We start from the raw sequence: 144,179 nt of genomic DNA, 5'->3' as shown, positions 1-144,179 counted from the left end.
ATCGTAAGTGGCACTTGAGGTTATTTTGTTGAAAATGAAGCGTCCAGTTCAGAACTGGAGAGCTACTCGAGTACTCGTCTTGTACAAATAAAAATACTTTTCCTTGAATCAATACATGAAATTTGAATCACAAGAATAACTAAAAATAGATGTGGCAGAACGAATGATGTCATTGTTATACTACTTAGTGAATCCTAGAATTGTGAAAGAATTACCTCAGTTTCGTGGTAATGATACAGAATAGAAGATTAAGGGTCAACACCCCGTATCCTTTGTATTTAGACTCGGTCTTGTCTCGGTATAGACATTGCTCTTAAATGCAACTTAAGGTTACATTTTTATTTCTATGGAAAACAATTGCTTATTTCCGCATCAGTAAATAATTATGTACACAGATTGCAGGTAACATTATCAATATTTTAATGAAGGTCGATAACGCATCCATTTTGATTATTATTCTAGTGTCCTCTGATAGATTAGGTGCGCGTGGGTTCTGTTATCTTAGAAAGCAGATTGGAATGCAACGTGTAATACCGGGATATCAATAATAAACATCAGATTGGGTTTCCATCAATGAAATACGAATACAAAAAAGCATCGTCCCTTTCATACTTTCTGAAAAGAGTGAAATGACAATATGTTTGTGTGCATGTTTCGGCAGTGGAAATGGTTGTAGCTTCACTTTCGGTTGTTGATTTAGCGACATTCAATTGCTCTACAAGTAGTCACTTATCGAGAAATATCTTCACTACTTAGGTTAGAAAAATATTGAGCGACAAATTCGTATCTAAATATTGTTATTTTATTAAGTTTCGGCTTCCGGTGTTCGAATTGTATCATCTCATACTAATTTTATAAGACCTAGAAACTGGTAAACAAAATCAGAATTAAGATGGCAAGGCAAGTTTATAGTCAAACAAATATATTTGGCCCGGTGAAGAAGGCTTTAGCGTCGTAGTTGTAAAACATGTAAAACCCACATGGGCATAGAAATTGGCATGACAGCGAATACGAAAAGGATTCTCTAAGACACAGAATCAGCAGGGCACTAATTAGATGTTAAAAGTTAATGTAATTTATACCTAACGGGTCTATTATTAGATATCAAATTCATTTAATGCTTGCCTATAAACTAACAGCATGACAACTATTAAGTACTGCTAAAATGAGATGTCAAAGATATCTTGACATAGATTGAGAGATTGAAAGAACACGTTTAAACTTGTTCTGAAGGTGTTAGTTGGAGTGACAAATTATTCGTTAAGTACTCACTTATGATACATGTCTTCACATTTTTTGTTTTTATAAGTCGATTCTTTTGTACTTCAGCAATGTTTATGTAACAACAAAGACACGTACAGACTTTCTAGTTGTATTATTTTACAATTTCGTTCAGTTTTCATAATTACCTTACTAATATTATGAATGCCATTTAGATGGATAGATGATAAAGTTTGTCTCCTAAACTGAACGGATATGGATGAAGTTTGGCGTTAATGTAGAGAAGAGTCTGGAAGCTTATCCTACTACTGCTGGAAAACCGGGTTTTCGACCTCCAGGTTAATCTATCTTCCGTCATCTCAATCGCCACCTTTTATCTATTTATTTTTTTCTAGATTGACTGATCCAAAGTCACTTAATCTTAATTCTGCATAAACAAAACAGCTACATTAGCTTTAAAATATTACAAAAACAGTTTTAATACTCAAGATTGTATTGAACTGATATTCAGATGTTTCTTAGCATTTTAACGTGCGTCATATCGCTCGGTGTATCTTAGCTTTCGTCGGACGATGGTTATTGTTCTAGCGGCAGGCTGTTGTGGAAAAATGTAGACAATAGGCAAGAGGAGCGCACTGACCGCCGCTGGGGTCTGCCCGGGATCGTGAATAGACGACCATCCTATAGAATGAACGTTTATTTATTAGGTGAGTATTAAATTAGAGATTATAATAAATTCAAAGTTTGATAGGACGGATGTACTACATACCTTTTAACAGTGGTAGAGCCCGCTTTAACATCTTCTCACGAATGGGCCGGCTCACCCGGTGTTATACCACGACCACACAGAAAACAGGCGTGAAGTGGAAGCAATTCCGTGTTTCGTCTGATGAGTGTGGTGCCGGAGGCCCAACTTTAGTCCCTTCTCCTTCCCACCCATTTTCTTAATAGAGAAGGATGGGAAGGGAACGTGGATTTGATGGTGCAGGAGACGCATAGGAAGGGGAAATATCCTCTTTATGTGCGTCTCCTCCGTCGATCAAGGGTAGGCAACGCATCGGCTATTGCGAATGTCTATGGGCAGCGGTCGCTTCGCCATTTTGGCGGATTTGGGTGGTCGTTTGCTCGTTTGCCACCTTATGATGTAAAAAAAAAACAAGAGCTGCTTTCACGATGTCCAATTATTATTTTACAATAAAAACCTACAGATCGTAATAATTGGTGGTCCAGTAACATTAAACTTTACTAAGCATTACGTAAAATCTGTAGTTAATACAAAAATATACTGAACTACATAAAAAAGCAGTTTTAAATGTAACATTGCATTTACTAGTGGCTATGCGGCTCTGACCGGGGCATTGTGTTCGCCGTTGAGGTCTGTGACTATGCATATCCCATTTATAATGCATTCTACCAATGAATATTCCTGTGTTAACGCACCGTGTGCGCGGGCTTAATTTATTAATTGTACCTTGTGACCCCACTCGGCCCTACTGCCAGCTCGCGTTTTGCGATTTCATATTTGTATTTTTTATTTATGCATTTGGATCGCGTGGAAGAAATCCATACTAATATTATAAAGAGGAATTTGTTTTTTTGTATGTATTGAAATAAATCAAAAATTACTAGGCCGATTTTAAAAATTCTTACACCAATTAAAAGCTACGTTTCCGCTGAATAACATAGAATATATTGTTTAATTTTGCGTGGACGAAATCGCGAGCACCTAGTGTATATGTAACTAGCGACTTACAGCATAATTTAAATAAATAAAAATAGGACTTTTATTGCCACAAAAACAAGCTACAAATGAAATCTTACATACATCAACCTTAAAACTAGTAAAAAAAAGAAAATGTGGCAAAAGGCGGCAAGCTCAGCTAATGCAGAGACGGCGCAGGCCGTTTCTGCGCTGGTTTTCAGCTGGCCCCTTTACACACCGATATTTACACACAAGGTGGGTGACTTAACCTTGTTAGATATTTAAAAAAGTGAATAAACAATAAAAAAACAAAAATTATACATATGTATATATACATACATACATATGTATATAAATATTTATATATTTCTTTGTTTTTACTGCAACTAAATCCCATTATTATTAAAATTTAACTAATGTTATAAATGCGGATGTTTGAATGGATGATTTGGTATGACGTATTTCCAGATCTCGCTGAATGGCATAAAGACGTCTCATCATCGTCATGGTCTCAAAAAACAAATTGGCATTTTTTAATTCCGCGCGTAAAAATGGCGACAGCTATTGTCTCATAAAACTTTACAAGATGAATAGTATCGTTTTAAGGTTTCCGTAAGGCATGTAGGTAAATTATTACAAATTATAATTTAAATTCCTTTCATTGTACTCGAGAGGTTAGCTTGTACGTAGCTATTTATGTATATCTGATAGATTTGTGCATCGTTGTTGTCGGCTAGCGGTACCCTCGGTGTTACGACCTTGTGCACTCTCGTAAACGGACACGTGTGAGCGGGGCCTATTCAATACTGGCCACTATGAAGATCGCCTTATTTATGATCGCCATTTTGTAGAATGGTACGCGCATTTAATGAGTTATATTGAAGATGGTGCTTTACAAAAATATCCATTACAGAAGGTTTTAAAGTACAAATTTCTAACTAAATAAAATCTTTTTTATTCCTATTTAAATACATCTATATTAATATTGTAAAGAGGAAAGAATTGTAATAAAAACTTTAGCCTATCTTACTTACAGATAAATTACCTTTCTAACGGTGAAAGTCTTTTTAAAATCGGCCCAGTAGTTTTTGAGTTATTTCAATACATACAAAAATACAAATCTTTCCTCTTTATAATATTAGTATAGATGCATAAACAAATGACGTAATACCTGCTCGTCAAGTGCATAATCCACAGTACTCAGTTATAAGGTCAGTGATGTGTTCGCAATGAACGTAGAGAATGGCAGGTCATCACAAACTTGCGTAGCTAGTAGATCTTACTTTGTAGGTCTGATAACTTTGATAAGTATTGTGTAGTTAAGTTAGACTTTTTAAGTATGTTAAGTCCATATGATGAGATTAATTCTTATCGGGTATAGACTTAAGCGAATCGCAATATATAAAAATTACTAACTAATTAAATTGTTTGAACTATCGTGAGATATTATTATAATAATAATTGTTAAACGGCTAACTAGTCGATGCCAAGCAACATAATAGTCGTTAGTCTTTAGTCATTTAATTATTATTTATAATGTTACTAATATTATAAATGCGAATTTTTAGATGGATGGATGTTAGAATGTATATTCGACGCCAAATATCGTTGAAATTTAGCATTGAACACATAGGCTACTTTTATTTTTAATTCCGCACGGTCGATGTCGCAGCCAAAAGCTAGTATTTTATTAATAATTTTGTTGGTTATCAAATTTTTTTCCTCATCAATTATGTGAGCTCAGATCAACATGACAGTGACTGCGATAATTTTGCACGTTTAAACATAACCTAATTTGACTCTGACCACTTAATAAAAGTATTAGGAACAGTTAAGAAACCAACTAAATACTTCCGAGAAATATTTGCACAATGTTTTCATTGTAAATAACAAGTCACTATGATATCACGTAGTGTGAGGCGTTAGTGTTGTAACAATGTGTGAATGTCGACAAAATTCCAATTGTCGAATTTCACTCATTAACATAACAATTGATTGCAGTCGATGAGCGTACATCTCGAGAGCTGAGCAAACTAGGCAATAATTAATGTTGCCAGTTTACGCAACCGTTTGCTTTATGAACGAGATAATAACGGTGACACTCGACCCATTCTCGATATTTTTCATTGTTAGAGCCCCGCCCTTTATTTTAATGATGGCACAGTGTAAAAGAAACAGTAAAACATCTAGGAATTTAAGAAAAAAACATACTAATTTACGTAAAAAAAATATCATAATATGGTTGTAATTACGAGTGTTTCACTTTACAGAAATCAATAAAACCACAAAAAAATTATAAATATGTTCCATACCATCGTTATTATTAACTTTCTACGTTGATTTGTTGTCACATGAAAGTACTAAAGTTAACTGATCCGATCATCAAATAAATAACTAAAAAAATCTATTTATTAATATTTTTAGGTATTTCGATACAAATGATTTAAAAAAAATATAGACGATCGGCCAAATCAACAATACTTGTTAATTACTTTAAAAGTAACACAAAGTCAACTACATATGTAAAGATATCGAACGTTCCGTGGTGACGACTAGAAATGTACTCAGCTATTGAGCTTCTGAGCGAATGACGGACTGTCGGACCGAGCCCTGTGAGACTCCTTGCAAGTGTTTTATAAAACTACCCCCCACTTTTCCTACTATTTCCTAACAATATTATAATGTGAGTTAAACATCTGTAATCCCTGCTCTGTGTCCTCTGGCAGTAATAAAACTAATGAGAGGTAATGCTGATAAATGAACACATATGCAATTAAAAATTACTCATTAGCAATAATTTGTCTTGTTAGACTGTGAAAGAATATTCGTGTATGTACATGCTAGTAATACTAAGAGAAAAGATTTTGAATGTTTATTTACATTGAACCGAATAATTCTTTCACTGTTGGGAACCTATACTATCCCCCGGTGATATAGGCGTTTAGATAATCCTGTGCGGACATATGGCTAAGAAAATGTAAAAAATAGATTCGGTATAACTTATTCAATGTATTCCAATATAAAGATGGGTACTGACTAATGTAAACTGTTACATGCCAATCGTGGCGTAGCATAATGTACTGATATCTCTGTTTAACATAATATAATACACCCTGTTTGTTTTACTAGCTGTTGCTCATTACTTCGTACACTAAATTAAAAAAATAGACAAAAATATAGTCTGTGTACTCACTGATAAAGTAACTTTAAAATGGTGAATGAATTTTTAAAATCTGCTCTGTAGTTTGAGTTATTGCAATACATACAAAAATACAAATCTTTCCTCTTTATAATATTAGTATAGATTACAACTTTTGTCAGTACCTTACCCAGCTTTAAGTACTGATCGATGGTACAAGGTGTAACGGCATATTCGCGTTATATAAGACGAAAGCCAATTAAATTATGTTATTGCCCTAATTACGTCTAAGCCGTAAGCGTATACTGTGTAGAGAATATGTTTCGTAACATTTTCTATTTAAAAGACCTGTCATGTTCGGAATCTTTACTGTAAATTGTCTTTAGATAACCAAAGTCCACCTCTGACCATATTGAAATTTCTAAAGCTTTTATGTATGTATTTTTCATTCGTTTATAGAAAGCGATGCAAACCAAATGACATCGTGTAAGGCCTTGTTCTTGAGAAAATGCGTGGGCGCAGCTCTCGTATTGTTAAACAGAAAATCTTTATTTGAATTTGAAGCCACTTTATTAACATAACAATTGTAAGGTCAATCGAAGATGAATATTTTCACACACGTTGATTAATAAATAATAAATAAAAATAAAAAAAAAAACTTTTTATTGTAATCCAAAAATCTACACAGAACAATAATCTATGCTATTATAATAAAGCGTAAACACACTTATTTGTTGCCTGAGATGTCAGCAATCATAGCTTATTTTTTAATAGTTTTTTTTAAAAAGCCCTACACATACGTCACTCTTTAGGCTATATATTTTAACGCCATTAAACTTAGGGGGTAAATATTTTGAATAAAAATCCTAATGTTGCCATGGTTTGTCATAATTTCATGTCACTTTGACATTTGCAATTGATAATTTGACACATGTAAACAAAACAAAATTTTCATAATTTTATGCGTATGAAGTCGCACGGGAACATCTAGTAATTTATAAATAATCAATCAAGTCTTATTGATGTAATAAAAATCAACTTTTTTTGCAGTATAAGGTGACAAAGGACTAAGCGGTCACCGGAATTCGCCAAAACATCGAGTCGACTGCAGTGTACAGACATCCCAATTTACAGATACGTTACGTTTAATTAAAACAGGAGGTAACACAGAAAGGAGACATTTCCCTTACCTGTGCGCACTATAGCCAGAAAAACCCACTTCCCTTACCACTTAGTTGGTTACTTACTTAGTATAATGAAAAGAAGACTAGAAATAGGCCTCCGACACGCAAAATTAAGATTAATTATTCCAAATAAGGTAGAATAATAAATAAAAATTACAAAAAAGATTATTTTATACGTTTGTTAAAACCTACTTATTACAGTTAAACAATAAAATATGGAATATTTTATATCCTTTTTGTCTTATTCTCGTATATGTTAAAAAGTAGAAAACACCATAAGTTCTTTTTCCTTAGTCCCGGAAATAAGGAATAGAGAAACGATAGCGTGGAGGCGCAACTAAACCTATTATTACAGAGATAAGCGTCTCAGAATAGAAACAAGTCACTTTTAATTTCACTGACATCATAAGAGCGTCGATAAATATTGAATGCGTGACCTTTGGCGAGATAAAATGTAGACGGCGGAGAGGTCGGCTTCGGGTGGGGCCATAAAAACTACGATGTAGTGGAGAAATACAATTTTATAAACTCTTCTGCATTTCTTTTATTTATAAAGTTAAGATGCATATTTATATGCGTGTAGAAATCCTGTTACAATATAGCTCAGCTAATTGTACTTTACTTAAAAAAACTATAAGAATAGTAAATTCATACTTAGAGCTGTTTTCTTAATTAATGCAATTTCTTGTTTAAATAAACAGAAATAATACATAGCAATGATGTTAATGTTTTTTGAACAAAATTTCCTTAAGAAAAATCACTTAGTTTTGTCAGAATTGTTAATGTTTGAATCTCTCATGGTATTTCCGCTATCGCACTGGCCCAACAATTAATCTTGAATCTTGAAAACAATATCAATAGAGATGGGGGGCGTCGCGGCTCCGCCCCATACGAATAAATATTTAATTAAGCTTACGAGAGAGCACGGATTTCAAATTCGGCGCTCAATGAAATCATTTCTAACTATCGTATCGTTTTTTGTATCACCACACGAATTTATACCTAATTCACACTTGTTAAAGTTCAAATCAGTTTACATTTTTACTTGGGAGTTTTGTCAGTCTTTCCAAATTTCCCACACTCTGATTCATATAGCATGGAAGGCTGAACAATCTATTGAACTATTTGCTTAAATCTGTATAAAGCTTAAACATTTAATAAAAACTGTAGGTGTTTAACACTTCAAATGAAACAAATGCGAACTGACAGAATGTATAACTTTGAAAGACATGATTTGTTGGTTTTATCTAACACTATCTAACAATCTCCTTTTCCTTAATTTCTATAGAAAATAAATTTCTTATTTTATTTCCTGCTTAAAATTGTATCCTCAACTAGCTATTCCCGTGCGATTTCATTCGCATACATTTTCAAAATTTCATCTCATTGTTTACATGTGTCAAATTATCAATTGCAAATGTCAAAATGGCATGACATGATGACAAACCATGGCAAATTTGCTTTCTTGATGTTGGCAGCAACTTGTGGTCCTTTTCCCACATTAGAGTTTTTATTCAAAATATTTACTCCCTAAGTTTAATGGCGTGAATATATATAGCCTAAAGCGTGACGTAAGTGTAATGCTTTTTATTAAAAGAAGAATTATTCAAAAATATGCTGTGATTGCTAACATCTTAGGCAACAAAGAAGTGTGTGTTTCCGCTTTATTATAATAGTACTAGCTGTTCCCATGCGACTTCATCCGCAATTTATTATAAAACCTTTATTTTATCGTTTACATTTGTCGAATCATCAATTGCAAATGTCAAAATGACATGAAGACAATCCATGGCAATCTTATTTCCTTGATGTTGGCAGCAACTTGTGGTCTCTTTCCCACATTAGGGGTTTATCCAAAATATTTACTCCCTAAGTTTAATGGCGTGAAAATATGTAGCCTAAAGCGTGACGAAAGTGTAGGGCTTTTTATTAAAAGAAGAATTATTCAAAAACATGCTGTAATTGCTAACATCTTAGGCAACAAAGAAGTGTGTGTTTCCGCTTTATTATAATAGTATAGATACTCAAGATCATATCTCTTATTTGTGTAAATACCAATTATAACAATTAATTAAGAGTCTCATATTTGAATGCAATTACGAAGTTATAACATAAAGTTTAAGTTCCCATATCTGCTGGCCAGTAACTTATGTGATGGCGAAGGTTCGATTCACTTCGAGGGTGGTGCTAAGGTAATTAATACACGCCTACACTAGCGCTAAAGCCTGCGACCAGCGTCCGCGAGAGTTACGATGCTATCGAATTCAATACTAAATTCAATATAGGTGTGTTTTAGTAACCTAATGGCATTGAGTTTAATTGAAAAATATATATTCACTTTTAGAATTTGCAAATAGTATCTGAAAATGTTGATTGAAAATTGATTAAATAGGAAAATTTATTATCTTTATGGTATAAACATTACATTCGTCACTTAAGACGTTAAGTCACTTAAGAGTTTAGGCACTTGTAATCTATGGTTCCCGGGTTCGCATTTCGAATACCGCCATGTACAAATGTAACCCGACGGTTTTAAGTAAAAGTTACATCATGCAATGCACATATAAAAAGAAATACTTATGTGTGTGTGAAGTCAAGCAACAAGTACGCTAGCATGGTCGATTAAGGCCTAGTCATCTGAAAGTAGTACTAGTACGTCTCCACTGAGGGGCTTGGAGACTTCCAAGCCCCTCAGTGGAGACGTACAGAGAGCTGGTGATGATCATGAGAGTACATTACAGATTTTCATCGCCATCATCACTATCTCACTAGACGTCCCCACCGATGGCCTCGGAGCCTACCCTAAGTTACACACTTAAACATCTTCAATTACAAGTAGGTGTAACTATTTGTTAAACATTTGGAAAGCCATCTTTTTGATAATAGCCCTTGAACAGAATATTTTATTTATGTACAGTATATATAATATTTTATTTATATAAGTATGTATTTTATGTAATTCTACACAAAAAAAACCCGCGGACAAACCAATTATATGGTTTTTGCGGGGCCATATTTGTGCATATTTTTTAATTTGTGTCATGTAATGTTTTCAATAAATAATAATAAAATAAATAATCGATATTTAGATCAAGCCGTGTGAACTATGTCGACATAGACTAGCGACCTCCCGCGGTGCTCTTTATAACAGTGCTAAATGGTAGCATCGTGATGGTACAATAAAATTAATTAAAACAAATGAATCGTTTTTACAATTCAGAGAGATGTTGGTTTCGTTTTATTAATGGATTGTCTAAGAGCGCGCACACTTTTGACTAAACTATCGCACAACTTTTTAGTCTCGCTTTGATCTTTGCTTATATGAATATGCGCACGTTACTCGATTTTTAGTTATGCAACTAAACAATTGAATTGGCTGCGAAACAATCGACAACCGAACCTCAGTTGTCTGGTAGTTTCGTCAAATGGGTGTGCCTACTCGTAACATAGTCCAACATACATATCTGACCGGTGTAAACTGTTATCGCGGTTAGTCAAAGAATATGAGAAATTTAGCGGAAACGAGAACCAAGTTAAGTCAGTTTCACATTGGTGGCAAGGCCAGATAAATTTGTCGCACTATTACGAGCATAAAATTTAACCAATCGTAGTTCAATCTGAAAAAAAATGACGATCATTAAAAAACCTAAATAAAAACAATTACATATGACCTTTATTTATGGAATGTGGTTTGTATCGCACAAGATAAAAAAGGAAACATAAAAGAAAAAGACTAGATATGGTAGTCATTTCAGCTTTCTTATGATTGTCTATTACACGCAGCCATTACAGTCTTAACTTTTATTGTATCTACTAACAGATCATTAAATTGTTTTTAATTGAAATTACTACGGCCTCTTTAATGGACTCAGAGTGGGATACGTTGCAGCTATTAGCGATGGGAGCGAATAGTAATTAATAATTTAATCTACCCTTACGCTTTAAGTGTGGATCGAGTTTTATGAAACGGATACCTGTTACTTGGAATACGAAATAATGTCATTAGTGCGTAGGTGTATGGTAAAGTGGGTAAAATAGAGTTACGCACCTAGTCATAAAAAAGGCAAAAAATATATTATATGTACTTCTATATTGTACTATTCCATATATGTCATTTACGCAAAAACTACTTGGCCGATTTTAAAAATTCTTTCCCCATTAGTAAGGTAATTTATCTGTAAGTAACATAGGCTATATTTTTAATTTCACGCGGGCGAAGTCGCGAGCATTAGTAAGTTATATATACATTTGACAGTTATAAAATAGACAAAGTACTTTAATGAAACATCTTTATATTCCTCATAACAATAAAAAAATGTAATAAAAAAGTTAACTTGCGTAATTTTTTAGAAATTAACGCAACTGAACCACTCATCGGCTTCATAATCAGTACTAATCTTGACAAAATCAACGCAGTTTTGTCTTACCGTGATACATTGTAACAACACCCTTTAAAATATTCGTATCTCTTATTCTTCCAGGTAAATGAAAGAGATGTCAATATGTAATATAGCTACCGTATGTAATGATACTGTAACCACAACACTGATTTGTGAAAATAAAAAACTGGACAGACGGCGCCGACACATTAGTGTTGTGCTTTACGATATATCGATACATCTGATGATGACTGAGTATGTCGATATTCTCGTAAATTGTTTAAATTAAACTAATGAATAATAACTCGATAGTAATAATCTTTCTTCTACTCTATTAAAACTAGCTAAATCTCATTAATTTTCACAAATTATTACAGACGTGAGAAATGACAAAAGAAAAAGGTAATAAAATTAATATTAAAATTATGAAATAATAATAGTTACTAAGAAAATAGTTTCCATTACTATTTTATGAGATTGGATGTTATTTAAGTCTACAAGTTAATCTGACTTTATAACATACTAGCTTTCGCCCGCGGCTCTGTTCGCGTGGAATTAAGAAAAAAACAAAAGTGAGTGGTATATGTTTTCTTCCAAACTAACATCTGCATCTGTACCAAATTTCATAAACATCTATTCAGCCGTTTAGGCTGCAAATTCTAACAAACATCTATCCATCCATCTAAACTTTCGCATTTATAATGTTAGTATTACTAACGCCGTGTTCTAGAAATATGATGTTTATTAATAGTTCCTTAACATTAGTAATAATACAATATAGCCTATATTACTCACAGATAAATTCCCTTTCTAATGGTGAAAGAATTTTTAAAATCGGCCCAATAGTTTTTGAGTTTTCTCAACACATAAAAAATACAAAAATCCTAATCGTTCCTATTTATAATATTAGTATAGATGTAGGTATAGTAAACTCTATTCTGTACAAAGTGGAACAATTAAATATTTTATATCCGATGTTTAAGCAATATTTGTGTCTTTTGATACATCAATATATTAGATAACATAAACTTAACTATAAAATAAATTTATGATGATTCGTTACTGACGTTTGATATTAACTTTAAACCTTAGTAAAATAGACTTCTATAATACTGTATATATCTTATAAAGTCTGTCACATTTGAGATACAGAAATATAATATCTTAATGAAACGTAACTATAGAAGGCATTGTTTAAATAAAAAAAATATATCTATTTCTGTGAATATCACTAAAGAGAATATTCTATTATTGTATAATAATAATTGTAAAATATTATAATGGCATCTATGTAAAAAAGTAATAATTACTCGTTGCATTATGCGCGGTTCACACTTCGCCAGGACAGGTGGACAGTAGCACTCAACTGGACTGTCAATCAACTCTCGCAGTCGAACGCTGCCTGGCCATGTCTTAATCTACTGGCCAGCGTAACTGTCTTACTGTCCTGGTCAATTGTGAACCGGGCATTAGTACAAATCCAGCTAGTACAGAGGTCATCTTAACTTAGGCAATAATTAAGGTTACAAAATATTCCCATCCTAACAACAAATTGCTCATACACATTCGGAGCACACAATCGCCTGTCAATACACAAGCAATTACAATTTGATTTATAACAAGCAATTATTTATTGTCTGTGCTCGTTCGCGTTATAATTGTTACGGACATAATCGATTTTGTGCTACGATCGCTTTTTTAATGTTAATAGGACCACCCGATGTGCACTGGTTATTGGAGACATACGTTTTGTTGATAGTTACTATTTATTGGAGGCTCTCAAGTGAGTACAATCGCCGACAAAACGTTAAGTGTAACAAATCATGCAATACTCACTTTCGAAGCTTATCGTTGACATTTTTGCAGAAATTTTAATTTGGATATATTAACAAACATTTAACAGGTAAATTTAAAGCTTTTTATAAACTAAATTTATTCAACTTTTTATTTTTATTATTCTATTCTATTCTATTTCTTGTTTATGGCTCTCCCTCAGCGGATTGGGCCAGTGTCAAGTGTTTTTGGTTTTATTCTAATTTGGGAGAAACTGGCAACAAAACTCTGCCTATGGAGATGTTCGTGGGTGTACAAGCGGTCTTAGGATTATTTTTATTATTTACCAGATTTCAGAATTAGAAAAACAAAAATAATTATATCGTCACCCATTTAGTAGTTTAGAAGACTCAAACATCTATCTAAACGTGTTTATTTACAATATTAATATGATATATTGAAAGCATTTTAAAAATGTAATTTTGAACTCTTAGACTATTCATTTTTACCTTATTCATCTTCTTGAAATTACAGTCTTTGGGATTTTGATTGTAAAAATTAATAAAAAAGCTGCATTGTCGATTGCATTATGTAAGCGATTGTACAAATCGATATTCAACGCGATTCCAAGTCTTCCCATTCAGTAAATTGAACTCAATATCGATATTTATAATTATAAGAGGTTTTATGAAACGTATTAGAAACATATGACTATTATTGAACATAATAACTCTTCAGTTTCATAAGGTTTATGGGCAATTCAACCTTTTGGCCCCATTGGCACGGCATCGCAATATTATTAATAGCTAATATGAGTGTGGCCTCTTAAGTCCTTTTAGTTTATGCCGATTGGATATTAAAATTGAAATGATGAATAAATGATAACCAACACAATTACAATGTTATTGAATCCTACATTCATTTCTAAAATATACTGTATATTTACAACTAAAGGTTTTTAAAACTTTATACGATATAGCTGTTCCCGTGCGACTTCATCCATAAAAACTATGAAAATGTTATTGTATTCTTTACATTTGTCAAATTATCAATTGCAAATGTCAAAATGACATGACATAACAAACCAACAGTTAACAGTGGTAGTGCCCGCTTTAACATCATAGCACGAATGGGCCGGCACGCCCGGTGTAATACCACGACCACACAGAAGACAGGCGTGAAATGGAAGCAATTCCGTGTTTCGTCTGATGAGTGTGGTGCCGGAGGCCTAATTTAAGTCCCTTTCTCTTTACCACCCTTTTCTTATAAGAAGAGGTTGGGAAGAGGAAGTGGATTTGACGGCGGAGGAGATGCATAGGAAAGGGAAATATCCTCTTTATGTGCGTCTCCTCCTCCGTCGTATAAGGGTAGGCAACGCATCTGCAATTGCGGATGTCTATGGGCAGCGGTCGCTTCGCCATTTTGGCGGCTTCAGGTGGCCGCTTGCTCGTTTGCCACCTTATGTTATAAAAAAAAAAAAAAAAACCATGGCAACCTTGCTTCCTTGATGTTGGCAACAACTTATGGTTTCTTACCCAAATTAGGGTTTTATCCAAAATATTTGCCCCCTAAGTTTAATGGCGTGAAAATATGTAGCCTAAAGCGTAACTTAAGCGTAGGGCTTTTTATAAAAAAAGTAATTATTCGAAAATATGCTGTAATTACTGATATCTAAGGCAAGAAGTGTGTGTTTACGCTTTATTATATTAGTATAGATGAAAATATCGTCACTGTATGACGTCATAGTGACACTCTATATAACAGCGCGCGCACCTTTGACTGAACTATCGCAGAACTGTTTAGTCTCGCTTTGATTCCTATGACCTTATATGGCGCACTCTACTCCATTTTTGGTTGTGCAACTAAACATTTGCATTGGCTACGAAACAATAGAGAATCGCACAATAGTTGTTATAATCTGTTAAAAGTGTGCGCTCGCTCTAGCAAACAAATTTTTATTAAAACTTACTAGTGGTTTTGTCAATTTTCACTTTAAGAATGTTGGGTGAATGTCATATCGATACATGACGTTACGATACACGACACGCCAGACCGCCAGGTACCATCCTCACCATGACGATGGCTGGCATTCCACAACCGTGCGGTTTTCGCGGAACTTTCTGCCCCGCACAGCCGCGTTATGGAACGGTCTGTCCTCGGCGGTATTTCCAAACCAATACGACTTAGGGTCCTTCAAGAAGCGAGCCTACAATTTCCTCAAAGGCCGGCAACGCATCTGTAGTTCCTCTGGTGTTGCGGATGTCCATTGGCGTCGTTGATCACCTTTGTGTTCCCGCCGCTCGTTTGCTCTCATATATAAAAAAATATTCGAGACTATTGTTACATGCCGGGATTCGAAGTTAGAGCCTGCATATTACAATACAAGTGAACCCCCAAACCATGGACGCTACAATATTACTTCTTAATTACTCTTTTACTAACAATAGTCAATAAGATTTTTTACTAACAAAATATGAGATCTTCTCGAAATAAAGTTTTATTATTATTATTCACATATCTTTATTCTCTTATTTTTATATATAATACATTTCACATGATTTTCTTAAAAAAATAACAAAATAAAACATATTATATAAAAAAATAGAAATCCACCGGCTGCGGAATCCGATGACTCAAGCAACCAGTGGATTATTAATTATTATTATTATTATTACGTTTAATAAACGAATAACAGTTTCTAGTCGCATTTTAAGTTGCAAATCTCTTACAACAAATGTAATTCTCCAGCAACGTCTAATGTTAGTAAGCAAAAAGTTAATTCAGTAAATTCAATAATGTTTTTGCTGCAACATACAAGCAAACATAAGGGCCGAGCAAAACATCGAGAGCATTTCCGTTAGTTTATAAAACCGCAACAAAATATACCAAGAGCTACGAAAGTATCATATCTTATTAAAATTATTTATTAATACAAAAAGAAAAATTATAAATATTTAGTTTTTGTTACTCTCAATAACTTCCAGAACATGATATATTTCACATCATTGTTTTTTTTTAATTTACTTTGAAGCTATAGCGTCACCAGGCGGGTAATTGTGAGGGGGGAGTGGTCGATCTTAGAGATTCCAAAAAAAACATAATCTAGGTATTCTAGGGTGTCAAATTGAGTTTGGGAGCCGACTTGCCGCTTATAGTCGAGCACAACCGAACCATTTTTCTCGACGCGATCTGTGGCATAGACATATTATTTATTATATTTATTAAAGTATATATCTAAGTAGTCGTATGTTCACGTTCAAGTGGTTTGAAATTCATCAGTAAATAAGCTATATTTGAATTACTGCGTCCGCGACCGCCGACTACTGACCGCATCGCCAACCGCACAGCAATCAGTCGCAATTACAATACGCGAACGCTCACACATTCAATGCCAAGTTTATATTGTATTATGTTATATGAACATATTATATTACGTTACAAAGTTACGTTAACTTTTTTTAATCTAATGTTTTTTTTTATAATATAAGGTGGCAAACGAGCAAGCGGCCACCTAAATCCACCGAAATGGAAAGCGACCGCTGCCCATAGACATCCGCAATTGCAGATGCGCTGCCTACCCTTGATTGAAGAAGGAGAAGACGCAGATAAAGAAAACATTTCCCCTCCTATCTCTCGTACCTATGTATCCTCCTCCTATCTATGCGTCTCCTCCACCGTCAAATCCACGTTTCCTGCCCATCCTTTCCTCTTAAGAAAAGGGTGGAAAGGAAAAGGGACTAAAATGAGGCCTCCGGCATCACAGTCCTCAGACGAAACGCGGAATTGCTTCCACTTCACGTCTGTTTTCTGTGTGGTCGTGGTGTTGCACCGGGCGAGCCGGCCCATTCGTGCGAAGATGTTAAAGCGGGCTCTACCACTGTATAGTGTACGTTTCCCATAATTTCTAATGTTCATAAAAGTATTATAAACGCTTTCTCTGTTTTAAATTAAAATAATATCAATCGAAATAGATAATTATAGCCTCTTCTGCCACGAAAACATCGATTCGAAATATATTTGAACTTTTTGCGGCTACACTTTACAAGGAATGGGCGTTCGATCGTGCTCCGAACATGATTCTGTTTTTGAACGTTGTTCTAATTTCAAAATTTATGTTTGAACCGTTTGATTCCGCCATTTTTAATCGTAAAATTCCACTGCCATACAACACATATTGTTGTCTCTTTTAATTTAAAAATAATGAAAGTGACAGTCATATTTTTTTGGAATAATTTTACAGCAGTGGAACCTTACCACTATTATCCGTGTCATTTATAATCTGTAAAGCGATTCAATTATCTCGAGTGGTGATTTAAGACACCTCAGTTATTGGTTATATTAAAAATTAAGAAAATCACTATAACAGTTCTTATTGAATGGAACGAATTCACTAAATTGTCCGTCGATGATTGAACTTGTTGGAAATTATAACAAGACTAGCTGTTCCAGTGCGGCTTCATCCGCATGAAATATCTAAATTCAAATGCACGAATAACATTTGCCTCCTTGATGTTGGCAGCAACTTATGGTCTCTCTCCCACATTAGAATTTTATCCAAAACATTTACCCCATAAGCTTAATGGCGTGAAAATATATAGCCTGAAGCGGGACGTAAGTGTAGGGCTTTTTATTAAAAAAAGAACTATTCAAAAATATGCTGTAATTGCAGACATCTTAGGCAACAATGAAGTGTGTGTTTACGTTTTATTATAATAAGTATACATACTACAAACGCTTATATTTGTTAAAAATATATAAGTTACTCATAAACTAAAAGATAATATTAAATTACATAACATATTAAACATTCAAAGTACGTAAGAATCTTTTTTTATAATTAAAAACACTTTTGTAATAAGATTAAAAGAAAATAATTCTCTTGTTGCACAAGGCTTGCGTGTCAGAATGCTTTAAAAAAACGCCCACCCACTGAAAAAATAATGTTTAAGTAACAATTAACCAATCAGCGAAATTTCGTCAAACCAATGATACAGTTACTCAAGACACGAAAAACTGGCGCCAATTCACAAACCAATTGCGAAAATGTTAACAAAAAACTCACTTATAATAGTACAACAATTGTCAACTTTAACACCTACGACTTAAGGGCTAACAGAACTGCAAATAAAATACTCAGATCTCCATTCGCGAACAAGATGATTATTCGTATTTCGAACAGTCAAATATTTAAATTTGAAAACGGAACTTTCCCCACGGTTACGTCCGTGTTTTCGTTATTAACAACCTCTGGGCGGCACGAACTCACAGCGAATTTAAATAATCCTTACCCGTTCTCTTGTCTGTCTTGTTGAAATATAAATCAGTTTATTGAATATCAGACAAGATGTTCATTTATAAGGAAGATTATTTATAAATCGATTAAAAATATTTTATACAGTAAATTTTAATAAAATGACTAGTGTTCTATACTTTCTTAATTATTACTAAACATTTCAAAGATTTATTCTAGAAACATTATTGGTAATGTGCAATATGAGTTCAAAAGTGCGTTTGTTTACCAGAGGTAAATTGATCTTTATCCAGTGCAGATAAGGTTGATTATCCTAAAACATGGTGTATTAGAAGTAAAACAAAATAAAGAAGTAGTTTTGAATAGCCGGAGGCAGACGCGAGGTTCGGACAAATCGCTAATTTACATAAAACAAATACTGAAGTCACGTTTTCAGAACAAAAATCGTAACTTTTGAAGAGGATTTGCACGAGCTATTCGAGATAATGTATTGTAGATATTGATAATTCTTATCTTAGTTTCTGTAAACAAACTTCGATAAAACACATTTCTAGTTCATGTAAATAATTTTTCACATAAAAAGCATTATTAAGAAATATCTAAACAGTAGATTTATATTTAATACTGCATTATCGTCATACTTGTTATTATTATAATTTTATTGTAGTAAATAAAATTAGAGTTTAAGGTAATAATTATTAACTACATAGTTCTGTACAACAAGTCATTGAATAATTTTTTGGACAATTTGAAACAATGAAAAAAGTCGGAAATTTCGTTGAAGTCTTTTCCATTACAATGAAGTTATAGAAAATATTGTAACATCTTTGTTCAGATCAGGACTAACACCTTGTATTTTAGCAGAAGAAAAGTTTTTATACGACATTGAATATTGTACACCTAAAGTGATTACCAGCAAGATTCCTTCATAAGTTTTTAAAAAATTAAATTTTATTTTAGACATTAACTAGACAAATTTATTTTATAGTCTTTGCTCTATGTTCAATCTTTTTAATAATTAAAATGAGTCACAGCACATTTAGTTTGATATTAAGGTTGATTGGACGTGTGCGTGGGTGTTATCAAAAGTTTGTGAGATCGCAATGATTTTCAAACCTGTTGTAAGCACAAAAGAGTATAATAACTACTGCTACTTTGCATATAATAATAAACATAATACTCAGAATGTATTTAACTACATAATACTTCATGTTTTAAATGCAAAAGTTTAGATGGATCGATGGATGGATGTTTGTTAGAGTTTGTAGTAACAGCTGAACCGATTTGGATGAAATTTGGTTTTTTTCGAAGAACACATAGACTACTTACTTTTGATTTTTTAATCCCACGCGGACAGAGTTGCGGGCGAAAGCTAGTAACTACATCCTTGTATCTATACTAGTATTATAAAGAAGAAAGATTTATATTTTTGTATGTGTTGAAATAACTCAAAAACTACCAGGCCGATTTTTTTCACCATTAAAAAGCTACGTAACATACGAGTAAGTTATGTTTTTCATTATTATTTTATTATTTCACCGGGGCGAAGTCGCGAGCAAAATCTAGTTTATAATATATAGTACACGGGTGTTTGAATCACGATTTAAAAGTATATCATTTGGTATGGGACAATATGATACTTAAGTTTAAACATGCGTAATATTGTTAATTTCCATTAAAGTTTAATATTTATTATTAATAATTTAATGGAAATAAATTTCATTGTACAATAAAATTAAATTTATTTGTACTATAACTTACATTATCTTTGTTCATTTTATATTATGTTCCATGTAATGCCTTATTAAATTGCAAACCGTTAACAAACTGTCATTTAATAGGTCTACATTATAAATGGGAATAATGAGATAGTATTCCTGATTTATAATGATTCCATTTAAGTATATGCCAGCTTCATTAAACAGCGAGCAAATGTCTTGTGAACTGAAATACAACGTAGACTAAATGGCAACGTAATTATATATTATGTAATATTCTATTTAGGAGAGAGGAGAGAATATTTGATTTTATGTACTAATAAATATAATAGATATTATGTAGCTGGCATTTCTTATATTATAAGGAAAAGTTTATGTACCAAATTTAAAATTGTTTATAAACTTTCGCAATATCGTTGTTCAGTTTTATAAAATAAAACTGCTCAAAAATAGTAGTTTTAAAATACCTTTAAGATTATGGATAGAAAGGACATCAAACAAATCGTAAGTCCACTACCGCTAAGGTCTAGTTTCGTCAAGTGCAAAGAATTTCAGCTACTGATTATGATTGTAATATTTATAATGTCCGCTCTATGTTAGATTCATTTGTATATCTATTTGACTGAATATTTGTGTAATAAAAGCAATAATAGAATTAAACAAGCGGGATGTCGGATGCAGAAATTTATGTAGAATCGTAATAAAATGTCGGCGAGAGCTGCGCACGCTCAAACCGTCTCAGCTAGATCTCTATCCGAACTCACGAAATACTAAAGAATAATATGGACCGTTTTTAAGTTTAGTTTTTATATCATACTAGCTGTTGCTCGAGACTTCGTCCACGTGGAATTAAGAAACAGTACAATAATTGGCTTTGTTACTGAGTGATAATAGTGAAAACATTTTTGAAATCGACTCAGTAGTTTTTGAAGTATTTTGATACATACAAAAATACAAATCTTTTCTCTTTATAATATTAGTACAAATTAGCTGTTGCTTGCGACTTCATCCGCGTTAGTTATGAAAAAACTAAAAACAGCCTAAGTTACGCATTAATAACGTAGCATTTTAATGGTGTAAGAATTTTTAAAATCGGCCAAGTAGTTTTTGAGTTTTTTCAATATATACAAAAATAAGCTTTAAATGTTTGAAGACAAAGAAAAATAAAATCATAAATAATTAAGTCGAATTAATGTGAAAATAATTCTATCGTCTTAATCGTAGAAGTGAGTAAATATCTACTAATGTCTATGAACTCTCGGTTCAACAATTAATATTAACCTTATCCATGTTATTCTAACGGGTATGAATGCGTGGGTGTCGATAGGCGAACGTCAGCACATCTGCGGCTTCCATTGCTTCTCCGATACTATTGTCATGGGAACGCTGGACCATATCCGGCCATTTTACTTATACCAAGCTTGATCTAGGCATATACTTAGTTTATTCAATTCGTCTATACATTAAAGACAGTGATTTCAATCTCAGGTATTGTTTAGGTACTTATTTGCTACTAGCTTTCGCCCGCGACTTCGTGTACGTGGAATTGAAATAACAAAAATAAGCAATCTATGTGTTCTTTCAGACTATGTCTACATTTCTGCCAAGTTTCATCAAGATCCGTTCAGCAGTTTAGGCTACAAACTCTAACAAACATCTACCAAAACTTTCGCATTTACAATATTAGTAAGAGAAGTAATAGACAAGATATTTACTTGTTATTTTGTATCCAAATCTCGAATGTAGTTCAATTTAACTTTAATACAAAATATACAGTAATGTACTAACAATAAAAGCGACAATTGAACAGCAAACCCAGGTATTGTCTGTCTACTCGAATTACATTCCACTACAATTTTAATTTCTCAATCCAATCTGACATTTAAAGAAATTCGATCATTGCAAATTAACTCATATAGGAAAAGGAAACGTCTTCATCCATCGATAATGAAAGGCTATCGAACTGACAATAATCTCGAATTATATATCATTCCGCGTCTATAATGATTGTTAAAAAAGGCTAGAAACAATTCTCTCGGCTGTGCGATCGATTTAATATGGACGTAATGACAGTGCTGGCGAGGAATCCGCCGCGATGACCCGTTAAGAGTATTATAAACTCATCAACACCTTGTTTGTTGTGGGAACTGAAGTACCGGAAGAGGTAACGGGCTACGATACATCTGGTCGAATTCGCGTATCGTCACGGGAACTGATCGAATTGACGACATGAAAATGACTTTAATACGTCACCAAAACTGTTTTTAAATAATATAACGAACAAAATCAGCTCATTATATTGTTAGTTTCTTATACTTTGTTAGTAACAGAACAGATTATAATATATTTTATTTACACTTACCAAATTCAGTAAACAGAGTGCAACTTTAGACAGCTGTTAAGGTACCGGCAGTCAATCCTGCCGGTTATCATGTGTAAAATGATATAGGAACTGGCTCGCAACCGATGCACCAGAGAAGCTCCTCTTTTCCGCTTTGTTGCATAAAAGCAATCAACGCGTGCTTCTGAAAAATGAAAATTCTCAAAGGATTTTGAGATGTACTACGTTCAGAGCTGAAGAACTTCTTGTATTAATAAATAGGGTATGGTTATAGAAGAAAAGTAATAATTTAAAAATAATGATAGATTATATAAAAATGGCATCGATACGACGATAACTAGTTAATACAAGAGCACACACCTTTGACTAAACTATTATGCGATTGTCGATTGTTTCGCAGCAAATTCAACTGTTTAGTTGCAATTTAAACTCAAGTAAAGTCCATATAAGCACATAGGAATCAAAGCGAGACAACAGTTGTGCGATAGTTTAGTTTCAGCTAAACTTTTAAGATCATCCTGATTTCTATTACTATGATGCAATGGTTTCAAAAGTGTCTTGTGACCTTTTATTACTAGATGCGGTATGCGATTACCGTCACTAAATACCTTTATAATAATTTTACCACCGTTTAATAAGTTGCTAAATTGGCTTTCTTTAATATTGCACAAGTATCGAGTTATACCAGTATCGTTATCGCAACGGATGCAGCTGGTTTACACTTAGTTGCTTAAGTATATAAAAAATACCCAGCATCCTAGAACACTTATAAATGCTATTAAGTGTAATAGTTACATTTATCGGCCATTGGTCACATAATATAAATATCCTGTCCATGTAAATGGAATACGCAAGCGTTTTTATAGCCGCATAAATAAGGACCTCCATTTTGAAGATAAAGGTTTTAATAAAGATAATTTAAATGCGAAAAATCGCTTTGAAATCCGAGGAAACATAAATTGGACGTTATAATCCATCTTAATCAGACCTTGTTTGAAATACTAGATCTTTTTTAACTAAGAGTTTAGCGATGATAAACACACAAAGTGAAAAGGGTATTTAAAATGCGCAGCTTCTTCTTTTAGCACTTCTTCACCGTCTTTGAGGGCCTATCACGAACCTCGATGAGAACGTATTCCTAACATCATCGATAAAATTATTATTAGATTTGTGTAGCATCCTTACAAAGCGTAAAGTACGCCAAGGAATATTACACATTTATCGATGATGTTACGAAGATTCGTGATAGTCCTCATCATACATGGTAACTATCAATTACATTTCACTTTATCTCGCCTTAAAGTGACCACAAATCAATGTAAAAGTATATTCAGTTACCACACGCATGTTACATTTGTTACCACTTAAACATCCTCATTCTAAATTGTCCTTACAAAAGTAAACGACTGAGAATTGATGAGGTACTACAACGAATGCATTTGCCCTGTGTTCAGTGTAAACCAACTCTGTGTTTAGTATAAAGAGTGTAATGTACAGTCAGCTTCGTTCGCGGTACTTTAGTTTTAGAAAATTTATCTCGTAACAAAATTGAACTCTACTGCCTATTACAAATAAGTAACGGTTATGCTATATCGACCTAATAAATTAGATAACAAATAACAGATATATGTACTATTTTACTACTATAGTGTTTAAAATAATATAACAATATTTACAAGCTCCCATAGATAAAGTAACATTCTATTATTTATGTTGCTATTAAAAAATCTAAAGCTTATGGAACTGACACTAAGGTTCTAAAAGTCACGTACTTGTCACTTATTTACTCCTAAACATTTTAACACATCATGTCAATTCAACAAATGAATTCATTATTAGAAAGCCACTTTGTAAGGGGAGATTAACCATTTCAAGGGGAATATGACCAACTTTTTTTGTACTGAATATAGCTAAAATACCACCTGATGTCAATACTCATATAGTCCCGCTTATTTTTTACAATTCAATATTAAGGTATAACACCGCAAGCGAACCTGACTGTACATTGAATATAAATAGCGTAGCGCAGGGCGTCTGGCGCGCGATATGTCCTGCTGACGATAAGGCTGAGATATCGCGACTGCGGTGGTCCTTTTGCTTTTCTGCAACATATCGTTTATATCATAGCGGAAAGCGTGGGTATTTCAGATTAATCGGAATTGTTTTTTATACTAAGGAGGCTAGAAAGATGGCATTCTTTATCGTAGTTAATCTTTATAAGCAGCAATAAAATAAAAAAAAGCTCTCCTACCAGCAACAATTAATAAATTTGTGGTAACACCGTATTGACATTGATGACGTATTTTCTCGTATCATAAAATTATCTCATTGTCTCGGGAGGTTTCATTAACCTAAATACATTCCAAAAAGTAGGATTTAACGCGGATTTTCTCAACTAATCATACTAATATTATAAATGCGAAAGTTTAGATGGATGGATGGATGTTTGTTAGAGTTTGTAGCCTAAACGGCTGAACGGATTTCGATGAAATTTAGTAGAGATGTAGAGGATAGCCTGGAAGAACATAAAGGCTACTCACTTATGTTCTTTTTTAATTCCACGTGGACGGGGTCGCGGGCGGAAGTTAGTATCAAAATAAAAGATACTGCACTATTATTAAATTAAAAAAGAAGAATTTTGCATCGTATGCGTTAGTCAAGGGCGGATATTAGCGATACGGTCCTGCCCACGTTTCGCCAGGAAAGGGCTGGGAAGAAACGAAAAAAAAACGCGTAGCTATAAAATATTGATAGTCAATTCGAATCAGGGAAGAATTCTTTGAAGAATTCAGTAAAGGACTATAGTAGGTAGAAAATAACTAATGTAAAACTAAAAAAAACTGACAAGGAAGTATATGTCAGATTAAACATATCTTGTTAAATAAAATTCGTAACTTTTAAATTGGTTTTATTATAATGTTATTCAATTATGTATCATTTAGTTCAATTTAAGTATCAAATTACTACAATTTTAATAATGCAAATGATACTCTGCTAAACATCTATATTTGTAACACGCAAGAAAAACGTTTAAAACAATATCTAGTGTTGGATTGAGGCGAAATAATAAGGGTCAAGTTACATTGGTCGGTTATCCGAAGGTCGAACAATGTAGGTGCAAGGAAGATCTGCTCCCACGGTCTCGCGACCTCCGGGGCTACAGTTCACGTGGGCAAATGAAATCAGCCGGATCAATCATGCAACAATCACCATCGTGTGTGTACTCTTGGGCGTTCGAACTTTTACCCGTGACTTCGCTGGCTTTATTTTGTAACAATCTTCCAACTAACAAATGATTGGCCAATGTTTGTTATAATCGCCAACATTTTGACAAATGTCGAAACGTGGCCACCTTTATTGTGATTTTAATTACAACATATTTTTTTATAATAATTGAATTACACCTTTTACCATAACTTCTATGCTATTATAATAAAGCGTAAACACATACTTCTTTGTTGCCTAAGATGTCAGCAATTACAGCATATTTTTGAATAATTCTTTTTTTAATAAAAAGCCCTACACTTACGTCACGCTTTAGGCTATATATTTTCACGCAATAGAACTTAGGGTGTAAATATTTTGGATAAAAACCCTAATGTGGGAAAGAGACCATAAGTTGCTGCCAACATCAAGGACGCAAGGTTGTCAACATGTCATGTCATTTTGACATTTGCAATTGATCATTTGACACATGTAAACAATAAAACAAAATTTACATTTTTATGCGGATGAAGTCGCACGGGAACAGCTAGTTTAAAAAATACATTTATTGTGTCAGCTTTATTTACAAACAAAGCTCATTTCTTGTATTCTTTTAAATAACAATGCAACAAAATATATTTAAAAAAAAGATACTTACGTTCTTTTTACGTATTTCTAAAATATTTTGACTTCGAATACAAATATATTAACTCTTACATGTGTGCTTTCAATTAATGCAGAAATATCTTTTGTCAGGTTGACGAGACGTGGCGGAGACGTGACGGAGACGTCAGAAAAAATCTCGCGTTCTTGATTCTTTTGCAAACGGATATTGCGAAGTCAACAAAAAGTTGGTGACTTGCAAGTAATATAAATTAGGGTCACCCGGGTCACTTGTACACTGGGCGACAAAGTTTGTGCCATGACCTTCCTTATGTTGTAACTAGCTGTTGCTCGCGACTTCGCTTGCTTGAATATATTACTCACTAATAACGTAGCTTTTTATGGTGAAAGAATTTTTGAAATCGGCCTAGTAGTTTTTGAGTTTTTTCAATACATACAAAAATACAAACGTTCTTTTATCTTTATACTCGTAACATTAGTATAGATATCGAGAAATTGCTTTTATAATTTTAGGTATATGTACATTTAGATCTTACGTTTATGTGTCTTAGGGGAAATCAAGCGAGGTTTTCTTGTAAAGAGCAAAGTTACACCTAAGTTATACGTTCAAAATTTGAATCAATTTCTAGCTATTTGATCCTTCTAGCTATTTGATCCTAGTACATAAAACCTGTTAATTCCACGCAACTTTATTAACTTACTAAGAAATAAAAACACTTACTTTCGACTGATTTATGCATATATAAAACCACTAGCTTTCGCCCGCTACTCCGTCCGCGTGGAATTAAAAATAAACTAGTGTGAGTAGCCTATGTATTCCTCCAGACTATCCCACGTCTATGCCAAATTTAATCGAGATCCGTTCAGCAGTTAGGCTACAAGCTCCAACAAACATCCAGCCATCTAAACATTCGCGTTTAATTACTCTATAACTCTAATAAACTATTAAATTAGTAAATCATTGCAGTTAAAGGCACAAATATATCAATCAAGCCCGTTACATAAGTCGTAAACATAAACAAGAAAAATATTACAGAAGGTAATGACCAATCATAAATCCATTTCGATAAACATCAAAGCCGAGGTGTCACGGCCAGATGAAATTGGCAGCGCGTTTGAAAATTATAACACCGTCAGTATACGCTAGATGGCGCTGAGATAAAACTACGTCGCCCGCGCACACGAAGATCACGGCAGGAACGTCAATCAGTCGGTGTACGGTGACCATGATTGTTTGAATTAAATTATTATTTACAATACAAACAATATTATAAAGAGGAAAGATTTGTATTTTTGTATGTATTGAAATAACTCAAAAACTGGTCCGTTTTTTTAATTCTTTCATCGTTAAAAGGGTAATTTATATGTAAGTTGGGCTATGTTTTTCATTTTTTTTTAATTTCATGTGAAGTCGGGAGCAACAGCTAGTATCCCATATAGATCTTCAGAGAATTTGGTGTTTTTTTCAAGTTTTTATTTCGCGTAAGAAGTTAACTCAAAGGCAATCCTAAAATCTCCTAATAACTTTGTTGGTTTTCCTACCACGGTATCAATTTGTAGATTGACAAATGTATTATTAACAATGTAAATAGTCCCATTGAACTTATTGGCAACCTTTTGTGAGTGTATTTATTAAAAATGCTTACAGGTTGCATCCCAACTTAATTAAAAATGTGGTCACCTTATTGGAAGACATCACTGCACTAATGTCGGTACATTAAGATTAAGGACACATCTAGTTGCTTTACCGGAGATCGTGTTTTTTACGTTGCTATTATATTTTCATTGCAACTGGAGTGCGAAGTGTCTACTGCCAGATCATTTGGATGCGGTTTCTTGATGTACGAACAAAACTTGTTATAGCGTGCAAAAATTGTTTGTTGTTACATTTATATAAATTACGTACACAAATATAAACGAATTATGCAGAAACGTGCTTTTATCTTCTATTGTTACTTATACCTACTTATAATAATATTATGAAGAAGAAAGATTTGTATTTTTTCGTTTTTGTATGTATTGAAATAACTCAAAAACTGGAACGATTTCAAAAATTCTTCCACTATGAAAAAGCTACGTTATCAGCAAGTACAATAGCATTTTACTACTTGCCGAAGAAGTCACGAGTAACAGCTCGAAAAAAAACATTCAGAAATTCATAACATATTCTTGAGTTCTCATTCTGTTATAATAATAAAAAGATTCTTAGTAATCGTAAGGAGAATATTAAGAGTTATGAAACATTAATTCGTATGAAACAAACCTTTAAATATAAATCTCTAATTTACAAATTCCAACATTGAATATGTTTCCTGGTATCCGTTAAAAACAAATGACTTAACACATCCATAATCCTCTATTCGTAAATCATTGTATAGCAAACAGCGCTCGCAATCCGTCACCTTGACTTTTCCCGATCGGTGTAGAATAATTTGACATAATACCGTATCCAGCATCATTACGTTGTATTATTACTTCTTGGTGCGCAATACTTTACAATTACAGTTATACTTTATGTATTATATTTTATTAATTTATTTCTTGACCTCATTCTAGTGTTGGAACATCAATAACAATTTGAATATAATCGATTTTATGTATTCAATAAAAGATTAGGTTAAACTTACGTAATTGCGTAGGTACTTATTACGTATTTTAATAGGGATTCCTTTTAAAATAATAACATTAAGAGACAATTAAATCGAATAAGATTTTTAGACACATTTAATAGTATCTAACGTAAGCTACACACGTTAGGTTTTGCTTACAATCCAAATATAAACTAACGTATCTTGCTGGTATAACTTTCAGTTCTGCCAAGTCTCTTAATCATTAAAATCATATGAAAAATAAATCAAGATAAACAAACATATTCTTATACTTAACAAGACAAAACAAATAAGGGGTCAGGAAGAGGTTAAAAGTGGTGATGAAAATTTGCATATTTGCAACACAAAGTTCACTCAACGCCAATCAAAACGCTCATTTATAAGTGAACAATTCGGGTATGGATACATTGCATTGGATAGCGAAGTTTTATAAGAGATTTGAATCAACAAGCTCATACATAGGGAAGACCCAATTAAGTCTTAATACTGTTTAGGTTTTACTTATCTACTAGCTTTCGCACGCGACTCCGTCCGCGTCGAATTAGAAAAAAACAAAAGTAAGTAGCCTATGTGTTCTTCTATACTTGAGCGATAATAGCCTAATGGTTTGGGGTACGGACTACCGATCTTACGGTCGAGGGTTCGAATCCCGCCATTCGACTATTGTCGTGAACCATATCCTAGCACAAGCCTAGAGCTTAATTGGGATGGTTAAAGGAAATATTAGTAAATTAACAAAAATCTACTAATATTAAAAAAAAAGACTGTTCTCTACATATATAGCAAATTTAATTGATATCCGTTCAGCCGTTTAGGCTACAAACTCTAACAAACATCCATCGATCTAAACTTTCGCATTTATAATATTAACATGATTAGTATTATTTATTTATTTATTTAACTATAACGATAGAAATACGAAATATGTGCAGATATTGATAACCATTCAAAACAATAAACCTAGAACTTTATTAAACAAAGTGTATAATAAATTATTACACTTCGATGCATATTTGAAGATTTTAAAGACACTTATCACGTAGTCAATTTTGTTCTCTCAACGCATAAATAACGAATAAACACCAAAGTTTACTCGTTCATAGTATGTTTACCCCATTACTGTGGTTCAGCTTACGATATACCAGTGAATTAGTAACTATTTATATTCCGGGTCTGTCGTAGAGGTAACAAAAATTGGGATTTAACGTAATAATGAGCTGTGTTGTCGATAATAGCGTGTCGTGTTTTGACAGGCGGCGGTGTGGCGGCGGATTTGTGAGACTTTGACTAAATAGAAATGGACTAGGCAATTGGGCGTAGTTGTAAGAAATAAATTGTATCGTTTTTCGTGATCGGTGATGTAAACATGACACACATAATTGTGCGTTTTACAAGTAGGTGTGTGAAATTGAAATTGTTTTTTGAAGTTAATGTCAGGGATTGTGAGGTCCTGTCTTTAAAAGTTCAATGTAGTTAGCGGTTGCATCCAGAGGGTCAAATGATGTTCACATAAAACCCAGTGAATGGTCTACTTTAGATAAGATTAGTCAGGTGAACGCCCACGCATCTTGAACTCCATACATTTATAGCATATCTTGACCTTTACACTGACATTTTTCTTTTATATATTCTGTTAGACATTTATTACAGATATTTAATAATTTAGTATCGTCACATTTTGGTTAGAATTGAATTGTAAGAGTAATTATTGCAAGCATTGGTTACATTAATTTGACATTTAATAACATTAAATTGGCACAAAGAGGGATATCCAGTATGACAATGAGTGGACAATTAACAAACGAAAACAATATCACATGACGGAGTCATAAATAAGTGTAGAAGAGTGAAATATCTGTCATTTTGCTATCTTATTCTCATGGAACGAGTCGATATTTCTACTTGACGCCGCTCTCGGTTGCTTTTCGACGATAGAACGGTAACACGGACCACCCATTTGCTGGACCACGCTCTGCCAGTATAAGTTATGCTCCACTGATAAGATAGACTAATATGGACAAGACTTTAATTTGACGTTGACATTTAATAGGTTCTTGGACTTAACGCCTTTTGAAAGTCTATTGCGTATAATACGTGAGGCTATAACAATTAAGTATAGAATCTAATTTAATGTATATAAAATTTATACATCATAATTTTACTATGGTGTAGTTTAGAATGCTGTCTACTTCATTTAGGGCCTTTTCCACAAAATTGTAAATTGTCTGTTAACAATCGGGAGTGTAAAATACGTGATGGAAATATCGGTTTTTATTAAGCTATCTGAGCCTCTATCAGCCAGTGGTGGGATAGCGCCTTAATCTTCCAAGTATGGTAAGATCGAAAATCTTTTTGAAATAATTAAGGGTGTATGCACTACAATGGAAATAAGTAAAATATTTGCTACAAATAACTGGTAACAAAACTAGTAGTATAATAAATTTAATGCTTGTCATATCCACATAATTCTTACATCGGCTGCCTTGTATATCGTTGTAATTGGATTAAACGATTTTTTTCTGTCATTGTTCCCGCGGCCGGCCATTGTTCTTATGAGTTTCATTTGTTTGTTTGTCTGTCTGTGTGCTAATAAACTGTAATGTGATACAATACTTCATCCCGATACCGACACGCACTCTATGGGATTAAATGGATTATGACAATGGGTATAAGATTAAGGTAAGCGCTTGCTATCGCCTGATCTCGGTGAAAGTATAGCATGAATTTTTATTATGACGTTTATGAAGACGTAGCTTTTGTTTTTAAATAATGCCGAGTTCACACTTGGCCAGTTGGACAGTTGCGACAGCAAGCGACGTTCACACTCTGCCAGTAAACTGACACTCCTAGAGCGTTACTGACCAACTGTACTGTCCAAGTGTAAGCCGTGCATTATTTTGCTTTTATTATTTTAGCTTGTAATGTGACGATAGTTTATCTTACGTTTTTAAATGCCTTTTTTTTAAATTGCAATAAATATTTGTAAGCGATAATTACGTTTATTCATTAATGTAAAAATTATTGCTCATAAAACTTCCGTCAAACACGTCGCACAAATCACAGCCTTATTACGTCACACTCGATCACGAATTCCAAGAAGGCATTGTGCGAATTCGGTCGCGAGGCATAAATTTGACTATCGAAGTCAGATCGACGCCGATAGCTGCCTGATTGTAGGTATTAAGCCTTTTTGGTAAGCGGAGGCTTCAATCGCATCGCTTCCAATCTGTAATTTGTGAGCCGCGTCGAAATCGAACGGGATTTCGTGGCCCAATTGTAATAACCCTCAATCAATGATATTGTATGCCCATGAAAGTACGTAATAGGCGAATTGGTTGTAATTAATCGATATCGATTCTCGGAATCGATGTTTTTTTGAGACTGGGAGAAATTTTAGTACCGATTGCGTATTGCTACCGCAGTGGCAACGATTATGGAACCGATAAAATTTATAAACTTATCAAATCGGTAATTAATAGCTTCGTAGTCTTTTGGCTACTTTTATAACGGTTGTTGACTGAATCCTAGTTAACATTTGTTACAAAATATACTTTAAACTGTCATGGTTTTAATGTTCGTAACATACGGGTTTCTTACCACGATTGCATTGTTTTAGCTAAAATATACTTACCTATTCGTATGTGTTGGAACATTGACGTTTCTGCTAAGCAATTCCACAATTTATGGTGCAATTTCAATAGGATTGTACAATTTTTTGTACAATACGTTTTTGGATACAGGTGTTTCGACAATGGAAACCCATGCATAGATTTTGACGTCTAATGTTTTGTTTAAGTTTAGTTAACTAATTTAAATTGTGACCTTTTATTATGCACTAGCAGTTCCCGTGCGACTTCGTCCGCATGTAATTATAAAAATTTATTTTATTGTTACATTTGTCAAAATATCAATTACAAATATCAAAATGACATGATGGCTTGCTTCCTTGATGTTGGCAGCAACTTATGGTCTCCTTCCCACATTAGAGTTTTTATCCAAAATATTTATCCCCTAAGTTTAATGGCGTGAAAATATATAGCCTAAAGCATGACGTAAGTATAGAGCTTTTTATTAAAAAAATAATTATTCGAAAATATGCTGTGATTGCTGATATCTTAGGAACAAAGAAGTGTGTGTTTACACTTTATTATATTAGTATAGATAAGTTGACCGCGTACTGTAACTGTATTTAGCATTAGATAATTTGATATTATTTAGTATCGTAAAAGTGAGTAATATTATCGATTGTAAATAAATCAATTAATCGATTATTACATCAATATTTAATTAATTCGGCGACTAATGGGCCTGCTCGCCCGGTGATACCACGACCACACAGAAAACAGACGTGAAGTGGAAGTAATTCCGCGTTTCGTCTGATTAGTGTGGTGTCGGAGGCCTAATTTTAGTCCCTTTTCATTTCCACCCTTTTCTCAAGAGGAAAGGATGGGAAGCAAAAGTGGTTTTGACAGCGGAAGAGACGCACAAAAAAAGGAAAGTTCATTTAAAAAAAACATATGACACACCAAAGTGTTAGAATCCTCACTCGTTCATTCAACTTTGTACATTTGAAGCGGAGTTCAACCTAGAATTACATAAATTATCCGCACAGTCCGTCTATATCCATCAGTCGATCAAAGCGAACTTATAAATCACCGGCGGCGACGACAATTAATCAATCGAATCACTCGATTGATACAATTCGATTCATCTCTCGATTAGACTGATTCGATTCGGCGCGAAACAATCGCCTCGGAGCTCGCTTATGAATAATTCCCTATCAATTATCTGTATGTGATTTACTGCGTTAGTAAAACGCTGCAAGGCGCAGAAATGGGTTCAGAAATTATTTACTAGGGCTCAATCGATGACCGCAATAAATGAAAAGTTATTTGAAGCTTTAGTTGGTCATCTCTACAGACTAACTCGCTTTATTTAATTCCTTTTGGTATTAGGCTAATTACTTCTCTTCCCTTTCCCATCGGTATATACAAAGAAAGTGAAAGAAGAACCGAATATTCCGGGGGATGAGACGCATATGAAGTATCGTCTCTCTTTGTCCTTCTCTGTTCAATCATCAATGCATCACGCATCAATCTCAATGCATCTGCAAATGATGTCTGTAGGTAGCGGACGCTTTACCATTTTAGCTAATTCCAGTAGCCGCTTGCTCTTTTCTCTTTGTTACTATAAAAATGTATTTCTGTTGATATGGATATTAACGTGGAATCATTTTACGAGAGTAATAGTTCCAGACGTGCTATATTATTGTAATTAAAAGATCTATTTAAATGCTAGTTTAAAATAATTTTGTTAACATTTGCCCTACTTTGTAAGTGTACTTATTGTTCAAATATTCGTCAAACGCGGTAACATTGACGAATGCAGTTACAACACTGACACCTTAATAAAAAACAGCAATGGCGTTTAGTTTGCATTGTCTACCAGCCGACACCCACGCTGGCTCCAGATAAATTATTAATATTGAATTGGTAATGACACATAGATTAAAACGCGTACAGAGAAACACTTTAACTATTTACTGAACAAACGAGCATACAAACAACAAATTTTCTTAATATAGATTTAACGCGAAAAAACAATAAGTTCTTTGTAACAATTAGAGACATATTATTGTTCAAACTAATCTAAACTCTGTCTTGATATATGTTCTAGTATTTAATCACGTTCTTGCATTAATAGATGCACAATTTATTGTGCAACAACTAATCCAAAACGTTTTTATTTTATTGTACAATTAAATTATAGGTTTGTATTTACATGATGTTTTTGATTTTAATCCTTTGATCTTTCAATGAGTAAAATGGCATTACATTTAAATACCTCGTTAGTCTTTAGTATAGTCTACAACCGTTTGTGTAGAGCATTGTTAGTCACCGTACGACAATGGCCCCACGTCTTTGTATCACACAGTACGTATATCTTACGCTATCAGACTCAGCTAGCGATTTGCATAATTTGACACGAGTAATGCTCTGGTACTTGAATAAGCTTAGAATGGTAGCGAACGAAATCGTATTAGAAATTTACATGCTACTGAAATTTGATTTAGGTCAATGATAATAGGACAGGCAGTTAAGTTATGATATAGTTTGTACGCTCGTTGATGTTTACGTATATGATGACAGTAAAGTCATCATGACCAGCTCACTATGACCCCACTGAAGGGTTCGGAGCCTACATTACATTAGGGTGACCAGGTCATAGTCAACCATGCTGCACTGCGGGTTGGTTGACTTACACATATCTTTGAATTTCTTCGCCGATATGTGCAGGTTGCATCACGATCTCTTCAACGTAAGAACGTCGGGTAAATTTTATACTTATGAAATTTCGAATAATCGAAAATCACATTGGTACGGCGGGATTCGGATCCAAGACCTGTAGATTACAAGTCAAGTGCTTAAACCACTGAGCCGACAGTAAAGTAACTGACTGGAATTATATGGTTTGTTATTGATGTCTTCTATTCAATAACACCAAAAAGTCACTCGTTAAGGATTGATTGATGTTATGAGGTAAAACAATTTAATCGAGTGGGACGTTGCTTTCTGATCTCGCTGAAATACTATGTACTATTTAAATACTCGCCATGTGACAAGTTACATTATACCTCATAACGTCAGTCGGCAATAGTCTGTGAAAGAATTTGCTTATCAATCTCAATTATTTCTATATGAACGATGGATTAAGATGCTGTAATGAGTATTTTTTGTTCTTAATTATCAATATATTTGGACTGTAAAATAGTCCCTAAATTAGGCTAACACGCTATATGGGTTCGCTTGGATAAGTGACGTCACAAATCTAAATTTCCATTAAAAAAAAAGATTTATTACTTTCTTCAAAGATAAGCAAGTTACGGCAAAGAAAAACTTGATGCAACCGGCAAAGAAATTTAAAGATTTGTGACGTCAACCATCCCGCAGTAAACTAACATGGTTGCCTATGGTCTAGTCACCCTAACTTAGATCAGGTTCCGAGCCCTTTAGTAGGGTCGTATGGTGATGAAATAAGTTACGCAACTTACTAAAAATAAAATTTATTAAGTTATACGTACAGTATGGCGATGAAATTGTCTATTTCACTTTAATCTCCCGATCTTATCTCCAGTTCCCAGTAAGTGACCCCTAATAAATAAAGATTTTTTTCTCGACCAATAACGAATCTATACATTCCATTATTTATGGTTCTGGTCGTCAACAAATCATTGCTTTGTGTATTACATTCATACTATATTGTATTTAAAGTCGACGATGTGCTAAGATTTATGTCAATGATCACATTAAGAAATATTTATGGTAAATACTAGAAGTGTCAGTTCATCTTACTTTTTACTAATATTATAAATGTGAAAGTTTAGATGGGTGGATGTTTGTTAGAGTTTGTTGCCTAATCGGCTAAACAGATCTCGAAGAAATTTAGCCTGGAAGAACACATAGGCTACACACTTTTGGTTTTTTAATTCCACGCGGACGGAGTCATTCGGAGTCATTCGGACATCGGAGTCATAGTATTTAACATGAGCATAATTTAAACGATTTATTTTAGCAATTCGAGGATTGTAGATTTTATAATTCAAAATATTAAATGTACTTCCAAATATAATTATTTAAATTAACAGTTTTAAATCATAAAATTTACGAGTTTTTGTTTTTTTTTTCTTCATTGTTTTCATAAAAATTTTCAAATCTTAAAATTTAAAGAATTGTTAAATTTAAAACAATCTTAAATTTTAAAATATCTACGGAATGATTAAAAATGTAATATAATAGGCAGTTAAAGAGTTTTCAAGTCGTCAAAATTACTTAACTCGTTGTGACACATCTAGTTGTTGATATCTTTGGCTTTGAACCAAATGAATGTCAAAATATTTTTACCCCTCGTCGTTTATAGGTTAAGTGGAGTAGGGAGCGTTTTGTAGAGCATTTGTTTGATAATTTTATTTATGAAGCGTAAGCAAACCAAAGGTACTTCAATAGCATTTCAAATGCTTCCGTTGTGTTGTAAAGTTTATGCGAAAATGAACTTTATCCCAATGAGTTAAGTACTGCTGTAAATCATTTGGGTGAAATTTTTAAATTTGTTAATATACTTCTTCGCAGTTCATAAATAAGGTTTTGTACAGAATTGTAACAATTGAGTACTTTAAAGTGCCGTTATTGTGTTTTGGGCGCGACAAATCTTTTCACATGTTTGTTACGCCCCTTAAATTACAAAATAATTGATAAATTCGACTTTTATAGCATTTTAAACGCAGAAAGGTGAACTGTGACATTTAATCTATACTTAAATATTAGTAACAGGCTGGATCTAGAGAAAAGGGTGGTATAACATACTAAAAAATTCCAATATAACGTACTTTGTTTGCTATTCATTGAGTAAATTTACAAGCATAAAAAATTATCACTTTTTGTGGACAAACGAAACATAACATACACTTCTTACTAATACAAATGTGAATGTTTAAATGGATGGATGTTTGTTACTATCTTCAGAACCGCTATATTCGCGTTTAAAACGGCAAAGTTATAGAAAATGTTCTGGAAGAACATATAGTCAATTTTTTATTTCCGCGCGGAAGTCGCTGGCAACGGCTACTTATGGATATTTCGTTCTAATACACGCAATAGTTTAAATTGTCAATTTCAGACAGTACTGTCAATTGTTTTGTTTAAAAATCTTACTAATATTATAAATGCCAAAGTTTAGATGGATGGATGGATGGATGTTTGTTAGCGTTTGTAGCCTAAACGGCTGAACGGATCTCCATTAAATTTGGAACAGGTTTAGAGCATAGTCTGGAAGAACACATAGGCTACTTTTTATCCCGAGAATAGTTACGGGTCCTGAGGGATTCATTAATTTAGTTTTTTAATGTTTACTCGATCATTCTGCAACAGTTCAACATATCTTATTGAAATTTGGCACAGATATAAAACAAAATCCGGAGTACACATGGGATAAGGTTCATCCCCGAGAAATGTCCGGTTTCCGAGTGATACGTAGCTTTTTGTAATTTATACAGTTTGTATGTTTTCTAATACCACGCGGACGAAGTCGCGGGCAACCGCTCGTATATCCATAGTTACGTCAACAAGGGTCTTAGTAATTGCCTATTTGTTCGTACATCTGGGTACTGATATATTATCCTTATTAACATAAGAATTCACTTACAACATGCTTAATAAATCCTTGATACTATGGCCTGAGAAACAGTGTTATACCATTGAAAAGCTAGAGTTAAGGTAATAAATTTCAAGGCGAATAAATCATTACTGGGCCAAGGTTATAACACAAATGTGTATCGAATTTGATTATTACAAAATTGTCATAACAAATAGGTAAATTATTATCAACTAGCTTTCCCCCGCGACTCCATACGAGTGAAATATCTATGCCAAATTTCATCCAGATCCGTTCAGACGTTTAGGCTACACAGTCTAAGAAATATCCATCCATTTAAACTTTTGCATTTATTATATACTAGCGTTTTCTCGTTTTCATACGCGTTAAATTACAAAGTCATAAAAATACCCTATGTTACTCTCTGATAACGTAGCTTTTTGTTAGTGCAAGAATGTTTGAAATTGGCCCAGTAGTTTTTGAGTTATTTCAATTACAAAAATACAAATCTATCTTCTTTATAATATTAGTATAGATATAGTAAGATTGGTGTTGGTGGTATTCTATGTACTTTCTAATTACATATATGTAAATGATAAGCAGAGTGTCGCAATGGAAGCGCACTGGGCTGTTGCCCCAGCGGTTCGTGGATCAAAACCACGCTCTGCTGCATTTTGCTAACTATAAAATCAATTATTTTAAATAAAGATTTTATTATCGCAACTTAATATTAACTACCAAATTAATATATAAATAAATTAAAACATTACGCAATTTTTGCTTTTAAGAATAACATTTATATTAAAATTAATAATAACGACATCTGTTACATTTACTAAAAATCTTACAGTTTTTATTGTAGGGTAGTCATAATTTTCTTGCATCGATGTTTTACCAATATACCCTCAGTAAAAAACCAACTTGAGATAAGACACGTATTGAATATTTTTACATGCTTGAAAACATGGATTATAATATGAGATAAGAATTACTATGTTCGGTTTTAAGCGCCAAAGTTTAATGGTTTGGGGTACGGACTATCGACCTTGCGGTCGAGGGTTCGAATCTCACCATTCGACTATTGTCGTGAACCATATCCTAGCTCAAGCACAAGTAAATTAACAAAATCTAATAATGTTTTCACTAAAAAAAATACGTACAAAATAATTCCTTGTATTAAAATATTGCCTTGGTATTAGTTTTCAAAACTTCAAAATAGTCTGTACAAAAGATTTATCTTAAAAGATGAAATTTTCACATACTATTTACATAGATATAAATTAAATTATCCAATAATTTATTACTTTAATTTTTTATACAAATAGTTTTAGAATGCATGTTAAAATTGTTACAGCTACAATAATTTCGAGAGATTGAAATGTGACGCCCACACGCCAAAATTGTACACTTCTGAGAATATTATCCGCATTGGTATCCGCTATTATAAACAGAAACCAGATAAATTAACATTGTATTATAAGTTCAATTATTTCAAGATCAAATAATACATTTTTAAAATACATACAAAACACTTTTTTATAAAGCTTATATCGCTGTTGCTCGCGACTTCGTCTACGCGAAATTGAAAATTGTTAAAAATATGGCCTTATTCAGAGATGGCGTAACTCTTTAGAGATATTTTTTAAATCTGACCAGTAGTTTTTGAGTAATACAAATCTTTCCACTTTATAACATTAAGTATAGATTCAGTAACGTAATACAGTTATACTCAATCTAGGAAATGTGTTCAATATCTGCGAAGCTATAGACGCAAATGTCTCGGAACTGTATGGTTTTTGTAAAACCAATATAAGTTCATAATGATATTGATTAATGGTACATAAATGTCGGCCGCTTAAGATTATCTCTAGGCGTAACGTGCAGTACAAAAACCTATGTGAAGCGATGCCCGCCTAACGAAGTCGCATTGTTGCTCACCGTATAGAACTCGAGTAAAGTCGAACACCCAATGTATTGCCATCACAAGTTATAAGCGGAAGCGATTATCGAGAATGTTACATTGAAAGTATGTTCTATCCAATTTTTAGCTTAGTGTAGATAAAAAGTTTAAAGTATACTGCAATAAATAAGAAAAAAGAAAGTAATAAGTGTAAGAATAGAATTCATGGTTGAAGATATTAATATCGCCACATGAAAAAAATAGAGGGTAATATAGTATTATTTTAGTTATTACTGATATTTTTAGAATATCCTCACTATTGTATAAAAAATTGTATATTGGTCAAATTGTAATTTTATTTACAAACTGAAAAAAATGTATTATTTTTTTTCATTTACGTAAAATAGATGTTTCTTGGTCGCTCATACAATGGACCGCACGCTAACAAATCCGAGCAAAATCGAACTGCCGTCCAACAATGGTCCGTCCTCAATACAAAATTGACAATAGCGAGAGTAAGAAACGGGGAATTTATCACCTACTGTTTCTCGAACGAACTAAGTTCATATTCTTTATACTCTGTGACTAAATTGTTGGGACGTACACTACCTGTGCTCAACTTAGCCAGATTTGCCTTTTCAATTAAATTTTAATTGAAAACTCAAGATTGATCCTAAAGCTTGTTCGTTATTGTTTTATTTGTACTGTCAGCAGATGCCAAGTCAATTTTGTGCATGGATCTTTTCAGTTGTGTTTTTTGTTATTATTTTAAAATTTTGAATATGTCTGCTCTTTTTTATAATCGTTATCTGTTGCTAATTGATTTGTTAAATTTATTCCTTCTACCTTTTTATTTTACTCATATTAAAACCTTTAAAGTCACTAACATAATTATTACACACATGCATTTGAACATTGAAAATCACATTCCTAAATAACATAAAGATATATGCTCTTTTCGCGTAAGAAATTCGTTCTAAAACATACGTATATAAATTTATTGGGATTGGAAAAAGCATTTAATGTTCGAACTTATAGTAAATAAAATATTGTTTTGAACGATCTTTATAGATGTATCAATGATAATAAAAACTCAAACATCAACGTGGTAGATAACATCGGCACCTGGGAGATCGGCGGGTAGTTTGGAGTAACACATTTCGGGTCGTTAGTGCCCACACGTTTTGTTATAAACAGATGCTCAGCAACAATACACTGGATATTCGGTAGGCGGTGACGGCGTACACTTTGTTTACGATGCGCTTTGGAGACAGTAGCGAGGGTGACGAAAGAATAATATGGATTTTTGAAAATGATTCCAATTTTATTTTTGTAAAAAGACGAACAATTAAAACGCTTCTGCTTGAAATTATCCATCTGTTTAAGGACATTGTAATGGGAGTTTTATCGATTAAATTAAACATGTAATTCTGACAAATTAATTTCGACACAAACATTTTACTTTAAAAAAAACTCTGATATCTCAAGGCTGTAGCTACTTAAATTAAAAATTATGCACCTTGTGTATACCAGAACAGGTTATCCACTTGTCAGTCATTGCTTAGCCCTGAGATGATAAGTAACACTCCCAATTACTAAGTCGCGCCTCAGACACTGAGACGTGTCTAACGAGCTGTCAACAGTAAATTATAAAGGTGATGTTCGCATGTCATGTTAAGGAAAATCTTCAACATGCACTGTCAACGTGGTCGTTCTTTTAGTTCACACTTTAAATATCCGGGTGTTTTTTAATCAAAATATATTCAAGTCGTGTTAAAAGTAAAACTAATGACGTCATCGTCGCTGATACTTGACACAAACTATTTTTAAGCTATATCTATCTATATAGACATAAAGACTAAAGTAATAATAATGTATAAACTTGTGTACAGTTATAAATATGTAAGTAAATAATCTGCTAAAAGATGGAATAAATTAATGTACTGACTAACTATTTGAACTGAGTCATTTCCTTATAGAAATAAATGAAGAAATTAATATAAGGTAATTTATTTAAATAAAAATAAAAAAATATTCTTACACATTTCATTAACGTGATAAAACATTCTTTAAATAGGAATGATGTTTTAAAATAGTATAAACTAAAGTATTGAATAACACTTATATTATTTTGCACATTGTAATATTGAAAATAGTAGTCTTATCCATAAGTTTTTGACCAAAAGCAATAATTTCTACAAATTATGGTATATTATAGAAGAATAGGAATAGTAATTTATCTTCAGTGGCCACAAAGCCATCGAAAACATTGTTCAAAATATTGACACGTTTTTGTTCAAACGCGATTTGGGGTCCTTTTGGACCCCCCACTTAACATTTTATTGTCGCAATACTATCACATAGTTGGGCACAAGTTGTAATATGAAGCGGGGGGAAGATCGAAACTATGTATTACATTACACTAAATAAACCAACACATATGTTAACACTGGCTTACTCTATTTACTACTAGCTGATAAGTCAAATTATTTTTAATAACGGTCAATTACCACTGGGTAAGTTTGCTCACAATTTGCAATTTAAATGGAATTAAAGTAATAAAAATCTCTCGATGAATACGACCTTGCTATAATACCCGCTGTCGCTTATGACATAGACTTGCGAAAATCGTGCATTGACTGGTTCAATATTTTGAGAGATCGTGTCAAATGATTCCATTATTTCTTTATTGTACTCCGCTTTGCAACTATACATATATTGAGTGTGACAATTGCGAACACTATTTATGATATAATTGCACTATAGTATTTTAAACCTTTTTCCTAAGGTGATAAGATTTGATTTCGTTTAATAGACTGAATGCATTAAACGGTTTGAAGTTCATACTTTGAATGGAGTTAGTATGAATTTCACAAATTGCAAATGTATATCTTCGAAGTCATTCGTCAAGGTACTTAAGGGTATTGTGAATTATTTTACATTGTCATTTATATTGCATTTTATGTCCCGTGTCGGGTTACTTTCGAACTACTCTTTAATTCTTTGTAAAAAACTTTGTGGTGTGTTCAATTTTTAAACTCGCATTTACGTCGTAAATTGTATCTAAACTGCAGATGTGGTTTTGTACAAAAATAGTCGTTTTTTGTTATCTCGAATATAGGTTCTTGCAAAAAACGATCTCACGAACGTCAAAAAGGGATGACCCGGACGATAAAACACAACACAAAGCGTGACAATCATTAATCAAAATATCGATCGCAAAAAACGTAACGTGTGGGCGCACAATTCGTATACCAAAAAGTAAACACAACATTCCTTGGATAAAAAAATCATGAGCCAATAAATATTGTTTATTCATTTGTTTAAATAACGCCTAGAATAAAATGATATTTGTGGTTTTTTCCTCTTGTGTTCTCTTATTTTAATAGTGGACTGTAGAAAAAAATTATCTTGCCTAGTAATAAGTAAATCATACTAATATAAATGCGAAAGTTTAGATTTGTAGCCTAGACGGCTGAACGGATTTCGATGAAACTTGGTATGGATGTAGCGGTTAGTCTGAAAGAACACATAGGCTACTTACTTTTGTTTTTTTTACTTCCACGAGGACGAAGCCGCGGGCGAAAGCTAGTTATTTATATTACTAGCTTTCGCCTTCAACTAGGTCCACGTCTACGTCTGTGTCAAATTTCATCGAGATCTGTTCAGCCGTTTAGGCTACAAACTCTAACAAACATCCATCCATCTAAACTTTCGCATTTATAATATTGGCAAGATATTAGTACGACAGATTTTTGCAACAGAAATGGTGCGTTTTGAGGATTAAATAATCTTGAGGGTATAATGTTTTTTTTTATTAATAAAAAGAACAGAGAAATATACAGAAGTAGACAGATATTGTCTAAGTCGATGTCTTTTCTATTATATACCAATTATGCAGTTTTTTAAATATTAATATGCAGACCTCCAAAAGCTATGAAATAATTTTTGTCTTCCATTTGCCCACTGGCTGTTGCCCACTGCCCACTGGACGGGTATTGAATTTATTGAGACAACAATAAAATACGGCGCGAGATATAACATTCTAAAATTAATGATACGTTTCGCCCTCCGCGGCCTTCCGAGTATCATGTCTTTGTTGTTTCTCTGAAATCTAAACTTAGCAATAGTTTGTTTTTTCAATCAATAAAATATCGAGAAACAAAAAGCGATCGCAGCTAATACAAATCAAATCTGCTCTTATCAATGAAGCATTGCAAATGATTTCAGACAATAAATAAAACTTTGACTCACAAGAATGCTTTTGTATTGTTTTTATTTCTATACATTTTGAACATCTGAATTCTTAAGTTTATTAAGGACTAGCTATTCCCGTGCGGCTTCATCCGCATGAAATTGTGAAAATTATATTTTACTGTTTACATTTGTCAAATTATCACTAGCAAATGTCAAAATGACATGACATGACAAACCTTGGCAATCTTACTTCCTTGATGTTGGCAGCAACTTATGGTCTCTTTCCGACATTAGGGTTTTTGTCCAAAATATTTACCCCGTAAGTTTAATGGCGTGAAAATATATAGCCTAAAGCGTGATATAAATGTAGGGCTTTTTATTAGAAAAAGGATTATTCAAAAATATGCTGTAATTGCATAAGATGCAAAGAAGTGTGTGTTTACACTTTATTATAATAGTATAGATTATAGGTGTACATAAGTAAATGACTTGAGAATTACAAGTATAATTTGAATATTTAAAGGATTTAATTCAAAATGACCGTTTTCAATTCTACGAAAAATACTTGTCATGTACTTAACATTAAAACCCCATATAAAGAATTGCAAACAAATGTTTACGAGTGAGGTATAAAGACGATCTCCCCTGATTCCAGATCTTAGTAGCGATTTCCACGGACATGCATTAACAGTACGTTTGTGTTTGACCGTAAAACGAGGACAAAGTTTACCGCGGGTTATTACAAATAGTTTGGTCCAAGACATAAGAAATTAAATCATAATCCGCTTAAATTGTAATAATATAATTCAAGTGCTATAGTCGAAATAAATAGTTTGGAATTCTTACTTTTTTTGAGAAGGGCACAAACACACGGCGATCATCTATATCAGTGTATATCAAACTTATTTCTTTTACCGCCCGCTTTGAAAATCAATGATCTTTTAGCGCCCCCCATTTTTATACGATTTTAATGCATTTTTTTTTAAAATGTACACTATTATAATAAAGCGTAAACACACAGTTCTTTCTTGCCTAAGATGTCAGCAATTACGGCATCTTTTTGAATAATTATTTCTTTAATAAAAAGCCCTACACTTGCGTCACGCTTTAGGCTATATATTTTAACGCCATTAAACTTAGGGGGTAACAATTTTGGATAAAAAAGTAAATACTGCCGAACATAGATCGGTATTAAACTATTTCGGCCAAACACTGAAACGACATTTAATATTGAACGCCCTCTTAAATGATATGCCTCATTTAAACTCCAAATTTCAGTAAAATTATGTCGACGATTACCAGTGTTGCATATAACCGAAATGTGCACGATGCGTTTCAGTATGTGACCGTTATACGGTCAATGATTATACTATCAACCGTAAAGTCTCGATCTTACAGCACTTGCTGCTATAATTTTAATTTAAGACGACTTATGGAACGATTAAATTTAGACCAGACTCCATATATTGACTAATCTTAGTAGTAAAGTTGTACAGTGATTTTGGTTTACAAATTTTTTCTTTTTACGCAATAGTAACATTGCACCACAGTCTAGAGACGCAGGTTATGTCTGTTTACAGCGTCTTCGTTAGCGGGCTTGCGGTTTACGAGTTTTGCACTCGTGTAGGCAGATTTTACATGCGGCCCTCGTAAAACCATCTCACACGTTCAAATCCTTAAACGTTACCTAGTAACTGCGTAAAGGGAAAATAACCTCATGAAATATGTTGTGTAACGGTAACTATGTAATAAAAAAACTTAGTAGTTTATAATGCTGTTTAAAAAAAAAATATGGTCGAATTTCGATTCAGGGTCTTCCAATTTTGTTGAGAAATAGACTAATAGCGTTATGGGACTAACTAAGGTTGTCCCTTAGTGTAGAATTAGAATTAAACCACACTAAATATTTAAATAAATTAAGCAAACCCGAGACTAAAATTAACTACAATGTAGAAAACGTAAAGATATCTTTTTTTAAAACATCATAATTACTAAGAAAATATTAGTAAAATCGATGTAAGTGCTTAATTCTGTAAATTAAATTACGCGTAAGTTTGAATTGCGTGATACTTCTAGCGCCATCTAGTAGTGAAGCTCGGAACTATTGCGGCGATGACAAGATGTGACATGCATAGCTAATGTACCAAGGCTTAATTTATTGGTTAGTAAACGACATTTATGTACATTGTACTTAATACAATTAGATTAAGTTTTTTTAGCATTTGACTAAAAAAGTGTTTGTAATCTTATTAGTACTCCACAACTTTTTTTTTACTTTTTTTCTTTGTTATTTATTTATCCAGCTTCTTATTCGATTTTTCCATTTCTCTCGTCTTAATTAATTAGAAAAAAATCAAGCGAATTGGTTTAGGTTGTCTACCAACATGAGCGTAAAGACTTAAACGGGTTCCAATTATATTTTCGATACAGTCTAGACAGAAAATAATCCAATAAGATTGTTCATAATAGAAATCTCATTTCTTTATATATAAAACTTACTCTTTGTTCTATTTTAAATTAAATTCCGACTTTTTTTATTCAATCTCTAGACTTTCAGAATAAAGTTAAAATTAAAATCTTTTTCAATATTAAATTTATTTTTAAATGTTCATTTTAAATTACGTAGACGTTTTATTTCTCGTGGTAAGAGGCGTACACCTTTGACTAAACTATCGCACAACTGTTCTGCGATTGTCGATTGTTTCGCAGCTAATTCAACTGCTTAGTTGCACAACTAAAAGTCGAGTAGAGTGCACATCTTCATATAAGCTCATAAGAATCAAAGCGCGACTAAACAGTTGTGCGATAATTTAGTCCAATAGCAATTTCTTGAATACTTCGTTGCATTCGCCACGCGTTTCATCAAAATTACAATGTAAATACATATAATTAAAATGTCCAGTAAAGCTAACTTGAATTCCATAAGTTATTTCCCATAAGCGTTTTGAACGGACAAAATAATAATTTAACTTTAACTTAACCTGTTTGTGGACGGTATTATGCAAAGATGTTCAGTAAACATAAAAGCTGGTGCTCTTCAAATGCCTCGAGTGACCTCTGAACTCTGTGTTGTAACATCGCTAAATGTACAGTTGAGGAAAATCGCGGTGTCCTAGATAGAATAGATTGCCTTGATCCTTGCAACGAGACAAACTATCACTTCCTTAACCAATTAGGTAGTGTGTTGTACAAACGACGCATTAATATTAAAACGGAATCAGCCGCCTATCACTGACGTACCTTTTTTCGTGTATACAGATTTTTTTTATTATTTTCTAAAATCAGCGCTTGACCACGATCCCACCTATAAGTGGTAATGTGGTCGAAGGATGGTACGCGCTTTTTTTTTTAATCAACTTCTACAGACTCTTGGTCCGTACTCTTTTTTGCACAGTTTGTTCTTCTTTTTTTTTATTTATTTATTTTTTTCTTGCATAATCCTCATAGCTTAACACTAGTGAGTTCCTTTTTTTTAAATACAATTATGCTACTTTTACTTATACTAGCACGACAGTTGTCAGTGGCGACGAATGTATCCTTGAACCGAGTTTATGTAATTTTTTTCAGACCTACGATCGCTGTGTCTCTGTTTCTCATCGCCATTTTTATGTTGTAGGCGATGATTCTCTCGATCGACGCACTTATTAATACTTATTTAATAAATGTCCATTCACCCTTCTCTTGAATGGTTTAAAAGCTGCATACGTTTAGTTAATGCCGTCTCGATGCGTACAAAATGTTCAAACGACTGCTGCGTTGGATCGCCGTCAAATTCCCCGATTGTACTTGATTTGCGTACCCTGTACGGTTAATTCTTTGTGTGTCGTTTAATTCTTCGATATTGATGCTATGAGCTAATCGGATTGCTAAACTTGCAAGTGTAATATTAAATAAGTATATGGATATCTGAGGGTATCGCTTACATCGTAGTTATACAAAACATTTGATGTAAATCAAAACATTGTGGCAATCTGTTGAGATCTAATTTCTGTTCGGTTGATTAGTTATTTTTGGTAACTGTACTTTTATTATAATTAGCTTTCTAATTACAGAATTTGCGACATATTTTCAGGTAGAATTTCTTGTCGGAAACAAATTTGTCTGTCAATTTAGCGATCCTTTATTGTTAGTTTTTTGTGTCCACGAAATAGACATGCACTTATGGCCGTTGTTAATGAATCGCTCAGATATTACGAATTTCTCTTTGCTTTAGAAGTATAGGTATTTGCTTTGTCTACTTTTAACAGTGGTAGAGCCCGCTTTAACATCTTTGCACGAATGGGTCGGCTCGCCCGGTGTGATACCACGACCACACAGAAGACAGGCGTGAAGTGGAAGCAATTCCGGGTTTCGTCTGATGAGTGTGGTGCCGGAGGCCTAATTTTAGTCCCTTTCCCTTTCCACCCTTTTCTTAAGAAGAAAGGAACGGAAGGAAAAGTATATTTGACGGTGGTTTGAGGTGCATAGTAAGGGGAAATGTCCTCTATATGTGCGTCTCCTCCGTCAATGAAGGGTACGCAACACATCTGCAATAGCGGATGTTTATTGGTAGCGGTCGCTTTCCATTTCGGTGGATTCAGGCCGCTTGCCCGTTTGCCACCTTATATTATAAAAAAAAATAAAAAAACTTAATCTCAAAGCTTATTTGGCTATAACAAAGTTGTGCTAAGTTTGTTTGTTTTCGGATAGAAATTTCGCATGTTTTGAAACTTAGATTTACACAATGTGCTTAATATATTGTGTCAATATTAAAGTTGATATAGTATATTCCATAAACAGACATCCTTTATAAAGACGTATCAGGTAAACACGGTTCGCTTTGAAGTGCGAAATAAGATTGTAGGTCGTCATACCAATTACTAGTAAAGCGGTGAAGAAACAAACATTTAATGCGTATTTATCGGGCATCTGTAATAAAATCTCGGCAACGGCATTAATTAGCAAGTAAATGGCATATGTCACAGGTCCCCCACTAGCGGCGGTTGATCTACAAAACCCCCACTTCGGGGGGGAGGGGGCAGGCCCCTCTATAACGGTACAGGCGGGGCCTGCAAACACACGCCAATCACGACAGACGCGCGCGCGCGCATGCCGCTCATCTAAACGAATGATCTAGCGTCCGTGTCATTTCGCGACCACCGGATTGGTCGAACATAAAATATTTCGCCCGATGTTCATTTTCGGCGCGACGCGATCTAGTTTCATCGAGCGGCCGCTCCGAGATTTATTGACATTTAACGCCTTATGTACGCGACTGTCTCTCCGTAACGAATGCGAACTTTGACCTACTTTTGAAATATTTACATTTCAACATAAAACAATAAAGTTGTATCTTTATGTGGACATTGTGACAGAAAGGTCTTGTATAATAATAAAATACAATGCGAAATCGTCGATAAGGAATCAGGAGGCACCTGCGCGAATCCTCAATAAATTTATCGGACGAGTCGAAAGGACAAAATAGCGGCGAGCAGACGATACGGTACGTTTTATGGTCGGACAGCGCATAGAGAAAGTAACGGTTCATCGGACGCGACCTTCCCACCCGGTGTCCGCATGCCGACTGACAGATGAGCACGGTTTAACCTCTGATAATAAGAGAAAACGGGACGAGTATAGGTGGGGAGCGGGTGTGCGAGCGAGAGGTGCGATGTGTCTTCTTCGGTGATCGCGAGGTGCAAGATGAGTGTACAGTCACACACGGGCCACATCCGAGTGAGGCTCGGGGACGGCTTCAAAAACGAACCGCGCGATTCGCGTTGCGCGTACGCACAGACGCGCGTTACTATTTTGAATTCGTATTTCGTGCGAAATATCGCAAAAAAGACTTAATTAATTTAGAACATTATATTTAAGAGTCCAATTTAGTATAGTGCGAGCGTCAGTGGTTAATTTTAAGTGTTGCAGTGAAAACATGGATAAAACCACGTAAGAGTTAAGTGAATAACATTTATAAAATTCGTATCCAAAAATAAGGAGGTCGGGGCGCGGGAAATTTCAATCTGTCAAAGTAAGTTTTTTTTTTCATCTTTGATCTTACAACCAACACACTTTATAATAAAATTTGTATTTATTACAAATAGATTTCACATTTTTTTTATTTGACTCCACTAGTGATGTGAGCAAATTTTAAAACAGACATAAATTAGGTCAATTTATTAGACACAACGGTATGCGGCCATTTAGTATAAAATATATATTTTTAATTTAATATCGAGAGCAGTTCCACATTTAAATTTGAATATAGAACGACGGACAACATTCAAAGTGATTTGAATCGGAATTTATAGTTTTTTTTTATTGACCACACATTATTACTGTATTACTATTAGAGGTCAAATATCACATCCCTATTGTCTTAATACTTCACACGGGGATCTTCGAAAGCGAAAAGGCTTAAAAGATAAATTAGAAACTGGGTAATTACGACCTTATTGTCAAGATACGAGTAAGCTTTTATCTAAAAAATCCTGTGAAATGATCAATTCTTTCTCCGAATCACAACATGAGATATCACAAAGTATTTGATTGTTTATTTTTCATATGTGGATATTATTAGTATACCTAATGCTTTTTGTATCAGATTTTTGTGACGTATGGATCTCGACTTACGGATGTACGCGGGTCATGTTAGACTCGTATTTGTAGAGCACTTCATATTTATATTGAGTGGTCGTATTGTGAACGGATCGAGAGCTAAACACATGTTTATCAAAATTCAGATGTTAAATTTCAAATAATTGTTACAAAATTATTCTATTTACAATGTTATTTCATTCAAATAAAACTAAGTCGCTTATCGATGTCTGTCTATGTATACTTAGATCTTTAAAACTATGCAAAGGATTTTGACGCAGTTTTTTAATAGATAGAGTGAAAAGAGGAAGGTTCATATGCATAATACATCTATAGTGTGGTAGAGAAGTAATAAACAAACACATTTTTGTATCAGCATTGAATCCGTGCAAAGCCAAGGCAGATTGCTATCTTACTGATCTTACTAATAATATAAATGTAAAAGTTTAGATGGATGAATAGATGGAAGGATTTTTGTTAGAGTTTGTAGCCTAAACGGCTGAACGGATTTCGATGAAATTTGGTATAGATGTAGAGGATAGTCTGGAAGAACACATAGGCTATTCACTTTTGTGTTTTTCAATTCCACGCAGACGGAGTCGCGGGCGTATACTAGTTTGTAATGTAAAGCTAAAAAGAGTATTAACATGAATGTAAACCAATAGAAATAAGATACTGGTAAATATAATTGACCCTCATTTGTTTCCTATCTACGCATAAAGTAACAAAGTACACTGAGATATAAAAATAAGAAAATTCAGACTGCAAAATCTTTCAACAGTGTCCAATTATCTTTTAAAAACAAAAGAGCAATGAGTGACGTCATATTTTTTCTTAAAGAATATGAAAAAAGATGCATCTGTTGTAGATTAAGAGATCACAACTGTTATGCGATTGTCAATTGTTTTGCAGCCAATTCAACTGTTTGGTTACATAACTAAAAATCGAGTGTGCGCACCTCTATATAACCTTATAGGAATCAAAGCGCAACTAAACAGTTGTCCGATAATCCGATAGTTTAGTCAAAGCTGTGCGCACTCTACATGAAATTATAAATACGTATGTAATATTTATATTTTATTTCTTTTCTTGTATAACAGAATAGAAATTCATCTTAAAGTGCTAATAACTTAATGGGTTACGGTCTGCAAAATATTGTTAAGAAATTAGTATCCGCCTATACGTATTTTGGAAGACTTGTCGCAAACATTAACTTATTTGGACAACTTAACATCAATGCTTTAAGTGCAGTATTAACATGTTAAAATATTTTTATGTGTAACTTAATAATACAAGATTTATGAAATATGTGAAAGCATCTGAGTTTAAGAACGTCGGAAGCGCGCTGTACCGCAAAACCTATACGTCCAGGTTCGTTCCCCGCTATGTACATTGTTTTCGATGTTCGAATTTTAAATACACATTTATGTCGTTCTTATATTTATGTCGTTCCAAAATATTATAATGCAACCTGTACATATCGACGAAGAATGTGTTAAGTGAACTTACATTGGGCCAGCGTGGTTGACAGCTTAGGCATCTTTAACTTAGGTAGACTCCGAAACCTTCGGGATATATCAATTATTATTGAGTGTAATTAATAAAGTAAAATAAATCAATATTCAGACTATCTTACTTCTTACTAATATTATAAATGCGAAAGTTTAGATGGATGGATGGATGTTTGTTAGCGTTTGTAGCCTAAACGGCTGAACGGATCTCCGTGAAATTTGGCACAGGTTTAGAGCATAGTCGGGTAGAACACATAGGCTACTTTTTATCCCGGGAATAGTTACGGTTCCCTTGGGATTCAATAATTTAGTTTTTTAATGTTTACTCGATCATTCTGCAACGGTTCAACTTATCTTATTGAAATTTGGCACAGATATAAAACAAAGTCTGGAGTACACATGGGATAACCTTCATCCCCGAGAAATGTCCGGTTCCCGAGGGCTACGTAGCTATTTGTAATTTATATAGTTCGTATGTTTTCTAATACTATGCGAACGAAGTTGCGGGCAATAGCTCGTTTTTAATAAACATTAAATGACATAGTGGTAGTTAATTATGATAAGTAATACTTATTAAGAACCGTTTATATACTGTGGTTGTGGAAATTTTTATTATCCTATGACGTTTACTTGTTAATTTATTAATATAACTAGAGCTTGTAGTAAAATAATATTTACTACTTTATTTAGAGCTTGTAAAGTGTAATCACTTAGTGGAGATTAAGTATTAAATAACTAAAGGCTTACCTAAGTAACTACCAAGAGTACAGTGTAGTTTTTTGTAATTTTTTATTAAAAATAAAAAGTACTAGTTATTTTGGTATTCCATTCTTTATTTTTTGTTTCACTAGAACGGGAAAATATTATCACCTCCTCCTCTTAACGTTCTCATATCTAAGGGTCGTGACCTCGTGACCCTCCTTACTCCTTACTAGCGACTCGCCCCGGCTACGTCCGGTTGGTAAGGTATGTTCAAAATTCAAGAAACTTTTATCACAGGAGTTCGGTAAGACACTGTTTATTATTGTTTATTTAATGTGATTTATAATAAAATATAGTTTAATAGTTTTGAAATCGATTCAGTAGTTTCAGAGTCTATTCAATGCAAACAATTATTTGTTCTGTTTATAATGGTAGTATAGAGTTCGTCGTTGTCGTTCTCCTGTTACTTTGTGTATATTACCGTGTTACCAAATACCGTGTAGACTAAATCATGCTGAGTTACAACTGCAATATACGTCATAAAATCTTTTACATATTTACAACATAACTTACATTACTATTTTCGTAACAACCACTAAATGTTGGACGTTTTTGTCGTAAATTAATAGTTTTACGATTTATTTTATTATTATTTTTGTATAACATGAAATACAACAATTTGTCAAATCGTTATAGATCACACATTTTACACACTTCATACGATTTTGTTTTTTAAATTATGTTATCTATAAAAATTTTAATTGACTCAAAATTAACATATGCTTTTGTTTTGACACCTATTCAGGTTTTATTACCATTTTTAATTAATTCCGTTTATCTGTAGGTTGTAAAAAGTTGACATTGTAATCAAGTAAAAATATTCATTCGGACATCATTTTAAAAGGCATTTAATTGTAAAAAGAAATAAAAAACCAAGTATTATTAAATAGTTCAAATCGTAATTGAGAACCAGTAACTAAAATCTTTTGGTTTAGCGGCAGTTTTCGTACTTAAATTTAAATATATACGTTATTTAAAACAGCAAAGAATATAACTTGTAATGGTAACCACTGAGCTATCGCCACTTTACAAGAAGAGATAATTCACAAACCTGTAAATACGATTTTAAACAATACTCACAAGAAGGTTTTAAAGACCGCAATTACGTAACAGGGTTTGATGTCCAAGTTCTAAGCTTTAGCGATTATTTTAAATTGCATAAAGCCTTTATTGTACTATAAAAAATCTTCTATGAAATATGACAATACTGAACAATTGATAATATTTATATTAATAATAATAGTATACGAGTAGTTTAAAGTTTAATAAAATTATTTTTGTAACACATTATATTAGTAAAATTACTGACCCCGGTTTAAATTAAGCACCAATACACGCAATGTAAGGATTTTAAAAGTAAAATAAATGTTTATATGTGCTTTTTTTCAATTGTCATTAAATAATAAGGTGAAATAAAAATTAAAACAAAAACATTTTATAAATCGCTAAAGCTTTTCAATTGTACTTGACCGTAGAGAACAAAGTAGAAAGTCAGTCGTCTAAGGTTTTTACAGCGGGGTGCGCCTGCGGTCAGCGGAGACAAGTGATGGCGTTTTCACCTCTTCTCTTTTAATGGTCTAACCTAAGTTTTATAGGTCGACAACTCTATGCTTCAACTATTACGACATGACAGTTTCGCATCGATTATTCCGATTCTCAGCGAGAATAATAAAAAAACTGTACCTTTTATAATCTGAAATTAACATTTTTTTTAAACTAGAGTATTATTAGTCGGCTTAAAATCTTGCGTTTGATTCACTGGAAACAAAAAGGCAACAAATAATTTAAAATTCCGTCTGCATTCGGAATCAAAACATCGCATCACGTGACTAGCACATTCACGTACTAACTACGGAGTTACTTTTGCTTTTACCTCAACAGGTCTTCGGGTCGTGTCGAAGCGTAACTTAAAAACATTTACTTGCAAATGCGTACCGCATTAGACTTACAATTACTATTTTACCGATATTTGTACATTAAATTGCTCCGAGCAGATTCAATGTTAAATAACGATAGCCGTATTCAGTTTGCGTGATAAACTTTGCATAAAAACCACACTACAGGTAATGTTAGATAATATATGAATTTTATATCTTTGTATTTTAAACTTTAATATATTGGTATTTTAGATTAGCAAAGAAAATAGATATTTTCTTAACTTATGAGAAAAAAAGGTATGCTTTTTAGTTATAACTAGCTGTTGCCCGCGACTTCATCAACGCAATATTAACATAAAAAAGTAGCTCTTCAATGACAGTCCGGTCGAAATCGGCGCAGTTGTGTCGAAGATTGCCCGAAACAAATGCGGTTTACGGACAGACAGATTTTTTTAATGCGATTTTCGTTATCAGCAACGCGAATACATCTTCCCAAAATCTGGATTTTATCTTTTGATATTACAAACAGACACTTTAAATTTATTATATGTATAGAATAAATAATTCTAACAAATAATGCTAAAATATTCCACCGTTTGTTGAAGCTTTTGGTAACCTTTAACGTCATTTTTAGTTACGTTTTAGAATTTTTTAATCTATATTTTCATACTTCTCTAATAACGTTATATTTAGCCTTAAAATCCATCCAATTAAATTGTATTATACTTATAGATTAACAAGTTGTATTTTAAAGTTAAGCGAATGTAAAAATATTCCACGAAAAGATTTATTATTTTAAATTTCTAGATACATTAGGTTTATCAATGATAAATTGGACTAATAAAATATTGTTCTTTCGTATAGATTTTTATGTCTTTATTACAAAGGATCGAGTTTCCTAAAACTAATGTTTCATTTGAATATATTAATGCAGCGAGAATAAACTAAAATTAACTTTACTTAAACTCTCATGAGTGTTTTTAGGGCTTAATTAATACTCACCATTGCAGATAATTATTTAAAAACCAATTGTCAATTGTAAAGATAATGATGTCTTAAGTATCTATAAGAGCCGGCGCACTTTGACTAAACTATCGCACTACTTTTGTGCGATTGTCGATTGTTTCGCAGCCAATTCAACTGTTTAGTTGTACATTTAAAAATCGAGCGTGAAAAATAAAGCGTGAGTTGAGCCGTTTTAAAAATCTAGTAGTGTGCGCACCTCCATATAAACTCATAGGAATCAAAGAGGGACTAAACAATTGTGCGATATTTTAGTCAATGGTGTGCGCTCTTAATACCAAAAAACGATCAGTGATTTATTTAAAAAATCAGATTAACCACAGTCGATAGTAACATAATCGTAGATATATTTATGGCATTTTGTGGTAGTTTTTTTACTTTCCCATTGAAGCAGTTAATACATGAACATTTTTACTCACGACACAACATACGTGCTCTAAAATCGTGCAGGATTAGCACATCTTTATTTCACAGTAAAACTCCATCACGAGTTTAATGTAATAAAATAAAAATATTATATATCAAAATGGAATCTTACTAATATAATAAATGCATATGTTTGAATGGATGAATGTTTGTTAGAGCTTACAGACTAAACGGATGAACACGTCTCGATGAAATTTGGCATAGACGCGGAGGATAGTCTGGAAGAACACATGGGCTATTTGCTTTTGTTTTTTCTTAATTCCACGCGGACAGTATCGAGGCGGAAAGCTATTATGTTTATGGGTCATTACAAAACAAAACACTATCGTTTTTTTAAATACAATTTGATTAAAACAATTGAAAAACTTGTTGTATAATTTACGAGATTTTGAATTAAAAATGGTCCATAGAAAAGTATATGTCAGGGTTCTTGTTGTTATATTTTCATTTGTTACAAATATTAACATATAATAATTTTTAAATAAATGTGAAATAAATTACATTATAAATGCGAGTAAATTAGTTTTCATTTAACAAAATAAATAAAACTAATTATCTAGAGACAGGAACGGGTCTGCGGCGTCAGGTTTCAACTTCGAGCATTATGATGACATAAACAGGCTTCTACGCAAACGCGCACGTTCCCTCTACCGTACTGTTAAAACCTATTTTACATACATCTTTACAAAAAGTTTACTAAAAACAATATATATAAATAACAGATTTAATTTTATTAAAATATTTTAAATATCCGCACGTATATGTAGAATTTTACTTTTTAGTTTGATAAAATATTACGCAAGAATAAGTACTCGACCCCTATTACAATACATTCAGAAGCATTCCGTATTGACAAAAATTGCTACATTACAAACTCACAATACTACGCATATTTACAATATAAACAGTCGAACCTGGAACTAGAGTACAAAGGACCGGAATTTCTCGGACATAGAGGCCAAACTCTATCCCGAGTTTCTCGCTTAGGGAAGTCATCAGTAGTGACCGGACTTGCCCGAGAGACTCTTGCTTAAAGACGTTTTTTAATTATCCTGGTTGGATAGTCTACGATTCATTTTAAATGGAATATACCAGTGTAAACATACCTTTACAGACAGTAACTCGATGGACTTCATTTCGCACATAGTTGTGGAAGTGGCTCCTATAAAGGGACACCGCCGTCCTTACACCGAGAGCATACCGCACTATCGTTTAACTTCTACAGTTATAGTCGGAATAGATGATTAGTTACGAGAAGCTCGGTTCAGTGTAACCAATTTATGTGTTCATAGCTTTCTGGAGCAAATAAAATGTTACTTTACTGGCGCGTTGATGTCTTTTTCATGGACTGTTTAAAGTTTTTGCTATACTAATTAAAACTAAATACTACATATACTTTTGTGTATCAGTTACATCTAATACTATGAAGAGGAAAATTTTGGGTTTTTGTAACAAAAAAGACTTAAAATTCTGAGAGTTGTAAACTAAAAGTTAGAAGGTAGTCAACTCATCATATTTATCAGAATTTCGTAGCCTATACTTTACTTGTATTATAAATGCGAAAGTTTAGATGGATGGATGTTTGTAGCCTAAACTGCTGAACAGTTCTCGATGAAATTTGGTGTAGGTTTAGAGAAAAGTCTGGAAGAACATTTAGGCTACTCACTTTTTTTTAATTACACGCGGACGATATCACGGGCGAAAGCTAGTAAGTTAAAAAAGTCTGTCAATAATTTTGTAGTAAGTTTTTTAAATGTTTGCTTTTGTTTTATTTATACGTTATATTATTATATAACTCTAACTTAGATTAATTTATACAAACAAGTTTACGTGAATTTCCGTAATTTTGTCTCATATGTGACGTATGAGGCTTTACTGACTTTCATGTCGTGACTAATCTGCGCCAGTTTGTAGATAATTATAATAAAATAAACCTTTCACCATAAAAGAGTATCAAAATTATATACAATTATAACGATTTAAATTATTCATTGATTTTAAATTATATATTCTGTAAACGTTTAACTTTAATATGTGAAGGAATAAACCCGTAATTATTTTACACCTTTCAAATAAAGTAACTTAATATACCTATTAAAAAAGTCGTCGACTAACATAATTAAAAAAAAAAATAGGGCCTTCAATTTTAGCTATCAGATTTGACCATTATTATGGACCAATGCACACCATATGATTGTATTATTTTGGTCAAAGAATCCTAGAGTTTATAAATAGATTACTAAGACTAAGTAAATTACTGGTCTATGATGTAGCGTGTGACTCGCAGATACTTTCAACGCAATTTACCTCATACTTTAAAAAATGTTGCGACATTTTTCTCCGAAGGTGATCTAATTTGCACGTGTGCCTCACTTGAGTCATAAGTTTTGTTATTTAATACAGACTAGCGTCATCGGTCTACAATGTTCTGGTATAACGATAATTATATGATATCAACTAGTTTAAAAAAATATTTTTTTTTCATAATATAAGGTGGCAAACGAGCAAGCGGCCACCGAATCCACCGAAAAGGAAAGCGACCGCTACCCATAAACATTCGCAATTGCAGATGCGTTGCCTACCCTTACTTGAGGAGGAGACGCACATAAAGAGGACATTTCCTCTTCCTATGCGTCTCCTCCATCGTCAAATTCACTTTTCCTTCCCATCCTTTCCTCTTAAGAAAATTGTGGATAGGGAAAGGGACTAAAATTAGGCCTCCGGCTCCACACTCATCAGACGAAACGCGGAATTGCTTCCACTTCACGCCTGTTTTCTGTGTGGTCGTGGTATTACACCGGGCGAGCCGGCTCATTCGTGCGAAGATGTTAAAGCGGGCTCTACCACTGTTCATTAGTAGATATACAATATAGAACAATATCACATCTATGTTCGAAAATATTGTTGTTAGATTCTGCATCGCTTATATAACTATATTTTATTTTTATCGATTCATCTTCATCTTTCTCCTTATCCTACTACCGTTGGCGCAACAAGTTTTGTCCTCCACATAACTCTATCATACGTCATCTCAGTCACTCCCTTTTTGATCATGTCACCTTTCACGCACCATCCATCTCTTTCTAAGTCTATTACCATCCATACATAACAAATCAAATTCAAACAGACAATTCAATGCTTGTATTTCAATCAAACATTGTAGCAACATGCTCCAATTCCGTGCTCGAAGCTCGCTTGGCGTTCACACGGCGCGCGGGGAGGTGACGTCGACTGACACGATCCGTCAGAGGTCGACAGATATCGTGACGTGTGCTCGACCCGGATCATCTGACATGGGCGCGAGCGAGAGAACGACGCGAGCAGATTGCATATGATGCGATTGTAACTACGAATATATTCATATATTAAAAATGGAGTGTCTGTTTGTAATATCAAAAGAAATATTCCTAATTTTGGTAAGATGATGCGTTGCTGATAAGTAAAATCGCATTTAAAAATTATTTTTCCTGTCTGTCTGTCCGCATTCCGCGTTTGTTAAGGGTTATCTCCGAAATGGCTGCGCCGATTTCGACTGGACTTGGAAAGCATGGATCACTCCATTCAACCCAACACATTAAAGAACCCTTTTCTCCACGACAATGAATAAAAATCGAACCAAAGACCGCTTCTGTAGTAAGTCCATTTAACCACTAGACTATTGGCGTTCATTTAATGAATGTTTTATTTGTCATTCCTTTTTTTTTTAAATTTGCAGCATGACAAATGTATTACAAGTATTTTTACAATTTAAAAATACAATATTTATAATATATGTAAAATTATTATTATGCAAACGGTTATTGTATTATTCTACCATAAAAACTGATCGCTAGTATGAACGAACCTTAAGTTAATTTAGCTTTTTTTCATCGCGCAATTAAAAGATTGTTTTTATAAAAAGACAAGTGATTAAGTTTGAAGTTAGTGCACGGTCACTTCATTAAATTTGACTTTGATATGTTTCAAAGTGTCTTGAATACAGATCAAATAGTACAGAAATATATATAAATACATTTTGTTCGTTAAAGTAGTTAAGTTAATTTTTATCAAAACTACTATTATTATAAATGCGAAAAATGAGATGGATGGATGTTTGTTAGCGTTTGTAGGCTAAACGGCTGAACGATGAAATTTGGCATAGATGTAGAGGATAGTCTGGAAGAACACATAGGCTACTTACATTTGTTTTTTTTTTAATTCCGCCCGGACGGAGTCGCGGGCGAAAGCTAGTATTATAATAATTGTACATAAGTTATTTATATTTAGTTATTATAAAAAATATTATAGTTATTATAAAAAAAAAATAAGTTACAAAAAAAACAGGAGCATTTTCAAATTACTGTAACTTTAATATAACTTTAAGTATCTCTAATCTTGGCAACATTTAAGTTGACAAACTATGAAACTATGTATGTAACTTAAGTATATTTTTTACAGTTTCACTTTATGCTTTCGTGGCATCCCACCTATGCAGTCAAACAAAATAACACAAAGACTTTACACCGCAATTCGCACAGGCCGGGGAAACTCGACAATGCAATAGGTCTGGTCGTAAAGCTGTTCCTATACAAAACCGCTGCGTTACTTTCCACGAAAGCTCATAAAGATTTGAACTCAAACGTTCGTCTATGACGACCTGTTAGACTAACTTCACTTAGTGACAAGATTTGTCGTAATTACATTGTACGCTGCAACAAGCGTGGAAAATACTAACTTAAGGCTTTTCTAATTTGCTCCTTTTAAAAAGACTAGCGATCTATCCCAACTATGTTTGGATGACAAAAAAGAAATTTCTGTCGTATTACCTTCCCACTAATGTAAAATATAAATATAGTTGTTAAATATTACTCAGTGAAAACGTATAAATGAAAACCATCAAGCGTTTCCTTTATATAACATTAGAATAGATATATACTCGTACATATGAAATTACTAGCTGTTCCCATGCGGCTTCATCCGCATGAAATTGTGAAAATTTTATTTTATTGTTTACATTTGTCAAATTATCGATAGTAAATGTCAAAATGACATGACATAACAAACCTTGGCAATCATACTTCCTTGATGTTGGCAGCTTCTTATGGTCTCTTTCCCATATTAGGTTTTTATCCAAAATATTTACCCCTTAAGTTCATGGCGTGAAAATTTATAGCCTAAAGCGTGACGTATGTGTAGGGCTTTTTATTAACAAAGAAGTGTGTGTTTACGCTTTATTATAATAGTAAAGATTAAAATTTTCCACGGTCAAAAACAATACTTGAAAACTTATACGTTTCTCAAAAGCTGTGTGATTTATTTCTCGATTTAATTCTGACCCATAAGTAGCTTGTACAGAAGTACTCGCCTGCGGTTATAAAATATTACCAATAATCATTAAGAGACCACCTCCGATGAGTCCGACCGTTTACTGGATTCTTTTGTTTCATAAATTGGAACATCATTCAATCCGCGTGAATACGTTGATTTATTTTATATACAGCCAGTATCATTAATAATTAAAAAAATAAACCAAGCATTTTACAGCTGTGATACTTCTGGTAATGATCACGCGAAGTGTATACAATTTTCGACTAAGGGTAGAGTTGGGGAACTGATCTAGTCGGTAAAAATTGTCTTATGCATTTTTATATAAAATATCAATAACTTTGCGATAGCGATCTTCACTCAATAAGGTGTTATTAGGTCTCGTTTATACAGTAATTTGACAATACCACGTAGTTACTAAAGTAAAAATATTCTTGTACAGTAGAGCTAAGAACTTCCATATAATTGGTAACTTAAATTTAATTAGTTTACATTTGTTTCGTTAAAATATAACATTAACTTAAGTTATTAAAGTTCTATGAAGATAAATAATCTATCTTCTAATGTGTTAGATATGAATCGATAGATTAAGGTTTTATCGTCGTAAGGAAGTAATGTCGGTGAATCGAACCGATTTGACCTATCGGTCATGCGAGTACTTTATGGCCCCAAGTATGGCGCAAGTACGAGCAATAATACAAAATTACTTGTTTTAATTGATTTCGCCCGCAAATCTATCAGCGTGTAATTTAAAAAAAACAAGTAAGTCGCCTCTGTGTTCTTCAAGACTATACTCTACATCTATGCCAAATTTCATCGAGATCCGTTCAGCGATTTATGCTTTAAATTCTAACAAACATCCATCTAAACTTTCGCATTTATAATATTAAAATAAAATCACAACACGTTGTTAAAAATACCTTTCCTACCTACCTTAAAATACCTAATTATTTGTATTATTGAAACAGTTAAGACTAAAAACTGTGGTTGTGATTCTCTCATGACTTGTACAATACTGCCACAGTTTTCCAGAGTCTCTTTGCTAAAATCAATTAAGCAACTCTTAATTGGTTTCTGGACAGTTTATTGGAGCGTAAGGATTTTATGATAGCGACTGCACTTAGTAGTAACGTGAGTTACCGCCTTTAAGACGTGATTTTTTTTTAAAATTTAGAACACTGCGTAGTTAAAAGAAAAAAAAATAGAGTATGGATATAATAATTTATGTACATCATAATGAGAGCGTCGGTGGCTCAGTGGTTTGATCACTTGACTTGTAATCTACAGGTCTTGGGTTCTAATCCCGCCGTGAACCAATGTGATTTTCGATTTTTCGAATTTTCATATGTACATAATTTACCCGACGTTCTTACGGTGAAGGAAAACATCATGATGCAACCTGCACATATCGGCGAAGAAATTCAAAGATATGTGTGAAGTCAACCAACCCGCACTTGGCCTGCGTGGTTGACTATGGCCTAGTCACCCCTTACTTAGGGTAGGCTTCGAGCCCCTAGGTGGGGACGTATAGTGAGCTGGTGATGATAATGTTATTTGTAATATCCTTTACCTAATACTAGCTGTTCCCGTACGGCTTCATCCGCATGAAATTGTGAAAATTGTATTTTATTGTTTACATTTGTAAAATTGTCAATAGCAAATGTCAAAATGACATGACATGACGAACCTTGGCAATCTTGCTTCCTTGATGTTGGCAGCAACTTGGTCTCAGTCCCACATTAAGGTTTTTATCCAAAATATAATGAAGTTTAATGGCGTGAAAATATATAGCCTAAAGCGTGACTTAAGTGTAGGGCTTTTTATTAAAAAAAGGATTATTCAAAAACATGCTGTAATTGCTTACATCTTAGGCCACAAAGAAGTGTGTGTTTACGCTTTATTATAATAGTATAGATATACGGGTTTAATACCTTTAAGTTTTTCGTTTCATTTTTAACTTCTATTGATAAATTAAAACTTGTTTATTTAAGAAAAATAGTTTTAATTAAATATATTACATCAATAAATAGATACAATTTAGTAAATGTTGACAAGATCTAAGATGTTAGGAGACATTCCTAATTAGAGTCGAGATAGCGATGCAGTACTGGTATTAAAATATTCAAGAATTTAAACTTTACAGCGCCATCTAGTGCGATAATTCAACATCCCACTTTAATTCAAGCTCGTAAATTAAATAATTATCTTGCAGTCACTTTATAAAATAATTATTTACATTTAAATAGAAAACAACCTTTCATTATCGTGAGTTTAATTGTTATTTAAACCATCCTTAGTGTCTATTTAACTAATTTGAGAAGAGTAGTAAATGTAATAAAAAACTTAACACTTCTTTTATTAATAACTAGCTGTTCCCATGCGACCTCATCCGCATAATATTATGATAAAATCATTTTATTGTTAATATTTGTCAAAGTATCAATAGCAAATGTCAAAATGACATGACGTCAAACCATGGCAACCTTGCTTCCTTGATGTTGGCAACAACTTATGGTCTCTTTCCCACATTAACGTTTTTCCAAAATATTTACCCGTATGAGTTTAACGGCGTGAAATTATATAGCCTAAAGTGTGACGCAAGTGTAGGGCTTTTTATTAAAAAAAGAATTATTCAAAAATATGCTGTAATTGCTGACATGTTCGGCAACAAAGAAGTGTGTGTTTACGCCTTATTATATTAGTATATATAAATTGGATCTATCGAAATTACGAAGCCTTATAAAACGTAGTATAAAAAATAATAAACAGTACTTTGATATATAGTTTATTGCATACTTCATTAAAACATGTCACGCCACCTGTAGTGTAAAAGAAACATTAAACGCACTAACAGTAAAACCACCAACGCCCTCTAGTGAGCATTTAAACCTGTTACTAATTACTATAGCGTTGCACTCAGCTTAATGAAGATCCACCCGACCTCGGTCACTCGGTACTTTCTAACCTGTTAAGGCGAAGACACACGTAAGAAATGTTTAATGGTTTTTGTATTAAAAATGTAAACTTCATTGAAATCACATGAATAAGATATAATTAAAAATGTATCGTTTCTTACTTTTAATGTAAAAATCATATTTTTTTTTACATTAATTGGGAAATAACTGTTTCTAAACTACAGGATCTATCGCTTAAAAATTCGATTTGATTTACGAAGATACAAACAAAGTATAAACTTTGTTATTTGGAGTAGATATGAAAAATGTATATTTGCTGTTATAAATTCTTGCTGGACTGCGCTTGCAGGCTGCATCCCCTTAACAGTGTGACATGCGACTAAAGCGGCGACCGACCTGTGACCCAATGCCGGTAACGGCTCTCAGAATTCCTTATGAATCTTCTAAAAATACATAAACACGTTTTATTAAGTTAAACGAGGATTTAATTGTAGATAAAGCTAGGATATATAACTTTGTATCGAACTTACTACAGTTGGGACATTACGTACGGTACTATGTTTTTTTTCCTACAATGTAACATGTTTTTTTTTTTTAAATTACGCTTAATTTCTTAAACTAAATGTATCTATAAATTGATATTTTTACTGCTCATTTACAAAACGACGATGAAATCTAGCATAGATGTAATCCATAGTTAGGAAGAACCCAAAAGCTACATACAATTATTTTTTTAATTACTTTTACATGCATTCTCGTGTAAAAAAATATTATTAGAAACTGGATACAATTGTATTTACTCTTATAAACTAATTAATAACTCTTCTATGAATTAGAAACACGCTTAAAGTCTTCTAAGACAGTTCTAAGTTACTAGATGATTTATTTCCAAACCAATATGACTTAGGGTCCTTCAAGAAGCAAGCCTATCATTTCCTCAAAGGCCGGCAACGCATCTGTAGTTCCTCTGGTGTTGCGGATGTCTCGATGTGTGTTCTCGCCGCTCGATTGCTCACATTTGTTATACAAAAAAAGTATATTTTGCGACGATTCCCCGCAAGTATCACGTAGTATCCCGTTACTTGGAAGCTAAATTTTGATGCGCTCACATTGTGTTGATACGAATGAGGCAACTGAACGTTAATATTTATTGCCCCGGTTCAGTATACTGCTCCGTCGACAGCCGACACGGAGATTAAAACAATAAATAAGATTATGCTTAACGGTGCGTTTAAGCAATACTTATATTAAATTAAGGGAAATTCTTTCGCGTAGACATCGAATCTTATTATACTAAAGTATAGTTTTATAGTAATGATTGAAATTTAAAATCTTTTAAAATACGCAATCAAGATAATCATTTGCTATTGGACGTGTCTGGGCGATTTATATAAGAAATTAATAATGAAGCCACTTCATCATCAGCTATACGTCCCTACTGAAGAGTTTTATGCTTATTAGTAATAGTTATGCAGGCCATATTAGGTTGGGTGACTTCACAAGTATTATTGATTTTTTATGCAGGTTGTATCAAGATTTTCCTACATTTTAAGAGCGTCGAATTAATGTATAAAAAATTCTAAAATTGAAAAAAACATTGGTACATAGCGAGATTTGAATTTAGGAACTGATTGCGCGTTATTCACCGTTGATTTGACGCTCTTGCATCTTCAAACTTCTATATATTGTAACTAGCTGTTCCCATGCGGCTTCATCCGCAGGAAATTATGAAAATTTTATTTTATTTACATTTGTCAAATTATAAATAGCAAATGTCAAAATGACATAACATGACACACCTTGGCAATCTTGCTTCCTTGATGTTGGCAGCAACTTATGGTCTCTTTCCCACATTAGGGTTTTTATCCAAAATATTTACCCCCTAAGTTTAATGGCGTGAAAATATATAGCCTAAAATGACGTTAGTGTAGGGCTTTTTAATAAAAAAATAGAATTATTTAAAAATATGCAGTAATTGCTGACATCTTAGGCAGAAAAAAGTGTGTGTTTACGCTTTATTATAATAGTATAGATCTAACAGTGGTAGAATTAAATACAGTGAATGAAGATTAAGCCCTTATTTTTTTTAATTATTATAAAGCTGTTAATATGTAGATTAAAATCGTAATGTCAACCAGCCAGTTGTAATATTTAATTTATTGTTTCGTAGTTCCTATATTAATTTATTATAATTATATTTTTATGTTAAATTTAAGAATTTTTATCAATAAAACAAATGGAATTTAACTAATGATGTAAAGCTTGGGAACTGTAACATGAATGTTAGTGAAACCTGTTCCCAAAAGCTTCAAAAAAGCTCCGAAAAGCAACTCGTAAATAATAAATTTTGTATCTCACCCACATGTTCAATGACTTGTGAATTTGAGATAACTGTGTGAATTAACTGTGTCTTCACCTACAATATATTTGATTCGATATGAAAAACTTTTTACTATCTGTTTACTAAGGAAAATTCTAAATAACAATTTGTAAAATGAAGTCTACACTAAGGTACAGTTTAGGTAACTTTCAAACGATTTTGAGTGTGAAAAATGTGTTTTCGAATCGTTATTAATGCCTAATTTTGAACATCAATGTTACATTCATATTAGATAGAACAGCACTTATTACAATGTGTTAGAGTTCATAATTTCTTGCGTTGTTTCCGATCTCGATTTGTCGCGATTCCTATAAATCCGATTAAAGGCATACCAGTTCGTAATTTGAATTTAAACTTTTAGAATCACCGCTCTTAGATCGAACGGTGAATCATCGTTTTCTAATTCGGGCGTTAAGTAATTTTGTTATACTCTCATTTGAATCCGTGAGTTATTGATTATGCTCCCAACTAAACTATTGGCTATAGTGTGTAGTGTGCTTGGACTCAAACAGCACGCACTCTTTGACTAAACTATCGCAAAACTGTTTAGTCTCGCCTTGATTCCTGTGAGCTTATATATTGCGCATACTACTCGATATTTACTTGTGCAACTAAACAGTTCAATTGGCTGCGAAACAATCGACAATCGCACAACTGTGTAGTCAACGGTTACAATAATAACATTATTTATTGGCACATAATAATATTTTACTATACTAATGATAACAACAGTGTTCAGTTGTCCTTTAGTCAACATCAAACTTGGCACTTTATATTCTTTCTGATGACCTGAACAATTCAGTAACATAATTGGAATCAGTAAATTTAACTAACTAGTTACTTCTTATATTAATATAATGAGATCTATCAAATAAAAATTTTTGTGGCCCAAATTCGTGCCTACATGTACGCACGACTCCGGCTACACGGTGCGACGTTTGTAAATTGTAATTCCATGTTAATTTTATAGCTATTTATGGTCGAGATATTTATAAACGTATGTATATTAGTTTCCGTGACAGTGTCACATTGAGAGAAATGGACGAGCTTTTACGATCGATATTTGACCTATGACGCCAACATCGACCATTCATTTTAAAATATAACACATTTAACTCGATATTCCGTAAACTAGTGAAATAGTTGTGATATGCATATTTTTTATATGACTGTGTGTGGGATTTCTTTTTCGATCTAATATATATGAAAGTATTATAGTTACAAAATCATCAACACCAAGCTCACTGTACGTACTCTCCCCACTGACGTGCTCGGAGCCTACCCTTACTGCGGGTTGACTTCACACATATCTTTAAATTTCTTCGATATATGCAGGTATAACGATGTTATTCTTCCCTGTAAGAACGTCGGGTAAATTAATTATATACGTAAAATCTAAAATCCTATTGGTACGGCGGGATTCGAACCCAGGACCTGTAGATTACAAGTTTAGGGATTACACCCTTGAGCCACCGACGCTCTCTTAATCTAATCGTAAAGTATGATTCTTATTCTCGATAACAGTCATTAGTCAAGGCGATGTTTTTTTTTTCAGTGCCTAAGCTGACTTTAATAAGAATATTCCCATAATAAGAACACTCCACATAAAGTGTCATACTTCAAGCTTTGTCTAAATTTAAATAATTTATTACGCAATACAAAAACTGCACTTCAAATTGACTTCTGGTTTGTAGTTTATTGTTAACGTAAGTAGCGTAATATTTAAATAATGGACTCAGTACTTAACCCTTATATTCACTAAGGGATGTTTGGACCGGTTTCTTTGTAAAGGTTTAATGGTTATAAATAAATCGCTTTGTGTCATTGTCCGATGAAATAATTTGAATCGGGAGCATGACATTTTTTTGTATTGTTTTGAAGCTTTTATTGTCGAGTGACAATTGAACCGTCCGGAATTATTTTGCATACTGTACTCGTCTTTATTAAAACCTTTACATCTATAGTAATTAAAATTCTGCATTTAGTTTATTTGATAACGTAATAATTACGAATATTATTGAATTAATTTGTTTCCATCGAATACTAAAACGAAACTTAATGATTACAATTCGTAAACCCTGCTTACTCTTTTTACAACAAATTTTAATGGAATTCGGATTTATTATTTTAGACTTGACGCCTTAAATGTCGTTTTAATGTACAAAGAGAATAAGTAAATTTCTAAAATGTAATTTAAAATCAATATAAAACAATATTTTCAACAATACATCCCATCTATTTTAACAAAAAAAAAAAAAAACATTTTTTGGCTTCAGTTGCAATAATTCAATGATTTGTTAAACCACACGTTGCGATTTCGGAAAGCGTCAAATATTGCAAGCCGTGACGAATGCCGCAGATTATCGTCTACGCGTCACGTCACGGCAAATGACTGTCAATTTACCTTTTATACAATAACTGACACGTTCGACTAGCGTTTGACAATATTTCGTAATGGACCTTTATCAAATATTGTTGTACTTTTTCTATTTTGTTAAGTTATGTCATATTTTGTATAAAAAAATCAAATATGCTCATAAAACGATGGTACAAGTATCTTTTTCATCTTTACTTATAATAACTAATCGACTTTATTTTCGATACAAGTGATGCAGCGAATAAAAAGAAAGGAAAATTATCTAGAAATAATTCATTTAGTTTCACGCTAAACAAAGTACACTAAAGGTACACTAAATACTCATTAAAAGCTGTATTTAATGCAATGCAAACTGACGTACAAGTAAGAATGTAAGAAAGCCATGGTCTGCATACCCCTGTAGGTTACAGGCATGATGTTGTAATAAATTCACGATACAAAATATCTTAGTAAAAAGTGACGACACAATTTCGTTAGAAATCGAACGTGTTACATGCTAAGCGCTATAAAATGAGTTAAGCCGTGCTCTAGTTGCCCGCACATTTCCCACGTATAAAAATGTTATTATAGTATATTAGCGTGGTGAGTAGCCAATTTACGTATAATAGGTTTATTCCACACTGATCTTAAGAAGAAAGAGTTTTATTTTTATCGTGAACTAGCTGTTCGTATGCGGCTTCATCCGCATGATAGAAAAACTTTATTTTATCGTTTACATTTATCTAATTCTCAATTGCAAAAGTCAAAATACCAATTACCTTATTATGGCAATCTTGCTTCCTTGATGTTGGCAGCAGAATAATGTCTCTTTCCCACATTAGGGTTTTTATCCAATTTATTTACACCTTAAGTTTAATAGTGTGAAAATATATAGCCTAAAGCATGACGAAAGTGTAGGACTTTTTATTATAAAAATAATTATACAGAAATATGCTGTAATTGATGACATCTTAAGCCACAAAGAACTGTGTGTTTACGCTTTATTATATTAGTATAGAGGAAATGTAAGAAATAGGAAATATCTATAATAATCGAGTTCCGAAGTGTAATTTATTACAACTTACTTATAATTTTGTAATACTTTTCTTTATTCCAAAGTTTATTCTTCATTTAATTATAAAATTTCTAACATTTCCGTAATGTACCATAAAGTTTTTCTACACCTTTCTGGTTTACAGTTTATGCGTATGAAAACTATTTATTTAATATAAAAACATTGGTATGATTCGATAGGACCAAAGTGGAATATACCTATCTCAGTTCCGATCGGTAATGGCGTTATAATAGTGGGCCGATGATGGCCGCTTAATGAGTTCAAAGTGTTTTGGACAGATCGCTATAATCACAACGTTATACTTTGTTAATGTGAACTATTGCGTCTCTCGACACTTATTTTTGCATCTCTCTAGAATTTAACGCGTTATTAAATGTTACCTTTCGATTTATTGACCTTTTAATGGCTTAACTATTTTTAATAAAATTGCACCAATTCTAGTGTTGTTCTGATGTTTTTTTGATTGAAGTATACTTATTCTGTACAAATCTATTTAATTTTTAGTTAATCAAGAGTAACTATCTGTAACTGTACAAATGGCTAGAAAATTTACGCCTTTATCTAGCCCATTCCTGTTAGGATAGGGTTATCTATTGACTATAATGAGAAGCATAGACTGACGTTATCATTGTTGTAAATAAATTTTAAATAACTTGCGGAATTTTCAAAAAGCCCGTGAAATTAGACAATTTAATTAAAACTGGAATATTGGTATAACCTTTTTGTGTAAATTTGCCAAGCGAATTTTGTCGCGAAACAATCGAACATCGGGATTCAAACCCACAACCACTAGTTCGATAGTCCATACAAACTATTAGGTCATTGGCGTTCCACGCTGTTGGTTAACCAACATTGCAAAGCAACACACAATTGAAGATGTAATCATTAATCCTTTAAGTTACGGAACTTTAAATATATTTGGGAAACGGTGCGACAATTTCGATGTGAATCAATTTTTTACAGCAACTAACAATGGCTGTACAAAGCATTGTGTATAGAAGTTTACCAACACACAGCTCGACAATGTGACGCGTGATTAATTTTGTAAGTACGGGGTCTGTCCCTTTCCGTTTATAAGTGGGTTTTGTGATCTCAATGGTATCTTTTGTTGAAGTAAAAATATATCTGAACTTCGTGGATTGCCAAATAAAATACGGTTTATCGTAAACGCGGCCAAAGTGTTGCCATTATAATGTCCGAAGTGTGCTTGTTTGGAGTCTTTTCAGTTTTGTTTTAGATTTAAAAAGTTATTCAAAAATATTTGGAGACTAGATATATAGACTAGAATTTAACTCCGAGAAATTAAAAAAAAAGTATAACTACTAAGCGATAATATAGAATTGTACATATTATTCAACCAAACTTTTGTAATTTTTAATATTACTCACATACTATTTGATTTTAGAAAGCTATACAAAAATTGCAAACATAGAAATTGCATTAATAACAGTTATTATTATTTAAATAAAACTTATTATTATAACGCTTAAAAGACCCGTAAAGTTAGATTAATAAAATATTCAAATTAATACAATAACTTACGTTAATATTATTAATTTAAATTCTCCAATTAGTAATAATCTATTCTCATATAAGCGTAATGATTTCGAAGGGATTTAAATTAATGAAATGTGCGAAAGAGATGGGTATATCGGAGAGTAATCATACGTCATAAAATAACAGATCAACGGTGAACGAAGGTAACTGGTACTTTACAAAATATGTCGAACAATAATCGTAAATAAATATAAATTAGTTTCGATTGAATGTTGCGGTGAAAATTGAAACCCTTTGTTATAGAATAGATTGAGTTATATCAAGATTTAGTTCACGTTCCCTTACTTTTTTACACCTCATTTATAAAAATACGTATAACAAAATGCTATCACACTTTGATACTACTCTTAAAAATGTTAATGCGAAAGTTAAATTTAGAACGCAGTCTGGTAGAATAAATAAGCTACTTTTTTAATAAGTGATCAACAAAAGCTAAATAAAATGTGATTCTGATTAAAATATTGGCTAGAAATTTAATAATTCTTACTAGTAGTGGACAGTAGTGAACACAAGTATTGGTTTTGGATTTAGTAACGGTTAAACACGCCAGTGACGTCACAAAATTTTTCTTAATACAGCTAATGCCATAGACTACGTCACGAGATGAGATGTGGGCGGAAAGAATTCCATTCATTTTATTTCTTTCATATGAAATTCTTTCACAAAACATTCTTTTCTTTAGACTAGATTAAAACCATACTAAATAAATGCGATAGTTTATATGGATGGATATTTGTTAGAGTTTGTAGCTTAAACGGCTGAACGGATTTCGATGAAATTTGGCACAAATGTAGAGGATAGTTTGGAAGAACACATTGGCTACTTGCATTTTTTATTCCGCGCGGACGGAGTCGCGGGCTAAAGCTAAAAAAAGAAGCTTCCTTTAGATTTTCGGCAAACTATTTGTCATTAGTCATTAAAACGTCAATTGAACAAAAACAGTTGACGCAAACAAATTGTACAAACCCGCATAAGAAGGTGAAAATCCAAGGATAAATATGGGATCAAAACAAGTAATTAATGATGTAATTTATTCACTCAATTACGCACCTTATTGTGTACACATAAGGATGAAGTTACATTGTAAAGTAGTAACTATCTTTAGATAGGATATTAAAGTTTACAATCAAAAGTTAGTTTTGTGTGATCGAGTCAAAAGAATGGAGAATCCGCATGTGTTCTCTTTGATTAATGATATAGTTCGTGAACGAATGAAGGAAGCGGGACAATTGTCACTATAATGCAATCCTTATACAAAAAGATCGACGTCATTTTGCGGGTCAAATAACATCTGATATTGATACAAATATCTTACGTAGTTGGATTAAGGTTGAGATTTGTATGAACAGGTTTTTGTTAACTGCATTTCAGGTATGGTAGTAAAAAAGTTGACTAATGATTCTGGTTAAGGATCTAATATTCATGCATTTTTTTTAGTAAATCGAGTTGTTTTGTTACACTTAACGCTTTTTATACTCAGCATCTGTTTAATGAAATAACGACAATCTTTGTTATCGCAACTGTCGTGTTTTCTTTTTTATTTACTTTCGATTTCATTGTCACAATTGTTACTGACAATTGATTTTGCATGAATTGGATTAAGATAGCAAGAAGATTTTCGAAAACAAAAAATAGATCTTGTTTCCATATTTCGTCTTGTTTGACAAAATAATGTTTCTCTTTTTAAATTTTTTCCTTTTGGTTCCTAAGTAAAGTTTCGTATATTTAAAACGCTTTTATTTAAGTCAAAATTATTGACTACAATACTTATTAATTTCGATGCACCAAGACAGACAACCAAAACATTTTTCTTATTTTTAACTTTATTTATTTGTAAAGAAATCAGTAATTTACAATTTAGTTAAAAAAAAATGAGTCGAGATAAAAATCGCAAATTTGGCTTACCTTAGTCTACATAGGAGCCTTACTCTTCAGTATATGTGTATCAAAAGATCCAAGTGCAGTAAAACAGTGACATAATTTGTAGCATCTATTTATTATTTCCAAACGATTGGCCTTTAGCTCTACTCGTTGGTTCGTTAGCGTCTGAGGTGAGGTCGCACGAGTGCACCAATAAATACAAGTTTGTGAACTTAGAACCGGGGCCACTAAATCCTGCCGCGTGGTAACTAGGCCGGTGTATTATGGCATCAATTAAACTGTTCGAAATCTTCGGATATGTTAATCTTTGATGAGGCGATTTGTTACGCTGTTTTAGGATGGCACGTATGTTTTAGCTTCTTTTGGATTTCGGTACGATTATTTTGACTATAACGTGACTTTACTTTAAATTATAAAGAGTTATTAGGAACATTTTATTTGATTGTTTACATTTGTCAAATTATCAATTGCAAATGTCAAAATACATGACAAACGTTAGCAATCTTTTTTTTTTGATGTTAGCAGCAACTTATGGTCTTTTTCCCACATTAGGGTTTTAATCCAAAATATTTACCTGCTAAGTACAATGTCGTGAAAATATATAGTCTAAAGCGTGACGTAAGTGTAGAGCTTTTTATTAAAAAGAGAATTATTCAAAAATATACTGTAATTGCTGACATCTTAGGTAACAAAGAAGTATGTGTTTGCGCTTTATTATAATAGTGTAGATTAAACACTGTCGATAATTTTAATTTTTTGTATAATATGGTATATCAATTGATTGTTAACAATATAAGAAAAAATGTCCAAATATAGTTAATGATATAAAAATATTTATATATGTACTTATTAATATGTAAAAGTAATTAAATAAGCATCTAATTTGTTAGTTAAATTTATCACATAAGATATCTATTTTCTTGTCTCTAGCTGTGATATTAATTAAAATTTTAATGTTTGTTTTACGAAAATTTACACAAATTAATCACAAGCCTAAACATCTGTAGATATCCTTCCGTCATACGGAAATACAACGCTTCCATCAACAACTTTCGTAATGAAAAATGTTTACAAAATGTAAATATTAAAAAAAATCGTTTCGTAGGAATATACTTTAAATATATCTTATAAAAATACTGTAATATCTTATACTGTACTTCATATAATAGATACGAAACTCCAGGCATTTGAACCCAATTAAATTTGATTCTGATATTGATCTTAATCTTTTTCTCTAAAACGGCTACACAAGATACCAAATAATATCTTGTTAACTAAGGAAATTCATTAAATATCCCATACTGCCCACGCGTTACCATAAACCTACCATTAATTACCTACATTACACTAATTTAAATTAAAACCGTCGGTTTGGAAACTGATTAACAATTCAAACGTATCTAAGTTGAAAATGGATCACGTAATTATTGACTTGAATTGAATTTTACGTCCAGTTTAGCTTTAATTAACGTTCTTTTGTTATTTATGGTATGCTTACTCTTTGTTATTCAAAGTATTTTAAAGTACAAGGTCTTCTATAACACAAGAGGCGAAACAAGGGAACTAGGAACGCGATAGATGGAAAAATGTTAACTCTGCCTTCCTCTTTTGGTTACTGTTATGCTGTTATTGTTATAAGCAAAATTTATTTGTTTTAATTCACACTAATATTATAAATGCGAATGTTTGGATGAATAGATGAATGGATGGATGATGACGTTTTGGATGTATGTAGTTTTCAACGGACGTTTTATTACAGTTTTTTAATTCCACGCTGACGAAATCGCGGGCAAAATCTAACAAAATTTGTGACTAACCTAACAAAAATGATATACCTTTTTATTATCAACAAACAAGTTATATTTACTCAAATTATAATGATCTAATATCCTACACATATTAATATAGAGACCGCAAGCAAAAAACAAACTCAACCGCGAACGGATATGAGAGACAGAATGTCCCAAATTTAATCAGCGACGTTCCCAAGCTCGTATACGCGTGGAGAATCACATCATTTATCAAACTTGGCTCCTAGACTACACACGACTTCTGTTCGTGCGTTAAATGTTTTTACACTTTTCTGACTACCTGCTTTCGATGTCATTGATATCCAATAATTGATGACGTCCAATATGCGTATTTATATTTTTGATGGTTTGATAATATCGACTAATGATAAGAAAAAGCTTTCGATAACTATTAGCTCTGAAAATGCTTGTTAATTTTAACTTTTATATATTTCGTCGTCATGTTTGATTATTTTTTGTATAAATTTGAAAACTAGATTTATATTTTTGTAGTATAAGTTGACAAACAGACAGATTGGACGCACATAAGCATATTTCCCCTTCATATGAATTTAGTCCTTATCAAAATGAAGGTATCATCGAAACGATAGAGATTTTCTTATTAGGAATTCGATATACATGACATTAATTCAAAATCAATTTTAAAATATGGAAAGATTCTCCTTGTAGAGTTTATTTCTGATCTTAAGTGAACTACTACTGCATATCGATTGGAACAGACCACCTAGTTGTGACCTAAAAGTATCGATATAATATAAAATGTAGCAGATTAGATGCTCGTAAAATCTGTCCAACCTTGTTACAGCGATCTTTAATGCAGCTGAATAAGATACGAGATTCCTTACCTCACACCTTATTGTAGGCTGCGTGTAAACCAATTGGATATTGAATTCGTCAAGAATACCATAGTTGTTTTTTTTTTACTTTAAGTTGTACTAATTGTACATATAGATTATTTAATCAATAGTTTCTTAATTTATTAATAATAATAATCCCATAACATTAAAATTAAGGACTTGCTTCATATTACATGTCTTTTTTAAGTTCGGAAATACACTATTCTTTCTAATATTTGTAGGAAATCACTAGTTAATTAAACGTATTTTGTGTTTCTTAAAATATTTTAAAATAATAATTGAGTTCAAATATTTTATTTAAATGCATTTATTTATTTTTTAATCTTACACCACGGTGTGACTGGCGGTCCATTTTAAAATGTACGAGCACTAAAAATAAAATTTACATACACGATATCAGATTATTTGTTATCGAAATTAGAGCAGCATTTTATTTCGTGCTTTTTGTTTATCGACTTTTTACACTTACAAAAGAAAAAGAACAAAATGTACATTTATAATGTGATATAAATTTCATGAGAACTTTTTAGTCCTTATTTTTAAGTAACCTGACGCCCTGTTATAATACAAAACTTTTAAAAAAGGAGATGCAAACATGTGTAAAATACGCTTTACTTTCTGTCTCTCTCACACATATACTGTCTGTCATTCCTGTCTCTTTTTTTGTTTCCATTCAATGTGGTTAAGACTATGTTTCTGTTGTTGAGTTGCCAATGATAATCGAAATTCTTTTATCTCAAAGTCTTCATAGTTTAAATTTCTGTATGGAATATTTAAACAAGTTTATTTTAACATATGAATTAGATATCAAAGAATAAATCTTTAAAAGTCTTACTAGAATAACACGTGAGTTAAAATGTCACCGACCTCGTGAAGAATGTTAGCCGTTTAACCGAGAATGCTCCCACATTAAACGTCAACCGCACAGTTAAAATAGTCTGGAACTAGATCAAAACTGTTAACTGTATATGTAGAAATATTATATTACAAATAATCATACAAATTTTACAAAACTTAAGCGGCCTTTCACAAAATATATAAATTGCGAGCTGTTAATGTATAAAAATTTGACTTCAAAAACAACGTAATTTACAAACAGTTTTACTAGTGCTAAAGTTTAGTACTTATTTAGTTCCGACTATTTGCGTATTTTTCTGAAGGTGTAATAGAATTTACTTATGAAATTCGTAATTTACTTTCTTGATGGGAAACTACGGTATAAAGTCCTATACTTTGTTCTCCTCAAGCAAATTCCCATTTCAAAAAAGTGTATAGATCGAAATTAAATGTTTTAATGACTAAGAAAAACAGTTGTTTTTATTTACTACTAGCTTTCGCCCGCGACTCCGTTCGAGTAGGATTAAAATAAGTAAGTAGCTTATGAGTTCTTCCAGATTATGCTTTACATCTATGCCAAATTTTATCCAGATCCGTACAACAGTTAAGATTACTAACTCTAACAAATATTCATCCATTTAGACTTTCGCATTTACAATATTAGTAAGATTAGAAAACGATTGTTTCTACAATCGATTAGAATGTGCTTAAGTGACAAACCGGACGGCCACCGCAAATCGGCTGTTACTTTATCCGCGCACTAAACGTAAACATTTTACGCTTGTCTACAAATAGGTGCGAATGTTAACCTGAGATAACTGTCGACGACCAATTTAAGAGTTTATTGTAAGTTATAAGCGAAAGCGGATAGAAAAAGGAATCATTCGCACTTAGATTTTTTATTAAGTTGATTATTGTGGCAGAAAAATTGTATTATTAAACTCTAAACCTACTCCATATATCATAAAGCAAATCAATCGCAGAAAATTCTTAAATTTAAAGCGTGTTGTTAATTAATAAAAAATATTGGCTGAAAGGGGATAACAATAAATAACATTTTTAAACTACAAAACGGTGTTTGATATTTCAATTAAAAAAATATTATCTATCGAGAGCTTTAGATGTCATTCATAGCTCTTCGCTGTAGATAAATATCTTGTGTCTTGGACCACACATTTCCGTGGGTGGTAACGATCAATAGGAATAAAATCATCCTTCGCATTCGCATAGGAATTGAGACGCGAATTCGTAATCGCTGCGTTGCGTGCTCCTTATGGTCTGGAAACTGCGTTGTAAAGTTGTAATATTATGCGTGGGGAAGGCGTATTCAACGCGAATTTATCGTAATATTTTGTAGAACGTTTAACGCTGAATGCGTCTAGAATCGACTCTCGCTTACTTTTAAGGCATCGCTGTTATTAAACTGCGCATTAGGGTAAACAGCATATAATATCAGATTGTTTACGAGTTTTGATGATTTGCTTTGAAATCAATATCTAATACATATATATGTATATTTTGATTGCGTTAATTTTGTGATGAAATCAGAAAACTATCTCACTTTATTCGATTTTTAAAAAAAGTATAAGACTTTCTAATTAGACTCATATGGCTGAATTCTGAAACGAATCACAAATACTTCGCACCACAAGTGCAGCTTACAATCTGCCAGACGTCAATTTTGTAGCATTTAGAGTTTCATTTAAGGATGTTTCATATTTAAATGTCGTTTCAGAATTTGGCCACTAGTCTAATTTTAATTTATTATTATTCTATACTCTAATTTACCACGTGAATACAAAGGCCTCAAGCATAGAAAAATGTGTTTATTTTTTGTTAAATTTGAGTATAAAAAACATAATAGTGATATCTTTAGCTCCAAAAAGATTGTAATTGACTTGTTCAAAAGGAAAATAGCGTCATTTCAAGTACTAATTCACAGCTACTGTACAAACAGTTCAATGTTTGTCTAAAAATATTATGACAGAGTAGAAATAGAAAGTGTGTAAAGCTATAAATATTTTTGATGAAAACACTTTTGTAAAATAGCAAAAAAGTCATTTCTGTGAATCTTAAATTATTATTCAACTACACGTAAATAAACACAGTTAGATTTATGCAAGCAATTTTTTGCATTATCAGTAGTTTTATGAAATTAAATTTTTGATAGACAAATACTAAAAAAGTCATACGAATTTCATTCAAAATTTGACACCAGACTGATTATAAGAGCACACTTATGACAAAAGTTTCGTTAAACTATAGTGCGATTGTCGATTGTTTCGCAGCCAATTCAACTGTTTAGTTGCCTACTGATGTGATATACCTTCATATAAGGTCATAGGAATCAAAGCCAGACTAAACAATTGTGCTATAGTTTAGTCAAAGTTGTGTGCGCTTTAAGCGGTTTTTTTGAAGTTTTTTTTCGGCCACAAATATAAAAGTTTAAATCTGCGCTCTTTTAAAAACGAAAGGGCTTAAATTAAATTGTATTTATTATCCAAAGCTGTATTAACCTTTTAAATGCGATGAAACAACTAATAATTATAATAAGCGTGTATTAAAATTTTAAACTGCTATCAATTTTTTAAATTTCAGTTCAATACAAAATAATTCGTTTAACACTGAAACGCCGAGTATTTACAAGAGTTGCGTCTCGCGCCAGTGGTTGATAAATGACCCATAATTGTGTTCGTATATCGGCGTTACGAGAAAAATTACCGAGACACGTTTAAGGAACGGATATCTGTATCCGAATCTTTTTTATTAATGTAGGGGTGTGTCGGTAACGCAGTAGGGCTGCCACATGAAAACCGAACTGTCTACCGTACTAGTTACGATATTTCATTTGTTTTTCATTCCGTTTCGCTTCGATCTCTTTATGATCTGTTTTAGATTTCGATTATTATACTAAACAAATGAATTTTAAATTTCTAGGGTTGTCACTTCTATGACGTTCAAAGTTGTTGCTTGTGAGAGTAAGGCCCTAACTCTGAATGTGTAAATAACCAATTAATAATTTATTTTTGATGCTTACTTGTTTTTTTATTTCTGTTACTAATAAAAGTATGACAAAAAAAAAACACTCAAATAGATGAATTTTTGACAAATTGTGAAAAATGTTAAATATTTTTTCTCTAAGTGGATTCATTTTTTTAAATAATAAATGTTGTTTACCAGTAACATTGGCACATTATAAATAATGTTCATACCACCCACTGAACAATGTACCGCATAAATCAAGTAATTTTTGAAAAATCGATTCTGGAAATCGATAGTGAGACAATAACTGATATCGCGTTATCAGTATAACGGTGTCTCGTTCATTAAACGATACATCGATTATTAAAATCGATTTTCCCCGATCTTACGAGTAATTGTGTGTAATATAGTTCGAGGTGTCGATGTAACGAGATATGGGTCCGTTACTTGCAAAACGCAGGTGGTCGGTATAAATGAATCGATTCGCAATGAATCGATGATTTTGTTCTGATGCATTTTGACAGATTGTGGCATACTTTATGCTTTATAATGAACTGGATTTTACCCTTTGATATATCGATCGAATTTCGAATGATGATTTTGCTGATTTTTTATCTAATTTTAATACGGATCGTTTTCAGTCATGCTGTGAACTTCGTTAAATATGGAATGTAAATATAATTTCATAAAATAAACGAGTAAAAACAAGTAACAGATAAACTGGCAGCGATTACATACAACTTGTTTAAAGTACAATTTTCTTCTCTCTTTTATTTATTTAAACAACCAGATATGGTCTCAAACTGACTTTCCTAGGATACGGTACAAGTTAATTATGATTTTATTTTTTTGGTTTATAAGACAACTAGAATTAAGAAAAAAAAAACCGTAGTAAGTAGCCTTTGTGTTCTTCCAGACTATCCTCTACATCTTTACTAAATTTAATCGAAATTCATTCAGCCGTTTGACTACAAACTATAACAAACATCCATCCATCTAAACTTTCGTATTTATAATATTAATAAGATTAGTAAGAAGTGAGACAATTAAGTTAGCTTTTTTAAGATTAACACTTATTTTGTCAAAAATAATTAATAAAGATTTTTAAAACTTTGTTTTTTTCTCTATTTTTTAGGCCATTAAATGTTACCGTTATAAAATTCTACCGAACCCAATACGTCAATATTACTGTAGCTTTCGTGCGAGCAAATTGCGTTACATGAATTTCGTGTCGATATAAACACTTGAACGATTCTCCGGTTGACAGCGAACACAAGAGTATCTGCGAGGCGTATAAATAATAAACGTATAAGAGCAATAAGATTTCACCTCCGTAACAAAATGTCACCACGCACTAAAAGTCGTGTTTGGAAAACAAGCGTATCAGCAAATTTACAGAGACCATCCGTTTGTTCCATTTAGCCGTTATAGCTTTGAAATTTGTTAGCTTTTCACCGCAACGAGTCGTTGAGAATGCGGTTAGTTTGGGATTGAACAAAGACGCGTTTGAAACGCAGTATAGTTTTAAAACTTATGAACAATCTTGAAGATTAGTTCTTATTGACCAGAAGTTAAATAATATGATAATTTAATACCGTTATATAAATAAATAAACTTACAATATGATTTTGAAGTGCCAATAGCCCAATGGTTAAGGACATGGGTTGCCGAACACCCGCTTGAAAGTTCGAATCCCACCATCGATTTATTGTCATAAACCATATTCTAGTACAAGCCTAGAGCTTAGTTAAAATAGTACAAGAAAAAAGTAAATTAACAAGATTACATCATAATGTTACGCGCGATTGATAAAATTAAAATCTAAATAACCCACCTGTAAGTTTGCTACTCACATTAGAGGAACGTGCTTAAGCATACATTGCTTATTACCTTTCTGCCATCTCTGTTGACATACAAGCACGTAACCATTGTATCTAGACCTCCAAATGTAGTAACAACAACGTTATGGCGTTGGAAATAGAGTTCAGTTTAAACGTTGTGACAGGACATGCTTTTTGGCGAGAGAAATTAATTTGTTCAGCTTTTAGGACCGTAATCGTAACGTTTGACCGGTGCATTTGTTATTTGGCTTTGACTGAATGTGGTAATAAACGTTTTAGTCGATTTACTCCAGTAAATAGAGGTGACTTAATAATAGGAAAAAGTACCTATTAAATTTATTTGCTGTTGTCGCCCGTGATTGTAACAGCACGGATTAAAAACTTAGTAAGTAGCCTATACGTTCTTCTAGATTATGTTCTAAACCTGTGTCAAATTTCATCTTTTAGGCAGATATCTTCTAATATCCATTCATAAAAACAAAAAAAATAATATTAACAACATTAGTTACTAATACATTCTTTCATAATACAATCAATATACAATATTTATAGATGAAATTAAAAAAAAACTAATCGACCAATCATTAAAATCAAAATATCGTATGCCCTAGAGCTAGAATTAAAATTCGATAGAGCACTTACGACCGAATTAATTGACAGCTGCAGTAATTAATAACAATGATTTGTGTATATAGAGGTCGTAGTATGCAAGTATCAAGACGCATAAATCCCATACTATTGTACTCTAATGACGACCTGTCATTAATTCGTTTATAATTTGGTAGCAAACGCGTTGATATTCTAAGATTGATTGCTACTGTGTTGCAGAATATCCCAATTAAAGCAATCAAAGAGGGTTAATCTTTTCGAACTTTATAAAGTATTCATATCTATTTTTTTGAGTTACTAAATAATGTTAGTTATGTTATTTGTGTATGTGAAAATTCTAACGTAGTTAATTTTCTTTTTTTTTAAAGCATTTTATTGCATTAAAATTTGACTAAACGGTCATAATCCTGATATTCTAAAGACGGATAGATCACATTTTAACTAATCTAACGAAACTAAGATCCATTAAATAATAATCCGATCGTAAAACGTCATAACTCAAGAATTCATTAATGAATTAAATTAAAATACCAAATAAATAAAATCGTTGACTTTCGCTTATTAATTCTTGAGTTCGTGAGGAATAGCTTTGAGTTCGGGCGTCTTCGGATCCCCTCGGGCGGTGTACGAAACTCACATTGATTAATGAATTTTCGTATTCGAAAAAATGACGCGTTATTTTTTTTCTCTTTACTCGGAAGGCGGTTGAACCCTTTTTTCGGGCAGGGGTAATTAGCGGTGATTGAATACTTTCACATATATTTTTTGGGATCATTTTTTTGAAGTTAAAAAAAGTCTCATCCTTACCTTATATAGAGTGAAGGGGATACATTTTGAATATTACTTTTATGTACTAAATTGCTTTCTTACAATATTCCGGTGTTTTTTGGTGTAATATTTGAACACTTTATCAATGTTATTGATTAGATATTTGTAATTTATTTACTTCTACTATCACGTGAGACAAAAATTAGTGTTCAAATTTCAACCAATAAGTTAATTGACTTTGGACAAAATGTTCAGATAAAGGGCTTTTTTTATTCTGTATTCACAGTAAATAGACAAATAAAAATCTGCATGAAATTTAGTACAAATACCGTTTGTAGTTTGTTTATTCTTTTTAGAACAAATAAAAAATCAAATTTGATTCTCAAACATCGTAAAATCCAATATACAAGAGCGAAATTCTTAAAAGTTTTCTATTTACCATATGCAAAGTTGCCGCTAAGCGGGTCATAACTAACAGTCTTATTACAACGGAATAGAGTCTATTATCGAAAAACAATATCAATTATTTAACTAGTGCATATACACTGTCCATTGTACGTTGACCCTTAAAATTTAAACGGTCCGTTTTTGTTTTGAAGAAAATTCTAATTAGTGTTTTGTTTTTGAAGCATAGTAATAAAATAACAATAAGGTTTTTTTACGCGTCGTGACTGGATTTAAAATTTGGAGCGTAAACCGTGAAATTACCTATGTGTTAGTATCCGTGAAAAGTATAGCAAATTAGCTATTATCTGCTCGAAATGTGGTAAAATAAATACTTCAACGTTAGTACATTTGACTTAATTTCCAATAAGATTTTATTCATAGTGGAATTAACCAAATTAATAAAAAATAAGGCTATCATGTTATAATTTTATGCACAAATAAAAACAACACGAGGATATAAGTAATCCAAAAATGAAATTTGATCCCTGAGTTGAACCATCCAATCAGCGCTGTCTTATCCAACTGAACTCTGACAGGAGACAAAGGAAAGATATCAAAATTAAATAAACTCAGATTCAGTTCTCAATACCGTAACAAGAATCACGAAATAAAACGTTCATTGATTTCGCACGAATTTTTAAAGGCTTTCATTCGCTTGTAATACAGTATGTAATTACGATTTGATAGGCCTCAGAGGCGTGGCAACATTTACCTGTCAACACTCTCCCTTGTAACTTCGTACTGGCGTGAAGAATTCCAGCTTTCAAGTATTCAGACTTCGACTTGAGCTTGTAATTGTTTTGAATTCGTAAGTTTTTCAGTTAGCTTCAATGAAAATTTTAAACAAGCTTTTGTTTAAATGTCAATTTAAATTGCTCCTAGTTATTTAGGGTGTACTTAATTTTTGTTGTTATTGACTCTTGTTTGATGCAAAAACTTGATGTATTAACCTTTGGACAAATTGTATTACAACGCGGACAAAAACAAATTAATGTTTTGGATATGTTTAGTTAACAAAATGAGATTGTGTGAACATCAATTGTGTGATTAAATATCAATTTATTGTAATAAAAGTCAAGGGTATCAAAGTGGGAGGTTCTGAAGGCGGTCGTCTAATAAGATTTTGACAAGCATTTTCGTATATCCCACTATAATTATGTGTAAATATACTTGAAAACATATTTACTTGTAATGAATTTACTTGGTCAAAGTTAAGCTAATATTATAACCAATTTCGGCATTCACAAAAGACACATCATACTATCATACTAATATTATAAATGTAAAAGTTTAGACGAATGGATGTAGCCTAAACACTTAAATGGATTTCGATGAAATATGGCATAGATGTAAAAGATAGTCTGAAAGAACACATAGGCTGTTCACTTTAGTTTTTTCAATTCCATCCGGACGGAGTCACGAGCGAAAGATAGTATTCTATATTATGCTATTCTATAAGCTTTATTCTTAAAGTTGAAACACGTAGAGTACGTAGCCCCAATAAGCTTGCAACATCTCACATTTTGATTATTCAATCTGAATAATAAAAGAAATATATAATAAATAAAAAAAGAAAATACTATTATTTGTATATTAAATACATTATATAGTATCTTTTATTGGAATTTGGTGTAATTTAATATTTGATTTATTTTCAGAAATAATAGACATCCAAAATCTTTTTAGCATATTTTTTTTAATTTATTATTATTCAAAAACTTTCATTAGTAATGAAATAGTAAAATAAAGTATATTGATAAATGAGAGTCATAGATCAAATTAACTTAATTTTAAATTCTTCGAATTAATTGCTCGTAAACTATTCATTTATATAGATAATTGCAGTTGAACTGTAAATATCTGTGCTTTTCTTGTTTTATAATTAAAAATTTATAGACTGTTAATGTCTTCATCAATGGAGACCGCTCAATTATAGATAGCAATCGTTAATACAACGGAAAATCGAAATTTAATTGAGAAATTACCATACGCAAAGCTAACATATTGGATTTCTTAAAAGTCGATTTTAAATTTTAAAAAGCGACAATTTTATGATAAAAGCTTAACGACTCGTCCACGTAAATTGGTTTAATTGGACGACTATTTGACTTGTTGATTGAGATGTCAGAGTTCCGACAAACTTTATAAAGATGCTCTTTTACAATTTCCTTGAAGTATTTTCTACATTTTTTAACAACACGAAAATTCCCGCGTCCAAAATTACGCTGAACCGACAAAGAGCTGATCGCGTTGATGTCTTTTGTATGTTATGAATTCGTAATCGACAAGTTTCATTTAAATTTTACTTAAAACGGTTTCACAGTTTTTTACTTTATTATAAACGACGTAATGTAACTTTAAATCCATCTTAGTCGAACTTAGTTGAAAAAATAAGAATGTAAAGTTTCGTTTTAAGTACTTTCATTACTAACTAGCTGATGCTCGCGACTTCGTGGAATCAAAAAAAACAATAAATCATATAGCCTATGTTACTCACTGATAACGTAGCTTTTTAATGATGAAAGAATTTTGAAAATCAACACAGTAGTTTTTGAGTTATTTCAATGCAAAAAAATTACAAATCTCTTTGTTATTAGTATAGAAAAAATCTTGTCTCTTTATCTTCATGTAAGAAATTCTTAACGTATTTGTAAAGTCAATGTTAAGCATTAAGTTGTAATATTAAATATGCAATCGTTACATTTTCCGCGAAAACAGACATTAATTACGTTTACCCTTTACTGCACTATCATGAATCACCATTTAATCCGTTAATGACTTTTTCATACACCTTTCGCCAAATATGCGCTTGGTAGCCGCGTATCGATGGATCGCCCACGCCCACTTACAATTTATTGTTATTTCCGAGATGCAAAGAAACTGGGTCGCTTTGTAGCAGGTGGTAGGATACGGTAATGTACTTTCCAACATTTTTGAACGCCCCTGAGCGACCGCTAATAACATTTATTTAATAAGGCAAAAATAATTCAAAGTGGTCCCGCGAACATCAGAGCACATTTAGCGGAATGACCATAGAGAGTCAACCATCACTCCACGTGTCTAAACAATTTCCATTCTTGATTTCAATCAATTGTGAGTCGAGACATGCAAAGCGGGATGTCACCGGCATCCAAGTTTAGTCATGGACTCCTTTTATGAGCGAATCCATTCCTTTCTTGTGGAACTATTTTAGTCGCCGGTCTGTCGCTTTAGATTCTAGTGCGAACGCCTTTGTAATTTAAGTGGCTGCGTGTTATCTTGAATACGTTAACTGATAAAGCGTATTTAAAACGCCTTCGGGCCCTTCTCTTGCATATTTATGTATTTTTTGGTTCTAATTCCATCGTCATGATAGGAGATAGACTTATCTGGATGACGAAAACTCGCGCCGACCATATAATACTTAAATTGTCTAATATGTACGGATAAATTTACAAAACTTCAAAAGCTTTAAAAAGTATTAGTTAGTCGTTAATGCTTGATTTCGTAGTCGAATAATTTTTGCATTATGAAGCTGTTATGAAGCATAATTATGAAGCTGTCTGTACAAGAAGCTATTTTTAGTTAAGGGTGAAATTTTTCGATAAGAAAACTACTTCGCAATTCAATGAAAAGTAAGATTAAGAATCGATAGGATCTTTTCGTACTTTAAAAATAATAACAAGACTTTGTATGTCCCCATGGATCTTTGATACAATCAACAACATGTAATCTCATGCAATACATCACAAATTACTTAATTAAACAACGACACTCGAAACACAAGAATCAGATAAAATTATTAAGATTGCAACCCAAATTTCGGACTTTGATATATCATTCACTCGTTCTTTATTCCCTCTTTCATTCAATACAGATGACCGGAGTGATAAGATCGATTTATAAATGCGTCTTTGACAAGGTGAATCGATCCACAAACATTGAAGCGTTTTATTATAAATTTGGGCTTTAATACTCTGCACCATGCAACTGTAAAACACTTAAGATATTAATAATTACAATAAATATAACAAAAAGTAATAAATTATATTATTTACACAATCAACTATTAACAATATTGAATGACAAAGCATCGATTTAAAGATTTTCAGGTATAATTTCATTGTGAAATAAAAATACATTCACAACAACATTAATTATATATTTTTTTATTTATTGTCAACATTTATTTTCTTCTCTGTAAGTACTTTATTTTCTTAACGATTAAAAGACACTAAAATTCTTTACACAATAATATAAATTGAATCCATTAAAATCAATTATATTCATTATACTCGTCCTTTTCTTCCAAATTGAGTTTTAAAATGTTTTAATACATACATGTTCATTAATATTGCTTTACTCATACGAATTAATTGCATATAATTTTTTTTAAAATAATGCGAGAGTATCAAAGTAATTGTGTTACAAAATTAAATCCTTGTGCTTAACAAGGATACAGTGGAAGCGGATACTAACACAACACATAGCTCGGTTCTTACGTACACTATTATAAGTCACATTTTATAATTTACGTGAATGATTTATAAATTATTATTTTTTAAAATACTAATTTCTGTGTAACTTTCAAAGAAACGTGAGAAAGAAGAATTGAAAAAAAAAAGAATTTTATTTGTCTAATACATATTTATTGTTGAGCATCGTAATTATTCTTATAAGATAGATAAATATTTTACCTTGAAAAATTTGCGATACACATTTACCTTAATTTACGTAGGAGCCATCAAGTTTTAAATAATGCTTGTGTTATTTCGACAGTCTAAAGCCGACGTGCCTCGCTAAGGAACCGTGCGTAAACAATCCGTCATCGTCCTTCCTTCAAGTGTAGTTTTTTATTTATTTTACTTCTGTATATTTGTTTTGTTATTTCGAGATCTTGACTTACAAATTTCGTGAGTAACAATGTAAACTAACGTTACATTTAAAATTTCTTAAACATGTAATTTAAAATGCAGATGTAACTATTATAAACATTATTTACAACTAGCTTTCGCAAGCGACTCCGTTCGCGTGGAATAAAAAAAAAACAAAGTAAGTAGCCTATGTGTTTTTCCAGACTATCGTCTATATCTATGCAGAATTTCACGAAGGTCCGATCATCCGTTTTGATTCCTGTGGGATGAAATTATTCTGCAACGGTTCAACATATCTTATTGAAATTTGGCACAGATATAAAACAAAGCCTGGAGTACACATGGGATAAAGTTCATCCCGGAAAAATGTCCGGATCCCTACAGAACACGTAGTTTTTATTATTTAAATAGTTCGTCTGTTTTCTCATACCACGCGGACGAAGTCGCGGGCAGCAGCTTGTATTTAAATATTTACCAAATAAATCATAACAGTCGCGAGCGCAGTTTATATAACATATTAAAAAAAATACAAGCTGTGAAAAGTTAAGAGCGCGGAGTCACGCCATCCAGTTAGCCGACGACGGAGCGTGTCATTATCGGTGCATTTATTTAATTTTTGTAAAGAAAATATGTGAACTTGTTTTTTAACTGGAAGAGGAAATCGGTTTAGTAAAATACACATTGTTGGCACGCGATGGTTAAAGTATTCGTCACTGTTCCATACAACAACATTGATTTTCAAAGATAAATCAGATACAATTTTAAAATGATAAATGTAAGTAAGTAGGGTTGTGCTAATAAGATCTATGCTTTGATTTCGTTCACGCGAAGACTAAAAGCACACCCCTGAAACTAAATTAACCCACAACTGTTATGTGATTGTAGATTGTCTATTGTTTCGGAGCTAATTCACCTCTTAGTTGCACAACTAAAAGTCGAGTAGTGTGCGCACCTCCACATAAGCTGAGGAATCAAAGCGAGACTAGTGCGATAGTCTCAGGAGTGCGCTCTTATGGCGATAGAATGTCTGTACTTAACTATTAAACTATTGGCGATGGGTAAGTTTATGCTAAAATAATCTCACGATTCAAAATATTCCATTAATTTTAAATACCCAAGGGTATCAAAACACTTCCAGTGATGACTCTGCAGTTATATCGTTATGTAAATCAAATGAAATGACTTGCGTGACGATTGACCGCTCCGATATACTGTTACATTATAAACTTTTTCACATTATTAATAGAGATCTTATTAAAATGGTTATATGTTATGTCTAATAGTTAACGTATGCAGATAGTATAAGTTTGATTCTTATGGAAATGTAACGAAGTGGGTGTTGCATTAATATTTTGAGGTTAGGAAATTTGATCATCATTTTCTAGTTTCACTTCATATCGGGTATGGGATTGTATTTTTTTTTAATTTGTTAAACTAGCGCTTGACCACGATCCCACCTGAAGGAAGTGACGATGCAGTCGAAAGATGGTATGCCCTATAGTTAGCTGTACACTCTCCTTTTGAAGGCCTCCACGTCATATTTGCGAGTTATAATCGTGAAACTCTACTGTTTACTTTAAAAAAATTATATCTTTTAAAGAATTTGCAAGTTCCAAATAAAAGACTACCGAAAGCTGTAACAACTTTTTTTTTTGTTGAAATATAAAATGTCGTCTTTGCTAAATATTCTCTCTTTGATAATCATGTCAGTGATTAAAAAGTTAATCTTCCTTGACGTGATGGATCGCCTACTTAAATATCGTATCAACTTTTTATTTGATTAAGATGAAATTATTAATACTTATTAAATTAATGTAATAATAACGAAAAAATAAAACTTGCAAGTTATGTTATTGAAATTGAGATTTTTGGAATAATAATTCGTATAGAGATATTGTCAATACAAAATTATATATCTTTAATATATTTACGATATAATAATATATGTTTAGACTCATATCGATATATTTAAATATGAGATCATATAAATATGTGGTTCTTTACATTCTGATTTATGCAAGTAGCTGATTTAATATAACATGCCATTATGGAACAAATAATTTATAAATTAATAGATTAATTTAAGCATGAAAATGTATTCATATATGTATATAAACACAGAACACATTACGGTAAAATATAAACGTTATACATAGGATAAAATCGCATACAAAACTTGATATATTATACTAGTATTATAAATGCGAAAGTTTAGATGGATGGATGCTTGTTAGAGTTTGCAACCTAAACGGCTTAACGGATTTCGATGAAATTTGGTATAGATGTAGAGGATATTCTGGAAGAACACATAAGCTACTCACTGTTTTCTTTTAATTCCACGCGGACGGAGTCGCGGGCGAAAGCTAGTAAAGAATGAATAATAATTTTATCATTTCAAAATCGATTTCATTTTGTGTATTTTATGTCCGTGACTGTCGTGTACTTAACATTTTTAAAGTACACAGAACCTAATTTTTGAGTCTCCACATTTTATAATCATAACACTTGAAATGCGTTTTATGTTTGAACATCAAACAGCATTGGTATATTTGGTATAACGCTATACAAACTTTATGGAAGCTTGCAACATGAGATGCACAGAACACATTTAAACGTAACCCTTTGGGACTTTTCTTTTCCTGTAGATGTCGCCACATGCATAGGTATACTTTAACACAATCCAAGATAAAAATTGAATAAAGCAATACTGTGTTTACGATATTATTTCAAATAGATTATATACCTGAATAAAATTGACTAAAAAATATTTTTTAATCTAAGATAAGGGTCCAGATAGGAGGAGATACTCTTTATTGATTTATCCTTTGACGAAGAGATTGTATCTTTCAAATTAGAGTTGCAGTTATGTTATTTATATATTGTAACAATTTTATGTGATAAATACGTTGTTATTTACAATAATACTGATTTATTTAATAATTATTCAATGCAAATTATATGTTTGTCGAAGGTCACTATATGTTGCTATCCGTTTACATTATCTCGTATACTTTTATAATGTAAAGAATAATTTATTGATACGTTGCATTATTGAAAACATTAGTACATAGTACACATACTACTGTAAGAAATAAGTACTCACAGACACTTAACCCATTAGGGTAGGTGCAGATTCCACCTATTACAATTCATATTTCATACATCAAACCATTGTCGGTGGCTCAGTGGTTTAAACACTTGACTCGTAATCTACAGGTCTTGGATTTGAATCCCGCCGTACAAATGTGATGTGTGAAGTCAACCAACACGCACTTTGCCAGCGTAGTTGAGCCTAGTTACCCCTAACTTAGGGTAGGCTCCGTGCCCCTCGGTGGGGACGTATAGTGAGCTGGTGATGATGACTATCATACTGATATTATAAATGCTAAAGTTAGGATGGATCATAAAAGGTTTTTTGTCATTACGTATTTCCTAAACGACTTACCGCATCTCGATGATTTTTAGCACAGATGCAGAAAAAAGTCTAAAAGAACAAATAGGTAGCTACGTTTTCTTTTATTCTGCGCTGATAAAATCGCTGAAAAGCTGATGCTTAGTAATAGTTCATTCATATTAGGGTGCGTTCACATGATGCGCGCAGCAATGTAACAAGAAATATTATTTCATTTGTTCTTGTGCCACGACCATGGATTACCGTGCGGTACTGCGTTTCTTGAAGACAAAGCCTTATATTGCGATATCAAAATTTACTGCATAAACGAGATTAGGATAAATGTACACTATAATTGTTGTTAATGTTTCAGATGAACCAGCAATGTAAAGTGTGCGGGGAGCCTGCTGCTGGTTTTCACTTCGGTGCGTTCACGTGCGAGGGATGTAAGGTAAAAAAGTTACATATTTACATTAACTTTAATTTACATAGACAATTCTTGTCTTCTTGCAAAGCTTAGATAAAGAATTTAACATGTGTTAAAATGTTTGTAACTTTAAAATTGTCTCATACACAATTACTATACTATCAATTTACTAACTAGTTCCCGCGACTCCGTCTACGGGGAATTTTAAAAAAAATTAGTAGCCTATGTGTACTTCCATACTATGATCTATACCAGTGTCAAATTTCATCAAGATCCATTAAGCCATGTTGGAGGTACCTAAGTAGTGACAAACATCCATCTATCCATCTAAAGTTTCTCATATGTAAATTACTAGCTTTAGCCCGCGACTCCGTCCGCGTAAAATTAAAAACAAAAGTGAGATGCCTATGTGTTCTTTCAGAATATCCTCTACATCTATACCAAGTTTCATCAAAATCCGTTTAGTCGTTTAGGCTACAAACTCTAACAAACATCCATCCATCTAAACTTTCGCATTTATAATATTAGTAAGATTAGAAAAGTGTTTTTAGATTATTTATAGGTTTGTATTTGTTCAACAATATCTCTTTTACAGTTTAAAAATATTAAACTAATTTAACACAAAATTAGTTTACATAAATATCTTGTCCAATATAATTTAAAAAATAAATCAATATTTGTTAATCGATTTCTTTTAAACGTTTTATTTTAGGTGACGATTTTATTTCTGGAAACCAATTTCGATCGACATTATTTTAAACACAAAGAATTTCGTTTACATCGATGAACTCTTTATTTAAAGCATTTTAATCAATGTATAAAATTATATTTCACGCCTGTCACATATAACATAATAAATATGGCTTAAATAAGAACATTATGGATTCATTGAATTAGAAATCGTATATATTCTTCATAATTAGGTTATTTATTCATTCTATCGTTTTACGTTAAAATAAGAAACTGATTTATTTATTGAACAACCTTAATCTTATCTTTTATAATTAAGAAATAACTAGTAACAATTTTAATCTGTGCATTAAAACTTTAATGTACATTTCCACTAAGGCATTTAAAACGTGTTGTATTTACTACAATAAATATAGACAAAAATGTTTTTCAGAATTGTTTCAGAAATGTTTTTGAAGTTTCAAACTAAGAACAATATACATTTCCCGTTGGGTTCACTGCTGCATCGAACCAATAGGATTTATTTTCCCATTGGGCTAATCAAGTCAATACCAGCAAGCGAACCAATAGGAAAATTGGCTCGAACAATCATTCCAACGGGAAACATCCACAATTTCCCTTAAAGAATAATAAATTATCACAAACTAGCTGTTCCCTTTAACCGCATGAAATGATAAAAATTATATTTTACTGTTTACATTTGTCAAATTATCAAATGCAAATGTCAAAATGACATGACATAATGACAAACCATGGCAACCTTGCTTCCTAGATAACAGCTTGGTCCCTTACCCGCATTTGGGTTTTTTTTCCAATTTATTTATCCCCTAAGTTTAAGAGCGTGAAATATATAGCATAAATGCGTGTAGCAAGTGCATGACTTTTTGAAGAAATAGTTATTTAAAAACATGCTTTGATTGCTGACATCCTACGCCACAAAGTAGTCTGTTTACGCTATATTATATTAGTATAGATTACATTGTTGACAAAGTAGAATGCTTGGTAAATGTTTGTTTTTCTCACAAAGTTTTATTACAACAAATTATTGGCTGATGTATTAGACATGTGTGACAGTTGTATTTTTACGCCAACGTCCGAGTCAGCGCAGAAAGCAACCGCTAAGTGTTACGATGTACAAAGCTATTTAAACACAAGATGGACAGTTGAATGGCATTATGCAGAATGTGTCCCATACTATATAAATCATGTTGATCACTGAATGAGGTCGGAATATTTAGATTTAAAAGCAGATGCAGTTGAGAAATTGTCATTGGGGTACATCACTTTTTTATAGTCTCTTACGAATACTGAAACGCTATTTAAATATGTAAAAGTGTCTTCAATTATAAGGCCACGCTTAAACTACAAATCCTATTAAATTTTGACGTCTATCAGATTGTAAGCAGCGCTTACGAAGAGAATTGAAGATTCCTTTCAATATTTGACCGTGAGTCAAGCAAAATTTGTCTTCTAATTGTGTGATTCAAGTATGTAATAAAAGTATGTGTTCCTTTAATTTGGGTAGAGAGTTAATGTATAACATAATACATATTTAAAACTTATTGGTACTCTAATGTTTTGACATTATTATTAGTTTTATTTTCCTATGTCTTTTTACATTTTATATCGCTGACAATTTGCTTTAACACCTGCGATAAAATTTACGAGACGCGACTGCACGCTCTCCATTATGTCCGATAATTGCACAAATTACGGTCACACCACGAAATGCGCGTTGGTAAAAATTTAAACATTATTCCTTAAACAACATATATTGAAATAGCAACTAGATAAAAATGTATTTTAAAATATAAATTTTCGTTTTGTATCAAGTATCAAAGTAATAACGTACTCCATCAGAGAAAAAAATTATTTACTATTGCGTCGCAGATCTCGTGGACTGTTGCTATACAAGTTTTTAAACAGTGGAAACACAGCTATGTAACACGAAGTTAAAGGTCATTGCCATGTGCATTCGCATAAAACGAATACCGAAGGTAAAATGCAGCTCTATAAATTATCGAATTCATAATTATTAATATCGGTCACATGTAATGTCGCGTGATTGATGACATGAATCCCTATCGGCGATTGATTACGTGTCGTGATAGAAATTCTCTTTGCTATGTAACTGTTTAAAAGGTATAGAAATCACGTATATTTTGCTGAGGTCTATTTTCTTTTTCTTTCGCGATAGTGTTCTATAAAAATATAAAATAGTATAATAGTTGTTGAAAAAAGCTAATTGCTTTTTTGAAGAAGAAGAATTGAAGAAGAACAAAGAGAAAAATTGATTAGAGTGTCATTTCTAATTTAAATGGTTTACATAGAGTTAAAAATATGTGAATTTAACTGTAAAATTGTATTTATAAAAACAGTTAAGTTGTATGCGTAGACACTTTTAATACATCTACGTTTACCCTTTGACAAATAATGCAATAAAAACATATAAACAAATTGTTTGGAACTTGGTTAAAAAAATATCATGATGTATTAACTTAGATAGCAAATAATCATCAGTTAAGAACAATTTCTTTCATACAAGCGACACGTAATAAGCGAGTCGTACAGATAGGGAATTGTCGCGCGCCCGCCGCAAGCAATTTGCTACCCGAATCAATTTGCCAGCTTTTTGTCGCGCGATAATGTCGGCCGATTCAATTTTCTGTTAAGTGCGTTGAACGCGCCTCCCGCTGCACTTGTTTTGCGATAACGGGCCCCACGAGAACTGGACGCGATAGCAGACGGACCACAAACACGTAGTCGGTACTATGCGTTTGATGCGCTTTGATGTCAAACAACACTGTTACAATAGAAATTGTTATCTAAAACTTAAATATAAATAAGTTACATTAACACTTACTCGTACGTAAACTACATTACCTACAATAATAAAGATATATTTCTATAAATATAAAACCTTACCATAGACACTTTGTTTAGTAATTATAAGGTTAAAGTACCTATTATTAAAAAAATATTTTCTTATGTCTACAAAGTAAATAAAAGCATGCAAAACTTGTTGTAGAAGACTTGAGTCTCCTTGATAATGCTTTGTTGAAACTCTAAAGCTCTTTTACTTGAAGTTTTGTCAATGACTGTAACTATACGGCGGCGAGCTTTGTGCTTTTATGACTTTAAAATCATTTGCCAGAGCTTTTTTATCATCACAAATATTTGTGTTGATAAAGTTTTATAGATTTTATAAACTTTTATTGGTTTTATTTTTATTACTGAAAATACAATCAATGTGTGAATTTAAGTCACGTGTTCTTTCTGTCATTTTCTACTTCATAGGTTTTTATTTTTGGTCCCCGTTATTGTCCATTTTATCAAGATATTTTAAGTAGCTGTCGTCACATCAAATCACGTGAGTTTCCAAGCTATTTGCCTTTTAAACCATTAAAAATTTTACATTAAAAAAAAAAGTAGCCACCACATTTAGGCTTTGACGTCAAAGCACTTTTTATCATCAATTTTCGTTTAGTGGACATTTAAAAAACAACGTAATTGAAATTTGCGTTAAGTATACACTTAGCTAAGCTTTCTACATTAAAAATTGACGTGTTATTTAAGCTGAAAGAATTACGCAGAGCCTTCCGTGGGCTACTAGAAACTTCGAACTTACTGTTTTACGTAATTCATTGTAAAAGCCAGTGGAAATATATTTAATTGGCCTTTATTTATAGTCAAGACCTCTATAAATTAGACAATGATTAAAGAAACAAAATAAGTGTTTATAAAGTCGTAAATGTATAAAGAAATTTGACACGGTACACTATAAATTATTGTTGGACGTACTTGTATAAATTAAATTGTTTTAATGGGCAACATTATAGATTATTTAAGTTACGTTTAATTCTATTTTTTGGACTACACTATAGATTTGATTGTCATCTAAACCACAGAAAAACTACAATTGTTCGTATTTCGCGGGCGCACACTTTCGACTAAACTACCGCACAACTGTTATGCGATTGTCGATTGTTTCTCTACCCATGCAACTGTTTAGTTGCACAACTAATCGAGTAATGTGCACCTCCATATGAGCTCATAGGAATCAAAGGGCGAGTAAACAGTTATGCGATAGTTTGGTCAAAGTGCACGCGCTCTTGTACTAATACAGTCTATGCCTAGTATTAGAAAGTACTCAAATAATTTATGAAGAAAAATCCTAATACATTTATTATCATCAACCACTTAAATTTCTCTGAAACCATTTAAGTCAGAAAATTGCGCGTACAGTTCATTTGACAAATTTATTACAAACAACAAAATGCTGATTGAATTCTTAAAATAATTAACAATTTATTTAAATGTATTTAAAACAAAAATTCCTCGGACAATTCGTAGGCGTTAATTACGTCCTTATTACTACGAATTAAGAACTATGTTAAACGGCCGTATTATGTGACTTGATTCATAATTCTCAGTTCAATGTTTGTTTTAATAAACCTACTAATTTTGGTATCCGGAAGTCGTAAATGAATACATAATACAGTTTTATAGACGACATACGTCATAGTTAAGTTTTAGATACGATTATTTAAGAGGTAAGGGATGGAGAGAATAAGTTCTAATTTTGGAATACACAATTGTACTAACAATTCTATTTAGTTATGCATTGTCTTTTTAGGATAGGTCACGGATAGGTCGTCGCAGCGTAGGTAGGCCTCCCGCAAGATGGACCAATGACCTGGTCAAGGTTGCGGGAGTGCACTGGATGCGGGCGGCACAGGACCGGGTGTTGGGCAATCAATGGGGGAGGCCTACGTTCAGCAGTGGACGACCTAAGGCATACAACACATTTTAATCAGTATTAAATTAAATTTTAATAAAAAAAACAATCGCATACGTCAATAAATATTTGAGTGATTTTTTTACATAACAAAACTACGCACTTTCTACAATCAAAACTTGTGAAGTCTTCACAAGTTAACAAAGACCTTTGACCTAACAGGGAAACGAACCTCTCGAAACGCACAAATCTTTTTTCTACGTTCGTCAATCATTGCGAAAACGAATTCGATCAATTAACCTTTGAACCACGTTACATACTAATAGCTACCGCTTTTTACATCGCAAATGTGTTCATTTAGTGTATTAAATTATTACGATTGTGAAATAATGCGACCTCCACAAATCACTCGATTTACGACTGATGACAGACATGGGAACTTTTTGTTAATGCACCTGGTTAACTATTTCAAATAAGTACTTTGCTGTTTAATATGACTTTAACTTAAATGTTATCATCATACTTCATATTCATACTAAGATAAGTTTATATGGATGGATGGATGGATGTTTGGTAGCTTTAGTAGCCTAAACGGCTGGACGGATTTCTATGAAATTTGGCGTAGTTGTAGAGAATAGTCTGGAAGAATACATAGGCTATTCACTTTTGTTCTTTTTTAATTCCACGTCGAAGTCGCAGGAGAAAGCTAGTTAACAATAATTATGTAAGTGACAAATTTTACTACTAAATCTTACTTATAAAATAAATGTAAAAGTTTAGATGGATGTTTTTTAGAGTCTGCTGGTAAACGACTGAACGGATCTCGATTAAATTTGGCATAGATAGCTTAGTCTGGAAGAATATATAGGCTACTTGGTTTTTTTTAATGCATATTTAATTAATTTTAGTTTTTTAATTGCATGCCGACGGAGTCCCAGGCGAAAGCTTGTATATAATAAGCTAGAAATTAGGCAACGTATCTTCTGTTCCTCTAGTATTGCGAATATCCGTGGGCGTTAATAATCATCTTGGTGTTTCCTGCTCGTTTGCCCGTACAAACGTAAATACTTTTTTCGTAGTCTATTTGGTTTTCGTATAAGATACGATTTATAAGACAGGTTAAAATAATGTAATAAACAAGCAATTTACATTGCGAGTGCAATAACTGGAGTGTTGATAATAGTAGAGTAAGCGTCGAACGGGAAAGTGTAATGTTATCATTAAAAATTTTACACCCGACAGCGAAATGTATCTGCATAAAAATGCACTTAAGTAATTTCAGTGGGATTCGATGTTTTTTTTGCAACATTGAAAATGTATCAAAAAATTATGTAAGAATATTGAAATTAAAGATCGGTTCGCGAGCGCATTCGATATTATAATGAAGTTTAATATGGGTACGCGGTATGAATAATTTATATGCGGACTTTTTCGACTCTGTACATCGGTGTTATTTGTAACGGAGTTACCGTTAAGTGTACTTCGTTGTTTTTAAGGGGTGTTGCTACGTTGCACTTCAAGTTTTGTCAGCTTTTCGCGTTTTTATATTCTCGGTGTGTAATTTCTTTATACGACTATAATTTTGACACCTAAATTACAAGTAGCGCTTTACTAAGCGAGAATACGTCTTGTTGAAAAAAATAACAATTTCATTTACTGCGTATATCTTTTAAAGATTTATTCAAGTCAATATATAATTTAGGTATACTTAGGAGATGGTATGGCCATCTACAATTTTCTTTATTTCAATTTATTGACGTAAAGTGTATAAAAAAAGAATATATTATCCCTTTATTGTCCTGCAAATGTTTGTAAACATGGACTTATTAGGCCCATACTCGTATAAGTAGATTAATTGAATTTTTATCCTCACTAAAAAATCAAAAGACCGTCCATATTCTTGACTTAATTCTCCATGTACAAAATACATGTGATTCAAAGACATTTACAATTAGTTTGTTACGAGCCAAATGACAGGGAGGTATTCATTATCCGACATTAAAATATATCGTTTCCACGAGAAAAGGACATTTAGCTTTAACGATCTTAAATGTATTATATCAACTTAATAATTTGAAAACTCTCTTAATGCTCTTAAAATAACGTTGATATTTTTTTGCTAACTAACTTTTATAGAAGGCAAATTCCAGCTTAGATAATAATTATGCAAAGCAAAGGATATTGGATTCGAATCTGTTATCCGAGAACTGAAATTTATAGGAGAACCTAAAGAGGTTTTTATTTTCAGTTAACATTGTAAACCTTTCAACATATAGCGACAAATTAAATCGTCCTTATTGACTCATAACCGTCAGCTTTTTATGCCAATTTGATCGGCAATAATTGACAGCTGTCAAGTGGCCGCCATTTTTATTGACAGGCCTATGAATTTATTGCGAAAAAAATCTTATAAGCAATGAGTCGTAATGTATAGGATTCAATTAGAAATCTCTTAAATTAAAGTATTGTTGTTAGGTAATTATTATGTATTTAACAATGAATAGTAAAATATTAGATAAATTTTATTAACTAGGCATTCTAGCCTCAATATATGTGCATACTAACGGCAGTTTTCTCTTCTTACGTATTAATCAGCAAACGTTTTTGGTAGCATTTATATTCAAACTATAATTAAAGTACAGCTCTACATAAGGCAGAGAAAGTATCAAAATAGTTCACGCGACACGCGGTACCAATTTTGCTGCGTCAATCGGGTGTGCAAACACTATTCCTAATTCAAACATCGTTAACGGACTCAACACTTTCTTTTCCTTTATAACTCCGTTCATAGAGGGCGTCACTATGTCGATCATTGAATCGATTCTGAATCGAGAGATGATTAAATCGGTTACGAATTATCGTAACGGTAGTGATTTGTGATTTTCGAACGCTGATTAGATCGATTGTTAGATTTCGGGTGTTCAAATGGAGTGCTCATTAAAAAGATCACGCGAAAATGACGGCGCGGATGTGTAGGTTATTGAATCTATTATTGTGAATCGTTTGTACGTTGGTTTGAAAGGAATCGAAAGTTGGTTGTCAGGATCTTCGAGCGAACGACAGTTGTAAGAAGTAAGAAATTACTTCACCTTATTGTTAGTTAATAATTTGTATACCATACGTTGATGAGTTGAAAAGTTGCGTGGTTCAAGATTTTAAAATATTTATTGTTAGCTGTATAACTTGTAACGTTATTCAATGTTGTCAGTTATATGAATAGAATACAACATTGCATATTTTAATTTAAGTGGTCTTTGAAAATTTATGGAATAAAAAAATCTGTTGTCTATACTAATAATAAAAGAGGAAAAATTTTTCTTTTTTGTATGTATTGAAATAACTCAAAAACTACTAGGCCGATTTTAAAAATTCTTTTACCGTTAGAAAGGTGATTAGGTGATTTATCTGTGAGTAACATAGGCTATATTTTTTTTAATTTCACGCAGACAAAGTCGCGAGTAACAGCTAGTCATTGATAAATTAGTATATCTGAATATTTTTGTGGTTAAATTGGCGTATACTTAGAGGGGTTTCTTCTATCCGAATTCGTGTTACCGAATATTTTGGTTCACATAAAATTTCGTCAGTATTTTGTACATCACGTAGCCGCTGCAATATAAAAGTGCTTTCAAATTGATCTTAATTCTCAACCTTTGGCATGTTTATCACCTCTTCTGAGAAAATGATGGGGCTCCGCAATATCGAAGCGATTGTATGAAATTGAGTGCAATCAATCGCAATCGAAATTCGGCTCAGTCAGTTGTCATTATCGGTTAATACGTGATTCCCTCGATTTTGCAAATAAATACAGTATAGATGAAGTACGTTTCAATTTCCAAGCGAAATTGTAATATTGTTTCATTTCTTGTATCTTTTTAATAGACTTCGTAGATAGTTAAGAATAAGATTTTATTTCATACTAGCAGTTGCTCGCGACTACGCTCGCGTGTTATGTTACTCACAGATAAATTACCTTTCTAATGGTGAAAGAATTTTTAAAATCGGCAAAGTAGTTTTTGAGTTACCTCAACACATACAAAAATGTAAAAAATACAGATCTTTCCTCTTTATAATATTAGTATAGATTTCATCTAGGAAGTGTTAGTAAGAAACTCAGAAACAAGTCCATAATGACAGACAGTTTAGAAAAAATAGCAACGTATTATTAATATTGTGCTAAGTATAATAACATCTATGTGTACTCGTATAATAAAGTATATATTTTCTCGAGTGAATGATGCCACACCAATGACTATGAGTATAAATTAAATCACCACTGACTGTTCAATTCGTTCGTTCCGCAACTAATAAACTACCGTAGATGCAGTGCGATATTTAATGCCTGGGAACTGTTCAGGCTCTACGCGGAATTATTGTCGAAAGGTGCGTAAATCGAAAATACCGCACATGCTTGAACGAAATGATGTCTTTGTTTGGATACGAGTAACGGACGGATGTTTATGTTGATTGCTGTGACGGTTCTTTACCGTGAAATTCCACTGAGACACTGTAGAGTCGGACTGAGGTACTTTGACATAGTTTCCTTTACATAAAACGAAATACGGAACTGACTGTGATCTAACTAATCAATCTCTTCTTGTCTCCTCTTTAACCCTTCGAATGCAATGAGAACAGAAAGTACCGTAAATAAAATTAAATGTTAGTTTATCTATCTTTACTCTATACTTACATAACACTAGCTGTTGCTTGCGACTTTGTCCGCGTAAAAAAAGTATAGTCTATGTTACTCACAGATAAATTACCTTTTTTAATAGTGTTGTAACACGCTAGAATTTTTAAAATCAGCCCAGTAATTTTTGTTTTAGTATTCCAATACATACAAAAATACATATATTTCCTCTTTATATTATTAGTATAAAAAAACCACATACTTTTTTGTTATGTAGGATGTCAGCAATTACAGCATAGCATCTACGACAGGCTATAGGCTATGTATTTTCACGCTATCTTTTTTTTTATAACATAAGGTGGCAAACGAGCAAGCGGTCACCTGAAATCGCCAAAGTGGCGAAGCAACCGCTGCCCATAGATATCCGCAATTGCGGATGCGTTACCTACCCTTATCCGACGGAGGGGGAGACGCACATAAAGAGGATATTTCCCCTTCCTATGCATCTCCTCCACTGTCAAATCCACTTTCTCTTCCTAACCTTTCTTTACAAGAAAAGGGCGGTAAAGAGAAAGGGACTTAAATTAGGCTTCCGGCACCACACTCATCAGACGACACACGGAATTGTTTTCATTTCACGCCTGTCTTCTGTGCGGTCGTGGTATTACACCGGGCGTGCCGGCCCATTCGTGCTAAGATGTTAAAGCGGGCACTACCACTGTTGTGGTATCTAATTTAGGAGGTGAATAAATAGGAAAATGTCATACGAGAAAGGACAAAAACTACAAGCAAAAAAGTAATATTGGTTACGGTAACTGTTAGACAATAGTAGTCATTTGTGAATTTTAATTTGACATTACAAAGTTTACAATTGAATAAAATAAAAGATTTTATAGTTTAATTTTGTTGAGCACGGGAACAGCTTTACTAATAGAATAATCGCTTTAAGAGATTATCGTGAAGTCTTTAGCAGGTCGGTAGTCGACGCGTGCGCCCATTTCACGCTACGTCACGCGTGACGATGTTTACACGGGCTAATCTATACTGGATTATTCAATCTATTTTAATATACTTTTACTATCAATATTACTTGAAAATAGTACAGCTCAAGGGGTCTTGCTGAAATTTAACCCAGGAGTAAAACAGTGGTACACAACAGGTCTCTTATATTTTTTAATTTCTCATCGATAGAACTCGTAGCTGCAGCTATTTTTTAAACACTAGCTGTCCTCGTGTGGCTTCATCCGCATAAACTTTGTTTTATTGTTTACATTTGTCAAACTTTTAATTACAAATGTCAAAATTACCGTTGCTATAGATAATACCTTGCTTTCTTAATGTTGGCAGCTTTTAGCTTATGGTCCATTTTCCTCATGAAGATTTTTTTACAACTTATTTATCCTCAAAGTTTAATAGCGTTAAAATATATAGCCTAAAGCGTGTCATAATTGTAGGGTTTTTTATTAAAGAGAAAATTATTCAAAAATATGCTGTGATTGCTGACATCCTACGCCACGAAGTAATGTGTGTTTACGCTTTATTATATTAGTATAGATTTAAATCTCAGATTAAACTACCTATGACATCTGGTTATTATATTATAATGGCCATGGAATTAAAATGGAGAGTCAAAATAAATATAAAAAGAATGATTTATTTAGTATGAAGTTAGTTGATTAATGATTTCTCATTTGTTATGTTTGTGTTGAGTAATTTGAGGTTTTTTGCATCGGTCAGTTCGTTATTTCAAAGTTTCGTTTTCATACATAATTTGTTGCCAATTAGACACTAAGAAACATTCGTATTATTTTAATTGGTTGTTTTATGATTTGTGTAACTTGTCTATTTACAATATAGATATACAAATCGTATTGTAAAAGTAAAAAAAAATACAATTTTTATGTACTAAGTACTAAGCGTGTGCAATAACATAAGACCCTCTTTGTATTTCAACTCGCTTTTGTTTAAAGATCTTAAAAATATGTGCTCGTTATTCCAGCTTAGTTATTGACATCTTTTTCTTAAATACTTAACAAAATAATAATAATACTTTAATAAAAATACATTGACACCAAAAGTGACGCAAATTTTATTACTAAGTAATTACAGACTTGCACATAAAATATATACGTTGAACCATAAAATAAGCTAAATCCTCATTAGACGTAGTGATGACAACACTAATAAATTTTCCATAAAATAACCATCAACAGACTATCAAAGTATCGAAAGCATCGAACATCACTAAAATAGGAAAAAAATCGATATTGTTGACCAAATCAATAACAAAAATTGCTTCGCACGGGTGGTCCCCATTAGGTCGGACGCCGCCACACTTGTCTATACCTCGTTTACATATCCAACTGCACTAGAGCATAAATTGTCATTAAAGCAATCATTCGATACGTTTTATCTACAAAATGTGCTCGGCGGAATCGATTTCTCGATATCGATTCACGGCTGAGCGCCCCCTGGCGGTGATGCGTTTGAAAATCTATTTGTTAGTAATGTGCGACGATTTTTCCATAAGCACAGACGTGTCGACTTTAACGGACTCTATTCGTTTTATTATACCTTATCGGTATGTCGTAAAATCACGAGTCGATCGTCATTTTAAATACGGAGCGGTCCGTGAAGTAATTGTTTGACCTCAAATGTCAATATTAATTTATTAATATCAAAAAATATTTATTGCTGCGTTTCCTTGTTGTAAATTATTGTTATTTTGGCAGTGTCTGTATGAATTTTTATGTTTATTTCTTTCTATAATTTATATGGTTTCGATACTTTAGTTTTTTTCTTTTTGTTGTTAGATGTACTTGAAACGGAAGGCATTGGCTCCTTAAGCACAGGATTTCCTAGTTAAGGAGCCAAAACGATATTGATCCTCTAATCAATGATACAATAAAAAATCTTTATTATTATTATTATTTATTGACAAGTCATTTACTACATTAAAAACACGAGCGAAAACTTTTCTAGACAGAAATGGTAACTTTAAATAACACAATGTTTCTCACTGATTTATTTACGTAAATATTTAAAAAAACAAGATTTGCATCTTGATAGGAAGGTCAAAGGTACAATAATGCCACCATTTCACACATTTCTATGTTGTTTGCATAAATTTGACAGCGGTGATATCATCCTTGTCGTGATCAGGTCAATGTTATTAAGCACCATTTAGAGAGAAAAGACGGCTTTTTGCAGCGTGGAAAGGAATCACTATATGGTTTAATTCATATTATTTTCACTTCACAGTAAAAAAGTTGATCATTTTATTGTTACAATAAAGCCTTTTTTTTTTTTGTGCGGTTATCAGAGAGTTTTACTAGTTGCCAGAATTCGTAAGCTTCCTTTTAAAGACGTAACATCGAACGAAAACTAACACTCTAATACGGATACAAATGCTTGTCATCTTTGATCAAATCCAGGTGCTTGAAATCAAACTCCAGAAGAAATTAAGCTGCTTTACGGCCCGCATTTCTCCTGCAGGCCACCGTTTAAGGTACCCTGTTTAGAACACCTGTGTCATCGTGATCGAGTTACAAAGTAAATCCGATTACGAGCCCCCGATAAAAGAAGCAACCGAATAGCAAGTACATTGACCCATTAATCTACTTCATCTTACATAACGAGTCGCATCTGGAATAACAAGTGACGTTTTGTTGAACACCGACGCGTGCAGTGCCGTCATCGTCGCCTCTAATTATATCTAGGCATTACTGCGTTTGAATTTGAACTATCCGCCCTTGGAATACAATTCTAAATACATTGATTCGATTACAAAATACGGTGTTGTGTGTTTTGATGGCAGCGTCAAATTCAATTAGTGTTGTGCAATGTGTGTACTCGTTTGTCGATAGATTTAAATTATTGTACTTAGTGACCATTAAGTTGACTCGTTTCAAATGAGCTATAAACTGTAAGCGATTGCTAACTGAATTAGGAAAAAAACGTGTATATGTAATAGTTATAACATAGATTATAAAACAATGATATGGCACCTTTTGATCTCTATCGTGACTGTATTTAGAAACTTAAAGATTGCTGAAACTTGGATATGGTTTTATAAAATAAACTACTTAATAACAATTCTTTTTAATATAACGTAATAAGTGAAAACAGCGTAATAAAACAATACTATAAAAAAACATGAAGCATGTTCGATAGCATTTTTGCACAAAATAAATAAGAACAACACTATTTTGATCGGCGTTTACACAAATTTGTGTGTAGAATCTTGAACACGGGGAGAACGCGTTCCGCCTACCAACTTCACAACAATGTTAGATCGGGTGTCGGCTGTAGGTGTTAGTGCATGAAAGGAATCTGAATTAGGCCTTTGATAAACAAATTTCGCTTTTCGATGACCTTTTGCCACGAAAATGGTAATTTAACGCTTGGTGATGCAAGACATGAGGATGGAAGGATTTAAAACAAAATAAAGCCTGTATCACATGAAGTGGACAACAATAATTTTGAATGTTATGTTTGTTACTTACGATTATTTATTTTGGAATCATTGATGTGTGTCACAAGCCTTATAGTTCCAAGAATACAATCAAAATTCTATTAGGTTAAATACCACGTGTTTTCCTTACGTAATACTCTGCTTAGATCTTAGTTTATACCCAGTTCGACTTCATTGCTATGATTGAGGCATTTTAGCGCCAATAAATATCGAATGATGGCGTTATCGAATAAACAATAGGCGATGCGGATCGAATAGTAATCGATTCATTCGATTGTGCAAAACGAGATGTACATTTTAAATCGATGATATCCTTCGACCTAACAATTTGGTCAATTAATTTCTACAAAAAACAAATAAAACATCTACAAAAACGTAAAGATTTTCGTATTTTAAAATAAAATGCATTTAAAAAATGTTGTACAATCCTATTCATAATGCTCGTTCTAAAACAAAATGATGATCTAACTCAACATAGATGACAGCATGCGTACATAAGGTCGGTAATGGCTTGTCAACTACAGGATTCTATTGAACATTTTGACACATGTCTGTTTAGATAGGCGCGAGGAGTCTTGATCCTTGTTTGCTCGCATCGGGTAGCCGTGCGAGCGCCGCTTACAAATTGTGTGAATGGGCACGCGCGTTTATAGGGCTGCCAACGTTTTATATTTAAAAAGTAATTTATTGCTTTAAAATATGTTAATATGTATGTATATCACATAACTTTAATTTTTACTACTCTGTTAAAACAAACAATAATATTCAAAAGTTGTATTCAAATAATTTTTGAATAATGATTTCAAAAACATGACCAATAGACATAAGATTACATTTACATTAATTTGAATTTATTAGTCTTTTTTAATAATTGAAACATTTATTACATTGCTTGATAAAAAACGTTGACATCACATCCCTATTCCCAACAAATTTATTTGCCTATTTGTCGTTGAGCATATCCCTTAGAACACAAAACGCACTAGTCATTCCATCCAGCTCTCCCTGTCAATGATTCATCGTCGTATATTAGAATCGCAGATCGTAATCACGCGTTAACCCACCCCGCGTACGTAGTGAAGGATATATCGCCACTAAACCGCTTTCAACTGAACCGACGTCACATATTTACCTAGTCTCGAACGACTATTGTATTTTAATTCAATCCGCATCAAGAATCAACAAACAATCCATTTTATAGTAACCTCGAAGACCTTAAAGTAGTGTACAAGTAATGCTTAGAGCGCACACCTATGACCAAACTATCTGACGACTGTTTAGTCTCGCTTTAATTCCTATAGGTTTTATGAAGGTGGTGTACACTTTTTTAGTTGTTAACAGTTGAATTGGCTGCGAAACAATCGACAATCGCACAACAGTTGTGCGATAGTTTGGTCAAAAGTGTGAGTCTGCTCTTACGATTTATTGAAGATTTGTTATAGCGTGTTTGATGTATACTTTAAACCAATAGTTATCTTGAAATAGCAAATGTATCTAAAATTTATAGAGTTTTTTTATAATCAAGTATCAAGTGCATTTAGTCTGTATCTATAACATGTTTAGTTGAGTAATGGTGTTTTTTTTTTATAAAAAAATAAAATATACAAACAACATAACGTACTAGTGTCTAAATGGGGTAAGCATAGGTTACGGATTACCATTCATCGTTGTCTTAGAATACCGTCCAACTTCACAATCATACATCAATACGTAAACTGTGAAACTCGGTCTAATAATAAAAACTGCCATAAACCAATAACCACAGAGATCGTAAATATAGAAAATGGCTGAACTTTTAAGTATATAATAATTTTAATCTCTTACCCGCTAATAAATTTCCTATTCACAAAGCAAGAGAGCTTAGATTTATGTTGAGTTTTAAATAGAAATTATTACCGCCTCGTCCGAGGTGAGAAAAAAAGGTCACGAGGAATCGTAAATATTGGCATAATCTTGGAGTAATATTTAAACGATTATACTTAATATTAAACCTTAAACTATTTTATAATCAGCTAAAGATTTTCTATCTCTTTTATTGTTATGTAACTGCGGGTAAAATAATAATTGAAACACAATTTTAATTAAAAGTATGGAAGTGTACACCAGTAGAAGTAGGCCTAGAAAGAGATAGATAGATTGCGGTGATATGATCAAGAAGGGGACGACTGATCTATATGATGAACGCAAAATTAATACGCAGACACTACCTGTGTATAAGGAGAGGTTTTGTTAAAAAATATTTGTAAAAATCTATACTTATACCTTTACTCTCGCTGTAGTTAATTCCTTAGAGTAGATTAAGGGCCTGTCCCATCAAATTGTAAATTGTCTGATAACAATCCAACGTGACGTCATTTTGAAGCTATCTAAGTCTGTGTCAGCCATTGGTGGGACAGGCTCTAAGTTTGAAAAATCTTAACTAACAGGGCTATGCGATCAATTAACGGCTTTGGGAACGAATTAGTTCATCTCCCTGTCCTTATTCTGCTTACGTTTTCGTTGTCTATATTCTATATTTACCAGTGTATTTAATGAAAGTAAAAAGCCGGAAACGTAATAGAAATTTAGCCAGTTCATCCGTCGACGGCGGCTGCTTTAATTTTATTAAACTAGTTTAAAATCGTTTACTGTTTTTAAAGATATTTTCATGATTATAAAAACTAAAGTGCTACATTAACATTATTTCATTTTGATTAATTAATCCGGTCTAAATGATTTGCATTCACCTACAAATAATGACAACTAAGGAAAAAAAGCCAATATTAATTGCTAACAAGATTAAAAACTGGTTTATAAAATTTCGTATCAATTTATCAATTTAATTAAATGGTACATCTGTCGTCTTAAAATATATATTTCGAGTTTATTTTTACATTTACAAAATAATCTAATAATAAACCAACATAACGGTAGCAACTAAACACATTTTATATTATTCAATGACGTAAACCTGTCCCACCATTGGCTGATAGAGGCTCAGATATGTTAAAAATGACGTCACTGTCAGATAAGGTAACAAAACCCTACATTTCCCTCACATATTTCACACGTTCGATTCTTATCAGATTTTACAATTTAGTGGGACAGGCCCTCAATAATGTAGCTTCTTTAAGTAATTCAAATTGACTACTTACGATCTCTTAGTAAAGTTCACATAATAAAAGTACTCAAAACAAACAAACGCAACTCAGAACTAACATAACTAACAAATTCTCTCCACTGATGCGGCGAACGAAAAAGTCAAAGTCCACGATAAAAAAACACGAACCGGCAGGCCCTAATGACAAGCAAGTATAGTAGAGATTACCAGCACTCAGAGAGCTTGCTCATTAGTAAACCAAACAAGCGTATGGTTGTGCTAACAATTTACTACACAAGACCCGTGTTTGCACCTCCGCTGACCACTTAAGTGGCCCGTTATACTATTAAAAGTAGACGTTTATTTTAAACGCATTATGCTTGCCTCAGATCTGTATCGTTAAGGTGAATGACCTACTTTATCTAGAGGTTTTTATCCGTTAATTAAACGTATTAGTAATTAGTGTCACAAAACACATTCGTTATCGGTACTTCAAGCTAGATCAGGGGCGAGGAACCTATATGGATGAAAGTGCCATTTTGAAGAAATTAATGCGTTCTTAGACGTGTCATCAAATAATTTTCACTAATTATTACGTAAATTACATGTTTCATGGTCATTACCATCGCGTTTTTTTATGTAATACTTCTTCACACTTTTTCGTAGTGTTTTTAAGATCGACATGCCCAAAATCTTGGGTCGTGTGCCATTTATGGCGCACGTGCCAGTGGTTCGCCACCCCTGAGCTAGACATCAATGTGACCTTAAACAATATAGCATGTTTACAAGATAATTTTCTAACCAGTCTATTTAATTCATTCATATCTATTTTTACCCAAACGTAGAAGATAAAGTGATTCAATTTTTTCAATTACATTTCTTGCGAATATTTTGTACTGTCACACTATATAGGAATCAAGAGATTTTGTACCCTTTCAAAGTGACGCGTACCCAAAATTTCGAAGATATTTATCAGACAAACCAAGGAGAACAGCACCCAAATCTGAGACCTTTTCGTATACATTTATGTAATATCTCAACGTCTGCTACAAATTAAATTTTTACTCTTGTACTGTGCGTGATGATTTACGCGGACAATTTTTTTAAACTTAAAAATACGGTTTTTTATGACAGGAGATTAATCATTGAAGATTTACATCTGAAAAATATGTAACCAGATGTTATAAAATCTAGATATGAAAAAAACTCCCATTGGTTACTTCAAACGTATTTTAAATATTTATATTCAATCCTGGTTATTTAATGTTTCAAATTTTTTTTCTTAGACCATATTCAATTACATAACTTAATAAAGGAATTTACAGAGTGTTTTATAATTGAAAGAAAGATATAATGATTCTTTCAAAAGACCAGCGAAAAAAAAAATCTGACTTGTTTAACGTCATACATCTACTATGAATATCATGCTCAAATAACGTAGATATCTTGTATGTGATATAAAATTTCTTACATTCAATTAATAATATCAAACGATAAAAGAACACCCTGTACCAACTCATCGAACGATATTTTAAACTAGCTGTTTCCCGTGACTCCGTCCGCGTGGTATTAGAAAACATACGAACTATATAATTGACAAAAAGCTACGTATCCCTCGGGAACCGAACATTTCTCGGTGATGAACCTTATCCCATGTGTACTCCAGACTTTGTTTTATATCCGTTCCAAATTTCAATAAGATATATTGAACCGTTGCAGAATGATCGAGTAAACATTAAAAAACTAAATTAATGAATCCCACGGGAACCGTAACTATTCCCGGGATAAAAACTAACCTATGTGTTCTTCCAGGCTATCATCTACATCTGTACCAAATTTCATCAAAATCTATTCAGTCGTTTATGCTACAAACACTAACAAACGTCCATTCATCGTAACTTTCGCATTTTTAATATTTTTATGATATGATATTAGTAAGATTAATCGGCATCAGATAATTAATTACTTAATCAAAAGTTATAGTCATCACAAATGAAATAATTTCGCTCAATCGACCGCCTCTAGATCAATTATATTTATTACCATGTTAATGAATGAAAAATTAATAATTAAACTTTGTAATGAGGTAAAAGTCGGCGGCGCATCAAACGATATAACCCACGTGGATCTTCGATCACGATACATAAAACTAGTCATTAAAATAATTGTATTTTAACCTTAATGTTTTAATGATATTACGAAGCTATTACATTCTAAGATAAAACTTTTTTTATCTGTGATAATAACCATACTGTTCGGAAGAGCGACTAAAAAACCAATTACCTATTAAACATAACGTAATGTTACATTTAAGTTAACTTTTATCAATAAACTCCTTAGTTATATCAAACAAAAATAATACTCAGAAATACATAGTTTTGTTTAGATCAAAGGCACATTATTAACAATTCAAATAATAGTAATAATTTAAAAACTCATTGACAATACGTTATAAGAGAACTAGTTTTCATCCCGCGACTCCGTTCCGTGGAATAACAAAAAAAGTGAGTAGTCTATGTGTTCTTCCAGACTATCTACATCTGTACCAAATTTCATCGGAATCCGTACAGCCGTTTAGGCTACAAACTCTAACAAACATTCATCCATCTAAACATTCGCATTTATAATATTACTATGATTAGATCGGTAACCATGTCTTAGAGGGATGTTTTTTGTAACGTAAATATGTATTGATATTAATATTTGGATTACTGTAAATACTGAAACAAACTTCAATCCCTCAATCAGAGTCAGGCGATTACGTTTTAAAGAGTTTAGAGTTTAAACGTACGTAATAGTTTAAGACTGACACATATTTTAATGTAATATTTGGCCCTTACATTACCTACCATGTTGAGTCTTATCAAAATCATTACCGTTATAACACTGAAAATATAACTAACCGAATCGTCGATCGACTCGCCTTCCCACGACCTCAGAGCTACATTTCGCCGTGCTCTATCCAATCTCACTTCCTAGTTCAAAGGAAAACCAACTCTATTTCCATATTCTTAAGATCTATTTATCTTTCAGCAGCTGTTTCCATTCAAAAGCAATAGCACACACATGAATAACGACACCTATCTTTGTCTGTATATTATTGAATGGCGTATCAGATATTTTCCATTTTGAGTTTTGTCTCTTTGAGCTAGGATTTAATTCGATTTGCCGCAGTGTGGTAGTGTGGGTGCTGACCGCGGTGATCGCACGTAGAGGTCGCGGCCGAGTCGACAGGTGACGTCTAGCGATGCTCTAACGCAGGTGTATGTGTGTGTGAAATGTCAGAGTTTACAGTATTAAGGTGCGTTTCCACCGTGATTTAGCGGATGAACGCACGGAAGTTGCACTGTGGAAACAATGTCCTGTAGTGAGTTAAATACTTTGAGCCCATCAAGAGGTTTCCGTGCAGAAATCTTAAAATACAAATATGCTTTCTTAATTTATTGTTAACCGAAGCTGAGTTATCATAATCATTTTTGTGACAATTAATTTAATATAAATTCAATTAAGCTGCAATTCTGTCAGTCTACAAAAGATTAACATAATCATAACATCCGTAAAAGTATTTATTAAATAACATTAAAAAAAAAAACGACAATAAAATATCATAAACTGCAAAAATGAAGACACTATAACCGCACCCTTTTATGTGACAGTGCGCACGAGACCGCTACAGGTGAGCGCGGCTGTGTGCGTGAGGTCACTCGTGTGTACACTATAGCGGGGGAGTGTGGACTTAACGAGAGATACAAGACATTAAATTTCGACGATAATGATAAAGCTATTGCGTTATCTACTCTGTTATTTACGAATTGGACTACTGACTTTTCCTTTATTTATTATCGAAGAATATATCTTGATTTAAACGTGGATATTATCATGCCTTGTAATACGTACAGTCGCGGACATCCCCGGTGTTACATTTAGAATAGAATGTATTTATTGCCACAGAAAAGAAACAAAAGAAAATAAATAAACTTATTCTAAAAATATTATAAAATCGTGGCAAAAGGTAGTGAGCTCAGAGTTTAAAGCGGACTAAGCCGTTCAGGTGCTGGTTTTCAGCTGACTCCTTCGCACTCATGTAACATATACATAATTTTGATAGGGTAACTTACAGATAGGTACTTATAGGTAGCAGTTAATTATGCAAATGATATAATAGAACTAATTATCATTATCAATTACCAACCTTTTTTGTACATACATATATAAAAGCGCCCTATTGGTTATTGTTCCGCCTCTCAACACGTAACGTTCAAACGACTATAGTTTTAAATGTAGGACACCATCAGATTCCCTAACTGTACAGTAATCAACGTGTCTTCTTTTGATATCCTGGAAAACTAACCTGTGTAAAAATCTAGCAAATGGTGAAAGAAATTTTCTTTTAATTGCTATTCCCGTATTTAATCAGGCACATTTTATTATCAATCGTTAATTAAACTTTTGACCGTAACTAATTTTATAACGATCGTAAAATTTTACAATCCGTTTACCGCATTTTTATTCATTGGTGTTAAACATTTATTATAATTTGTATCACTGAAACTTCGAAAAGCTTAGGGCCTACCACAACTGGCTGACAGAGGCACAGATAGCTTAAAGACGTGACTGTCAGATACAGTAACAAAATCCGATATTTCCATAACATATTTTAAACGTTGGATTGTTATCAGACAATCTACACTTTGGTGGGACAGGCCCTTATAATCTTAAAACGCTGTATTTAGACTTTACGCTTTTCCATGACACTGTACTTATGACATCATACTAACATTATAAATGCGAATGTTTAGATGGATGGATGAATAGATGGGTGTTTGTTAGAGTTTGTAGCCTAAACGGCTAAGCCGATTTCGATGAAATTTGGTATAGATGTAGAGGATAGTCTGGAAGAACACATACTTACTTATGTTTTTTCTTTAATTCCACGCGGACGAAGTCGCGGGCGAACGCTAGTTTACCCATAATTAAAATCACTCTTAAACATATGTTGAAAAGAATCCATTAATAGATGACCGCTAATTATTTAACACTTTTATACGCGACTGTACAATACAGTTGTAATTTTAAAATCAAAAGGTATTTTAACATCGATACACAAGTACATACTTATTCAAAGAAACAGTTTAGTCTTTCACATCAATGCAATAAATGTCCGTAGGTTAATTGCCACCTACGACATCGGCGCACTTTGTAACCGCACTGTACCTAGTTATTAATGTACAAGATTGTAATTTAACTAATACCCGTTTAATAGAGCCGTCTAAGAAACGAGAGTTGATAGACATGGGAATTTTACCGGTGAATATGGTCCAGACGAACTAATTGAAAGTTATTCCATTCGAAATGTTTGTTGAGAATTTATGTGTGAAAGTTAATTTTATCTATACTTATATCATAAAGAGGGAAGATTTGTATTTTTGTATGTATTGAAATAATTCAAAAACTACTAGGCCGATAAAAATTATTTCACCGTTAGTAAGGTAATTTAGTTTTGCGTAACATAGGCTATTTTTTTTTAATTCACGCGGGTAAAGTCGCGAGCAACAGCAAGTTATTGATATTTTAATTAAATCGAGAGAGATGGCTACAATTTTTGTATCTGTTTATCGGCAGTGGAAACTGACGGTAATGAAAAATCAGTATCAACAAGGATACGTGCATCTATCAGTGCTATTTAGAGGGATGATTCTTTAATAATTTTCTATGGCGTATTGACGAAAAATTTAATAAAACCTTATTTCAAACACGATTATTTTATTATTATTATTATTAATAATTGAGAAAATTAAATCTACTGTAACCTAGTTATGAAAACAATAACACAGTGTGAGAGAAATTCCGAATAAATTATGATCGGATCTTTCTCCAACGCCTCACAAAGACACCGTCACTAAAAACAATTTAATTATCAATCATTGAAATAAAAAATGATTAACATTTTAGACAATTATCGGAACGAGCTGTCATTATTCTATGAACCGAATATCGCTTTGCTATGAATCATTTATCATAATTCTATCCAGATATCGATCTAAGTATTTCTCTAATTATATGAGGTAGCTGCTACCGATTGTTGCCTTGGGCGTTGTTTTCTTTTTTATCACGGCCAGTAGATGGCGTTGAAATCTTTTAATGAGGTGTCAGTCCATTAAATTCTTACTAATAAACGCGAAAGATGTTTATTAGAGTTTGCCGCCTTAACTGCTGAACGGATCTCTATGAAATCTGGAATAGATGTAGAGTATAGACTGGAAGAATACATAGGCTAGTTACTTTTTAAAATTCTGTACACGAAGTCGTGGACGAAAGCTAGTTTAAAATACATGAATATAATAATGATCCTTTGATGAGGATAGTCTTGAAATGAAAGATAGAAGATATCGTACTATTTCTAATAGATTTTAAATACTTTACACAAGACACGGTAAGTTATATCGTATGCCGATTTTAATTAACAATGATTACTATATGTCAATATCAACCATGTCGTCATTCTAAAATCTTATAAAAAATCGAATTTATTTTCTACTTTTTAAATCGTCCAAAGGTCACTTTAACACATTAAAAGTAGCTGAAAAAAACAAGATAAATTGATATACCTAGCATTCTTTAGAGTCAAAAGAAGTAATAACAAATTGAAATATGCTACTTAAGTTTCGGCAGCCGGTGTACAAGATATCCAATTACCGATAAGACACGCTCGAGTTACAATAGATTGACAGACAAGCCGAAAAATTATAATAAATGTTTCATATTTTGTTAAGGAGACAATTAGTAATAGAAAATTAAAAGTGATAGCTTTTTTATGTTGTGTTAACAATACATAACTAGCGTTCGCCCGCGATTCCGTCCGTGTGGAATTATAAAAGATAAAAGCACGTACCTTACATGTTCTTCCAGACTAATCCTTACAAACTCTAACAAACATCCATCCATTTATTTTCGCATTTATTATATTAGTAAGATTAACATTGTTTAAATTCTTAATTAACATTTTTAGGTATTTCCAACAAATAAAATAACTAAATATTGACGTTTTGAGAGTATTCTTTAGATGAATATATATACAGTTGAGAATAGCCGTTAGTGAAGAGTTGCGGGTCAAAGGCGATGCCATCGCCGCGTTAAACGGAGTGAAAGTTGAAGCAGATTAACATATGATTTTTGTAGTAACTGATATCTAGTTATATTGATATTTAAAAGCGTTGGATTAATTCGTATTCTGAAGGAAATGAGGCAATTATTTTTTTTTAATACTTGTTAAGCTAGTGCATGACCACGATTCCACCTGAAGGAGGTGATGATGCAGTCGAAAGCCGCGCTAGCCTAATAAGTAGCTGTTTACTCCCCTTTTGGAGGCCCCCATGTCATATTTTGAATTTGAATAATCCGGCATTTTAAAACGTTATTGACGTGGTTTAAGACCAAATTATGCATTTGTGGATTGTTTTGTCTGTAACATCTGCCAATACATGCGTAGACAATCGTATTTCCAATTCTATTCGCAGATATGTACAGTTAAGTTCATAAGTCAATATACGAAGTCAATGACCGGACCAAAACACACCCAAAACGAGTAAAACGCTAGTTCCCGGTCGTTCCATTACCACGTGATAAGAGTCTATAAATTTATCACCGCACCTTACACTGAGGGCACTAAATCTCGACAATCTATAAAAAAGTACAATGTGACACCGCCTGTGTCCGATGACCCTAACAATAAAAAATGGTGACCATAAGCTCCGCTTACGAAAGAAGCCTGTTTAGTATAAGGTATACACTGATAGCGGAAAAAAATCTAAAAAAAATCCCGTTACACTAAATTTAATTACTTAATACAAAGATAGAACTGCTGACTGAAATTGCAGGAAATCAAAAATACTTACTGTGTTTTTCTTTTAATCTGCGCGGAAAAGAGGGCTAAGCCTGTATCCATAGATATATTACCCGCTAGATTCTTGTGACTTGTGTACTAATGCAGCCGGCGTTTTATCGACTCGTGCCCGACACAGATAAAACGTGAATAAATATAAAAAGCGAGAGGCATGAAGGAGCTGAATTAATTAACAGAATTTTGATGTTGACCGCGAACGGGATATTTCACTGACATACGACAAATTCTTTTAATGTCTAATGTGGTATTTATGCAAAACGGAAGCAGTCTACAGATGTTCATAAGAATTGGGTTAAAATACAACTGTTAATATAAATCTTGTTTAAATTGTTGTTATTTTACCAATTATATGCCTATTTCATTAAATGCAAAATTAATTGCTCCTTATAATTAATAAATAATCCTACGACATATAAAAGTAAAAAGAAAATTTGTTTTTTAATTATTAGTCTATACAACTTTAATGTACTAACATAAGAACTGATGATTGATAATGTAAAATATATAAAAAAAAACATAGTTTTGTACCAGTTATAGTAATAGATAATAATCTGAATTTAATAAACAATTAAAAAATTATACATGCAATTTTTATTAAATTAATCATATGTTGCATAACGCGGTCCCGCCCACACGTTACTTTATTGTCAAATCGCTTGCGCCCGCGCCGCGCTTTCCTCGCTTTTATGACTATTTATATTGTTCGACATGTCATAAAACTTAAAGTCGTCGCGGCGGTCTGTCGTATGGAAAATCATATTTTACACATCCATTGTACAGTTTGTTGAGAGCTTTTGATATGAAACGGTTTTCTTAAACTGTTAATAAATTATTAGTTAAATAGATTTTTGAATGAATACAATTTGTAACTACAATTGTGCCTCCGTTTTATGGCCTTGGTTAGGCGCCTTGTTTTACTCTTCAATCTATAGTACTATAATAGTATATGTACCGTTTAACATGAGTTCGATTATGTTATAATAAAATTATAAATGCAAAAAGAATGTCTAGAGGCACGTTTGTTACTAATCTTAAAAATGGTTTAAATAATTTTGATGAAATTTAGCACAGATGTAAAGAAGTGTCTGGAATAACAGGCTACTTTATAAGTTTTGTCGTAACATTTCACGTGGACTAAGTTTCTGTCAAAGTGAATTATTTCGTAATATAAAAAGAAAAACAAATGAATAGCCAGTTTTTGATTTAATCTCACATGAAAAGCGTGTCGCGTAAGCAACTAAAGAAGTTTATAGCGTTTTTTATTTCATTCACGGATTTAAATTTTTTAAGTCGTAAGATGCAGTTTAACAGTTCATTAACTTGAAGATATATCATAAATCCTTTACTTTAGCATTTTACGATCATGTTTACAGGTGCGGTGGAAAAAGGCAACTTTATATCTTTGACTTTAAACAGCGTTAAATGCGAAAAAATCTATCCAATATGGCTGACATGTGTCATGCATTTAATTGGCACTTGACGTACGTTATTACATGTTACTAATCAATATGTAATCGCACTTCACTTTAGCGCTGTAATTGATAAATTATACATTGCTTTTATTAGATTTAAAAAGTACTATTTTATTTTAGTTCGATTTAGTTATGTGCTCGATTTTCCGTAACTCTCCTGGTAGCGCGTTTTTCATTTGTTTCTAGATTCAAAAAATGTTGCTAAGTTTAGTTTATTTATCGCCATTTCTCACACTTTTTTGTAATTAATCTGACGTCTAAAAAAAGATAAGTGCCTACTTAGGCTTTCATAAGCGTTCTTTTTGCTTTTATTTCAAAGTTACCGAATAACTAACCTTTAAGAATATTATGTAAATATTTCGCGATGCCCTATTTCTCACGCATGTAATAGATCTCACGTACAACATGTAAATTATTACACATATAATGTCGCAAATTCATGGAACATATATGATGTCACGTTTCAAGGTATTTTGAGTTACAAGGAAAAGAAAATTTTAAATCTTGTGCCAAGTTATGAATGAACTTCCTTCTTGTTTCGAAATCAATAAAATGCTAAACAATTTTGAATACAAAAAAACTGTACATATAACGTATTGAATTCATGTATTTTTTTTTAAAAGTATAAGGTATCAAGCGGCCACCACAATTGACGCCAAGGCCAGCCAAAATAACGAAGTGACCCCTTTACATGCACATCCGCATATCTAGATACGTTATCGTATTTTAATCAAAAGAGGAAGAGATGCATAGAAGAAGGAAACCTCTGCAAATGCATTCCATTCCGTGTCTAATCCACTTCTCCTTCCCATCCTTTTCTTATATGAAAATAGTGGAAGAGGAATGAAATTAGACACTCATTAACAGATGTCAGATTGTTTAATAATGATAATTCAAATTGAAAATCAGTATTGAACTTTTTATTGACAATCTTACAATTATTTTTAAGTTTTCTGTACTCGGTCCAATTTCGGCGTAACTATGTCAACCTGACGACCCATACTGACACGCCCGACCTTACGATCTATGCAAATAAGTACGTGAAGTTTTTTTACTCTCGCGTTTATCCGTCATCTGATTTTCAAAAAAATATAAGAATGATATTGAAATAATCCAAACGTTCAGTAAAGAATACGAAGATTCTTTATAATTGAGTTATTTATTCTACCATTAGTGTATCTTTAATCACTTTTAAAAGAACGTCCACAGTTTAAAAGTATTTTAAAACGATTTATCGAAATTGGAAGGAAAAATCTCTTAAATTTGAACACACATTGTTATAACGAGTGAATTATTAAAATTGATAACTCAATCGAATCAACCGCTAATTGGAGGCAACAATTTATTCTTTATTTTTAATCTCTTTATCAAAAACTAATTAGTAATTCGGTGGCCAAATAATTGAGATATCTACATATCCATCGGATCCATTAGTTTGTTATTTAAACTGTAAATAAATTAACAAGAGTTTAACGAGGCTGATGATTTTATTTTGGCTGTGTTTTTTCTTTTATTTCTTTGAACATTTTTTATTGTACCGATTACATTTGCCAATTAATTTAATCATATCGTTTTTCCACTCGATTTCAATATTTTTCAGTTATTTAATCAAAATGTTACAAATATAATGTGAGTTACTTTAATCTGTATTTAGCAATATTAGATGCTCACTTTAATTTTATAACTATTAGGGTTTCATCTAAACTATTATAATAAAGCGTAAACACACATTACTTTGTTGCCTAAGATCTCAGCAATTACAGCATATTTTTGAATAATTCTTTTTTAAATAAAAAGCCCTACACTTACATTACGCTTTAGACTATATATATTCACGACATTAAACTTAGGGGGTAAATATTTTGGATAAAAACCCTAATGTGGGAAAGAGACCATAAGTTGCTGCCAACATCAAGAAAGCAAGATTGCTAAGGTTTGTCATGTCATGTCATTTTGACATTTGTAATTAATAATTTGACAAATGTAAACAATAAAATAAAATTATCATAATTTCATGCGGATGAAGTCGCATGGGAACAGCTAGTGAAATATAAAAATGTAGATTGGATGGATTTTAATAAGATAGTATATCAAGAATTCAACGAATCTAGATGAAATTTGCCACAGTTGTAGAACAATGTGGAAGAACACATAAACTAAATACACATGGTCGTGGGCAAAAGCTTGTATAAATATTTGTATACATTATTTCCTAAAGGAATAGTTTACATAGAGGTTACGGCCGTGAGGACTTGGCACCGCGTGGTCATTATCAACACAAAACAATTGTTTTTATTCTACCCACAGCCGCGCAGTCGTCAATTATCTACAATGACTTGTATCTAAATAGATTAAAATGTTATATTTAGATTTGTTGACGATTCACATTTAAATAGATATGTAGAAACTTGTTTATAATAATGTATTAGAAATATTATACTGGTGTTTTAAAGTTTAGTACTTGCGCCCCCGATTCCGACCGCGTGGAATTAAAAAACAAAATTAAGTAGCCTATGTATTCTACAGAATATGCTCTATATCTATGCCAAATTTCATTAAAATCCATTCAGCAGTTTAGGCTACAAACTCTAACAATCATCCATCTATCAAAACTGTTGCATTTATAATCGCACGTATCTGATTTAAAACTTCTTTAAACAAGTCATTAGAATTAACTATGAATCTGAGAAATCAGTAGATGTCTCCTAAAATATATACATTAAGATAGATCCATTCATCATTTTCATATATTTGAAAGTTATCTTGTTGAGGATAAGGGAGGATTTCCACTTCAAATTTCAAGATTCAAACCTCCCACTCGACTGAATCATATCACTCAAGTGAAACGCTAACCACTGAATCACTCATACACTTATGAAAGTAACTGAGTAACAATTACTCAGAAATACACAAAAGCCAGTAAACCGCATACACAAATGTATACACTAGCCTACATTTTTGCATGACCACGAAGGTAATAACAGTCGATACCTTGTCTTACAATCTAAGTTTACGAGGGTAACGCGGACTGCATAATACTGGCCTGATTTACGAGATTACCTTCATTTAAATTTATCTAAACTATGAACTATAAAAGACTTGTTAGTGCTATTTACTTAGTGGGTAACAACCAGACTGTTAACGTAAAATAAAATAAATTTAGTTTGTAATTCAACCGTAAAAAGTACAAAATAAAGGACATGTTTCTTTTATACAATTTGATTTTAGATTCTTCTTAGTAGAGTATTTGTAGGCAATTTGATCGCGCAATTTACTCCATCTCGGTCGACTCGAAATGTTCGATTAGCGATTTATTATATGGATTAGGCGTCACAAGCTGATGATTTTTGGTTCAATTTGTATTTTTATGAAATCTATGTAAGTCGTAAAAAAACCGAGAGAACTAGAGACCCTTATAATGTGGACCTCTATGGATTGTAAGCACCTTAGTATTTTAAATTGATAATTTTTGACTGTCTAAGAGCGGCAGCTGCCCCTTGGTAAAGCCAATGTAAATTGATATGATTATTATATGAACAATCTTTCCTTGGGTTGTTAACTGTTTGAAAATCAATTGAAATGTTAACTGATTGCGGAACATTGAAGCGTATAAAGGTAATGTCAATACTTGTAGTAAGCAAACCCGCGGATCGAGCATAACTTGCGTAATCTAAAGATGGACCTAACCACGGTACTGTCACGTAATTTACGAACTTATAAAGAAGTAATTGAGTTTAAGAAATGTAACATTACTTCCTTGAAAAGATTCATGATTTGTTACAAATCAATTTGTTATTTGAGTTAAACAAAACTATTTAATAAAGTAAGAACTGAAGGCGCCATTCTTTAAAATCGAATTCAAATTATTTCGACTCCAGCTTTTGTTTATTGCTAATTTATTCATTTGAATCTCGTTTGTAGACAGTTGTTTTAGATTATTGCCATATTCTATGCATTGTCTAGATTTTTTAAACGAAACACTCGTAATTAACAAGATTGATGACAGGAATATAAAAAAAACTTGTGAAATACTTTATCGTATATTGTTATAACAGACTATGTACAAAAGGCTACATTGTACTAAGAGATAATACGCTAATTGCAAGGAAAAAGGACTTTGTATTACCTTTAGTAAATGTCTGATTATTCAATTCTAAGATAACTCTAGTCATTACAAAAATTCAATCAGCTTATAGTCATAAATCCAAGAAAGTATACGCAAACACATTGTTACGGAAGAAAAAGCATTTTATTATACGAAAGGCCGTGAGAATCGTCGCCACGCCTACGCGAAACGATTTCTTAGAACATTTATCATTACAGTAAAAGATGTGTGGCTTTTTTGTTTGATGCACATTTTTTGTTGAAACCGGAATTTTCACTTCAATACTTGACCCAAGTGATAGTCTTTTGACCTCTGATGTCGTATTCTTAAAGCGTGGACCTGAAACTATCGCACAACTCTTTAGTCTCTCTTTGATTGCTATGAGCTTATATGTGCGCACACTACTCGATTTTTAGTTGTGCAACTAAACAGTTGAATTGCCTGCGAAACAATCGACAATCGCACAACTGATGTGACGTAGTTAAGTCAAAGGTGACGTCCCCTCTTAGTAATTTGTCTCTATCTTCTTTTAGACAATAAAATAGTAACGACGTAATTCTATTTCAATACTAAGTCTACCCATTCCCGCCAAAATGGCGCGCTTATCTTTACTAATATAATTTTTTTGTATGTATGGCAATAACTTAACAACTACTGGACCGATTTTAATAATTCTTTCACCGTTAGAAAGGTAATTTATATTTTAATTTCACGCGGGTGAAGTCACAAGCTACAGCTAGTCTTGAATACTTTTGACATTGACAGATGTTATAGGGACGGACGTGTATACCGATTATCTAGTGTTGCCCCGCTATTCCGGCATCGATTTATTCACTGCATTCGATTATGATTGGTTTCCGTGACTTCCCATATGTAAATAAACATTTCAAAGCCATATTGCATAGTACCAATGTTCAGTTAATCTAACAAATCGATATACTGGTTAATCCAATCTTTATTATAACTTATCAATAGACTGTACAGTCGTGTCTTAGTATGATAGTCTTGTAGATTATATCAAAACTACAAATCAAAAATAGATTAACTAATTTATTTGTACAGACTTCAAATAGACTCACAAGTAATAAAGCGATGTTACCATCATAAAATACATATCCAAGGACAATTATCGCTGTAATATTTCTCGTAATAACAAAACTGAATCAAGTCACGTACGGTCGAGGCTTCGCTCAATTAGAGAGTATATCTCTTACCGCGATCCGCACCCATAAGGAAGAGGCTTATCTTAAATTTCTAATCTTGTGACTCATATAATATGCGTTCGCGAAATTACTGTTTCCTACATTCCATACTGGATGTAGAGGTCATTTTCTTCTTTAATGTATCTGTAGGTGTGTAATTTGTTATATTTAATACTAGTGGTTGCTCGCGACTTCGTCGGCGAAATTGAAAATTTAATATAGCTTATGTTACTTAGGGATTGAGTAGCTTTGTAATAGCGGAGGCATTTTTAAAATACGTATCTTACTAAATAAATGAGAAAGTTTATGTGTATGGATGTTTGTTAGTGTTTGTAGCAAACTGATCTCGATGAAATTTGGTATAGATGTAGAGGATAGTCTGGAAGAACACATAGGCTACTTACATTTTTTTTATTTCACACGGATGGTGTCGCTGGCGAACACTAGACTATACTAATATTATAAAGAGGGAAGATTTGTAATTTTGAGTTTGTACTGAGTCGATTTCAACATTTTTTTCACCATTAAAAAGCTACGTTATTAATGAGTAACACGGGATATAGTTTTTTTTTTTTTATTTTTTAATTTGACGCCGGCGAAATCACGGGCAACAGCTAGTCAGTTACTCGTATAATTTGGTTAAGTGAAGGTTAAATTATTAATATAACCGTTACCCTTTTAACCGTTAACCTCTGCGAGTAGCATTTAGATAAAGAACTAACTAAAGTACTTCTAAATGGATAAAGAACTAACTAAAGTACTTCTAAATGGACAATTCGAGATGTTAAAATTCTAAATTAGTCCAGTTAAGGTTACCGTTAGAATACTGGTTTTAAGTGCGTTATGAATATGATCTGTGGGTGTCGACAATGTCTTTGTACGGTTACGATGACGTCTGTATTTGTAATTTGCGACATATTAGCTTATCTAAATTTGAAAGATGAATATTACTTAAAAAAAATGGAAATTGTTAGTGATCAATTAAACTTTACGGTGCCAAATTAATTAACGTGATTTTTTATATTTTAAATACAGTATTTACTGTTATAAAAAATAAATGTACCGACGAAGCAGTTTTGGCTTCAAATAAACGCCATCGTAAAATTAAACTCCCAGACTTCCATTCTGTTAATTTGCAGATTAGTTAGATTAAAGAAAAATGCAAATTAAAAGGTTCATTTGCATAAGACAAAAAAGGTCCGTTCAAATGTAATAAGCAATAAAAAATATTGTCATAATCCGAAATTAATAATGCGACAGATCGTAATTTAGCACTAAAATCGCACCGACCCCGGCGAGGCTCAGAAACTGTAACACAATCACATATTTTACGTTTTTTGTACGAATTTAATTGGCTAAGAAAAGAGCCGAGGCCGGTCTCAGCGGGGTAACTTCCAAATATATTTAAAAAATCCTCAGAACTCTCCCATTACTTATGTCAAAGACGCAACAGGACGCGAGAGCAGTTCTGCAATATTAAGCGTGAGATACGACCTCCTTCGCACTGACCCACATATCGATCCGAGCGCAACGCTCTTTATGATGACTTTTTGAAAAATGTAGTTTTTAATTCTGCACAGGGCCAGGTAAATTGAATACCAATACGAGGCTCTCCTTAACTGTAACGCTTATAAATTGCAGTTTCTTATGAGAGACCGACGGAAGCCTGTCGATATTTTAAGCTAAATTAATGCAACCGCATATAAGAAATCAGTATCGTCATCTTTACGCTAAAACGAATCGACCTTTATGAATTTACATATATTAAAATTGTAATTTTCTCTTGTTGCAGTCTTTCTTCGGGCGGACGTACAACAACTTATCGTCGATATCGGAATGCAAGAATAATGGTGAATGCGTCATCAACAAGAAAAATAGGACCGCCTGCAAAGCTTGCCGGTTACGGAAATGTTTGCTCGTAGGGATGTCCAAATCCGGCTCGAGATACGGACGAAGATCTAATTGGTTTAAAATCCACTGCCTTTTACAAGAACAGCAACAACAGCATATACAACAAATGCAAACAAGTAAATCGCCTCCTACATTCAATTCAAACATTAATCCTTCATTCTTACCAACAAACCTGCTCCCAGCCGCCGCGTTAGCTGAATATTACAAGAGTTCAGAAAAGATACCTTTTAGTGAAGAAGTAACCAGACAAAGCGTCTCACCGTCTGACTCCGGGGCTTCATCAGCTGATCCTGAAGATGACAATAGTTCACGAAGTACGAGTGGTTTAAGTATTTTTAGACCAGCATCATCTCCATGTAGTGAAAAAGATGTACGATTGCAGGCGCTTAGAAATCAAAGTAAAGAATTGCGGAGAAAAAAACCTTCCTTGCCACCTTCTCCTTTTAGTGCAGCTTCAGCTGCTCCTAATTATTCTTCTAGAGCTACGTCTTTTCTACCTTTACCGACCGCGATACAAAACTTTAGGTCAATGCCTCCAGGAGTCCCTGCATGGCCGCGTAATGGCGGCGATCTCTTGCTCCACTCTCCAGCCGTAGCCGGCATAGCTATAGAACAAGATCAGCCTATAGATTTATCTATTAAATCCGCAGTACTCTTCAGAAGTCCTAAAAGAGACGAAGTAAGCGATTCCGAACCAGAATTAAGTATTGATTTAAACGACGATAACGCTAAGGAAATTATGAAGAATCCTCTTGATTTAAGTCTCGTTCCGAAAAGGACAGAAGAAGTTCCGATGACTGGATGAGAGTAGAATTTCTTTTGTTTTTATCAGAAAGGGTTTGTCCCAATATTATGTTTTGTATTGAAAGTTATTCCTAATTAGGTATACATTAAAAATGACTATCGAATTCTGCCATACAGTATTTAAGTGATTTTCTACTCTTCTTGTTTACCTGATCTTTCTACCATTATTTAGTTAGTTGCATAAAATTATGCTTTCAATGTAATGAAATATTTTACTTTTAAGACAAAAATTGTATTATAAATCGAAGTGTTATTGGTGTAAATATTTGAGATATGTACGAAGTGTTATATACTATGTGCCAGTGTTAATGCCAGTTTATGTTATGCCAGTGTTAGATATTACCAATTAATTTTATATAATGGGATGAAGGCCAGTCGAGTGAAGCTCAAAATTATTAAATGTACAAATAAATTTAAGATAAATTGTATATTATATCTGATTTGCGACAAGTTATCTAAGTATTTATTTTAGTGTTTAGGCCAGTTTACTGAGTCATTATAATTGATTAAGCAGCAATTAACATAATTCGTCAATATTTTAATTAGTCGATTTATGTTTGGTTTTTTTTCTCGCATGTTACATATCGTTATTTGTTTCGTTTGTTGAAGATATTTGATAAATTTCTTTAATATGCCATTTAATGATGTTAATTTTTAGTTTTATATTTACTCTGTACTTATTTGCTTAAAACTTTTCTAAACATGAATTGAAGCTTCATTTGTAATTATATTTAGTTACCAAATGTGTAATAAAAAAAAAGTAATTAGCAAATTAAAAAATACACGGACCCAAGTTTGTAGTTTACTGTCCGCTTGAAACATTTGAACCCGACTTTGCGGAGCAGTCCGTTTATGTTGGCCCTTAAATAAGGAATAAGAAAATTAAAATACAAGAACAAATTAATGTCATTAAAAATGTAATTGCCTATTTTTGTAAAAATAAAACGTAGTAAAATTTATTAAGATAAAGTCAATATTAAAATATGACTTAATAAATGTTAACTTTTACATTCCTAGCTTACAAGTTACTTAATTGGTTGTTATTGTTTTCAGTGTGATATTGATATTATTATGTGTTTTTTTACATTTATAAAATAAATCTTAATATATTTCATGAAAGAATAAACGTGAGTGCCTTTATTGCGTCGTTTCATTTAAACCCTGTGACAGAAAAAAAACGAATCCAACAGCCGAATACTGAAACACTTTCTTAAATGATGAGTCCAAAGTTTTAAATCGCATTAAAATTTTAGCGTCAATCAGATTGTAAGCAGCTCTTAGCACTTCGTTTCGGTATTCGGCCGTTAGAAGCCATATTTTCGTAGAATAATAGTTTTCTAGTCTAAACCAGGATGTCAATATATGTAAAGAAATGATATATAAAAAACTACTTCATTTAACATTCATTTCTAAAAATATTTTTGAGGTTATAAAATATTATAAAACAAATAAAAGCTAGTACAAATAATAGAAGCCCACAGTTTCAATGATTTTAAACAACACTCAATTACTTATGAGTAGATCGAACAATATAAATTATAAATGCATTTATAATTGTTACTAATAAAGAAATACTGACTCAGAAACGCCCCTTAACCTTGATCATGTGCATTAAATGCGGCCATCTTGGACTGACATAAATTATAAATAATTTACGTAAATATTCAAATCATCACATGCTTGAAGGGCAATGTTAGTGTAAATTGGATTGGGCGGGGATAGGATGAGTAGGCAGGGGAACTCCTTTTTCTGTGCGTCTTTTCCTTTGTTCATTAAAGGTCGCGTCTACAAATGGGGATGTCTATGATCAGCGTTTCTCTATTTTAAATAAGTAAATAAATATTTTGTCGAATTCCGGTGACCGCTTGCTCGTTTGTCACCTTAAAAATCTGTGACTAAAATCTATTCGTCTATTTCTAACTAAGACTAAATAAAAATCAAAGTGTTAAATATAAGCAACTAAGATAATGTAAAAAAAAACATTCGTCATATAGTTATTTAATTTCGCAATGGTATGAAAAAAATTCACCATATAAGGACTCTACTTTTTTAATTTTATTTTAACTTAAGTAGTAACTAAGAACAATATCAGAGGTAGAACATATTTTCCATGAAACAATAACCTCATTGTATCTTAAAGTTACTGATCTGTTAAAATGGATAGGTCAATGCATGGAAAAGACAGTTTTTTCTTCATTCCGACTTAAAAACGCGTCTTAATAATGTCAATTGAATCTATCTTTATTATTATTTCGAATTGTAACCACCGAGATTAACAGAAACAGTCAGCGCTAAAATTTATACCACAGTTTATACCCTGTCCATTTACACAGGTCAGTGTTTAAATTAAACAGTTGTTTACAGACTCAATAATTTTCACTACTCGAATAACACGAGGTTTTTTAACCGAGAGTTACATTTTAAAGGTTAATCAAGTAATATTAATTATGACATATATCGCAGTGATTATTTAACGTTACGCCTTACAACGCAATCAGAGCAGTCAGAATGCCGAAAAATATAATGCACTCATTTGTAAACTCGTAACTGTCCGCCTATCCTAATAAGGCTCGTACACAATAAAACCTTAACTGCTTTAATTGATATTATTAAGTCTTTCCGTTCTCAACACGACACCTATCAGTGTACACTCCTTGCAAAATAAAATAGGTCTTAAGTATTATTAGATAAGGCGGTAATGTATTTTTTTAAAGACACAACGATTGTGGTTCCGAAGGGATTTTTGTCACTCAATTCATGCGAAGTCATGTAGCAGAGAGGTAACAAATCATCATTTTTTCGAAACGACCAGCAGTCAGTCATTCCCCGATATAGCCGGGCTGTTTACGCGGGCGAAAAGAAATGTTGCTCGTTAGCGCGGATAATGGGAGCTTTGCATTATTGAGATGCGTACAGTTGTATACAAAAGTGTTAAAATTGAACTGACAAATATTGTTTTATATAAATAAACAACATTCCAGTGGGAAATGTAATTATTTTTACCTATTTGAACAATTTAAATTAGTTACTTTTATACCTTGATCTTAATCGAGGACAAAAATGACTAAATAGTCATTTTTAAGTATATATGTAATTCCAGAATATGTAATTCTAGTAAATACTAGAATTACATATTCTCTAGTATCGACTTTTATAATTTGTATTTATCTATATCTGTACAAATATTATAAAGAGGAAAGATTTGTATTTTTATATTTTTGTATGTATTGAAATAACCCAAAAACTACTGGGCCGATTTTAAAAATTCTTTCACCGATAAAAAGGTAATTTATCTGTGAGTAACATAATGCTACATTTGTTTTTTAATTTCACGCCAGTGAAGCCGCAAGCAATAGCTAGTTTCTCATAAAATTAATAACTTTTATTTTCGACTGTACTACCGAAAAGTTCCAGTTCTCGGGTCTGATTTTAACGAGGAAATATATCGGCCTAATTGAGATTACACCTCGTGCAGTTGGGCTCCAAAAACTCATGTCGTTATCCCATAGATGGCGCTGATTTATTAAGACATCTTCTGAATAGACAGCTCGAAAGTGGAGCACTCGGAATGACGGATATTTTTCAACCGATTCTCTTCGTATTGGTCAATGCTGAAATAAATGACAAAATACTGACATTTTTGATTTGTAAGATAAGTGACTTGAGAAAATAATAGTTTATCATCTTATTATTATTATAAATGCGAATATACAGATGGATGTTTGTTAAGCTGCCTAAACTGCTGAACGGATCTCGATGAAACATAGGCTACTGGCTTTTGTTTTTTTTTTAATTATTTTTTAATATCACGTGGATAGAGTCGCGGAGAAAACTAATGAATATGTTGTTCCCTACAAGTAATTACATTATTTTGTATGGAATGGATAAATGTTCTTAGCATTAGATCTAATTAGATTATAAAATCTCTTAAAGTTTTATTTTCTCCCTTTCTTTTGTAATGTGCATTGATATTTACTTAAATTTTTAATGAATGAATTGAAGCTTAGGCGACTTAAATTTTTAAGTTAAAAATAGTAATTCCTATGTTTCCGTGACATTTTTAATGATTGTGTTTACGCATAAATTTATTTCCTTAATACAAGCGCTACGGGTGTTTAACGGAGATAAATTGTCTATCGTAAAAATTAAAATAAAAAACAATAGATGTGACATTGCTTCTATTAAATATTTATAAGCAAAATTGCATTAAATGTCACATTTGAATGTAACGATCAACTTGATAATGTGTCTATTAACATTCTAGAAAACCACTTCAATATTCTCTAGAGCGTTGTTTTTTATAGAAATAAGAAAATTTATGATTGCGCTAATTCTACATAAAATGTGATTTATTTATTACTGGCAACCCGCTGATTTTTTATTCGATTTTATCAATGTTAATGCTCTTTATAAGTGTGAAATATTAAAACATGAAAATTGACTGCGTTTAGACAATTTCGGTTTTGGTTACAATTTTTTTGATAAATAACCACCGTAGAAACGTCGAAGTACATAAATAAATTTCAAGATATATGTGAACGAAGAAATTCAAATATCTAACTAATATTGTAAATGCGAAAGTTTAGATGGATGGATGTTTGTTAGAGTTTGTAGCCTAAACAGCTTAACGGATGAAATTTGGTATAGATGTAGAGGATAGTCTGGAAGAACGCATAGGCTACTCACTTTTGTTTTTTTTATTCCAAGCGGACGGAGTCGCGGGCGACAGCTAATATGAAATAAATCCGCAGTGGTTGAATAAGACCTAATCACGAGTCACATATACTCCGAGCCGTTAAATGAGATTCAAACATATAGAGAAGGCATAGACACTTAATTTGAAACATTTTTTCACATAATCATCACTAACGCTATCTATTGATACATCCTCAAAAGCACATATCTATTTTGTAACTGTTTAGTGTTTTTTATAAATAGTAAAATGATATAGTACCTTTCAGAGAAAGTACCGCTGAAATTTTGTTCACTATGCCTTGTCTATGCATTATTTAAATGTCTTTGGGATAAACAAAATCTGTTGTCACATTTGTTTTGTCAAATTCAGAATAACAAAGTCATAACATACAAAATAGAGTTTCACAACACGTTTCAAAAGTCACAATAATAAGATTCTTATTCAATTTCCGTTAATACCTAAAAGAGTACCGAAATGAAAATTACGAGAGGCTGTGACAATTTTTTGCGCGATTCTCCACAGCAGTGCGTATATTTAATATTTTCGTTCAAAATAATTACTGGTTTGTCGCAGTGGGCATTAAACGTCATATAAAATGCGTGAAAGACAACTCGAGATATTTCGATTCAACGCTTTATTGTACGTAATGTCCGTTCTTTGATTGCTTTTAAAATTTTATAGATATTTTTATTGAATATCTTTTTGTACAAAATCAATAAATTAAACTACCTAGTTTGACTTTGTTGATTTTTACAATATTTTTCCGGTTGTTTTTAAGCAAAATTACAAAAAAAATTAATGGAAAATAAATTTGTTTTGAGAGTAAAAAGTGACCCATTCAAACACAGCTCGATGACTACGTTGTAAAGCCAGCTACACACTTAGTACAGTATAGTACAGCTATATACTTAGTACTTAGTTACAGCTTAGTTTTATCTGAACAGTCTAATCTTTCAGATAAAAACAAAATCGAAAACTGTACTCTTCTCAATTTCGCCTACACACATTAGTTATCTAAACTATCCGACTGTTAAAACTGGCATGTGTAGCGGGCTTTACAATGCTCGTGTTTGAATATGTCACTTTTTACACTCAAACTTTATTTTCTATTAACTTAAAAACTAAATGCCTTACAAATAAACGCGGTATAAAGTTAAAGTTAAGAATAAACTAGCAGCAAATTAGTACAAATTTTGCTTTCACTCAGTTTAAACCGTGTTTAGTAAGGCTGTTAGCGTCTTTAATTATAAAACTGAATGTGTGTAGAGGGCTTTAATATTATAATTGATAAGATATTCAGGTGTCAAAAAAAACTAATCGGATTATGTGACATCATACGAATTTTTAAAATTATAAGTGTATCATTAATAATAGATATCCTAAAGGTTACTGGAAATCGGAATTTTAAAAATGCAATATACAGCGACACCTAATTCATTATTTATTGGTCGTAATTTATTCAAGTCAAGCCTGTGTGGTAGAAATTTGCAAACAAATTGCTTTCTTAGATAAACAAAAATCACATTTATATGACCTTTTTTAATCAGTGTTAATTAATTGATTTTTATGGATCTGTTTTAATAATGATTTCATTTGTTTTTGCTTCTATACCTTTTTAAATGGGAAAATATTCGAATACACTGAATTATCAAGGGGTTTTTATTTTTATTTATCTATAGTTAAAATACGACTTAAATGTTTTGATACTATCATAAATAATAAAGTTATCAGATGTTAAAATTTATTTTTCATTAAATTTTTCCTAATTTTGCTTTAAAAACAACAGGAAAGATGCTGTAAAAATCAACAAACTCAAACTAGATAGCTTACTGTATTGATTTTGTACAAAAATATATTAAATCACAATTATCAGATGTAAGTATAACTAATTATTTTCTTACCCCTACGATGTGCACGAAATTATTTTAGTTATTTAATTTATGTATTTCAAAATTAATATTCTTGTAATAAACAAACACACCTCGGCATATATTACCATGTTCGAAAAAAACTAACAAATGACAATTATACTGATCAAATTATCAACATACATAATTTAATCGTAAATTTATCAAGGCGTCATATTTTATCGATCAGCCACCAGGGGGCCAGAATAATCTGTTTCCAATTCGATACGAAATGCTATAATAAAATTTATATCGCCCCATCGCCAAATTGTGTCAATCGTAAAAATTATAATACCGAAACGGAGCGATACTTGTAACACATTATCGTCATTACCGAAAGGTTATTATAATTATGATATTTTAAGAATCGTAAAGTCGTAAGTCAATTGCCAATTACAAAAGCGATTTCATTTCGAGTTTCCATGGTAGGGGTACGGTTGTACTATAAATGGATTCATTAAGTAGTATATTCTAGTGAAATAAACGGTTATTGGATATATAAATATTTTATTTTCGACCTTGATTGGGTTAATACAGCGATGTTGATTTGTATAGCTTATGAATATTGAATTACCAAATTTAGTAATCATTTCAAATTTACTGAGTGATTCTGGATTAATCCATTATAAGATGTCCCGTTGATTTTGTGGGTATTTTTGATTACGATGACTTAATAATCAAAATACTTACATTCCTAGGCCCATGTGGAGAGGCATATTGTTTATAGATGTTTATAGACATTGACAAAGGAAAGGAATCATTTCTTAGATGTATTTTTTATCTATGATTCTAATTTGTATAATAAACTCAAAAACTACGGGATCTATGTCAAAAATACTTTCGCAATTAGAAAGTCGCAGTCAGTAAACAAAGGACTAAATTTATTAATAAATAAAAAAATAAATCCTTAGAAATCTATATCGAAATAATTTTCCATTGTTACAAGTTTTTTTACCTTTGCGCAGACGAAATCTCAGACAAAAGCTAGTTCGGAATATAAAGTAAGTTTTGTTAGACAGTTCTGAATGAAAATTTGAACTGAATCGATCCAAATTTAACTAATCTAAAGATTGCAGTAGCGACGCAACGTCGTCGTCCACTTGCCCTTATCCCTTACGGAGGGTCGGCACAGTATATACTGCTCTTCCATACATCTCTATCAGCCATCACATTTGAATCCACTCTCTTCCTAAGCATATCCTCTTTCACACAATTCATTTCTTCGGTCTTCCTATACCATTGTAGCCACCTACATTCAATCTTTACACTTTCTGGCAGTAGCGACGAAACAAACAATCTAAAATCATGATTTATCAATTGTTAAGTTAGAGATTAATTGAGTAACTTGTACTTAATTCTTCACAAAATAATTTTCGGATCGATCTTAAGAATATTGACTTCATTCGTAACAAAATTAATAAATCGCCTATCGATGACATCAATGTTTCGGACCATATTTTCTGAATACGTACAAGTGTCTCGTATGAATCATCGGAACGTATAACGGATATCAAAAGTGAACGATCAGATTTCGCATAAATAAGATAGGACCACATATAATTTGTCAATGACTTATTTGGGGAATTTAACTGAATAAAAATATTGTATATCGTATGTTGTTAAGGCAAAAATGGACTTTTAATTTAATATTCTATGCCCTGTCCATACTACATGATCGAATTTATAAATTCGTCTTTGTATCCTAATCAGCTGTTCCCGTGCGGCTTCAGCCGCATGAAATAATGAAAATTTTATTAATATATTGATAGCAAATGTCAAAATGACAAGACATTACAAACCCTGGCAATCTTGCTTCCTTGATGTTGGCAGCAACTTATGGTCTCTTTCCAACATGAGGGTTTTTATCCAAAATATTTACCCCCTAAGTTTAATGGCGTGAAAATATATAGCCTAAAGAGTGACGTAAGTGTAGGGCTTTTCATTAAGGAAAGAATTATTCAAAAATATACTGTAATTGCTGACATCTTAGGCAACAAAAAAGTGTGTGTTTACGCTTCATTATAATAGTGTAGATTTAAAAGGAACAGCAAAAAGCTACAATAATGAGTAGAATTTTGATTCGTAACTAGCGATGTGGGCGTTATACATAACAGTAAATTTATTACTCACTAGCTGTTGCCCACGACTTTTTCCACGCAATATTAAGATAAAAAGTAGCCTATAATATGCCCGTCTAACTACCCTTTAGTAAAATCCGGTCAAAATCCAGCCGTTTCGGAGGTTACCTGAAACAAACGTGGCTTGCATACAGACAGACAATAAATTTTTAAAAGCAAATACATCATCATCCCGAAATGTGGAATTTCTGTTTTGATATTACAAACAGACACTCCAATATTATTATAGTTATGTATAGATAAAAGCAATAAATTACAATATTACCCAATTAATTTTATAAAATTCATCAAACATTCTGCCAGATGTTTGGGTAGCTTCGGCAGTTAAAAAGTGACGCGAAATCAGAATTCGAATTTGGAACTAGAATTTGAAATTTAAAATTCGAATTTGTTTAGAATTCAAGTTGGGACTAAAGTTTAAAATTTCGCTTAATAGATGGCGTTGTAACAAAACGGTTAATTGGTATGATAAATTATTTGTTTTGCTGTTGTGATTTGTTATGAAAAATAATAGTTAATTCTAATTTATTGAGTGATACGTTTTTGTTTATCAATATAAGGAGGTGAAGACGACCATTAGTGTTAAGTCCATAGCGAATTCCAACGCCATATTTCACGTCCTTTATGGAATCAAGTGACGAGTGTAATAATATTTTATGTCATGTTTTCTTGTGTTATTTCTTAACATCCTGTTTATTAGAACAAACTTCTAGTATTTCGTATTCTTAAACAGTAATAAATCCTAAAAAGTTGCCAGCAATTAAAAGACGGGTAAAGATATTAATTTTAGTTGGAATGAAGTAATCAAGACGCAATACAAAATTTTATATAACGAAACTATTTTAAATTCAATTTTAACCATAAATGTGCCTTAGTTATAAAGGTTACCTGTCCGTGCCACTTTGTTAACAAACCTTGAAGATTTCTTAGAGTCAGATAGTCCGCTGTAGGTGCTATCGCGATCCTAGCGCCACCTAGCGCGACTTATCGAGTGAAGATTTATTCGGCACACGCATCGGCGCGAGCGCAGCTAATTTTGGTATTGCCATGTATAATGGCGGTGGGATGTTTATTTTATCGCCGCAAAGCCTTTTAAGTTTAGATTTGCTCGCTATTTGTAGTTTGTTTAAGGATGGAACGTTTGTTCGGACATCTTTCGATCTTAGAAAAACGAACTAAATTTTTATACTATTTTATTTATCTAGTATAGGACTTTGAAGCGTTTTTACTGTTTTTATAAATTTTGTATCTGTTATTGTCGTATAAACAGGATGTGAGATCCAGATTTTAAATTATTTGAGATTTTTAATATTAATTCAGTCCATTCTTTGTTTATTAATTAATCTATATAAATTAAAATGAAATTTAATTAAAAATGTATTAGCTAATTTAAATCTCGATCAAGAATGGTGAAATGAATTAAATTTACATGATTGAAATCTATTCTTTATACGAATATAGAATGATTAAAGAAAATAATTAATATGCAAATTAATATGCTAAATCAGAATACGGACGTCGGCTAAATAAAGGTTATAATTATTGAGTTTTTAAAAATTACGTTCGGTAGCGGGAACTGCCAGTGATGGTCCAATTTCAATTATCAACGGTCGTAAGAAAAATAATAACTTTATAACGAGTTATGGAATATAAGTTAACAATAATACTGCATATTATGATTTCGACTAGCGATACCCCCCAGTATCGCCTAAGTGGCAAAGAATATGTCATGCCAGGTGAAGTCCTATTTATTATTAAAACTGTTCCTGTGCGGTTTCATCCGCATGAAATTAAGAAAATTTTGTTTTATTCTTTACATTTGTCAAATTATCAATAGCAAATGTCAAAATGACATGACATGACAAACCTTAGCAATCTTTCTTTCTTGATGGCAGCAACTTATGGTCTCTTTCCCACATTAGGGTTTTTATCCAAAATATTTACCCCCTAAGTTTACTAGCGTGTAGATATATAGCCTAAAGCGTGACGTAAGTGTACGGCTTTTTATTACAATAACAATTTTTCAAAAATATCTGTAATTGCTGACATCTTAGGCAACAAAGAAGTGTGTGTTTACACTTTATTATAACAGTATAGATAAAAAATCTACAATGTTATTTTACTCAAAGATCAGATATATTTGAAATAGTGAAAAAATCCTGAAATTGGTTCAATAGTTTCGCAGCTGGTTTAATGCAAACAAACAAATATTTTTCTTTGTAATATTAGTGTAGATTGTATGGTCGTATTTTCTAGTTTAGAAATATCAATAAATTTAGAGTAGTTTTGAGACGTATGTAGGTATGTTTTACTCTCGCGTATCTAATGCTTCTAAGCATACAGGTAACTTCCATAGCTACCGTCATATCGAAATGATCAGAAGAGTCGATTTTTACGTGTTTTACTAGAGTTACATTATTTTTTATATTGACGTAAATTTTTGGCTTTGATTTTGACGTGTAATAGATTACAAAATACATCGATGTTGAACATTATTCAATACAAATGCAATACATTTGTACCGAAGACTTCAATGATAGCTCTTTAATAAAACCTGTCTGAAATCGCGGAAGTGTGAACTGTGGCACCACCATTAATTACGAGATATAGAGTAACGAATTACAGATGCGACGAGGTATTTCAATTTGTTTATTAAAATATTCTTAAAGCGTGCGCATCTGAATCTAAATTATCGCACAATCGTTTCGTCTCAAACAATCGACAATATTAAAACAGTGCACTGATTATAAACGATTTATATGACACTGACTACTTGTAAGGAAAGCTGTTTACCGTATTAAATTGTATCTAGGGTTGGATAATTGAAATTTTCTTTAGTTACAATCTCCGAAACTTCTGGGCCGATTTCGACTGGACTGAAGGGTAGCTGACATAAAAGGGCATATTATAGCCTACTATTTTTTTTAATTCCGCGCTGTCAAAATGGCGACCGGATTGGAACGGGTGGACCGATTTGGACGGGACTTTGACTGGAAGGTAGCTGGTAAAAAGTAGATGCACGCGGGAATGTTATAGACGAGCATTTTTTTAAATTTATATAAGTAGAAGTCATAAAAAAAAAAACAGAACACAGATTGTGTTCTATTTTTTTACAAAATAAAAATCAACAAATTAGAATACTCCGCGATTATACTCTTTGGCATAAAACTACACATCTACTCTTTGATCTATGACCACCCAATCATTGCCCGTCGGAGCAGAATAAAGGCACCTAATTATAAGACTGTCGTCACTGTTACGTCTTCATTACCTATACGTGACTGATGACTGCGCTTTCAAGTCGCGTGAAAACAAATTAGGTAGAACATCAACTGATCTATGTTCTATGAATGGACACCCGCTTTCGTTTCACATTGTACACGTAATGCTTTCACACGAAGGTAGAACAGTATGACAGAATAGCGTTCACAAAGACATCACTAGTAGAACAAAAATGTGTCAGAATGTATAGGAAATACATAACTCGTGACACCTAAATTCATTTTATGCTACAATTATAAAGAAGAAAGATTTGTATTTTGCATTTTTGTGTGAATTGAAATAACTCAAAAACTACTTGGTTACACAAAATATTTCACCATTAAAAGCTACGTTATCAGTGATTAACCTAGGCGACATTTTATTATTTTTTTTAATTTCACGCGGGCGAAGTCGCGAGCGATAGCTGGTATACCTATATTTTTAGTGATATTGCTTATGTTATTCGTAAAACAAAACGAGAGTAATTACACCAAAAAATCTCATACTTTGTCAATATTATGAATACGTTCTCCCAACTGTCTTTTGATAGACCTCTATATTGATATGTGTGTGTTCAAATAACAGCACTAATGCTCTGGCATACTGTACTGCTCTCGTGTGAAATCATAAGAGCATTTCCTTGACTTTTCCTTGTATCAAACAATACAAATGCAGTTATAATGATGTTAAGATCATATGCCTTTGTAATTATAGGCATATTATTAATATGCCTACATACTTATAGGCATATTATTAATATATTTTTAATGTCCTTCAATAACAAAGAAGAGCTTTGTAAAACATTCGTTCAGCAATAGACCTCCAATGAATGATACTGGCCACTAAATTGTTTTTTTTAATTTATAAATACAACGAAGTTCTAATTTTAAATAGTTAGAGGCGGATAGTGTGTTGAATATTATGTACAGCCAGCTACATACATACGCTAATTAAAAAAAATATACGTTTATAATCCGTCCGTATGCTTCCGATTATGAAATCCTGATATTGAAGAATAAGTGCATACATATTTTTGAAAACAAAAGCCTACACAAGTTTCTAAATATTTTAATGTACATATTTATGAAGCTGATTGTACATTTTTTACTTATTTGTATAAAAATGAGAAAAAAAGATTGCGTATCTTACAAATAAATAAGTTGGCATATATCATGTAAATTATTAAATTTCGCTTTAAAGAGAAAATCTTTGACAATAATATATTAACTGTCAATAATTCGTGGTTATAACATATATCATGTCGCAAGACTATAATAATTGGGATGGACAGGGGTATAACATAATGCACAATTATTACCTCTAGTGCTAATAACGATAAAAAGTAACAATTTTATATTATTAAATAACTACAACTTTTAACCGTTACTCAAAATATGTAACTACTTATATTAATACTAGCTTTCGCCCGTGACTTCATCAGCCTGGGATTTAAAAAAAACAAAAGAAAGTAGCCTATGCGTTCAGACGATATCTATGCAATATTTCATCTAGATTCTTTCAGTCGTTTAGGCGGCTAAACTTTCGCATTTATAATCTAAAATACTATTCATAATTGATTTTAAACTAAATTCAAACAATTAAGTATACATTTTTATCATTATATTTGTATCAGAATCACATTCTATAAGAAATAAAATTATACAAGAATTTATTTAGAAAATGTCCACTTAGCCCATAACGATCACATTAACCCTAATAAACATAGACCCAGAATAATAAAGATGTATATCGAAATCATTAAAGTACGAAAACTCGCCGGTCGGAATGGTTTCACCGAAGTCAAGAGATCACTCACTATGGAAATTTAAATTCAAAAGTCGACCGTAGCTCGGTGACCGGAGTTATCTTAGTTGTCATTTTGGTTCGCGAATCATGCGAAATTGATGACCCAAAGCCATCTGATAGTACTAACAAGCGGTAGCTGATGCACGTGCGATGCCGATCTCTTGAAGGATTCTGACGTGTGCTCAGCTTTGGGTGTGCTCGGGCTCGGGTGCGCCGGCCTGTATATGAATTTGTTTATTTCAAAACTTTATAATATCTGCAACAGCACACCTTAAGGTAGTAAGTAATACATACGTTAATTCATAGTGTAATTCACACATAGGTACAAATCAAGTATAATGATAGGCTGCATTCTATACTCGTACTGATATTATAAAGAGGAAAGATATGCATTTTTATACGTATTGAAATAACTCAAAAACTATTGCGCTGATTTTAAAAATTATTACACCATTAAAAAGCTATTTTATCTGTTAGTAACATAGGTTATGTTTTTTTTTTATTTCACGCGGACGAAGACACGAGTAACAGCTAGTCTCAAAAGTTGGATCTTGTCCCCTATGTCCTTGTCAGACTACGATAACATTACTTCATCAATAATTAATACTTATAAATGATGAAAACGTGCGATTATGCAAGATAAAGCGAGTTTCGTGACATCGGTCCCTGCATTTAGACACGGTCGAATTATTCTTAAAAAGAGCACGGACCAGTTCCGAGATCCAGATTCGCGGACAAATTGTCTTAAATGCGAACGACGAAACTCGAAATAAAAAGCAAATCATCTGGCAATTAGCTGATTAATTGTTTAATTAATTGTACACTCTGTGGCGACATTACGTCCGGTTGAGGCGGGTTTTTTTTACCGAGTGACAGACTCGAAAGATTTCTGCGTCACCAACGTTTTTTTACAACAATTTCTGAACGATAGCGGTAGATAATTTGTAGCAAACAAGGATAAAATTCGTCAACAATTACACTTCATTACGTGCACCAATCTTTTTATTGTGGAATCTTTAAAACGTAAGTGATACAATTACGAGAACTTGGTCAGGAAAATATAAGCAAGAATTGTATGCCGCATATACTTTACTATGCTATGACTAAAACTAAAACACCCAAAATGTTTTTTTTAATATATCGTAGGTACTAAATGATCAAGCATAAGTAGATTTATGTGTAGAAATCTTACTACAAAAGAAACAATTGTATTAAAATTAAAATCGCACACTTGTAACTAAACTATCGCACAACTGTTTAGTCTATCAAAAATACCTATGAGCTCAGATATGGAACTGCGCATACTAATCGATTTTTAGTTGTGCAACTAAATAGTTGAATTGGCTGGAAAACAATCGACAATCGCAATCGGCTCTAAAATTTTATTAAACTACATTAATTTTCATTCTAGGTTTGTCGTAATTCATTTGTTAATTATTCGCAACGCATTCAACTATTAAAAATATTTAAACCAATAAATGGTTACCAATAACCTTACTTTCAATGTAATAAACCATACACGACACATACCGCTATCCACAAAAACAACATCGAATATGGATGTAATGAAAATCCATTTTTAAATACAGTTGTGAAACGATAAAGAAGATTCATGCTGTCATCGATGAATCCAGTTCAGTATTAATTACAGTCGGCGACTGTCGAGGCGTAACCAAATGCAGGTGAATTGTTTTACTGTAAATATAAATGGACTGTGGTCCGCGGCCGCCTCGATCGAAGCCATGGCGTTGGGCCATCGCATTCTCATCCCAATTCGCGTATCCCCGAGTACGTTGACATCGAATTAAAAACGATACAGAGTGTAACTCTTCTTGACTCTAAATAATTTCAATTTAATCTCATAGAAGTTGCTAGAAAAAAAAACTGTGATTGACAATCATTGCGTGGAAAACAATGTTACTTACACTATAAGCGAGCGCACATCTTTGACTAAACTGTCGCACAACTGTTTTGCGATTGTCAATTGTTTTGCTACAAATTCAACTATTTAGTTGCACAACAGACAGACCGCCAGGTACCATAATCACCATGTTGATGGCTGGCATTCCACAACCGTGCGGTTGTGGAACGGTCTGTCCTCGGCGGTATTTCCAAACCAATACAACTTAGGGTCCTTCAAGAAGCGAGCCTACAATTTCCTCAAAGGCCGGCAACGCATCTGTAGTTCCTCTGGTGTTGCGGATGTCCATGGGCGTCGTTGACCACCTTTGTGTTCCCGCCGCTCGTTTGCCCCCTTCTCTTATAAAAAAAAAAAAAACAACTAATAATCGAGTATGTGCACCATACACGCTCATAGGAATCAAAGCGAGACTAAACAGTTATGCGATAGTTTAAGGCTCTAACAAGTTTCAATACGATATACTATTTCAAATCGATGAAACCTATAAAAAAATATATATAAAAAAAAACAAAACCGACTTCCAAACAAAATACACGAAAAACTAAACAAAACGCACTAAAAACAAAACAAAATACACCAAAAACAAA

General features: G+C 32.5%; 1 protein-coding gene and 1 non-coding gene across 2 annotated transcripts; both read left to right on the top strand.

Annotated features, from left to right (window-relative positions):
• Positions 1-38,890: 38,890 nt before the first annotated feature.
• Positions 38,891-38,962, top strand: Trnan-guu. Its single transcript has one exon. It is a non-coding gene; the product is annotated as a tRNA-Asn (tRNA).
• Positions 38,963-49,849: 10,887 nt separating this feature from the next.
• On the top strand, positions 49,850-129,003 carry LOC106100303 (protein embryonic gonad-like). Its single transcript, XM_013279126.1, has 3 exons — positions 49,850-50,399; positions 92,802-92,879; positions 126,941-129,003. The coding sequence occupies exons 2-3, from the start codon at positions 92,802-92,804 to the stop codon at positions 127,862-127,864; spliced, it is 1,002 nt and encodes a 333-aa protein (XP_013134580.1). The 5' UTR covers positions 49,850-50,399; the 3' UTR covers positions 127,865-129,003.
• The last annotated feature ends 15,176 nt before the right edge of the window (positions 129,004-144,179 follow it).

Source organism: Papilio polytes, unplaced genomic scaffold (genome assembly GCF_000836215.1).
Source record: "Papilio polytes unplaced genomic scaffold, Ppol_1.0 DF824058.1, whole genome shotgun sequence".
Taxonomy (NCBI): Eukaryota; Metazoa; Arthropoda; class Insecta; order Lepidoptera; family Papilionidae; genus Papilio; species Papilio polytes.
Note: the sequence above shows the minus strand (reverse complement) of the source record. Positions and strands in the feature narration are given on the sequence as shown.

Coding starts and splice junctions, on each gene's coding strand:
- LOC106100303 (XM_013279126.1), top strand. CDS start 92,802: ATGAACCAGCAATGTAAAGTGTGCGGGGAGCCTGCTGCTGGTTTTCAC. Junction 92,880..126,940: donor TCACGTGCGAGGGATGTAAG/GTAAAAAAGTTA, acceptor CTCTTGTTGCAG/TCTTTCTTCGGGCGGACGTA.